Raw genomic sequence first — 144,179 nt, 5'->3', positions numbered from 1 at the left:
ACTTGGGCTCTTTCTACACTAATAGGGTTGACTATGTTACATAGAATGTCTGCTGCTCACACTGTAATTTAAGCCAAGCTGTGTTTTAAAAAAACAAAAATCACGCTCTCTCTGCAGGCACAGAGAAAGTTGTCTTTTTGTTTTGTTTCATAGCATCGAGGCTGAAGAACAGAACCAGCAGTAGCACACCAAGGGCTTTAAAAACACATTTCGTACCAGTTGAAAAATTGCATAGCAATTAAGTCTATCCCCCCCACCCACCCCACTTCAATCCTTTTGGAGAGAAAGTCTTTATGTTTTGCCATAGGTTTTCAAATCTTCGTTGAAATTGCCAGGGTGAAGGAGGAAACAATTACAGGATGCTGGCTTTCAAAGTGTCTGGGATTGCCAAATAAGTTTATCTTTTTTTTTCTCATCGTGGATAAAAACATGCTAAACCTTAAACCAAATTGTTAAACTGAAACGCATGGGAGTTGCCAACCTCTCCCTCTGCTTTTTTCTTTTACGCTGGGTTTGTTTGGATGGGTTTTCCATAGCCCTCTTTTTGCCAGTGACGACTTTTGAAGATACGGTAGTATGTTTTGAATTTGCTGAGAGATCTACTGCTCTGTGCTCAGTTTTCGGGGCTTTTAGAAAGCATTCAGTAATGCCCATTTGGTTATAAGAAAAAATTATGAGCTGACAGGTTAAATATAATTATAGTGGGTATTCCGTACAAGAAGAAAGAGGTGCCTTTTAAAGCCATCTCGGCAATCTGTTTGCACTCGTTTCATTCATAGAAATAGGTTTTCTGAGGGGGGTGGGTAGTGGTAGCAAGGGGGCATGTGTTCTAAAAAAAAAGTTTCTTAAGGCTTAATGCAAATTTGAAAAAGTTGCAGAGATTTTATACGATGAAGGCAATCGCATTTGCATTAGTATTTGGTTGTTACAACTTTCACGGTGTATGTGTAACAGCCTGAAATCCAGAAAAGCTGGAAATCCGTAAAAGCTGGATTTTGAGAAGGGATCAAAGGAAGTCATACATAGCCATAGTGGCTTCTGTTCAAACTATTCCAAGCCCAGGTCTGGTTAAATTTACTTGTGGCTAGATCCCAGTGAAAGGAATGGAGCAAGTTAGCCATGACTGGCTTAGGTGACATTGCTTTCAATGGGACTCACAGCACTATCTTATAATATGTTTACTTGGGGCTTCCTTACAGGTAATGTACAGACAAATTTCTCATGTTAGTTAACTTTAGTTAATGGGGCCTTCCGCTGCCACCGTGCAATTTCTGTTCTCATCCTGAAGCAAAGTTTTTAACCCAAGGTATATTTCTGGGTTAGCAGAGTCTGTAACCTGAAGCGTCTGTAACCCGAGGTACCACTGTACACACAAAACATATGGAATAGCCAGTATTTGTTTTTTGCGGGGGCGGGATCCAGTACTTCTGGCATTCCAGTAATGCAATTGAGGGGTTCCACGGGGTTGAAGTAGTTGACCCTTAGGAATCCCTTCCAATTTTTCGATTTCTCAAAGCCAGGTGGCCTCCCTCTCCCTGTCCTTGTATTACCTGGGGCACTTGCCGCACTGGCTCCAGGGACTTCGGCGCTTCCTGCACCTGCCCTGCCACAACCATCGTGAATGCCACAAGTGAGGTGACCAGGGCGCACATAGCCAGCAGCAGAGTGCAGCGCGTGGCAGGGAAAGCATGTCACATGCTGTGGCAGCCAGGCTCTGGTGGGGCTTTGCTCATGTCATGGCTCCCCATGTGGTTGAGTGTCTCTGGGGTGGGGAGGTTTGGTACTGCGTATTGTTGAATACCACCAGAAAAAAAGCCCTGGGGATAACCATTGTTGCACAGATCAAGGGAATTCCACGTTTCTTTTAAAATGCTACTTCACGCTTCTTGCAATTGATGAAAATAACTACTACGCACAGTCCATTTGTGGGAAACAGACTAATGACCTTATTAATTCCTGGGTGGTAGATAATTTATATATTATGTGTGAAATATATTTTTCATTAAATCAGGCCTAAAGATGCTTATATGGATTTGACTGGAGATTAGTAAGCAGCACATGTTTGGAATGATATAAATGTTTTAACTATTGCTTTAAAAAAACCAACAAAAAACCAATGAAGCAATGTGGAAGACTCTGAAAGTTATACCAGACATCTGATTTTGTGTTTAATTTTCTTTTAAAAACAGCTGAAAAAAAATCAAAATGTCTCCTGACTTGTACCCCAGGCATATGCCATTATCAAGACTGATATCAGTTCTGCATATGAAAGCTATATGTTAGAGACTACGTGAGAACTTTCAAATATCTCTTTTGCCATATGTTGAAGTGGTGCATACAAGCTTGGAGCGTAACCAGTCATTACTCATGAGTATACCTATGTGATCTGCAAGTGGAATATCTGCACGCTGTTTCTTTTTAAAAAATGACTTCCTAGTCAATGAGTCTCGTGAATGGATACTGTTGACAAAGAGTTGCTATTTTAATGAAGTCATTAGTCTCTTAAGTAATAGCATTGCATGGAACAGTTCTGGTCTGTTTGCCAAGGTGACAGCTTTCAACCATATATATGGTCGCAAACTACAAAGCTCATCTTGCAGTACAACATGGAATGAAACATGTGTGCAAAAACATCCATTGCCTCACTGACAATTTCATTTCCAAGAAGGTGGAAGAAGCAAAAGGGGATCATCGATCTTGGACCTGGTCCTCACCAATAGGGAGGAAGTGATCGACTAAGTGTGGAAGTACTTGGAAACTTGGGAGAAAGTAATCATGTTCTCCTGGGTTTCAGGATAACAGAGGCAAGGAAAAACTGAGTGTAGTTGGACACACACTCTGGACTTTTAAGAAGGCCAATTTCGAAAAGCTGAAGTAGCTACTGGGTGTCATCCCATGGTCAGAAATACTCAAAAAGATGGGAGTCCAAGAAGGATGGGAGTTTCTAAAAGGAGAAATATTGAAGGCCCAAATGGAGGCAATTCCAACAAAAAAGAAAAGTGGGAGGCATCTAAGGAAACCGGTATGGCTGCATAAGGAGCTTACAGATGAGCTGAGAGTTAAGAAGGGCGTGTATAAGAAAGGGGAAATCACAAAGGAGGAGTATACACGAGTAGCCAACAGTTGCAGGGGGAAAGTCAGGCTGGCTAAAGCTCAGAATGAGCTCGGGCTTGCAAGAGAGGTGAGAAATAATAAAAAAGACTTCTTTGGCTATGTCCGAAGTAAGAGGAAGAACAAGGAAGTGGTAGGTCCTCTGTATGGAGAAGACGGGGTGACAGATACTATTGGGTGACAGAGAGAAGGCAGAACTACTCAACACCTACTTTGCCTCTGTCTTCACTCAAAAGGAAAGCAATGCTCAGCCTGGTGATAACAGAATAATGAATGTAAGGGGGGAGCTGCGGCCCAAGATAGGAAAAGTGGTAGTAAGGGAACACCTAGCTACTCTAAATGAATTCAAATCTCCAGGACCTGATGAGCTGCATCCAAGGAGCTTGCGGATGTAATTTGAGAAATCTTGGAGAACAGGTGAGGTCTCTACAGACTGGAGGCAGGCAAATGTTGTCCCCATCTTCAAAAAGGGGACAAAGGAAGACCCAAGTTATTATTGACTGGTGAGCTTGACATTGATAATTCAACAGGTGGTCTGTGAGCATTTAGAAAAGGATGCTGTGATTACTAAGACCCAGCATGGGTCTCAAAAAGAAGTCATGTCATACTAATCTGATTTTTAAAAAAATGGATTTACAAACTTGATGGATCAGGGAAATTCTGTGTCCTGGGCCTGTTGTTTGTTCAACATATTGGATGAAGGAATTTGCAGATGACACACCAAACTGGGAGGGGTAGCTGAGGCTACAGAAGACAGAATCAAAATTCAAAATGACCTTAACAGATTGGAGAAATGGGCACAAGCTAACAAAATGAATTTCAATAGGGACAGATGTAAGGTTCTGCACTTAGGTAGGAAGAACCAGATCCACAAATATAGCATGGAGGATACCTGACATGCTAGCAGTACACGTGAAAAGGATCTAGGGGTCTTGGTGGACCGCAAGCTTAACATGAGTCAACAGTGTGATGCAGCAGCAAAAAAAGGTGAATGCCATTCTAGGCTGCATCAGGAGAAGTATAGTGTTCAGATCAAGGGGAGTAATAGTTCCACTCTATTCTGCCTTGGTCAGACCACACCTGGAATACTGTGTCCAGTTTTGGGTGCCACAATTTAAGAAGGAGGTTGACAAGCTGGAACGTGTGCAGAGGAGAGCAACCAAGATTATCTGTGTCTGTCAGTTACACATACACACCCCTTCCCATGTTTTCTGTGGTCTTGAAATGTGTTCTGGGACTACATTAAAACATACCTCTTTCCTTAGGTAGTGCTTGCCTGCATGAATACTTAACTATGACTCCCCCACCCCCACCCCACAACTTTAAACAATTTCTGAATAATGTTTCTTTGCTAACCCTAATGATAAGACAAAGAAGCATGCATTGAATTTAAATGAAAATTGAAAACAGATGTCAGGAAGTATTTTTTCATCTTGAATATGCAGAATGATCGGCCAGGTACGGCAAGTGCTTTTTCTCATTTAGGAAATAATTAGATGGCCCATCATAGACAAAATGACTTTCCCAATTTCCCTTTTCTCTAATTTTGGTACATTTTTCTTACATCTCAGTAGCAACTCACTTTTTTCCCAACTGGAAGGTTCATCATCTGCATGTGGACTTAGAAGAACAAATGAACTACTAACTGCTAAGTGAATTTCTAGCTTTAGCATGTATTATGTGTCACATCACCAGCCATTATTTTTAAAGGAGAGAATAAGGTTCCCATTGTTACCTTGATATCCTAGGCTGTGTAACCAAAATCAGACTAAGAAAATGTACACTGGGTAATTTTACTTTGAATTTTGAAAAAGAAACATAACCACTTTTTACTTTCTAAATATATATTTAAAATCCAGATATGGTTACGTCAAGAAACGAGTTGACAACTGAAAAGATATTAGAACTTACTCGTGCAGTCTAATCTACAAGTTTGGTAAACAGGATACACAGAATTAAGTGGAATAGTGCCCCATTTCTGAACATCACCCTATTGAGATGGCAGTTTATGTCAGCATAAGGCTCATAAGCAGTTGTGCAAGGAAAAGAGTTAATATACTCACATTGAAATGTGGATCTAGCCTCCATCTAATGACTGGATGTAATTTCTGTACTGGTACCTGTCTCCTCCCCCCCCCTCTAGTTTCAGAGTCATGGAATAAGTCCCTATTCAGAGGCAATACTGTATAGTATTCCCCTGAATACTGGGTAATGAGGGGCAAAGTCAGAATTCCATGGGCGGTCAGTTGTGGAGGCTGCAATGTTCCACTGAACAACTACAGGGGCAGGGAGGGTTTTCTGCTCTGACAGTTTGCTTAAAACTACCCCTCAGGTGTTGTCTCACTTACCCCCGCTGGGAAAAGCTCTGGGCAAAACTGAATGTGACTTAGTATTGCATGTCACTCGGCCCCTTCACCCAGAGAAGCTGATAACCATCCATTAGACAGGAATTCTAATTTGGCCTATATGAGCAAGATCCCCAAGCCATGCCCACCTGCTCCTTTTCTGATATCACATAGGGCAGCTGATCCCTGCTTAAAGCGACATTTGCCATCACCACTTATCAGCTGACAGGCAGTGACTTCAAACCTCCAAGTACCTTTCCAGATTAAGTTTAAATTTTGGCCCATGCCAAAATTGTTCCTGCAAAGGAACAATTTTCTTTTTCAGTGCAGCTTGGGTTCAAGCTAGACTGGAAATGAAAATTAGGTCACTTAATGTTGAAATGGCTTGCGGAGGATGGGGAAGCTCAGGATTTGACATGCTGTCTGGATCCTGTTCCCTACATGTGCATTTTTTTTTTGTTTTGCTTTAAAAAAAAAACCCCAAAACAGTTTCCTGGAGTCATTATTCCCTTCCAAGCATATTGTTATCAACAGACAGTAATGCAACTAAGTGCAGCTGGTGAAAAAAAGAAAGCATAGTGATTATTGTTTTCTCCCACTATGTAAAGGAAAATTTCAGGTTCACTTATGGAGGTGAAGGAGAAACACAGCCCAGCACTACAAAACTTAGGTAGCCATAAGCATATTCTGTTATACGTATATAGTGAAACCTGAAATATTTTGATTTTAACGTTTGGGCTTTTTATTTACTCATTCTTAATTGCAAGGAGCCCTAATTAAGTAGTGACCTTGGCATGCATGTTTCTCAAATCCCTAGGCTGCTAGAGGCTGCAAGTGTAATGGAATAATAACTATACAATTAAGCCCTATTAGTACTGTAATTAATGCAATATCCTACATTAGGAGCACTACCAAAATCAAGAGCCTGTGAAATCAAGCACCATCAAACCCAAAGATGCCAAATGCATTGCCTTTATTTATTTTTGATGAATCCAGTAAAATCTGTAAAGATTTAACAAAGTGCTTGATACTATCAATATGCAGGCTAGTATGACTAAAATATGCATCTTGTAAAGGGACACACTGAATTTGGGGTGGGATGGGATGGATTGACAGTCCCTGGTAACTGCCTGCAACCCTATGCACACTTATCTGGGAGTAAGTTATTGAATTTGCTTCTCTCTCTCCCTCTCCCCATATAAGACAACTTACCAATGCCCGCCCTTTGTCTTTACCCCAAGCATGAGGATGATTTGCATGCTGATCACCAAGTGGTTGGCTAAATTGATATTTGGTGTAGACTGCAGTTACATTGTGGCATGCTGGATACGTGGGTGCTTTGCTGTAGGTCTCCATGCACAATTCACATTTGGTTGGGGTGGTAAACTCAGTTGTGACTAGCACCTAAAATGGAGCCTTCTTCCATCCTGCTTATCAGTCGTAAACTGCAAAAAAGGGGGGAAATTAGGGGGGAAGATACCAACTGAGATGAATAAGACCTCCCACTTTCCCAGTCACCATCTACTTTAGAGCAGCCTTTGCCAACCTGGTGCTCTCCAGATGTTTTGGACTCCCACCAGCCCTGGCCATTATTACTCATCACATAAATGAATAATTTCCATCTGTTTATTTTTGCAAAAATAACCCTGTGGATTCCAGTATCTGGTATTCAGAAGCATTGCTGCCTCCAACTGTGGAGGGTGAGGACTCTCCTCCATGAAGTTGTCTAACTCTCTTTTGCAGTCATCTAGTGGTGTTGGCCATCACTGCTACCTGTAGGAGCAAGTTCCATAGTTTAACTATGCACTGTGTGCAGAAGTAATTTCTTTTAACTTTCTTGAATCTTCACATTCAACTTCATTCAAGGTCTATGAATTCTAGCATTATGAGAGAGGGGAAATAGCTTTTTTCTAACCACTTTCTCCATGCCATGCATAATTTTACACACTTCTCCCATGTCACTCCTTATTTGCCTTTTCTCTAAACTAAGATGTCCCAACCGCTGCAGCCTTCTTCATAGGAGAGTCACTCATTTTGTTTGCCCTTTTCTGAACCTCTTCCAACTCAACAATACTCTTTCTTTTTGAGGTGAGGTTTGGTGAGCAGTTCAGAATATGCCAAATGTGGTCGCACTGAAGTATAATGGCATTAAGCTACTGCCAGTTTTATTTTAAATTCCTTTCTTAATGATCCTTAGCAATGAATTTCCTTTTTTCCACAACCACTGCACACTGGATTGACATCTTCATTGAGCTATCCATAGGACCCCAAGATACCGTTCCTGGCCTGTCGCCACCAGTTCAGACCCCATGAGAGTATATGTGAATTAAGATTTTTAATCTCTAGGGTTTCTTTGAAGTTAGCCTTGTGATGAAGGAACAGCTAGGAAATCAGGAAGACAAATTGGATTAGAATAATCATGTCCCTTCAGCAAATGTTTGCATAGCAGTTGGACAGGAATTTACAATGTGGACTTCCGGGTTAGTGCCTCAGGCAATGGCGGATTCCCTCTGATCGGGAGGAATCCGCTCCATGGAAATCAGGGTCTGACTGCCACGGCGAGGCGGAGACCCACTAAAAACCACAGGCGGGAGAAGCCTGTGGACGTGGGATTCGGCTGGCACCTTTTGCGCCTCCCCTACTCGCGGGGAAACCCGGTTTCAGGGATCCGGAGCGACACGGGGTGAGCGGTGCGGTGCTTCGAATCCACTGCTTCTTTCACGGAGTGAAGCCACATTGCTGTTGCCGGAGAGCGCTGACTTTTTCCTGTGGACAATTGGACTCTAAACAACTACCTGTGAGTAGAACGGAAAATTGGATCTCTAAACTTCTTAATTTGGCATCGAAACGGGAAGGTTTCAAACAGGAAGTCCGCCTTCCTCTTTTGTAAATAGATTGAAGCAAAGACGTTGCAAGCTAAAGCCTGGAAAGTCTTTTGTAAAGGATTAAATCTCCATCGGTTAAAATTACTAAACCCCCCTTGGAAGCAGGAGAAGAGGGGGGAAATTTTTAGATCGTTTAAGCCTGCAGGAGAGAGAGTGAAGAAAGATAAATCGCCACCGTTTCGAACCTGGGAACGGGCTGCCAGTAAGATTGACGTTTTGGGAAAGTTCATTGACTGTGAATAAAACGTATGTTGACAGATAGTTAAATAAGAGATATATTGTTTCCATTGTCTCCTTTTGCACTTAAAAAGGAGCAAAAAAGCAACTGAAAATCGAAACTAACTCTGTCGCTGGATCTGCATTTAAAAGGATGGATACAAATAGAAATTGTTTCCCCTAGAGGGAGCTTTCGAAACTGTTGCAGGAGTGGATCTGGGGAATTTTCCAGCTGCAGAGATTAAAGATCGTGAGAATCAGAGACTGACCTTGGACAAGAATGTTGACAGAAGAAGCCTTAGTGATTGCATTTTGCAAGACAAGTGCTTTATTGGAACAGCTTCATGAGAAGACGGATGTGATGATTACTAAAATTGACAATTTGGGACAAAAAATGACTGAGTTGGGACAAAAAGTGAATACCTATACAGAAATTACTCAGGAATTGGCTCAGGAATCTGTTTTGACATGGCAAGCTGTGGAGAAGACAAAGGAGAAAGTTGTCGTTGAACCTCAAGTAATTCAAGTGGAGAGAGCCCCGGCCTCACAGAGGCAATTTGATGAACATAAGCTGTTGCCCTTTATGATCGAATCTAGAGAAAGACAGATTTGGTGGGTTGGAGCCCTGCTTGGAGATCCTCTTATGCAGGGATGCTTTGGCCTTTGGGATCTGGATTTGGGTCAGGGGGAGATTGGCGCTCTGAAATATCTTTTGGACTTTAGTTCTGACTATGGAGAATGGGCTGACCTGTCGAGAAGGAATAAAGACATTGTTAGGTTGGAGTTCCCCCGAGATCTACTCCTCAGTGCCAAAGGAAGGAATGAAGAAGATCTGCAGAAGGGACATGGAAGAGAGTTAAGAGCCTCGGATAGAAGGTCACCAGGTTGATGGACTATATGGTATTGATAGAAAGGACTGACAGAATCCGAGACCAGGGAGAAGAGACGGTGGAAGAAGATTGGGGAAAAAGTTTTAAAAAAAATTATTTAGAGAAATGTTGCAAAATTAATGAGTGTTAGAAAAATGTTGGAATGAAATTATATGGCTTTAGTAGAAATGTTATAAGGAGTTAAGTATAAATAAGTTTTAGGGTTTTAATGGTAAGATAAGGTTAAAACAAATTAAGATAATTAAATGACAGAAAACAGTGAAAGATGGAAAGGATTTGCTGAAATAATTAATAACTAGAACACAAAAAGGGAGGTGTGAGGAGGTCGATGAAACAAGTTAATGAAAGATAAAGATATGGAAATATTGGATGTGTTTTTAACTGTTTTTGCTTTTGTTTTTGTTTTGATGTATTGTGTCTTTTGCTTTTTATATGTATTGTAATGTATTGATTTGTATTGTTTATTATTTTTTCTTTTTTACTTCTTTCTTTAATTCTTAAACTTTTAATAAATATTATTTATAAAAAAAGGAATTTACAATGTGATCAAAATAGAAGCTTTCACAAAGGGGTCTAAATATACATCTGGGATTAATCCAGGTGGGGTTTGAAATACCTGGTGATTAATTCTAATTCAAAGGTGGGTCAGATTTGGAGATGTTAATGTGGCCATACTACTGCTATCACCTGAAGCAGGTTCTCTCTATAAATTTCAGGTTCTCTCTATAAACAAACAGCACAATGTGCTGTTCTTACATATTGTATTTGCCTGTGATCAACAGGTCTGGGAGCACTGCTTAGAGAGAGATGGTAAATATGATAAACTGCTTAGCACGCGCTAGCATTTTCTATCACATGGTTACATGAGCACTGGTATTACTACGCATGGGGTGTTTTGTTTCCTTTCTGCCATAAGAGTCCAAGCATAATGGCTCATTGCCATGTGAAGGATTTCCACATTTATTTCCATTTGATTGGATGGCTGTATTTATTAGCAATCCAGAGCTGGGGACACTGAGAGAATATCTTCCCAAACATCAGAGTAGCCTTTTCAGAAAGGGCTGCGTTTATGGCATGGCAACAACAGCAATAATAGTGGGATTTGTGTGACTAAGGGGACTTATCAATATATTTGTCCTCCCATGAAAGTAATCCTCAAAGTATATTCACTACTTGACCTTTCCCAAGACAAAATGTTCAAGTACGTTATTGCAGATGGATTTCTCATTACCACATTTTCTCCTTATCCACACACCAGAATGTTCAGTGGAAATGGCTGACCCACTTGAATCATAAAACATGATCTCTACTTCTCTTTTATGATATTTCCAGCAAATACATATTCACTGGATGCAGGTCCATGGTGGTGAAAAATTATTCTATGTGGATCAGTCTTGCTTTCATTTTTGCAGCTTATGTGTATAGCAATAAAGGCTTTCGGAAACATTCTCCAATGTTGTGAAGTGGGGTAGGGAAAGTGGTGAGGAAAAGCTTCATTCAGTCTGAGATAGCTAAAGAATAACAGACTGAAAAGGCTCCTGTTTAATCAATGGCCATATAAAGATTTTAAACATTCTGGCTAAATATGTCTGCGTGAAATGGACTTAAATGGTTAATTGTTACAAGAGAGCCTTTTGCATTAATGCAAACAGGTCAACTTTTAAAAATGACACTGTCATTTAAATGCAGTGTGAAGGTTTCTGCGCAAATCACTTGAAGGTACATTTCTCTTTCTTTTTTTCTTTTTTTAAGAGCAGGCTAATGCAGTATTATGTTTTATGGTGCAATAAAATTATGTGCTAAAATTATGCTCATAAATGTAGGCAAATGTAAACCAAGCTATTAGTTATGTTTTCTCAGATAAAAGTGATTAGCATAGCTATCAAACTCTTCTCCCATTTGAATAACAGAATTATGTCTGAAATCTAACGCTTGTTTGCCAAGGCTGATTCTTTAAAAGAACAAATGTAAATCGGGCCATCAATTCTGAATTTGAAAAAATAAATGCAATGGCCTATCCCCCTTTCTGATAGTATTCCGGTTATTGCTGCTGAAGGAGAAGGGGGATGTGACCAAAATAGTGTCAATAAGAAACATACTTTGAACAATATTTCAGGCATTATTCCTTACACATCTGATAGCATAAAATCCTTCCTTATCAGACACTTTCTAAAGCGCCAGGAGACGAAAGGTGTGATATGGCACCTTTTGCGAGGAAGAGCTTTTCATGTAACTCCCATTCATTCGGGTGGGGCCTAGGGCGGGAGGCTGCCTTGGTGGATTGGGCCCACGCTGGCTTATTGTGGCATGAGCTTCCATGGGCAGCAGGCTGTCTTGTCAGATCCCTCAATGCTTTTTTTAAAATATAGGGATCGTTGAGCTGCGGTCACATGCAAGGACACCCTATGAATAATTTATGAAGGAGACGGTCATCCTGCTGGCAAATTAATTTGCATTTGACAGCAATTGCTATGGTGGTGTCCTGTCAGGAAGGCCCAAGGTATATAATTTAAACCTGAACAGAACAAATTAATGCTGATTACTTTATAAACAATTCCAAAGCTGGACTCGTGTTGCCTGTCTTAGAAGATCAAAACAGATATTTCTGGGATATATATATCTCTTTTCCCCATCCAGTCTAATAGCTATCATAATAAGCAGAGTTCATAGTTACAGCTTCTTCTTTACTGACGTGATGCGGTGAAGCACAATAACATCTGTAGGTAGCGAAAGCCCCACTCTTCCTGTTTACGTGTGGTTTTCTTAATTTAATAAGTTTTTCTCAAGAAATTTGCCAGACAGGACATAATTACAATCAGAGAGACAAACCACACCTGAACATGAACCCAGCAACTTGTTCAGAGGTTGGTAAATTCACACACACAAGTGAACTGGAACAGAACCTGAAGCTAAAATCTCTCAGGTATGTTAAATCCAAACCAGAATTGGACAAGTAAATTGGTAACTAGTAATGTACAGGTCCCCCCCCCTTTAAAAACAAACAAACACTGCAAACAAATTCTCCAAATTCCCCCTGGTTTTGTGAGTGCCCCTGTCCTGGTCCCCAAGCCCCATGTAATGATTTATTCCTCCTATTTCAGTGTGAATTGCAGAAATTCTTGGAGGAAAATGATGTAAAGACAGAAGAGAGCATGCCCTTCCTTTCCCTCACATTATCTATCACACTTCCTGGAAATTGAAGGAGAAGGAAGGTTGACTTCCTTCACTTCCTGTTGTGCTTTTGCAAAAGTTGGTGGCAGCAGTGAGTGCTGAGGGTATTTTCTGCAAAATGCCTAGGGTACATAGTTAAGAAAGCACACTTCATGTGGAGAACTTTGGGGAGAAAGGAAGGGCGGTCTATCTCACGCTGCAGGACTTCTCCAGAAACAGCAACAGTGAAGCCTAGCTTGTACCTTCTGCATAACCCCTGCAGAAGGGCAGTAGAAACAGTGGAGGCTGGTCCATTAGGGTGAAAGAGCTCCACTCCATCAACCTCAGTCTGCTTGCCCTCCTTACCAGATGTCTCCTCCTCATTCTTGGTCCTCTTTTTGTACAACTCCTCAGGGTGGAGATAAAACTAGAATCAGTTGGCTTTGCTTGTTCTTTGCTCTGGCTCCACCTACTGTTCATCTTCCTATCTTCTGTCCTACCAGTCTCAATGGGCACCAATCACTACTAGGAAACATCACACTTTCCCATCACGTCCTCTCTATTTTCAAAGTCAATATAAAGCCTGTAGATTCCCAGAGAGTCCAGCACAGTCACCTCTGACTTTTTAAAAATGCAATTTTAAGAAATGAATGAGGTAAGTTGTTTGTTTGTTTTTTAAAAAAAGAATTTTAAAGAGACAGAGCATTGCCACCATAAATGCACTCGGGCCCCCTGACAGAAGACAGCACCCCCTCCCAGATGATACTTTGCTCAGGACCCTCTCAAACTTGCAGCCAGTGTGTTGTTTTTTGTATTATGGACCAGGCCAATGGACAGCATCCTGTTCTCACAGTGGCCAACCAGGTGCCTGTGGGAAACCTGTAAGCAGGACCTGACCACCAGAACACTTTCCCATCTTGAGGTCTCCAATCACTGGTATTCAGAAGCATACTTTCTCCACCATCAAGGCAGATGGTAGCCATGGCTAGTAGCCATTGATAGACTTTTCCGCCATGAATTTTTCTAATCTTCTTTTAAGGCCATTCAGGTTGGTGGGAGTGAGCTCTGTGTGAGAAGCTAAAAAATGTCGCGAACAACAAATGTATTATTGAGTTTTCATACGACAGGCCTCTGTCATGATTCACCTTCTAGCTCAAGCTGTACCACTTTCTCCCTCTGCTGCTGGCCCACACCCCTTGTTCCTTCCAGCTCAGCTCTTAAAGGAGCTTGGCTGTCACAGTTGGCTTTGCCGACCAGAACACAAGGAAAGTCAGGAGATGAGATTACAGTGTGTGAGGGATGTTGGGCACCTTCCATTTAATTGATGGAGATTTGGAAGACCCAATTAGTAGACCAGTGTTTCCCAACCGGTGTTCCGCGGCACACTAGTGTGCCGTGAGACACCGGCTGGTGTGCCGTGGGAGGGAGGCGGCGGCGAGAGGCGGCGGCGGCGAGGATCCGCGTCGAGCCGGGGCGGCTCCGCGGTGGTCGTGCCGAGCGGCGGGGCAGCGCGCGCAAAAGGGAGGAGCGCGAGACAGCAGAGGAGGAGGAGGCCGGCATGTCCGGGCAGCAGCAGCAACAGCAGCAGCAGCAACTCCCGGCGACGGCTCCTCCTCCGCCCGCTATCGCAGCCGCCGCCGCCTCAGCTGCCGCCGCCGCCTCAGCTGCCCTCGCTCTGCTGCCTCCTCCCACCCCGGCAAGGGGGAGGGAAAAAACTTTCATTTTTGTGCGTCCCTCCCGGCGTGACGCTGCGCGCTGACGTCACGGGGGCGGGGCTTTAATGGTGGTGTGCCGCGAGATTTTTTTCTGGTAAGCAGGTGTGCCGTTGCCCAAAAACGTTTGGGAAACACTGTAGTAGACAATTGCAAATAATGGCATAGTGGGATGAACTTTCCCCAGTTCTCTGGCAATAATGTTGGTGGAAGTTCTTTCGTTTCTTCCTTTTTCCCCACCAGTGACCCTAAGGTCTAATCCAGGGTGCTTGTCTTTTTGTATGCACAAGACCCTGGCATTTGTGTTTTCAATAGCAAGCTAATGAATGGCATGAGTAATGGTGTTTGCTTTTCCAAGTATATACAGTACTTAGATGTGAAATGTCTCTTCTAAACTGCACTCTGCTGTCAGAGACATCTGAAAAACTTCTGAAGCCCTGAATTCCTCTGATGATTAACAATCATACAACAGTCTAAATGTCTGGAAAGAGAACCAACTTGTTCTCCCCGCTCTTTTCTCTCTAATAAAATGGCAGCTAATAGATGGAAAGTCTGAGAACATGCGACTCTTGCCAATATGAGGTTGGGGCTCCTGCTGATGGTTAACTTGCTAAACACCATCACAGCAAGTGCCAGGGCTATTTCCTCCCTTTTACTGCATAATAAAACAGCATCAATTTTTTCTTCCACGAAACACCTTTAAAATACTTAGAATGTTTGTGATCAGTAGATTGCCTTAGAAGCACATGAGGGCTTTTCAAGCTTGGAGACCATACTGCCAAAACCTGGTTAAAAATAGATCTCTATGGTAATACTACCCTCCGTATATGATTTTTAAGTACTTTGGAGAACACTATACTAAATGTAGGGTCAATACTTTTGGCACTTGCTAAACTAGGCTGGTAATTGATTGACTCAACTTCAGCATGTTACTGTACTTTTGAGTTGCCTCACTTGCAGTTCAAAATGGACTCCACACGATGCCCTCCCTTGCAAAAGGCAGGCTGCTGTCCTAACGTCTCTCTTTTTCTAAAAAAGTAAAAATCAGTAAAAAAGTTAAAAAAACCCTGGATTCCCAGGAAAAGGATTCTGAGCAATGCAGCCCCACAATAAACACTTGCATATATGGGAGTTACTTAATGGACTTGCCAGTTAAGGAGCCAGCTCAGTAATGGATTGTTGTAAAGATAACTGTTCCCTTGCCCAGTCCCAAATGAAGCCCTTGAGTTCTAAAATTGCTGCAGAAGAAACACAGTTGCCTACTGGCACAGGTTTGTCAGACTAATGCTACAGTTAGATCCTTAGCAAATTGAAATCATCTGGATGCATTGGCAGAAGTCAAAAAGCTGACTTTATAACTTTCTTTCAACAGAGCAACCAGGCCACAACAGTGGGCTATGTGGGTGGCCTCGCCCAGCACCACATATGACACTGCTGGAAATGGAGGGCTCATGAAATCACCTCATGATGATCTTGACTGTGCTCATTCCAACTATGGCTTCATTGTGAAACAAGAAAGGCAGCGGCCTGTAAGAGATGTGGGTGGAGAGACGACTGACAGACTGGTTTCTTCTTCTTCTTCTTCTTCTTCTTCTTCTTCTTCTTCTTCTTCTTCTTCTTCTTCTTCTTCTTCTTCCGTCTTTGCAAGCAGAGTTGACAATCCAGTGAGATCATTTTTATTTTTAAATAGGATGACCAGTTCTGGCCATGAACATGCATGCATTTCGAAACCTGTCCTTCAAGGAACCATATCAGTAACTTAAGAAGGAAGGCTGCACCCCACATATCTGGGAGTAAGCCCCAGTGGGTCTTCATTCTGAGTAAGCATGGTTAACATTGTGCTGCAAATGCTTAACCTACAATTAGAAATAGATATACAATGAGTAAAAGCCTATCCTGACCATTTTTTAACATTTTGTAAGAAAGCCTTTCACCTGAGATAAGCAACTGGAAAGAAGAAGATGCCAAGCTATGACCTTCTGAAATACTTAACCTAATAAATCCACTGCTACCGTTCAGTTCTAGCCACAGTACCATGTGCTACTGCACATGTGCTACTACACAAAAAAGGCAATTTGCTCCTTTGCATGTTAGACCACAAATCCCCCCACAAAGAGCACTTGTATCTCTGAAGGTTATAAGAAATGAGTTTTTAAAAAACCAATAAACAAAAACCACAGCCATTGCTTTTTAAAAATACAGGGATTTTAATTTAATTTAATTTAATTTTAAACTGATCCAAGAGCAAGCTTTTGAACAATGCTGTGAATTTTGCCACTACTCACGATTTGAAATGATGCCATCAATAGAAGTACCATATTTTGTGGGGAGCCGTTGCACACAATTATGTGCTTCAGCTACATGGCAAACTTGCATTGCAATGTAGTATATGCCTTTTATTAGACATTATAGCAAAGTCATGAGATGAGAGGTACTAGCTGGGCAAAGTCTTGATGACTCATCATGCATTCAGTGCCACAGATTGCTGTGCACGGGTGTTACACCGCATAAAACATGAGGGCTGTACTGTGAAGTTCTGTACCCAGTTTCATAACCCTGGTAGACATAAAAATCATGAAGGGATTAGAAAAGAAAAGGAAAGAAATTGCACTTCTCTTTAAATTTTGTGCACCTCCACAGGGAGGCCACATTGAGACTCCTGGATATAAGTGAAAAATATGTGTTGCATTTACACTGTATTGTCTGCTGTATTAAGAACAGCGGCAAAAAGGAAATCAATCCTAAATCAGTCATAATGGCTTCTTATAGCTATTAGCATTCATGCAGTTTGGAGCCAGCTTTTTCAATCAGCTGCATTGTTTTACCTTGGCTAACCGCAATCTTGCCATTTGCCTGCCCTGTATCTCATGGCAATATAGCGACACTCATCTCACACATTTTTTTTATTTGTACTGCCGCTAGCAACATGAAATCATGAAAAAAAGAAAAAGAAAAGAACTCCGAGTGCCAGCAAAAAACACAGCAGTTTACACATGGCCCCAAGTGTACATTGGCTGAGAGGGAAAGCTGGCTAAAAATGAAGTTGTCAGCCCTAGTAGGAGAATGAAATCTAATTTGCCTCGGGAGAGGAATGATTCCTCCTTCTTCAGTAGCAGTCTAAATTCCTGATCAGAGTACAGCCAAGACATACCCCCAGAAATCTAAAGTGTTTGAGCCTTCCTAATTTTATTTGGATGTTTCAACGGGACTTCATTTCTTTTCTCTGAAAAAAGCTTACACAAACAAGAAGTGCATGTGTTCAGCTCAACAATGTTCTTTGGCTCCCTTGCCATATTTGTTTACCCTTTTTAGGCCTTTCTGTAATGCTTTAACTCTCACAAGCCCCACAAAAATGAAACTTCCCTCAAGGTTTCCTGCCATATTTTAGCATGTTTTTAGTTTTAGGTACTCTTCTCCTTCCAGTGTTTTTACAGAGCCATTATTTCTAGCAAGTCAACTGCAACACACAGTGGGGTCTACAACATCTTCCCTTGTAGGACATAACCTATAATACCTTCCATCAGCTGGGAATTTAGCAATAATTCCATACAGTGTGTCTACAAATTGCTCTTGTGGCTGTAGCAGGAAACTTGGCTACCTATGGCTGATCTGAGCACAAGCACACAGGGGTAGACCCGAATTAATACAACCTGGCCTTTCTGAAGGCCCCTTAAGTAAGGAAATCTGTATATCTCAGTTCCCCATATATCAAAGAATGCAAACATGCCCAGGAAGCTGATGACTCTCGTGGACTCTTTGAGGAAGGTGAAATCCCCCCATCCCCCCGCTTGACCCACACCTTGAATTCTTTAATCAGCAATAGCAAGTGCTTAATTTCTCAAATGAAAGGTGACAGGGCTCAGATTTGCCTGGCAGCCATGGATTTTGACCTGGAAGACATTTTGCCTCATACCAGATGTGGGGCAACTAAGTGGTTATCCAGTGAGGGAAAGCTCTATGCCATTTTGCATCTACAAATAAGTTCCAAGCCTTTACTTTTTTGATCCCTGGCCAAAGCTCTTCAGAGTCTGCCCATTTTGGCTCAAGGTCTGAGGCTGAATCTAGAGCTAAGTCCCTTCAAAATGATAGCACACAACAGGCCAAGGAGACCTTGAGAGAAATACCTCTATACAGTGAATGATCAACACCTGGGCAAAGCTTCCAGAGACAGCAAAGGAGGCATAACCATTGGCACTTTAACAAGCATTACATAAGTTTGTGAAGGAAAAGGCTTTAGGCAATGCAACTGCAAGAAGTATTCATGCCTAGAACACAATATACATTTGAATGTGACTACGGCTGTGTTACTATATTAAGGAACATTATATGTTCTCTCTCTCTCTCTCTCTCTCTCTCTCTCTCTCTCTCTCTCTGTGTGTGTGTGTGTGTGTGTGTGTGAGAGAGAGAGAGAGAGAGAGAGAGAGAGAGAGAGAGAGAGAATGTATGCAATTTGTTGATGGCAGACTGAGATATACATTTATTTGTAGGTAGTTTTTTTTTTTAAAAAAACCACACACACACTCTTAAAGACCGGAGTAGTTATTTTTGTCCTCTTTGTAAATGCATATTTTGGCACCTATACTATACTCTTTATAAAATGAAATACTTGACAATATGTACATTAATATATTCCTTGCTGGGTGTTTTCCCCACTAACGGCATTGCTGAATTTAAAGGAGGTTTTGCGTAATTCAGCACAATTTTCAGTTCTGAGTATGTGTGCATTCAGCACCCTGACCACAATAATTTCTTCATGTCCACATTTCTTTGCACTGATTGTTTCACTTTGTAAAAATATATTGTGTGCATTTTTTCAGCATATACATATTTGTGATGGTGCCCAAACTCTTCTGGTGTTGTATCCTTATGTGGGCAAGTAGGGCACTTGTTTAGTAATGGCATTCGGAACTCGCTTCAGGCAGCATGTCGATGTTGGAAGTCTCTATTACAATCAAAATACCTATAGAAAAACATGCACTAAACCAAATACATTTTCCTCTGTCCTACTTGGAGTAGGAAAAGGCTTACCTTGGAGAATAGGAGAACCAAAACCAAGGATATCTGGATTTTGCTGATTCTAGTTAATTCCATCAGCTACACAAATGTGCCAGTAAGGAGGACATTTATGCTATTCATATACTGTAAAACTAATTAACAGAATGATGATCATTCAAAAACCTCACTATCCAGCCTATGAAACTGCCTCTTAGTATTATTTGGGACCACTGTACATCTTTATCCATATATATTCAATAATCCAAAACTTTATTCCCCTTCCTCCTACCTCACATTTAGGAAAACATAGATTGTATTGAAGTAGTTGTCTTTTCATTATTCTCATGATAAAATCAATAGCACCCCTCATTCAACATGCGAAGGCACTGATCCTACAAAGTTGGGCCTGCCAGTCTCCTCAGTGCAATTCCACTTTCTGGCTCAGTTCTCCAGAAGCATCAATATGGTGGAAGGAGTGGTGGACCACAAACATACTGACACAATCACCTACTTTGGACTTGAGTTTTGGCACAGGGGAGTGCCTTGCTGGTTCAGCTGTATCAACTGGTTGCTGCTGCACTGGGGTTTATGTCGTTTTCTCCCCTGCAATAGCAGGGTACAGCACCAACATACATTGATTTCTATATGTAACTGCAGTGGCCCAGTAGCTCATAGTACCTGCTTAAGGATTTAGATGAAAATATAATAGAAGGCACACTCCTGCTGTTTTCATGTGTTGCTTTAAGCTTCAGTGTGGAATAAAAACCCGTCTGCTGAATTGCATGACCTCATGGGCTATATTTCATGGTTCTAATTGAAATGTGGTTAAAATAATTTTGTATTTAAGCAATCCCAAACCTTCAAAAAAAGGGCAAAAATTAACATCGGCTTGAAATAGGGCTTATGTGTATATATATGTTTTTCTTTGGCTGTTTTCCTCAAATACATACACAAAACATTCATCATTAATTAATACTAACATTGTAACTTATATAAAACAATTAGAGCATTTAGAATTCTTAAAGGAGCTATTATTGCTGCCTTGGCCCTTTTAAAAAATATACTCCCCAAAGGACAAAAAGTGATCCATTAATATGTATGTATTATTTCTTTTCTCTTTTTTTGTAAGTATAAGAGTGCTGATGCCTGTGAATATGGAAGCATTTATGGGTTATAGACGATCTGTTAGTTGACTTGCAGTTCTAAGTGCAGTATTTTCTAAAGCCTAAGAAGCAATATTAATTGCCTCTCTGCATACAGTATGGCGAGTGCAATATATATATGTATGTACATTTTCCTTGTCTGGAGATTTCACATTTCTTGCAATCCTTCACCGGTAACATTTTCAGTTGTTAGGGAATTTAATATAATTGGCAAACTTGGGGCGGGGGAGGGACACCCTGCTTGGCTGTTTATTGCACAAATTAATAAAACAAGTTGCTTCCCATCCATTGAGCCTTTAAGGAGATTTCCCAACCCCCTACCCTTGCTTAAACAACAACACAGCAATTCTGGCTGGGGTGATAAATTCCACGCAAAGGAGTAGAGCTCTTGGTTGCATTAAGTAAATGGAACAAAGGGTATAAACTACCCAGCACTGCTGTTTCCATACTGTCTATTCATTGCAATGGATCTTGTGAAGGTCTAAATCATACTCAGAGTAGACGCCCTGAAACCATTGGACACTATTAATTGGAAGTCCGTCCGTTTTAATAAGTCTACTCCCTGAGTATGACGGAATCGGATACAATCCGTCGCTTATGGAACATTTCTCGTAGGAACAACTGAGCTCACTCCACAATGTGTCTAAAGGAAATGTCTTGCTTTTTGTGTGTGTTTCAGCTTATACTGCTTATTCCGAAAGATCTTCCATCCATCCTTCTGATTTAATGAGGCTGATATAAAAAGACTTGGTGCGCAGGTCTGGAACCACAAGGAAATGACTGGCTCCTTTAGAAATGTATTAAGTGTAGTCAGTTTGCTTTCTATAAATGAAATAAAAGAAGTACTTAAAAAATTTCCATTCTTCTCCATGATCAGTCTATTGTCACATGCATTTGGCATTCATTATATGTTAGCCCCAGGCGCCTCGAGTCTTGTACTCAGGCCAGCAGTAATTTGGTTTATAGAGATCATATGGCAAGGAAACAGACCTTGAAAGACAGAACTCTAAGAAGCATATTTGATGAATTTCCTATGATTTGAGCCTGAGTTTATTCTTTCCTGTTGTGGAGCAGACACTCCGCAGCACACGCGCTGAGGCCCGATGCGCCTGAGTGAGGGCCAATTAAATGACAATGTGTGCACTGTTTTTTCGCACATCTCGGGTTGCATATCCTATCAGGGAAAAGCAGGACGGTGGGGTTGGGGAGAAAAGAAGCCTTGTAAAGGATCCAAATACAGGCAGGAAACCACACAGAGTGAAGGTTGCCTTTGTCATTAACAATTAATGTAACCACGAAAGCTGGAAAAATACACTGCTTGTATGAATGGCAAGCAGTACAGCTGCAGCAGTTTGTCTCCTCTCTTCCTTTGCCTGTGCAGCACTACAGCTCTGGCAGAGGTGGTTCTCTGGGCCCTGCTAATAAGTATTCCAGAAGCCCCTGATCATTTTAACACAGATTTAAGAGATGAGTCAAAGCCCAGTCCTGTTGTTATAAACTTTGTTTCTAGTTTTCGGAAAACATAAAGCCTTTTATTACACATGGCGTTTTGTGAGTCACTTGTAAGTTTCTAGCTCTCATGAGCCACAATCCAAAGAATTGTAGAGGTAATAATACTGCATGCCCAGTGAGGCTTTGGACTTCTGAAAATGCTAGTTTTCCTCCCACACTTCCTGGCGAATCCTTTCTGAAACATGCGGCATTTGAATCTAGCTAAGTTCTCCTCAGAGAAACCTGCTTAAATCAGTAAGCTCAAGTTGTTGTTGCTGCTGTTATTATTCAAGTATGACTAAACTGCACTTCCATAATGAATATAACAAGGCAATGTACAACATAAAAGTTAATAATGTTCATTAATTTCCGTGTGCCTACTCAGAGTATGACTCAACACCCAATATGGCCTGTTGGTGTTTTGTAAGCATTTTGAGTCAGATACAGAATATGGAAGGCTGGCAGCAGGAGGCTGCTATTCAGAGCAAAATGTGGATGTTCTCCTAGGTATGGACAATCCCTTAAGAACTTTGATTTGTTTCAGTTTATGTCATCTAATGTGAAATAATCTCTAGGCCAAAGACATAGTAAAGCAGACAAAATTAAACCCTGCAACTCAGGTAACCCATAAATTTATAAAAACAACCCAGCAATAGATAATTCTAGCCCTAAAATCCAACATAGACAGACACAATTGAAAACCTCAGCAAACAATTTAACCAAAATCAGTCCGGCCACAGAAGCTAAAACCTGGCCAAATTGCCGGCGTTCAGCACAGATTAGAATTAAGTAATATCAATAATATTAAAGGAGATTTAAAAATGCTAAATGACCTGGGAGAACAAAAAATATTTGCTGCAGCTGAGAATACATTAAAGGAGGTGCTAGGCAAGCCTGTCTAGGGAGAGCATTTTACAGACAAGGAGGGCACATGTTTCAAATAACTACCTCGACAATAAAAGGTAAAGGTAAAGGGACCCTTGACCATTAGGTCCAGTCGTGACCGACTCTGGGGTTGCGGCACTCATCTCGCTTTATTGGCCAAGGGAGCCAGCGTACAGCTTCCGGGTGATGTGGCCAGCATGACTAAGCCGCTTCTGGCGAACCAGAGCAGCGCATGGAAATGCTGTTTACCTTCCCACCGGAGTGGTACCTATTTATCTACTCGCACTTTTAACGTGCTTTCGAACTGCTAGGTTGGCAGGAGCTGGGACTGAGCAACGGGAGCTCACCCTGTCGCGGGGATTCTAACCACCAGCCTTCTGATCGGCAAGTCCTAGGCTCTCTGGTTTAACCCACAGCGCCACCCGCATCCCACCTGGACAATAAATCCCTCTATAAAAAGCAGGATGCCAACACTCAGATCTGTCTGTAAAACACCCTCATTACCAGGTGTGTGGCAGCAGGTTGTGTCTACTCAGAGGTGAAGAGAGCACTCTGTGCATGATCAGAAGCACTCACCATTATTCTTTCTTCAAATATTTCAATGTCCTGGCATAAAAAAGTTCCACAATTAAACCTTGGCTCAAATCTAATCTTAATGATAACCCAGATTACATCTGTGACATCCTTTGAAAATGTTTTCAAAACAATGTTTACAAGGTATATATCCATCTAAGGTGGTACCTCGGGTTACATATGCTTCAGGTTACAGACTCCGCTAACCCAGAAATATTACCTCGGGTTAATAACTTTGCTTCAGGATGAGAACAGAAATCGTGCTCCGGTGGTGCGGTGGCAGCGGGAAGCCCCATTAGCTAAAGTGGTGCTTCAGGTTAAGAACAGTTTCAGGTTAAGAATGGACCTCCAGAAAGAATTAAGTACTTAACCCAAGGTACCACTGTATATGCTCATTGTGCTGTCCCACTCTTGCCTTATTCATTCTTAAAACAAGCTGGTGATGGCTGAGAGATGGTGACTTGCCAAAAGCCCTCCAATGAGTCTTTTAGCTTAGCTGCATTTGAGGTTAGTTTCCCCTATCCGAGTCCAATTTTCTATTTGCTGGACCACAGTGGATCTCTTAAACCAACTGAAGAATCAAAGGCATTGTGTGAAATTCTGTATGCTTGGACATCTGAGGGCCGATTGTATTTATACTGGGCTGGCTCCAGACTTGCCATTCTGCACACCGCAGGTCTTAATCTATTCATAAATGGGACTTGGAGCCAGCAGTGGCAGGCTGTTTTGCCAATTCCACCTTCAGCTGCTAGCATCACATCCCATGGTATTCTGGACAGACCCCCAACCTTCTGTGGCAGATTTTTATGGGATACACTGAGAAGGAGGAATCTGTGAAAATCACCCTCCATTGGTATAGCATGTAGACAGAACTCTGCTGTGTGCAAATTGGGCCAAGTAGTTATTATCTACTGATAATGCCGAGACCATATAACACCAGTCCGTTTCCAAGCACAATCAAAGTGTTGGTGCTGACCTTTAAAGCCCCCAATAGCCTCGGTTCAGTATACCTGAAGAAACATCTCCATACCCATCATTCAGCCCGGACACTGAGGTCCAGCGCCGAGGGCCTTCTGGTGGCTCCCTCCCTGCAAGAAGTGAGGTTACAGGGAACCAGGCAGAGGGCCTTCTTGGCAGTGGTGCCCACCCCGTGGAAAGCCCTCCCATCAGATGTCAAGGAAATAAACAACAATATGACTTTTAGAAGACATCTGAAGGCAGCCCTGTTTAGGGAAGTTTTTAATGTTTGATGTTTTATCATGTTTTTAATATTCTGTTGGGAGCTGCCCAGAGATGGGTGGGGTATAAATATGTTGTTGTTGTTGTTGTTGTTGTTGTTGTTGTTGTTGTTGTTGTTGTTGTTGTTGTTGTTTCCAAGACTGCTTATACTTTCTTGAACCAGACAGTCATTCTAAATAAACGACATCTTGAAATAGAGATCTGTCCTTTGTAATGTATGGTTACCCAACAGCTTTTTAAAGGGCTGGACCTAAGAGGGGAGGGGGCACCATTTGGGCTCCACTTTCAGCAGCACAATAAGTAGTAGACAACTAAGTTTACTCAGAGTAGCCCCATTGAAATTAATGAACCTACATTAAAGGGCCTTATTTAATGTGCCAGTTCTGCTTAGGGCTTACACTGGATGCCAGCAGCCATCAGGGTCAGCACTGATTTAACTTTGACAAGACTGTAGCATCCCACCCACTTCTGCATACATCCCAACCACCCAGGGGGAAAAACACACAATTGTAACATTGTTCTCCGCTGTCTGTGTGTGAGAACCAATGACCCCTGGCACCTCTATTTCGGAAACAGAACTCCTGAGCCAGTAATGACTCAGTAAATGCAATCTGATTAATCAGTGTACATTTTACATGACATCAAAAATGTTACACATTATTAAAATGTAAGAAAATGGAGCAAAACTACAGTTTAACTATGTTGACAAAATATAATGCATAATTAAATAGTGATTGACAGTTATCACAGATGGAAGATACTATTATTTACAGACTTTCGATAAATTTGTTAGTCTACAAATTGAAAAAGGTGTCAGGGGTTTATTTTCTGCTGAAGAAAAGCAGATTTCTGCACAGCCAGATACTATATTTCCTCTAAAATGTGTTAGATGTTCCTTGGTTGTTTCATTCAGTTGTTATAAGTGAAGAACATATGTAATACAAATACATACAATTCCAAAAAGAGATTGTTTGGAACTCTGTTAATTTTTGACAGTTGTGGGAGGTTTGGGCAGATATATAATTAGACTGAATGCAAAGAAGCCACAAAATTGAGGAAAAGTATTTTAATACAATTCTATGATTCTATAAGGTTCTCACATTATTTAAATACAGTGGTGCCTCGGGTTACATACGTTTCAGGTTACATACACTTCAGGTTACAGACTCCGCTAACCCAGAAATAGTGCTTCAGGTTAAGAACTTTGCTTCAGGATGAGAACAGAAATCGTGCTCCAGCGGTGCGGCAGCAGCAAGAGGCCCCATTAGCTAAAGTGGTGCTTCAGGTTAAGAACAGTTTCAGGTTAAGAGCAGACCTCCTGAACGAATTAAGTACTTAATCCGAGGTACCACTGTATTGTACAAGGGAAGATAAACATGTATCAGGGGCATCTTCCCAGCGTCAAGTAGGCTTGCTCTAGGTATGTTCCAGATCAGATTGCAAGAAAACTGCAACAGTGTACTTTAAAAAGTATTTACTCTGGTTACTGTTCATGCTTCAAAAAACTGGAGATACAGTTTCAAACTGCAAACTGTTACTCACATAGCTACACCCTTAAGTGCAGCCCCCGCCCCCAATAGTTAATGCTCAAACCCATACAGTGGTGCCTCGCAAAACGAAATTAATTTGTTCCGCGAGTTTTGTCGTCTTGCGATTTTTTTCGTCTTGCGAAGCACAGTGTCGGGAAAGTTTTGGAAAAGCTTCAAAAATCACCAAAGTCTTTAAAAACCTCAAAAAAGGCTACCACACCGCGTTCTATGAGTTACTCCTCAAAGTCAAGTCGCAACTGTATTAACGGTGTTAAGAAAAAGGAAACAAACTTGCAAGACGTTTCTGTCTTGCCAAGCAAGCCCATAGGGAAAATCGTCTTGCGAAGCAGCTCAAAAAACAAAAAACCCTTTCGTCTAGCGAGTTTTTTGTCTTGCAAGGCATTCGTCTTGCGAGGTACCCCTGTATCTGAATTGGAACTTCAACATTTTAACTCGTTGCCACCTTCAGCTGCAATTGAACTTGAATTACTTAAAAAGGCAAATGGGATTGTTTAGGAGCACTGCAAAATGCAGATGCACTCACCTGTTGCCCCAAGCCAGGCTAACAGCAGGGAGCAAATGGTTTTTTTAAAAAATAAAACCCTCTAGCAGGACATACTCACCAGGGTTCCCATCTGTATTCCCCCATCCTGCCTCACTGCTGGCAATTCGTATTTTTTTATTATTATTATTGCTCAAAAAATGCACCCTAAAGATAGAGCTCTGTGACCAGCATCATAGTCACAGAAGATAAAGGATAACATGTTGCATGAAATTACCCTCCCACTCCCTGTTGCCCTTCCTAAAATCTACCATGATCTAACTCTTATCTCAAAAAAGTAAGAAAGAAAAAAGGGTATATATCTCATGAACAAATGGCTAAAGTTTCACAGCTCTTTGAGCCATACTATCAAGAAAGTTGTGTTACTCTGGATGGGAGAAGGGGCCTGTGATGGAAAAGTTGGTTTTGCTGGACAGGTTGGGTCAACAAGTGTTTTCCTTTTCTTTTTTCCTGCCAGCAAACGGTTAACAAATGGCAGCCTCTGATTGGCCAGGGTTCCAGGATGGGGAGTTGAAAAGGAGAGGATTTGGTTCTGGGTAGAAACATCCACTCTGAGGAATATATCACAAGGTAGAGAAAGGAGTCTCTGAGCTTAGTATGAAGGACAGTGTGTGGTGTCCTGTGAGAGTAACAGGCCAGGAATTAACTGGGAGGCTGAGCCTGAGCCAGGAGAAGTAGAAGCTGTGAGAATACAGTCTACTTAGGACTCATTCCAGTCATGAGAGGATATATTCTTCTACAAAAAGAGAAGACTCCCAAAGCAGTGATCCCTTGGGTCTGTTACTTGGAGTAGCTCAGGAGTAGGGTTGTCTAAGTGTGCAACTGACAGGACGTACCACCTTGTTTAAGAACCAAAATATTAAGCGGCAACAGCTGTGCAACAACTGAGAAAGAACTGAAGTGAAATAACATTATAATCTCAAGTATCCTATGTTTTATCCACTTGTGTCATAAACATCCTTTGTTAAATAAAATCTTTATTGCTTTATTTGATCAAATCCTGCCTGAGACTCCAAATTATTAAATTTGCCCTCACGCAAGTCCCCCGCAAGATAATCTGGGGTAGTTTCGGGGGAATTCGTAGAAGTGGCTTTCTGTGAGGTGGGTGCATTATATTTAAGTGAGGGCAAGCCCAGGGATGCCAGGGGGGAAAGTGCCATTGTGCCATTGCAGGGCCTGGCATGAAGCCTTGTCTCTTAACCTTTGCACAAACAGTGTCTATTTGGAAGTAGCCATGAAGGCTTCCATGTGGCCTGGAGCAAGGCGTGATCCACATGTTGGGCCATGTAGAGACCTTCGTGTGTTCAGCTTAACGTGTCAAAGTTGCCTCAGTGGAAACAGTTGTGCTCTTTGTGTGAAAGCTAGCAGGCAGGGCTGCTTAGCCTGTCCCCATACCCACGCTGGAGTATTAATGCCAGAAGGACACTGGTGTTGACTGAGGGAAGCAAGCTCAGGCAACACAAAGGAAAGCACATTTCCCCTCACTTCTAGTCACCTCAGCAGCAAAAGGGAGCCAAGTCTTCCCTTTCCCTCTAAACAACCACAGGGGTGGGGTATACCCAGTGGCGCCACACTGCAACAATAATGTGTGACTCAGGCTTAGTAGTCATGTGGCGAAGGGAGTTCATTTACGATTGTGGCAAAAGTCTTCCTTTCATACAAAGCTCTTCAAGTCACATGTGTATGGGCTGGAGACATGCTATGAAGACAATCAGAATTATCCCAATGTTATGCAAAACAGAAAAAATCAAGTCCTTGGGGTATGGCGCATCTGCTTGTAGCCTAAATATGCTGCTTAGAATGTCCTTTTCAGTTGGCTTCTATGCTACAAATTAAAAGTGCCTCCTGGAGAGTAAAAAAAATATCAAATCATAAAAATGTGATTACTAATGAATGAGTCAGATGGCCTGGTGGCGAATCTGCATAGCCATGTGATGAAAAAAATGTGATTGTAAAGGTAACTTGGCATCATGCAAGAGAAAGAGCTTGCTTTTTTCCTGTTTCTCTAACTGACTCATTTCTCTTTTTAAAATTTTATTTCTGCTTCACACTTTTCCCGGGGCCTGTGGGCTCCTGTCCAGGCCAAGATATTCTGTGATTGACTTTGATTTTCTAAGGTAAGTGATCTGTCGCTCTTAGACCAGTGAAAGGAGCAAGGAAGGAAGCAGCTCACTGCAGCCCAGCTTTGACTCCTGCCTGCCTGACATTGTACACGCTAATGCAATGTGAAGTAGCACGTCTAAATAGCCTGTCAAACTTTTTTGATGTCAGGGAACCCACAGATGGGATTCATTTCCACACTGTTCAAAAAACGTAAACGATACAAGGACATTAAAGAGCATTAAACTACTTGATGACATTCTGGTCACATTAATGAAAAGTGGCATTTATAAACTACTAGAGAGAGGAACAAAATAAGGAGCGATTAAAGGAGGGAACACAAGTGTGTGATAATATGCATAAGACATACACACACATGCATAAGACATACACACACACACACACAGAGAGAGAGAGAGAGAGAGAGAGAGAGAATTCAAATCAGTGAAAATAATAAAGATGACTCCAGCAGTCCTGGGACATTGTCTGTAGAAATTAATGCCTTAGGAATTGCACATTAAAACACACATTGAATAAGAAAATGTGGAAAAGGAAGTACTTGTTTGTTGGTGTTCAACCCCTGATCTAAGGTCTGATCTGACTCCCAGTGAAGTCAAAGGAGGGGGCTGTAGCTCATGGTAGAATTCATGCTTTGCATGCACAGCATCCCAAGATTCTATCCCCTGCATTGCTAGTTAAAATGATCTCAGGTTAGCAGAACTAGAAGAGATCAAGACCTGATTGGGTGCCAATCTGAATAAAATATTGGGGAGCCCCAGGTAAGCCCCACATAATTGATCACAAGACAACCACACACACACACACACCATTTGAATGGCAATGCTCATGAAGTGTGTGGGGGGGGGGGAAGGGCTCATATATTTTTAGAGTTGATTCCTGTGCCTGAGACTATGGAAAACCATTGCCAATCAGAGCAAACAATCCTGGACTACACAAACCAGTGATCAGACCAATGATAACGCAGCATCAATTGGACAAATCCCCAACTACCAAAAGCAGGAGTTTCCTGACCTGAAGGCAAAGAGCTGCCTTCCCACCCACCCCCCTCTCATCCTCTATCCAAAGCATTGTTTTTTGTTGTTTTTTTTAAAAAGCTCTGTATGCCTAGTATAATTGGGTTTACCCATTTAGTGCTGACACATTACTGGATCTTTTCTGTGATGGTTCCCTGGTTATGGAATACTCTTCCATGTGAGGTGCATCAGTCTCCATTGCTATTAGCTTTCAGGACAACTTGGAAAGCATTCCTGTTCACCCAGGCGTTTGGTGGTAGAAGAATACTGTTCCTGGCAATCCCATGATCATTAGATGGAAGTATGTTTTTAATTCTAATTGCTTTTAGAATGTTTTTAATTGTAACTGCTTTTAGATGTTTTTCATTATAATCATTTTCAGAATGTTTTATCTGTTTCTGCTTTGCTTTTTTTTAAAATTGTGTGTCTGTTTGCCTCCCTGGGCTCCTTGGGAATAGAAAGAGCAATAAAAATTAGATAAACGATATAAAGCCTTCAGGAGTGTGCAGTTGGTCTTAGGAGGTAGCTACAGAGGCAACTTCCTATAAACGGGGCATACTTCCCATCCTTTCAGTTCAGAGCAGTGTTATACAGCTAGAAGAAATACAGGGTATCTCCTAGGAAACAGCATGTACCACAGGACAACAGTGTCCCCACTGTTGGAAGCCAGCCATGCAAATTGCATAGCTCACACCAGCCTGTCATCTACAATGCAGAATGAAGTTAGGTGGTATGCTGGAAACCTGCACATCTGAACTGTAGAGGTTTGAAGTGCTGAATATAGTGCACAGTTAAACTGGATACTTAATGCTTCAAATGAGAGCAGCCAGGACGTGCTGGTATGAAATCAAGTACATGGTTTCACTCCTGTTTTTCAAAACCAGTTGCCCAGGGCAACTCTGTGGTTAGTGGGAAGGTGGACACATAACAAACATAAAGATGGCTGGAGTTAACCCACTCACTGAAAGAGATACTTTGAAAAATCTGTGTCTGAAGGTGTCTTAAGGGGAATTTATGTTGACATTGAAAGATAGCTTTAAAATCTTTTAAAACATAGGAGCCTTTTTGAATTATATATGCTAATAAAGCTGTCAACATTTTGGCTACTTGGCTCAGCTAGATTTTAAGAATCCCCGGGAACCAATTAGGAGTTAATATTGGGCTGAAACTTCTCTCTTCCAGTTCCTGCAGGGCTGCTACAAAATGAATCACAACAGTGGAATCTCCCATTCCTATTTGGACTTGTCATGGTTTTTTAAATTTTTATTTTTTTTACCTGGATAGGTTACAATCCTTTCCTGTAAAATAGTGCATAAACTGACTTGATTTACTCAGTTTTTTCACAAAGTTCCAGGGTTGGTTTTAAATTTCCTTTCTAAATACTGAGTGCGGTTGTAAAAGCTTCTATCGTATAAATCAATTCCTGTAAACAGAAACATTTGGGACAGTGGAGAAGTGAAAAACATCCAAAAATGCATCATGGAATTAAATTGCATTTAGAATTGAAGCTAGGTTGTAGAACTGTATCATTATTGTCACTTTTGTGACTAAGAGTGGGGTCCAGCTTCTTTTGTTGTCAATGGCAAAATGTTTCAATATCCATACTGATGACTGGCAAAAATTACCTCTCCTGTGGCATCAGCTGGATCAAAAACACTTCTGTGAGTGCGAGGGCATCAACTGAATTCTCACCCTTCACCTGCAAAAAAATATTCAAGTATCTTAGTAAAATTAATGGCATATTCACCCCTCCTTAGCCACGACAAAACCAGTATGTATTGGAACAAGTCCAATGTAGTCTGATGCCAATGAGAAGTGCTGTATTTGCTCAAATCTAATGCTCACCTTTTTTGGCCAAATTAAGGTACATTGTCAAAATTAAGGTCCGCATTAGATTTGCTGGCACATTAGACTTGAGTAAATACGGTAATTCCAAATAGGTAACTGTATTAGCATCTTGCAGCAAGTACAGCAATAAATAGTCCTGCGAATATGCCAATTTCAGTTTTGCTCGGTGTTGCATTTTTCCAGTTTCAAGTTCAATTCACATTTCCACATCAGTTTGTGATTATTACTGTTAATTTGAAAAAAGGTATCATAAAAACTAACAATAATTTTAGCAGAAATTTCTCTGATTATACACATACAGTGGTACCTCTGGTTAAGAACTTAATTCATTCCGGAGGTCCGTTCTTAACCTGAAACTGTTCTTAACATGAGGTACCACTTTAGCTAATGGGGCCTCCTGCTGCTGCTGCAGCACCGCTGTGCAATTTCTGTTCTCATCCTGAAGCAAAGTTATCAAACCAAGGTACTATTTCTGGGTTAGTGGAGTCTGTAAACTGAAGCGTCTGTAACCTGAAGCGTCTGTAACCCGAGGTACCACTGTATATGTATGTGATTTTGTCTAATATACATGTTTGTAAAGCAATTTTACTTAATGCATTTTGTATGTTATTATGAACGATGCATGCACTTTACCCTAATGTACACATTTTTCTACATATTACTTAGCTGATGAAATGCATTACAAAATTCAGATTTTGAAGGATGGTTGTGTTTCAATTTGTACATTGTTTTGGGAAGTTTGAATTAGGTAGGCTCACCTTTAAATGTGAACTTAATCAAAGTGCTACTACATCCCTACTTGTTGCCTCTTAAAATACATTATTATTATTATTATTATTATTATTATTATTATTATTATTATTATTATTATTATTATTTCCCCAGATGCACAGGAAAGTAGTGATGACTGGAGAAAGCAAGGGAGGTTACTGGTCAACCAACTCAGTGAAGGAAGGATAGAGCTGCAATGTAGGTAAGAAAATGAAATGACAAATGAGGTGCAGATAGGTCACATGACTTGGCTCTAAGTTATTGCCTTTTTTTCAAATATAGGAGTTGTTACTGCCTCTGCCTAGTGTGTGAGTTGACAACCTATGGGTCAGTTTTACCAATAAATGCATTAATTTCTACACCCACTGGATGAATTTCATGAGGATGAATCAGACAATATGCAGCCAATTCAGCCACTGATTCTTCCTATATGCAGTTAAGCGAACAGCATCTGAATGGACACAAGGATAGTTATTACCAAGTACTAATATTTGAGGTAGATGACCCTTGCAGCCCCTTCCAACACTACAATTCTGTGATGATTATATGATTTTGAGGAAAAATTACTCAATCATCTGATCATTTGTTTTTAGATCCACTCTTGTAGAATGTGATTTGCTTGCAGCAATAGGTTTGGATTAACTTACCTTCAGGAACTCCACTCACAGAAGGTGTCCTGGCCCAATTTTGTGTGATCCCACTTCCCCCTAATTCTCCTAAACCACAGCCCACCCTATTCAGGAGGGTCCTTCATTCCTATATGTCTCATTTCAGTCTAGTAGGCTCTGTTGTTCCTTAAAAACTGAAGTTTTCAGCTCTCACAGTCATTTACCAATAATTTTGTTTAAAAATAATGGCAGTTGCCTAATCTATTTCACAAGACACAATTTCTAGCTCACAAAACAGCAGTGTTAATGCCATTTTTTTTTAATGTACCCAAACTATGTTTGCATCTCAATTAACTGCTCAGAAAATGTTGGAATACATTTGGCATGGTGTTCTTTCCCCTCAAAGGATCATAATGTGAGCACTATTACAGTACCCGTTTATTTAAAGACAAACCCTGTACTGTAGGCCTTTGGTACTTGAAAGGTAAATTACATTCATGCAAAGCCAAACTGATGAACTACTGAAAGCCATGGCTGCTGAAAGAAATACCTGTGTTCTAAAGTTATAAGAACTATTGCCCATGAACACCACAGTACATTTACTCAAAGATTTAATTTCCAAATAACTTTCCTTCACTCAAGTAATGGCAACATTGGGCAGGTTTTCTATCCGTGATGTGAGGGAAAAAAAACGCATAATTTTGTTGGTGTTGGAAAATACTGACACTCTGCAAAGCTGCACATTAAGCATTGTGAAGGATTTAGGCATTCTGACTTTTCTACTTATTTCTCTTACAAATCATTCAAGTGCACTTTTGATTACAGGAACTGTGGAGTGTTTGGGTCACACAACTTAACACTGAGTTTGATGAGACATGCAATGTCTCTTAAAATCAGCTCCTACAGACTCACCTGAAGAAGCATGGATTACAATATTAATGTCATAGGTCCCAATCTAGCAGTTTCTTCATGTGGAAGGGGCTATGTCAGGAGGATCAGCTGCCTTGCACAGCCAAGCTACCAAACATGTTCCAGAGACCCACTCTCCATGCATATTATAGGCTTGCAACTGTGCCCAGCTGAGCTGACCTATACATGCAGATGTTGATCAGCTTGTATGGAATGTAAAGTGGCTGATACTTTCTCCAACACCTGGCATAGTGCAGCTGGAAGGTACACATTCTCATTCAGGAAGATTATCTCTTTTTAATAATGACACATATATAGGTTGGTATATGATCCTAAGGTGACAAGTGAGGACCTGAAACAAAATGTAGCAGTAGGTAGTGCTGCCATTCAGGATTCCAACCTCTCCTTTCCATTCCCTTCCTTCCTGTCTGCTACTCCTCCCTAGCCAGTCAGCATTCTACATCTGACCTCATTTTTCTTAATATTATTTTGGTTCACCTACAATCTTTGGGGTTTTCTCAAGACTGCTAATATGTTTATGATTAGGGAGGAGTGGGGAACAGTGAAATTTTGTTCCCAAAGTACTCACAATATGATTGACCACCTGCATAAAGGAATGGAGCACAGGTTTAAGAGTCCTGGGGAAAGGCCTAACCTCTCATCCGTCACTCTTAATCTTCCACTCACAGACTAGATTGGCCTTTGGTCTGATCCAGCACGGCATCCTTATGTTTTTATGACTCCATCTATTCTGTATCATCGTAACTCACAATGACAATTCTCAGTGGCCGAGAGATTATTTTCCAGGTAGATTTCACGGTGTAGACAGGTGAGGTTATTTTCCCAACCTAATCTAGAGAATTGATAAGAAATATAGTAAAGGAAAGATCTATTGAAAATTCAGTAGGAAATCCTATTTAAAAGGTACTTGATTCACTTCTCAGATCACGATAGATTGGCTCACCCTCATATAATAATGCCCAGTGACAAGGATTAGGTGGATATTTGAAGCAGGGGAAACTTTCCAGTTCACTAACTGGTAATGTCTTCAAATATTGTTGTTATCAAAATGTAAGAATGGGAGAGTCCACAACAACCAGACTACTCAACATTGCCCCAGACTAAATGCAGGACAGCAAGTAACACAGATATATTGTTGCTTCTGTTTGTGTTTGGATCCCCATAAACTATTAAATAGTTTTGGAAAGGTTTTGATTTTGACACCCACAAAAGCAAATGTCAACTGAGCCCTGAAGGGGTATACACTGTTGGTAAGTGAGCACAGTCATGTGCCAAACCCACAAAAACATGGAGGGTGGGTTGGGGTTTTTTTTAAGATTACTTTTAAACTTTAATGGCAAATCGTTGCTTTCTTCACATAAAAAAATAAGAGCTGTGCTGAGTCCCATTAGGGAACTGCTTTAGAATCTGATTCTCTGAGCAACTTAAATAGTTTAAATTTTAATTTGTAGCTTCTTTTAAAAAAATCTAAACACATTTCTTCTAAATAATGAATTTCTTTACCTTCTTTAGTTTCTCTGTTTTTGTATTCAATTTTTAAATATTTTTTAACTTTTATCTATTCTAGCTTACTTTTGCCTAATCTCTCTCTAATTGCTTTGCCTTCTTACTGCATGAAACAGGGGAGTGGACCACACAGTTTATAGGACTCTCTCCGACTCTGATTCTAGGGTTCCAAGCCATGCCTATTAATATAACTAATCCTTCCTGTAGCAACCCCAGTTTGTTTGTTGCAACCCCACCCTTTCCTCTATGGAGCCCCAGGTAGCAAACATGGATGTATCCCATTTCTCTCTCACAATGACTCTTAGACTGAAATTGATGCAAAGTACCCTGTGATTTTTTTAACCAATTTCCCAGTCCAAGTCTGATATACACTGACTTTTGCTAATGAGCAGGGGTCTCCAATATGGCATCCTCCACATGCTGTTGGACTACAATTCTCATAACCCCCAAACAATAAGCAGTAGTCAGGAACAATGGAAGTTGTAGTCCAGCAACATCTGGAGGGAACCACATTGGCTCAAGTATTACAGTTTGGCTGATGAAATATATATATATAAGCTTTTGTGTGCATGCACACTTCTTCAGATACCACTTCTTCAGATACTGCATCAGACCAACAAGACTACCTACCTGAATCTAGTTTGGCTGATGTTAGATATATTTGACCACCAAATGCAATATGAACATTCGCTGATAGTTACCATGAATACTATGCCACTTTATATTTCTTAGATTGCTATAGCTTGACTAAAGGTAAAGGGACCCCTGACCATTAGGTCCAGTCGTGACCAACTCTGGGGTTGTGGTGCTTATCTCGCTTTATTGGCCAAGGGAGCTGGTGTACAGCTTCCAGGTCATGTGGCCAGCGTGACTAAGCAGCTTCTGGTGAACCAGAGCAGCACATGGAAACGCCGTTTACTTTCCCACCAGAGCGGTATCTATTTATCTACTTGCACTTTGACGTGTTTTCGAACTGCTAGGTGGGCAGGAGCAGGGACTGAGCAACGGGAGCTCACCCCGTTGCGGGGATTTGAACCGCCAACCTTCTGATCGGCAAGTCCTAGGCTCTGTGGTTTAACCCACAGTGCCACCCGCGTCCCTGATAGCTTGACTATCTTTAGCCAATATATGGGACATGCTTTCCATCTCCTGGTTATGTCAGTTGAAATTTTGCCTGGAAAAGAATGGTAGGATCACTAAAGGAAAACTAGGTCTTATCGTTTTTGAATGTGATTATCACATTGGTGACATGCTGCGATTTTCACATCCATCATCACATTGTGCTACTGAATACAACTCACACTCTGTGACATCTTATCACTTCATAATGGGGCATAGTGAAATTAACAAAGTGTATTATTTTGAGATTACTTTCTCTAAATCTTCTTGTCTCTGATGTAAAGAAGAAAGCTGCCATTTTAATACCAGGAAACATGGGACATGTATTTTTAAGGCAAAATTAGCACAGGACTTGTCAACATGCCATTATGTACTAATGCACAGAATACCATCATAGTGAATAATATTATCCTACAAAGATGGCGGTACTTTAGATACAGATTCTTCCATTAGTTTGGGAGATTTAATCCAGCGTCTGGAAAGCACCACACTGGCTAAATGATATCAATAGATAAAACTCTACCTTATTCTTTCAATATGAGATAAGGTGGTGAACTGTTTCCCCAGAAATCCTATCACAATCACACCCTTCTGTGAAAACAGCAAATAGTCTTGTGGCACCTTAAAGGCTAAGCAGTGATATTATAGCATATTAATTCTTTGTGCGTTAGTGTCCATTTCATCAGATACTTTCAAAAGGCACGTATGCTGTATGTAGGTAGGAGTGGGTGGGATCCTGCCCACTCTCTACACCCCTGACCTGCTTGTGTTGATGCAGAATTAGAACAGAGTCTATGGAATATATTATGTAAATGCTTAGGCTCTCTTCACATGACAGAAGACCCTGTATTTGGCAGGGTGGAGCCCTGCTTTCTGGGAGAGACTCCATATCCATTTAAAACAATAAGCTGGAAGCCTTCCCATCTGCTAATTTTCTCTAGAAGTGGGCAATCGCCTTTGATACAATTGGATCATCTCGGTTGGTTTAATCGTCAAGTGAAACGCTGCAGAAAAGTTTCCTACAATAACATTTGAACTTGGAGCACCAGCCACCAGGATCTGACATGCACTACACCAGGTATTCCCAAATCTCAGGGAATGTTTGGGAAGCAGTAATAATAATAGCAATAGTAACCACAACAAGAAGCAGTACTTAGACAATGATTTAGAGTATGCAGAGTGCTTCACATACTGTCAAGTCCTGGAACGGATGAGCCCACAGTAGTCTGAATGAAGTGGGCCAGGCAGTAGTCCAGAACAGGAAGTCAGGGCAGGGACTGACAGCTAGGGATAGCTATTCAAAAGTCTGAAAATTAGAAAGCAAGGGTAATAAGAACATTAATCCTTCAGAACCCTGGACAGGTCCCAGGGAAGGAATGACCTTTCCCAACAATTGCTGGGTGCTAACTAAACCCTAATGTCCCTCAGACGAAGTACCTCTCCTAGGCACTGACTCCTTGCTAGAAAATGGAATTGTTAAAGAGACATGCCTTTGCCTGGAACAGGTACTCACTCGCATCTCCAGCATCTCTTCCTAGGCACACTCCTGGCAGCAGTGGCAGTTGGTGACCTTTGGGACTGGTAGGGAGGAGGGCAGGGAGGTAAGCAGTGCTTGGAGCCACAGTCAATGACAGACATAGTTACCAGTAATTAATTCTAGTTTTGTCTTCCTTCTCTTCTCCAGGATGTATTATAGCAATGCTTCCCACCCCCCTCAGAAAATGATGATTTTACAGTTGGAACAGCAACCCCACCAAAACTTGTAACGAAAGATAAATTCTGATTAAATGATTGTGCCAAGATGCAGTATCCACTTGTATTTTGTGTGACAAATATCTGTAAGGAAGGGACTAGATTCCTGCTTGCTTCTGTCCACCTTATGCAGCTTTACACATATTTTTCATGGGGGAGAAGAAATGGTACCAGACCATAGCAGATCCAGCCAACATCCTACGAACCCTTCATCACTATGATCACTGGATTTACACCAAATGTACATCTGGCCTAAAGTGTGTGGGGGTTTCTTTTCCTTTCTTTCTTTGTTACATTCTAGATGTGCTTTGCATGAAGTGTTTTCAGACTGTCATTAACTTTGCTGCTCATTTCCTAAGTCTAAACCACAGTGCTGAAATAAAGCACAGCAGCTCATGTAAATATGGAGTGTTCAAAGAGGGAGGGGAGATCAGGGGGGGGGGATGGATTAAAATCTGAATTAAGTAAATGCCAGAACAAAGGAAGACAGTAAGGCTGCAGAACTGCTTGGCTCATCCTGTAAGTAGCATGACTTATATGTTTATTCAGAATAATAGCCTCGTGGCTACCTGGAAGTCCAGCAGTCTAAGCAGTAGGTTATTGTAATAAAATAAGACAACTGCCAAGAAATTAGATAGCCACATCTCCCTCAGACAAAAAGGTTTGGAAAAAAAAAGGGAAAGGGTATGCTTCATTTTGGTTAACAATTAGCATGGAATATATTTTTTCAGCCGTGTTCAGTAGACAAAGCCCTGTTGTCATAATATCTTTACTCCATTACACTTAAGAGATTGTCAGGTTTTCCATTATAAACCTCAGTGTTTTGAGCTTAGCAGCTTGGCTGAAAAACCAGACTTCTGCCTTAAACTTGCCAGGAAAAAGTTTGATCTTTGTGCAGACTATGTATATATCTTTATTTTCATCCCAAATTACATTGTTACACGCTCCCCACTTGGGCAAGTGGTGAGGATTTTCTAGGGCAGCGTTGCCAACCACTGGCTTCTTTTGTGAAGGGACTTACAAAACTTAGATATTTTTTTAAAAATCCAATACAAGAAGTACACAAATGGAGGCAAAGAGCACTCATTCCTTGTGGTAGGCAGTATGCTTCTCCATACCAGTTTCTGGAAACCACAGGAGAGCAGAGTGCTCTTGTCTTGCACTCAGGTTCTGCTTGCAGGCTTCTCATTGGGACATCTGGTTGGCGCCTGTGAGTCAGGGCTGTTCTTATGCTCTTAATAACAGAACAAGGCAGCAATCGGTACCCATTTACCAGGGAGTAGGCTTCATGGAGCTATGTGGAGCTGACTTCTGAACATACATTTATGGAGACGCATTAAGTTCAAGACAATTTAATGGCTTCAGCAAGTACCAGAATGGAGGGGGCGGCGGCTTCTAATACACTCTCTCTCTCTCTCTCTCTCTCTCTCTATATATATATATATAGTAGATGGTCCAGCATATGTAATGGAAAAAGAAAAGTACAAAGTTGTCCTATGTAGAGAGATTATAAATAAAGTTAAGCCTTGCTTTCCCCCCACTGTGAAATTAACTTCATGAGCAATATTTTTCCTGGTGTTAAACCAATAGTTTCAATTAATGAAGACACCTCCGGGCTTTAGCACATTCTTGAAATCACAGTATAAAAAATTTAATATATGTATATAATATATGCATGATTTTCACAGAAATTTGAAAAATAAACCTATGGAATAGAAGTGAATATATTATATGTGATTATTAAAAAAAAGAAAAATTGTGGCTAGCCAGTTCAAAAAGGCAAGCACGCTTGCACTTGCTCGGAAAAGGAAATTCTTGAAAATTGATTCAAGGCTTTCATTTGTAGCTGCTTCTCTCTTTTGTTCAACTATGTACAGAATCAGACTTGCCAATGAAACATTTGTTTAAAGTTCTTCCCTTCAGTAGCCAATAAAACAGATAAAATAGATACATTCCCAGTTTGCTGTTTGCTAACATCTAACTTTCTGTTGTTTTGTGCTAGGTGCAATTCTGCTGCATTTCATCAAGGGCTTTTGTGTCTCCCTATTCTCAACTGATAACAGTTTATCAAATTCTGGAATCTCTCCTTAGATTTGCATCTAGGATGCATGGTAGATTTCTACTGTGATTTGACAACAGTAATTCCTAAAGATTATATATCCTAGCTATGGATATATAGAATCAGTTCCAGAACCCCTCTGTATTCTGTTCCAAGTGGACATTTCCAAATAATACCGGAGAAATAGGTATTTGCAACTGGATTTTGCTTTGTTCAGATTCTGTTTGGTGAATGATAAGGTAAACTAGGTAACACTTCTGAAGTTCACGCTTGTGCCAAAAATATCTTGGATTTTATTTTCAGATAATGTGACAGGTGTTTTAGGCATAAAGTAGAACTCAATTACATACACCTTCTTCTCTCCTGCCTGTGTGTGCACTCACACAGTTAATGTTTTCTGATGCTGTTGCATATAATTCAGTATTAGTATTTGTGGTCTAAAGATTCTTTAATGGAATTTATTATTTTAAGAGAGATGTCATAACAAGTAACTAGTGTACGTGTTTCAAGACCTGAAGATGTGAGGTTATAATCAACCATATTTCTTTATACAGTGAGTAAAAAAAAGTAACATTTCAGCATATAATGTAGTAGATATTAGTTGAACTGTTGCTAGGAAATACTAGACAGATTTGCTCAAAAAACTTGGGCTGAGATTGTTTAATGCCTGGAAACCAGTGAAAGACCTTTCATTTGAATTTTAACCTTAACAATTCTCAGACTACACAACAGGAATATTTTACAGTGTCAAAGGGCATTTCAGCTGGGTTGGCCTTAGCCTTTCACTACTTGAGAAATCATCAAAAATAAGCAAGAAGTTATGGTATGTAGGTCTTCAGTATAGACTTAAAAAGTGTTGGGCAAAATGGGGAGAAATCTGGGAACAGTGGGAACAAAGCAGTACATAAAATAATCAGACCAAGGTAACAGTAGAAAAGGAAAATGGAGCACAATGAGCAAAGATGAATGGGATGTTAAGTAAAAAGTAGCATAGGCAACAAGAAGAATGCATTTCTTTGTACCAAAATCTATGCAAGTTATTTTGAAGGAGCAATGATGAGCATGCATGGCTGAGATCCCATCTGCACTGTGCATTTAAAGCAGTAGCATACCATTCTAAACACTCCTGTCTCCCCCCAAAGAATCTTGGGAACTGTAGTTTGTTAAGGATGTTGAGCATTATCAAGAGACTCCTATTCTCCATACAGAGCTACAGATCCCAAAGGCCTCCCGGAAAGGGGGACTGATTGTTAAACCGCCCTGGGAATTTCACCTCTCTGAGGCATCTGACTTGGCCACCATGCTGGAGTAGATGGGCCTTGTTCTGGTAGAATTGGAAGGGTCATCTAGTCCAACTCCCTGCAATGCAGGAATCTCAACTGAAGCATCCATGACAGACGGTTATCCAACTTCTGCTTAAAAACCTCCAGTGAATGAGAGGGGGACCGTTCCATTGTAAAATAGAACAGTTCTTACTGTCAGAAAATTCTTGCTGATGCTTAATAGGAAACTCCTTTCTTTGGTTTGATCCCAAGGGTTCTGCTTGTGTTCTTATGTGAGTTGGACTCGGGGGGGGGGGTACAGATTCCACATCTCTGTTCTATGTGCAGAGATGTATGCACATTACTGATGTGTGATAGAACTCACATAGCGTGAGGGCAGGGCCTGTCAGTTACTTCTTTGTGGGTTTAGAGCTCCTTTAAATGTCTAAAAAGAAAAGAAAAAAGAGGTTTGGGGCACTGTGCAGAGCCAGAGAAGGTTTGAAAAGATTTCATAAGTCTGCTACCTGCTGAACATTTTGTGTGCGCAGAAACAGAGGATAAATGGAACATTTGTCTTGCTGAGGATCATACATGGTGCTGATAGCAGACCTGTTTTGTTTGTTTTTGACCCCACAACTTCCAAGTCCCAACTCCATACCTCAGCTTACTAGACTTTCTCCCTGTCATTAAGCAAAGGAATTATGTGGCAGGGCTTCCGGAGCTTCACATGTCTCAAATTAGAATCATTCCAACAGGAAGATGCTTATTAGGTTCATAATGAGATTCTTGCATCACTATTTATGTTTCTCTCAGTACATGTTCTGTACTAATATAGCCTGCATATGTAGCTAACAATGGTGATAGTTGTGGCTGGGACTCAAAGGGGGGGGCATGGAAATAACGTTGCAGATTCCAGTGGTAGGAATGATATCTATAGCCCTTTAATCTAATTTTTGCCTCACATTTCCAAATCTGTTCATAATTAGAGCCTACAATATGACTCTGATTTATATTCACCACGGTATCTTATGCCTTCATTTGCTCCATAGTTTCATTTTTACTGGTAATAAACAAAAGAGCCTGGTGTTAGATCAGCTAAAGCCTAGCAACTGCTACTATGTATTATAGAAGAAGAAAACTTTCCCCACAGTTTATATTATGTAAAGCTAGATTGTTTGAATAGAGAGTTACATTATAAAGAACGCAACCTGGGGTTGGTAGAGGATCCCCCCCTGTCTGCGGAACACTTTGCAGTAAATTCAGAACAGAAGGGCACTTTTCTGGAATAAAAAAATGTATGCTTTGTTGGCTACCAGAGTACATTTGCTGCTTCCCAATTTCAGAATGAGATGATGGATATTTAGTAGATATTGGACAGCCTGAAGTAAAACCTCATAATTTAAAACATTCCACTTTAGTGCATTCCAAGAAAAACATGGAACAGTGAACAAAAGGAGCCGTATTGTAATAAGAAAACAACTAGGTACATTTCCCTATTTTTTTAAAAAAAACTGGGAATCTAAAAGTGAGTTACTAGCCAAAAATGCAATTGTATGTTTTAGTGTGTTTTTTTTTAAGAACAACCAAACCTAAGTTTGTTTAAATATAAAGTTTCCATTTGCAGACCAGGGCTTAAATGCAATTGTGTATCAATTTTCACTCATAAGTACATCCTATTGAGCTCAATGGAGCTTACTCCCAGGTAAATGTGGTTATAGGATGGCAGCCTTTATCTCAGCTGCCTGGTGACACCCTGTTCCAGAGGAACTAATATTTATGCATACTTTCTACACATGAATTGATTCCACCTTTCCTGCAAATGGCTGTAGTGGTGGAAAGAACTCAACTTCAGCATCCTTGACTGTACAAGCAATGCTCTTGCACTATCACATAAATGCCACAGAACATTTCTGATTATCTGTAGGGCAGGAGAAATGTGTCCCAGACTCTGGCTCCTTGCAGCTAAGCTGAACAGATGAAGAAAGTGACAGTTTGGACAGTATTGAACACATATTGGAACGGGGTCTCTAAATGCAGACATAGCAGCAGATTGGAGTGGTTGTGTTTATAAAAATCATGGAGGCTTTCAAAATGACATATAGTTGCCCCATGGTCAATAACAACTGCCTACAACTGCCACATACTGTGTGATGAATTGAATCTCTGTACTTAGTTTTGCTTAATTTGTTTTTCATTGTCTTAAGATGTGCTTTACTTTTTGTACACTGCTTTGGATATTTGGAACAAATATTTGGAACAAATAAATGAAATAAACAGCAGCTTAAAATAGTTAAAATAACGTGTATTTTATTTTTAAGAGCTAATGTTAAAGCTGTTGCCAATTGCTTAGGAGAAAAGGGTTACTTTTAAAAAACAACAATAATACTCCAGTCGACAGAGATTTGCAGTAAAATTCAAAATTGTGTCAAAATCCCACAGGCAGAAAGGGGTTAAGAGCATCTTCCTATGTTTCCTAGCGGACTTCAGTTCTCAACTTGCAGGAAACAGAGCAGGATGGAAACTAAATTTCCATTCCTCTTCCCATGTTTTGTGGAGCCATAAAAGAGAGCAGGAGCTTGGTTCTGTAGGTCTGTGCCACTATTCTCCAATTTTGATGTTTGCCTTGAAGAAAGTAATTTTGATACAGCCAAGCAATTATGGAGCATAGTTATGTGATCAAATCCTCCTTGCGGGTTTCCTGCAGGTACTGTATCTGGTTGGCCACTGTGAGAACAGGATGCTGGACTAGATAGGTCATTGGTCTGATCCAACAGGCTCCTTCTTATGAAAATACACTCTTATTCTGAAAATACACTCACTGAATCAGTTTAGTACAGTCTGGTGCCCCTTTGCCCCGAATGGCGCTGCTTCTCAGCACTATCTTCCTCCACCTCTTGCTTATCTACACTGCTGTTTAATCCAATTAGCTGTGGTATCCCCACAGGACTTTGCTTATGGTTGTCTGTGACATTATTAACATCAGATTTGGTTTCATTACATTATTTACAAAATTACAGGGACTGCCACAGCCAGTAGGATTAGATGGGAATGAGGACAAAAAGGCAGGAAAATGGCACCACCTAAGCAATATTAAGAGATGTTCACAGAGGCTTTGATGTTGACAGCGGCTTCTTATTGGCCTTCCATTTCTGCAGTGGTATTGGGACAAACCACATGATAGTGGGGAGCCACTGCTGTTGGACAAACAGACTGCAGAGGGCATTTGGCAAAGAATTTTTAAGTGGCATTTTGTGCTGTGGCACAGTTTGCATTTGCCAAATGGATAGTTTTATTTAATATGTGTACTATTGAAATTTGATCAGAAAGGCACTGTGCAATTCTCTCTCTCTCTCTCTCTCTCTCTCTCTCTCTCTCTCTCTCTCTCACACACACACACACACACACCAATCTTGGTGGACTTTGGGGGCTAGTTGCAGGGCAGCTTCACATCAGACTAGCAAATAGAACCAAAACATGGTGTGTCAAATGTGTCTCCCTGAGGAAATTCAGTGTGACAACTCCAGTATGTGCCCTGACCTTCATTGCCTGAAGGACATTTGCTTTGTTCCTGTTTTTCAAGCTTGGCATTCTGTTTCCAGGCTACTCGGGAGCTAAGTCCTTTCCTTTGTATTTTACTATTCTGAATTATTTGGAGTCATCTGCAGACTTGACCACTATTTACCACAGTATGCAGCACAAAGTTAAGGCTTCCAGGTGGATCACTGAATGTCACTGCTCTGTTTTGTTTCCCCCAGCTCTCGTGTGTTTAATTGGTCCTAACCTGAACTATGTTTGCTTTAACTGCTTAATTTGTGTTCATAGACACAGTATGTAATTAAAAGCTAAGAAACTCTGTCCCATGTAAGGCTGTCCCCTCCTAGTGGCGTTGTGCTGCTTTGCCCTAGCTTTTCTCTTGTGAGACTTTACTTCTCACAATGCCCTGGTATAGCAGCTCCCCTGTTTTGTATAGGTTTCATTGGTGACACATAAGAGAAACCAAGCAATGCTTTTGTATTCCCATTTGATTTAAGGGTGTTTAAAGCAGAATTAAGCTCATCCTCTAGAGTCAAGCATCCATTATTTTGAGGTTGGCAGCTCTGCCCAATTTGGGGCATTTCCCTAGCACTTCCCTGTGCCCCCATCCCACACTGTTGCCATTCCAAAAAAATATCTTCAAGGGTTCATGGGGCTGGAGGGGGAATTGGGGGTGGGAACGTTGTAAGTTTGTTGTAGCACTGGGGCCTAATTTGAATAGTGGAGTGTTTGGTATCTGGTGGGCGGGGCTTGTGTGTTTTGCTCCCGAATCAGCCTCTCCCTTCAGTTTGTTCAGTTAAGAATGTCAGTTAAGAGGGACCAACTGCCTCTTCTTCTTTCTTGCCTCAGACTTGCCTCACGTTGCATTTAGCTTCTCTCATCATGTTATTTTGTTACAATTTTCTTTATTATTAAAGCTTAGTTTACATTTACGTGAGCCACTTACTTTTCTCAAAGAAACAGAAACTCTGCCGAGGAAAGGTGTGGAATATCCTAAACTTGGGTGAGTTAGGGGATATTCCCAGTTTGCCAGGAGAATTGATTTTGTTAATCATCCCCCCACTTCCACAACAAAAGGTTCCTTGCATGAGCTTCCTGCTGCTGGCAGTACTTTGGATCTAAGTCATAACCCGTTGAAAAATTGCTAGACATTTTATTCTTTTTCTTAAAAAGAAATGCACATTTGACTGCAGCAGGTTGCATGTATTTAAAGCAGATGGTTTAAGATGTTTTGCTGCCTGAGGCATAAGGGAAGATGGCAGCCCATTCCACATACAGAAGCCAACAGAAGTGGCAGTTGGCTTTCTTCAACACTGGGGATTGGCAGCAACCATCATCAAACCTAAGAAAAGTGGGCTACCTTGGGGGCATGGGTACACCACATAGCATACACAGCCACCACTTTCTGCCTAATGTAGGGCCAGCCCAATTTCCCACCTGAGGTGGCCATCTCTATCTAATGGTAGGGCTGGCACTAGAAGCTGGAGAGGTATCTGGTTTATTCCACAAAGGGAGTCATATGGATGAGGCTTGCCTTCATGTATGTAGCCTCTGTTCTTAGCTGAGCTCCAATGAAATACTTTTTCTATTAAAACTGGACCAACTTTATGTGGTTTTGATAGATCCATGTTTAAACACACAACCGTTGCTGTCACATCTAGTTTGACCTCAAGCGCTTTAAATAGCTCTTTCCTCCATTTTTTATTTCATATTCATGTTTGATTGGACCTGCTGCAGAGAAAGTTAGTTGCTTATTTAGTTGCACTGAACAGTGTTCTTGCTTTAATTGCTTAGTTTTGCAACAACGGAATTGAAAGAAGCTGAATGAGAACATTGCCTTTATTCTTGAAGTTTATATTTAACTGGTGAATCTGTGGGTTGCATAGATACAAGAACAGACTAATTGTTCTGTACACCAGTCTTTTATCCTCTCTCCCCACCCCCACCCCGTGCCATTTTCAGTGCTTATATTATCATATCTAAAATGACATCTTGGTTCTATTAGGGTGTGAACATCCCGAATTGATTCATTCCAAAATTCAGAACTGATTTATATATAATTATTTTCTACCCATCATAAGGACTGGACTCTCCCTCCCTCTCTCTCTCTCTCTCTCTTTCTCTCTCTCTCTCTCTGTGTGTGTGTGAATGAGAGAGAGAAAGAATATATTTTATGTAAACTGCTTATGGATTTTAGTGTTTAAGCTCCCAGGAAATTTGGGAACAAAGAACAAATGAGCAGAAATAATATGGAGAAGTCACAAGTGTCCCTGTCCCAGAATTAAACTGTTGTTCACATAGGAATTAAAGGTGATCTTAAATGTATAGAGTGGTATTCAGTGAAGTTTTACTCAGAGTAGACTCACTAAAATTAATGGACATAGCTGATCCATGTTCATTTATTTCAATGGGTCTGCCCTAAGTAAAACTTGGTTGAATACCACTCATAGATAGTGTCACTGAGGATGAACTACTAAGCATACAAATGAGTAGAATGGAACTTGTTCAACATTATCTTTCAAAACAAGACATTCATTAGATCTTCTTTCAGATGAAGTCATGAAAACCCAAGGAGATGGTCATTGATTCAAGAGACTAGCAAGTCCCCTTATCACAGCTACACGAGCATTCACTTTAGGTACAAAGCATCCAAACCATTCTGTTGAAATCAGTAGTTTCCAATTTGAGCACATACTTAAATTTCTAAATAATCACCATTTGAGTTCAGTTTCACTTCATTCCTCTGAAGCTGATGACAGTTTCATATGTTTAAACTGGCAATTAAAGGATTCAGAATTATTAATGAGAGGCTTAACAGTGGGATCTACTTTATATGTGATACCATACATTGGGCACATACAAACAAATTCAAACCCACACAACTGCATTATCAGATTGTTAAAAAGATTGATGTGTGTGTAACTGACCCAACTGAAAACCTGACTGAGCCACCTCCTTTTTATACATTGCTGGCTGTACTAATTTCTTTTCCTTAAATCCTCAAACAGGTTAAGGTTGATGGGTCCAAAAAAGGATATTTAAATATATAGCCAGATAATGTTAGAAGTCCCACTGAAATCAGTGGGTCTTAAATGCTTAACTTGTGATTAGGCCCTATTGATTTCAATGAAAACTAAACATGCTGCTTCGCTTCTACTTTATGTATCTGTCAAAATAATAAAGCTGGAGTTTGCATTTTGTAATCTGGGCTCCAAGACCAACTTTGAAGGCCTATGAAATAGTGCAAATGTTTTCCTCCTAGACATCACTGAAGACAAAACACTGCACTGTCTGCAAGGAATAACTCAAGCAGAGAAAACTGACATCTCTAACTTAGAAAGCACTTTTACAGCATGCCTTACAAAAGGCCCTTGGGCCCTGGTTAAACAACAGCTGCTCAGACCCTATATATTCAGCTCAGCACAACCACAACCCATTTCATTAGCTGACCATTACTCAACCATTAAATCATAACATATAGCTTTCCTCTTAAACTTGAAATGTTTTGTGTGTGTAGTGGGCAAGATACTCTCAGGTTAAGATGTAAAGATTTAGGAGAGAAATGAGGTACTGCCTACACACTCGTGTTCACAAAACACCATTTCTTTTCATGGCACCACCTCATGGCATACATGGTCACTGGCAGTCTGGCAGTAGCAGCGGCTGCTCTTGTTCCTCCTTGCTCTCACCACAATCCCAGGGTGAAAATTGATCCCAAAGGGAGAGCAAAAGGAAGAACAGCACCTAGCACTGCTTGGCCTGTCCACTTGGGTTCAATTCCCACTATGAGAAGAATTTGGACAGGCAAGTATGAAGAGGAAAACACCAGGAGCTCACATTAGCCACTGCTACCCCACTGCATCAGACGCAGAGGAAGAGGAAAGACAGGCCAACTTCCAGGGAAGAGGGAAGACAGGCCAACACCACCCATCCCCAAACCAACAGCAGCAATTCTGATGTCAGAGGTCAATGGTGTTTCAACTGCTGGTGTGTGAACAATGTCAGGTGCCCAGTGACGCCAACTGCTGATGTTGTGTTGCCTGATGTTGTGTTGCTTTGGGTAGCTCAGCGAGTTCATTGTCAGCTTCGTGCTTTCGCTCACCATTCAGACAATGCTCAGCTTGGGAAGCAGAAGCAGAAATCTGTCCTGGCCGGGTTATGTTCCACACACTGAAATAGCTCCATGTGTTAAGATCTGAAATGGCATAGATCCCTTTTCTTCAAACAAAAGTACCTGTTTATTTAGTGAGGATGACATTAGTGTTATGAAGTACACAAAACAAACTAAATACAACAAGCGCTCTTAAGATGTACTTTATTTTTATTTTTTTTAAAAAAAATTAAGCTCAAATATACTCAAGGGTGTGTCTTGCTGAATCTTGGCCCCTTCCCTCTGCTGAAACTGTAGAAACGTACAAAAAAATCCCAAGATTGGTATGACCCTTACAGGTCTCTGTTCAGTTACTGAGCAGAAGAAATGTCATAACATTCTCCAGTTCACAATTAAACAAATTCCTTTATTTCTCATTCCAACACCCCTTGTATTTTGAATTTGCCTGTATGCCTTTGTGGTCCTAATTCTTCTGCTCAGTGTCTTGGTTTAACCAAATCTCTGCCATTCCAAGTCTATCTCACTTTTCCTTCAACACATGTGTTTCTAATTTAACAATCTTGTTATATATTGTCATGAAACAACCCAGCTTCCCCCTCCTGGGTGCTTTGTGGGAATCCTAAGTAGCAGCCGTAGACAGGAACTCTCTTTTCTTTGGGGGGTTTTGTTTTAAAGAACAGTCAAGGCAAACAGATTTAAGTAAACAAATAATCCTAGAGAACCCACAAGAGGTCCCAAGGCCGAGGCTACTGTTTTATGTCTCTCAAGAGAGTTGGGCCTGTTGCCAGCATAAATCTATTCCATATTAAGAAACTTAAACCCCCTCAAATGTATTAGGCATAATACCAATATTCAGCCATTTGGTACTGGAATTTAACTTAATTCTGTTACAGTCATCCTTATATACTTTCCCAGTGAGGAATCAAAATCAAAACCAGAGACTTTTGCTTGACAAACAGTAATGGCTGACTGTTGTTTGCCTGACTACAATATAGTCCTTAATTAAGTCTGACAGAAGAGCAACTCAGAGAATCATTTGGGGTATTCACACATTGCATTCAATGAGCGAACAATCTCTGTACTTGTGTACACAAACAGCTGAACTATATGCTTGTGCAGTTGCTCATGTCTGTGTAACTGTATGCACAGTAGTTGAGCTTCACAAATCAACAAGTGTATAATCATTCACACAACAGCTTGTTCATGGGTAGAAACAGCTTGTACCTGTGTTCAGTGAAACTTGTGAATAAGCCTATAGTGACTTTAATTCAGACACAGTCAAAGTAGTGAGTGGGAGCCGGATACTTTTCTGTTACCTGTGATAGTGAAAAAGTGGAACGGGGGCCCTTTTCTTTTCCAGCACATGTGAAACTTGAGATTTTAAGTCACTTCGGAAAGGCATCCTGGAGACAGAGGCGAATTTTAGTGAGTTCAACTGATTCAGTCTCTCAAGGCAAATCTAAAAAAATGTAGTATAAACGCTGACACCTGGGAAACACTGGCCTGCGAGCGCTCCAGTTGGAGAACAGCCTTTACCAAAGGTGTCATGGGCTTTGAAGATGCTCAAACTCAGGATGAAAGGGAGAAACATGCTAAGAAGAAGTCATGCTTGGCAAACCCTCACCGTGATCAACTCCCACCTGGAAACCTATGTCCCCGCTATGAAAGGACATGTGGATTCAGAATTGGCCTCTACAGTCACTTACAGACTCACCGTTAAAACCATGTGTATGGAAGACAATGTTACGAGTGATCGCCAAAGAAGAAGACTAGGCATGTAGCCTTGGGTGTGCCACAGGGGGCGCTGCAACAATGGTGCAGGTGAGAATTTTGGCATCATGCAGGGTGCAACTGAAATTTAAGACCCCAAGTTCCACCACTGCTGGAGATATGGAATACCACTAAACAACCAGAGATTCAGCTGAGTGATAAACATCACATTTCCCTCCTCACTTCCTCCACCCAAAACACTGCTTTAAAATAAGCTAAATATTGTTTAATTCCCTAAAAGATCAAGTAAATGCAAAGACAAACACAAAGACATTTGAGAGTAGGTAAGACAGAAGAAGTAGAGACAAGGATTCTAAAGGATTACACTACTGTAATCTGTCTTTCTATGGTACAATGTATATCTCTTAGAATTACTGGGAAATATTATTGGAGTAGGAATATTGGAGGGCTTAGTTCTGAAAACACTGAAGAAAACAATAGCCTGTTATGTTGTCAATGCTTTTCAAGAATTTCCAGAAAATTCTCCTTATAATTGCTAAGAAACTGGATAACCTCTCCACACTCTTTATATGTGTGAGAGTACTGTTGTTTTAAGCAAATCCATCTTCAAAGTTGTATAGAACTTTGGTTTTTTGGAATCAAAAGCTGCAATGTTTTTTGGAACATTGGAACATAAAAGCTGTAATGTCAAGCTGCAGTGAAATTTGCATAAAGCATATTTAGAAGTCTAAAATATATTCAGCCAAGGGTCAAATATTTCCCAAAACACTTGGAGGTCGCTTACAACCATGGTAACAGAAGTTCAGGTAAAATGTATGCAACAGATCAAGAAAGGTTCCAATAAGTCCAACAGATTCTGGTATGGTTAATTAGCACAATCAAAGACCAGAACCTTTCATTTTTAAAAAAGTAAGTTCTGCAGAAATGGAGAACAAAATGGAGCACAAAACCAGATAAAAACAAATATAAGTTGACATACAAAAGCATAATTTTAGGAACACATTTCTAAAAACATTAAGGTTAATAGTAAGGCTTGTGTAAATACATTAGAAGCAAGAAACCACCAAGGGGGAGATTGGGCCATTGGACGACATAGTGAAAGACGTGCTAAAGGAAGACAGGGAGATTGGCAGGAGCTATGAATATGCTTTCTGCTCATCTTTGCTCTCTCGTTCTAATGCAACATTGTGCAGATCTATCCTGATATATTTAAAGAACGCAGAACAAAGGAGGTAAACATCAGCACAGATATCTTCCCTGCAGCAAAGCTCTGCAATCTGTTGTGTGCAGATGGATTTTTCACTATTGCCACTGATGAGTGACTTGTGGAGATTCCAGAGTAGCATGGGGGAAAAAACTAGAATATGTTTGGGGCATGCTGTGGTGCAGAAATGTCCAATATATTAGATGTGATAATAAATTATATTATTATTATTATTATTATTATTACTATTATTATTATTATTATTATTATTTACTACAATTACCACCTAATAATTTGGCTCCTAAGCACCTTGATTCACTTATATATATTTAAATATATTGCTCTTTTTATTTCATTAATTAGTAGCTCTCTTGGCAATTTAATATGGTAGCATTGCTGTTGCCATTTCAGTACACACAGAAATGGAATTACTCTTCTGCTAATGCTAAGCTCATATTTAATATCTTCACTGGGTCAAAATCATGTGTTTAGCACCTTGTCATTTCAGACCCTTGATATGCGTCATTATAGGCAACTGCCAGTCATTTCACCTGCTAATGGTCTGATATAAAAGTAGAGATCAAAATTAATGACAGCATAAGAAAGCTCTAGGTTAATTTCTCTGAGCGACAATACTTGATATTTCCTCACATTCAGTATGCTATTAAAAGTTTATTTTTTTATAGAAATCAATTCAATATAAATGAGAGAAAAGGACATTCAGGTCAATATTATTTAAGAATTCATTGGTATGCATTGATTTTTATGACTGCGACTGCTAATTGAACAGAAAACGCTGAACAAAAAACATATTTTGAAGCCCATAAGGTGTTTGCATGAAATATGTCATTTCTTGCAATGTCTGAAAGTTTCTTCCAGGCAGAAACTATAGAAGCTCCAGTATAGCTGAACATCTGTCTTGTCATGTAGGCAGATATTAAGATTAAATTAACTAGAAATGAATAGAATGATACATGACAGGGTGCAGATGTCCCAGCCACAGTGTGATAATTTCATTGCAAAACTATGTAATGAATTCCATACATTACAGAAATACAAATGTACCACTTTAGGTAATTGTGATGAAAAGGTATAATATGCAGTGCATAAACAGACTGCAGACCCAAGGGCGTTTCTCCCCCCTGTACACTATTTCTCTTCAGTCATTTCAAAATGATTTTATTTAGTTTAATGTAAGCCTATTATTGAATCCTTTCTGGGTATTTTCTCCCCTTCTTTCAACATTTCAGAATCTGGATTTCATAGTGGCATTACAAAACTTCTTGCATGCCTGCTTTTTCCAATAGATTGGTTTGCTCCCTTTTCCCTCTGTCTATATTGTACCTTAATGTGGCACATTGAAATTCACCGGGACTGGAAATACTTAAAAAGCTTTTGGGCTTTGGGTAGTTTACAAATTGGTGTCTGTTGCCTGTGCGCAACTTAGATTAGCAGCAATTGTTCACATTCTGTTGCAGATTATTAGCTAATTTTCCTTTATTATTTGCAAATGGACGATTTGTGGACCGTCTAACCTTAGGCGTGTTTTTTTAAACATAGGTTTGGAAGCATGCAACCGTTTGGTAATCCATAGTGGGCCTCGTTGTGCTTTGGCGTGTGAGAGGAAGGGAGCTAACTGGGCTCCAGGGTTGGCACTGCAGGACCTTGGATTGGTTGCCTGGTGGCAGCCAATCAGGCCTCACACCAGGGAAAAGGGGTATTGCCCAGGAGTGGACCAGAAAAAGTCCTCTCCTCTGGTCTGTTCAGTGGGTATAATAACAGATGAACACATCAGGGCTCTCAAAGACTCCCTCCAATTGGCTGGGAAACCATCTGCAGTGAGTGTTCCTCGTCAAGTGGTGCTGGGGGAGGTGGCGCTGGCCTGTAATGCCACTGAACCATCAAGAGTAAGTGGACATGGTAGGTAGACGCCACAGATGGCAACTAAGCTTGGCTTACATTCAAAAGGTGCACTGCTGCCCACCACTGCTAAAATGGCTACCCAGGGCCCTACTAAGGAGGGCAGTCAGTGGCAACTCAGCTAGCTCATGCTGCTGAGAGGCCCTTTTGCGCCCCTGGGAACCAAACTGCCCAACAACTGGTGCCATCCAGTATTTGACAGGAGAGAAAAACTCCATGTAGTACACTGATACTGAATGAGCAAGCACATCGCAAAGTCTGGGTAGCTCTGCCGCCTCTCGTTTTATGTTGAATAAAATGTTCATTTCAAAAGTTGCATGATTCTGTAAGTCTAATAAACAAACAAATCTCACTATATATTTTGCTATCGGGATCTCATTCTCTAAATGCAATAATTTTGAAAACTGGGCATGCATACTTATTTTGTGATTCATTGGTTCCAAACAACAAGCACAAGGTGGAAAGCAAACGTCCCAGGCAATGAGCAATAGCAATTTGAGTATGCAAGGAATTCAAAGTCACACTCTGTGTGCCCAGCATTGAAATCAACAGCACCTTGTTAAAGCATCGACTCTACTAAGCTAAGCTGATAGTTGTAGGGAGTAAGCAGAGATAGGTCATTTGTGAGACTAATCTGCCCTTATAAAAAGAAAGAAAGAAAGAAAGAAAGAAAGAAAGAAAGAAAGAAAGAAAGACATAGAGTGGCAATTTCTTCACATGGTGATTTTTATATGACTTATTTTTAAAATGGATACAAATTTAAGATTGTTTCTTATGCCAGCTTCACAAAACTCAGTACGCTAGACACTAACATTATTTATTTTGATCTGGTGTATCTTTTCCAAGGTATGCAATTATGTCTTCTGTATTTTGGGCCAGAGTGGTTTAACAGTCAGTCCCTCTTTCCACTGAACTCTGGGAATTGTAGTTCTGTGAGGGGAGTAGGCTTCTCCTAACAATTATTAGCACCCATAACAAACTACATTTCCCAGGATTCTTTGGTGGAAGCCATTACTGTTTAAAGGGGTGTGATACTGCTTTAAATGTATAGTGCCGATCAGACCCCAGTGTTGATCCAGGACATTGATAGGGCCTGAGGTTGGAAAGGTTGAGAGATGGTGACCATCACAAAATGGTGGATAATAATTAAGAAACAATTGTGATATAGTCTTCTTTTTCTAGTGGCTAAGAAAAAGAAAGACTTCAGAAATTTTCTCAGAAAGAAATATCTGCTGGGAAAAGTTGGCTCATTTAGCACAGTGCTGGGTGCTCAGGGTATTACATCTTTTAAGTCAGTTTTTTTATGGCATACAAACTTCCCTGTTCATAGAGAAACACAAACATGCACTTTAAGTGGCATATGTTTTAAAATGTGGAGAGAGAACATTTCATTTCCTCCTGGTGAAAGGAGACTTTGGGTAATCAGGGTTCCCCCCCTCCCCAACAGATGCCCAGTTTAACTCACTTAAATGAACTTGTTTTCTGACTGGATCAGTTCTTGGATAAGTTAATTGAGCATGGCTGGAAAGAAAATGTTATCTTTATGAAGAGGTAAGTAGTATGAAGCTTCTTGGGTTTCAGGGAAGGTGCCTCATTGTTTACTTCTATTCTCCTAACAGAAGGCGTGCACAAATTCAGCCCAGTGGAAATAATTCTAGCTAATCGCACTCCATTACTTTCAGTGAAATTGAGTCTGCTCATTCTACCTAGGTGAGCTGACATAGCACGGAAACAGAAAAATAATCACAGTCATGCTGTCCAAAATAAGCAATTGGCATCAGGCAGGCTGAAAACTGTACATTTTTGTTCCAATTTACACACTGTGCACACCATTACTTTATAAACTCTCAGTGGCTATGCATCATCCCAGGGAATCAATGCTGTTGGAAACATTGTTCATTAGTACCAGGCAAGTGCTCTGCCATCTTGTGCATATCACAGCTGCTTACGGATGTTCAGTCCTCGCTTTGGGGGTTGTGCTGCTTTCTTTGACTCTCTTTCTATGGAATTCTTTGGGGGCTTCTGTGTGAATTTGAGCCAGGTACGAAACAGTGGTTCAGTAGGGCATATGATGTACCCTACGAATTAAGGAATGGGGCCCTTCTAAGAGCTCACTTAGCCCAGCAATTTGTTTTCCAGACCAGAACTATGCTTACTATCCTTTCATACAGCTCCCTATCCTTTTCCTAGCTCCCTTCCCCAAGTTTCTTTGTTTCAACGATGTAATTTAAGGAGGGGGAAGTACCCATTTTGGTGTTGCTGCTGTTAAACAAGTGGAAGTCAGAATAAGGTTACCAGATTTTTTTCAATGAATCCGGGGACACTTTTCAACTTCAATGGATTTTGTATGGGGACTGATTTGTAAATCCAGGGACTGTCCCCGGGAAACAGGGACGTCTGGTAACCTTAAGTCAGAATCCCTTGACGCAAAGGATGTGGGAGGAATTTGATTTGCTTTGCATTTAAAGGTGTACCTCCCTAATTCTTACTTTCTGAAACAATATGCAAGCTGAAGCGTACCCCTCCTTTGAAATTCATTATTCCCAGCCAAATAATGACTACAAAAATGCATTTGCTGGAGCAGACTGTGAATAAAAATGCATATAATAATGAAAATAACACACAAAATGCATTGTAGTAGGGAAAAATGTATCTATCAGGCAAAATTGTACACAAATGTGCACATTCAGAGGAAAGGGGCATAGTTCAGTTTCAGGGTATCTGTTTGCATTCAGGTGGTCCACTGTTCAATCCCTGGCACATCCAGGTAGGGCCAATGAATATAATTCTGAGCTAAATGAACCAATGGGCTGGCTTGGTATAAGGCAGCTGTTTCAGGTGGGCAGAGTATAAATAATAAAATTATTATTATTTAGTTATTTTCAAGAAATGGCCCAAATGACTTGCATATTGTCAATTTCCAATATGTTAGGTTGCATTACCATGAAATCATTTGCTTCTGAAACTGTTCTATGATTTAATAACTTAGGGCACTTTCAGAGAGAAGCTTAATATCACAAATAGGTCATTCAGATATTGCAAGCAGGTTGTTGACAAGTTTTTTAAAAAATAATTAATTCCATTTTCCATGGAAATGGTAAATCCAGATTGAATAGGGAGAAAATATGGGCTGCCTATAATGACATGGGGACACTGTGAAAAGTTGCATGCCTAACAGCACAAGTCACACAATAATGTCTACTCTTAAGGTGTTTTATTTTTAAAGAAGTTTTAAAAGTTATCCATTGCAGAAGTAGTACAAAGGAAACCCACAGAATCCTGACTATTTGCATGTGGATAAAGACCAGAAAAAGATTATTAACTTGCATTTTTAAGACTAAAAATTTTACTGAAAGAGCATGAGCTTTCATAGGTGATTATGTAACTCAACAGATACTGCCCTGGAAGTGAAAGCTGAATATTGGGGTGGGGGGTGGGGTCCTTTTCAGTCTTTAAAGGGACAGTTGCCCAAGCTGCAAAGTCTACTTTGCAAACATTGAGTTACAAAATCAGCAGTGCTCCTTCCAGCTATTATAATGCAAGAGGAAAGCATAGTCCCTGGGTTAGGCTTTGATTGACACAGCCAATTTTTAAAATTAATTCCTATTCTGCCATCTCACGCTCCATATATCTACAGGCATTGATTTTCCCGTGGATAGCTACTCTGAGTTTCTGATGGAGTGTCCAAGGAGGTTAAAATGTTTATTCAAAGGATTCTTTTTTGTCTTTGTCTTTTTGTTTTTTTAATGTAGGATTTGTATCCATCCATTATTTCTCTCCAACATAGCCCTGTCTGCACAATGCAGATTGCCGATGGCTATTGCAAGTAGGTTGAAGCTTCACAGATGTGGTGGGTGGTGTCGCCATACCCTCTAACTAATTTGGTACACCTGGACATATAAGGGGCCCCATGATCTTCAGTAGCTTAGGGCCTCATCAAACCTAAATCTGGCCCTGATTATCTTCATTGGTTGCCAGTGGCTCCCCAGAATTTTAGGCCAGGGTATCCCTCCCCCAGCCCTACCAGGAGGTGCCACAATCTCAGGCTGCATCTATGCCCCCACCCTCTTCTACTTGTTTCATTTCTCTACGTGTTCTAGGAGACCAGGGTGGAGGGGAGCTGGCTGCAGCAAGCGGGGGAGGCTCCCTGGTTTCAGCTTCTGCTTCTGCCTCAGAGTCTGAACTGTGCTCTGCCGTAGCCTCTTCCTATTCACCAAACCCTGTCACCGCTTCTGCTTCTGACACCTCCTCCCCCTCCCGACCTGCTCCTTCTCCCTCTGACCATTCTCCTGGCTCTGAGCCTTCTTCCCCTGGGGGTTCCCTAGGGGGTTCCTCGGCTGGTGCCTCTCACCACTCCTCTACATCCAGCCAGTCCATGACATCCACTTTATGTGCAGACTGTAACTTCCAAAAGACTTTGCTAATGCTGAAGGTCTGGTAGTTCAGCCCACAGGCATGTTTTCCACAAATCAGGTGACTGAGTGTGATTTCCAGTTTCAAAGATTAGATTACATAGATTTTACCTGTGACAGGATTAATAACAGGTCCGTTTCAAAACACATGGCCTAGAGTTGCTCATGAGCTGCTACATCTCCAATGTTTGTTGTTCTGTAAATTGCCCACATCAAAAGGTTTTTTGGGGAGAGAATTTTATCCTGAACAAATCTAGGTCACCTTGGTCAGCAATTAAGGGCAGTTCTGCAATATTTTGTATAATACGGTAGTTTACCCTGAATATAATTGATACTCAAGGAATGCAAGTCAGGTCTGAGACCATCTGAGGCACATTAACATGGCCAAATTTCAGAAATTTAACAAATTATATTGAAAACTGGTCATTTTTTGGTAATGCATGCTCCCTAATATTACTACTATCTTTATTACGGTCCAGAGACCCAACAAAACATTACAAATCAATTCAGAGTTCATACAGCCTACCTCCAGGCTAATCAAGCACTTTGTTTGGTATATAGGGCTCATTTGTTCTTGCAACCACCGATAAAAACTTTGCCACTGCCAACGTTCTAGCTTTTGCTCCCTAATACAAATATGCCAAGAAAGAGAATGAAGCTTTTGGCCCACTATTCGAGATAAAGTTAAAATACCAGACTAAAAAAGAATGTTTGTAATTGGAGAGCTAATACATTATTAACAAGAGCTTGAGCTCTCCAGACTTCAAGTAGCTTGCATCACACAGGAAAGCTGGAGAGGAATTAAGGAGGCACACACAGACCTCCTATATCCTATAATAATGCTTTCAGTGGAGGAGAAAGCAGGGCTCTTATGTGATCATTCCATTTGTGGGTACTGCAACTATGCTTGGAATAGATTGTTCAGTGTTCTTAATTAATTTCCACAATTTGTTATTGGATCCAGGTGACTGATAATTTCTGCGCCACCATGTAAAATTATGCAGATTTTCATGTAGTGTCCCGATCAAACACTGAGTTTTCATAATCTTATTGTTTCTTCATCAAGCCTTTAATAAACAGGGATGAGAAACTTCTTCATCACCATGGACTGTCAGTGAAATAAATCAATAAGCAGGAGGCAAGAACTAACCCACAACTCCTAGCTGAAAGCAATTAAGCCAATTCAAACATTGTTTATTTATGTCCACTAAGACAAGGGCTTTTAGTGTGGTAGCACCTTCCTTTGGAATGTGTTTCCAGTGGAAACCAAGCAGTCTTGGCATTAAGGCACCTCCTTAAAACTTTCCTGTTCACCCAGGCTTTCCCAGATGGGTGATCCAGCTCTTTTTTTTAAAAAAAAATGTTGGTAGTATAAAAATATCTGTAAATAAATAAATAGTTTGAATGACCATAGTAATATGAACGCATAGCTGGTGAACATATGCAACAGCAGTTTCTGTATTTTTGGATTGCCAATTTAGAACAAAATTGGGACAACTCTTTAAAAATCTTTAAGATGGTCTAAAAGGACTAATGAAAACATAATTAATATTGTACATTATTGTATTTCTTAATTTACTCTTTGATCCAGAAACATAGCACACATCTTCACCCCCCCCCCGCCCCAGGTATCTCCATATGGGCTAGAAACTTGATTGAACACTGGTATTTACATCTGATCTCCATGAAATTGACTTGAATGCTGCTTTTGGGCTGTGGACTAAATGAAATTTTATGAATACAAAGTTTATGTATGTGTAGCAAAAATCAGCTACATACATGTTATCAACTGGATTGTGTTTTCTAATTATCCATAGTCTGTAGCTCCCAAGTTAAAGTATGCTATGTAATAGAGGTGGGGCGTGAACTAACTTGTATATACACCCTATGCTGTGTGTAATAGTGTTGACTCTCATAATTCATTCAGTATGGCAAATTTTCTTCTCAATTACTGAATTATGTAGCAAATTTGAAATTGTGCTATGCATCTTCTTTGGCATAATGTCAGCTGCTGTGTATGGGTGTTTAAACTTTACTTTTGCCTCTTTGATTTATTTATGCAAGCAAGATTTGTCATGAATTTTAATCCAAGCAAAACGCTGTGACACTCACAATAGCCTGTAAATCTGCTTTGCTGTAGCAGCAGCAGCCCTATGAAAAGAAGTAATGTGGAATAGTTGTAAGCTCTGCCAAGCCAGTTTCTCATCTCAGGCATTGTTGCATAAAATGCATTTTATGTATTGGAAGGAAACATACATCTGGAGTCTTTAGTTATTTTTTAATACAGAACAGTAGGACCTTTGGGAATATTGTGATTTCTAAGTTTTCTGATAGGCATGCTCCCACAGCAGAAGTGCTTTCTTCACAGAGATATACACTGCTACAAGTCTTTATTCATTTATTTATCATGCTGCAATTCCCTAAAAAGAAAAGACTTATTCTATGCAAAAAATAAAAAAAACAACCCCTCACATTGCTCCAATGGATAATCACAGATTCTGTTTAAATAATTGATACATAAAATTACTTTTGCCGACTAGCTCAGTTATAGTCATGTGACAGGGTATATCGTGTTTTAACCAGAGCAATTATTATTCCACAAAAAAAAAAGTACAGAAAGGAGCAGTGAAAGGATTTGAGTTCAGTGTGTAGGTTTGTGGAAGGAAGCCAATACATTTGTCAAAGCAGTTACACCAACTGAAAACAGATAAAACAGATTATAGTCACAGGAATAGGATGGGCCCTCAGGTGTCAAAGGCCAAGGTAAAGAAATGTTGCTACTCAAAACAGTATAGTGAAGGTGCCGCACACACTTCTGTGAGGAGGAAATGCCACAATTTAAGCCAGGCTTCCTCAACATCAGCCCTCCAGATGTTTTTGAGACTACAATTCCCATTATCCCTGACCACTGGTCCTGCTAGCTGGGGATTATGGGAGTTGTAGGCCAAAAACATATGGAGGGCCAAGTTTGAGGAAGCCTGATTTAGGCCTTGCTACGGAGTAGGGCACCCCTACCTGAACTTCTGAGGGAGGTGGAACTACCAAGGCTGCTCCCTCCAGTACTCATAACAGCCCGAAGGGTCTGTACAGAGGGCAATGATCTCTCTGTTGTTTGGAGCATGTTATAATATAAAAGAGAGTAAGGATTTGTCTATTTCTAGTCTTTGTCAGTTTAACATGTGTTCATACCCAAGTCCATCCCATGCCACTTCTGCATTAATCTATCCATTTTTAAAATCTACATGGAAGTTCATATCTAAACATTTAAATATGCATTCCCCTCACCACAAAACACACTTTTCTAAATGTATTTTATCCTAAAATGTGCATTCCCCCCTGTGCATATTTACAGCAGAGAACTGCATCACAAAATCTGAAATAATGCGAAATCTGAAGGGTGACTGTGCTCCAGTTGTCACAAGTCCTCCAGGTGGTGCGGATCAGGTCAGTTCTTATTGGAATTTGCAAAGACAGAATTCCTCAAGCATGCTGGGTAATGTAATTCAGGTTACAAACAGATGGATTAGTTCACCTTTTGATTTCAAATCGCTAAGAGGTCCCTGTAAAGAAACTATTATGGAACTTAATGGAAGAGGCATAACGTAGACCTTAGGGGCATGGGCTTTATGGTACATTTTGATAGGAAACGAAGTGCAGCAAATATAATCCATACTGAATGCCAGAAGATTTATATTTGATTGTGAAGACTTCTGTAACAGTTTTTAGGACCACAGCTCAATGTTTCAGGACATGTGCACACATGGTTCAAAGCCCTACCATTGTCTGATCTTTGTTTTTGTTTATATACACAATGGGGTTATCTATTTATCTTCTAATTGGAAATGCCTCCGTCTGAGATCTTTGAGAGCTTCTGCCAGTCAGAGTTGGCATAACTGACCTGGATGGAGAAATAGTCCATTGTAGTATAAGGCAACTACCTACATCCTTTCAGGTCCAGTGTTCTGGGAGATAGGAGTGCCCGCTAGCTTGGGGGCACTAGCTTGGGGAAAAGGCTGCCCTAGGCCATTATAATTGTGAGCCCTCTTAGTAAGAAAGCAATGCCCCCACCCTATGACTGTAACAGGTAGAAGAAAGAACATGGTTATTTATATTATTCATGCTGGCAACAGATTATATATTTTTAAAGGAGGAGGAGAAAGTGGGCTATTTTAATAATAGAGAACACAATATAATATAAACTGATATTTGAACCTATTATTGCACAAGAGAAAGCACCTGCTTCAGTTATAAGTGCTGCAATGTGTGCAGCAACAGCAGCAGCTTTTGGCCTGCACCATGTCTTCATCTTCTCCTTTCCCCAGTGAGAGTTATGCAAAACCATGTAACTCGCTGGCATGTAAGTCACAGGCTGCCCTCAGGCTAACTTCTGCACTTCGCTTTTTGTACCATGTTCAAGTTTTGTTCTGCGGGATATGCATATCTTGCAAACAAGATCTCTAATGGGGGCTGCTATGCGTTTGGCTGACGGTGCAGTTTTGCTTCTCCAGCAGCAAACACACATGGTTCTGCTTTGGGAAAGGCAGAGCAGATGAACTGCTTGGGAGGGAAGTTCCCAATCAACTTCTTGATTCACACAACCATATGTTTAGTGGTGGGTATTACCATGAGAGGACTTCTGTTGTCATATAGCCCCTTTGTGTGTGGGGGGGACACGTGAGTCTTGTGTATGCTCAAATACATGTCAAGATCAAAGGCCTCAGCTCCTGACTCAACCTTCATTTTGAAAGTTTTCCCAGACAGTTATAAATAACATGTTTTAAAATATCTAAGCTGTGATTATATATTACTATATGATTGAATGAACTGTCCACTACCATTGTGTTTTTTCTTTGGCATGGTTCAGAGCTGCAAGGTTTCACATGTGAAGGTAATTGTTTTCCTGTCTGCTGTACTCCTGCCTTGCAGGGGTTTGGACTCGGTGGCCCTTGGGGTCCCTTCTGACTCTACAGATCTATAATTATATGATTCTTTTGTCAAGAGCTGCTGGAATATCTGTATGGCTGGTGGAGATGAATCAGCGTATAGTGGGGAGGTTCAAAAAGGTATCTACATAGTGCCTAGAGAATAACTTGCACCTAAATATTAGCATTATATTTAGCAAATATTAGCAAATATTAGGGACGCTGGTGGCGCTGTGGGTAAAAGCCTCAGCGCCTAGGGCTTGCCGATCGAAAGGTTGGCGGTTCGAATCCCCGCGGCGGGGTGCGCTCCCGCTGCTCGGTCCCAGCGCCTGCCAACCTAGCAGTTCGAAAGCACCCCTCGGTGCAAGTAGATAAATAGGTACCGCTTACCAGCGGGAAGGTAAACGGCGTTCCGTGTGCTGCGCTGGCTCGCCAGATGCAGCTTTGTCACGCTGGCCACGTGACCCGGAAGTGTCTCCGGACAGCGCTGGCCCACGGCCGATAAAGTGAGATGGGCGCACAAACCCCAGAGTCTGTCAAGACTGGCCCTTTCGGGCAGGGGTACCTTTACCTTTAAATATTAGCAAGACAAAGGAAATGGTGTTGGACTTTCGGAGGAAGAGAACTAGCCCCGTTGTATATCGGGGGGTGGGGTGGGGTTGTGTGGAGAGAGTCTCTTCCTTTAAATTCCTGGGAGTTTACCTTAGTGAAGACCTCACTTGGAAAAACAATATAACTTAGGTGGTTATGAAGGCTCAACAAAGATTCTATTTCCTCAGGGTCTTGCGAAAGAACAATGTTAAACAACAATTGATGACCTTCTACCGGTCCACAATAGAAAGTGTCCTCTCGTATTGTATCACAGAAAGTCTTTACAGAGGGTGGTGAACACAGCACATGATATCATGGGCTGTCCCTTGAGCCCGCTAGATGACATCACAAGGGATCGTTGCCTTAGAAGAGCGAGACAAATTCTCAGGAATGATTCACACCCCGGCCAGCACCTCTTTAATCTTCTACCCTCAGGCAGGAGATATAGAAGTATAATCAGTTGTGCCAACAAGCTAAAAAACAATTTCTATCCGTGGGCTGTTAGGCTGCTGAACGGAAAATAATATAGTGCAACTGACTTTGGGGGTTGGTGTGTTGTGTGACAAGCACATAGAGTGCAATGAGATTGAGTGTTTGTGGGTGGGGGAGGGAGGCTCAGTTAATTTCATTGTACACAGGTTGTACATTGACAATAAAGGTATAATTATAATTATTATGGCTGCCTTTTGTGGTGAAACGCTGAAGGTAGCATTCTCTCAGTGAAGATCCTTCTTGATTGACTCTGCCTACATGGCTTACCATCAGATCATCTGGGCAGCTAGGAGTATTCACAGCTTTCTTTTCCACCTGAACCAATTCCACCGAAAGTTTTCCTGAGCTCTGGTGTGTCGCTGTGTTCTTGGTTGGTCTCTGCTTCTGCCTTGGTCTTTGGTTCTGATCACTGACCTGTCTCATGTTCCCTGGCTCCTGGCTCATCTCTAACTGCTGCCCAGAACACAAGCCCTGGCAGTTGTTTGGCAATTTGCTGTGCTTTTCTATTTGTTCATCATGGTCTAGTAACGGCAGGAGGAGAGGCAGCAGACTTGTTGTGAACAACACCTGGCACCTCCTCCTAAAAAGCAGCTATTGCTGCCTGCACTATTTGAGAGAGAGAGAGAACTGTGCTGAAGGGGTGAACACATGGTCCCAATAATTCTTAGCAAGCTGCATTCAGAAGATGGGGGGGGGGGAGAGACTATTCAGGCCCACCTCCCCAGCAGAGACTTGAGAAGCCATGCTTACCTGTCCTTTCATGCCACATGAAGACAGGCTACAGCTGGTGCAGAATGTGGCTGCTGGATTGGTAAATCAGGTCCTCCCTTAAAGAGGGCACGTATTGCGGTGAGACCTGGACAACCGACACCCTGTGTTGTGGGTGGGTACGATTGGTCAGCCACAACACCCGATAGGTATGTCCCTCAAAGCTGGGTGCAATCTGGCCAATGGGACGCAGTCTAAACAGTTCAAGGGACCTATTTATGCCCATGCACGTAACCCAGAGCTTCCTCTTTCAGCGCATGCATTCGGAACACTTGCCCATCTCTCCCTACTTTTAGGGCTTGCGCTTGACCTTGCTCTGCTGTCGTCTGTCGTCTGTCGTTGGGACAGGGGCATGGCAGGAATTTTCCCCACGACTGATTGGCTGTTGCCATTTGGGTTTTGCCTGCCACATAGCAAATTGTCACAACTTGTAAGGTTGTGGATAAGCTCTGTTTAAGATGATATGGATGGGAGAATGCTCTCGCCATTCCTATGTGAAGGGTATTCCTAAAGGAATCCAGGGACTTGATGGTTTGGTCAACCCCTGAGAGGGGGTTGTGCCCATGCCTGAATCTAGGGGGACATTTGGGTGGTGGAGATAGCCCGTTCCCGGCTTTCTACTTATCCATGTGTTCACCCTTGGCTGACCTATGCTGGAACCCTGGGTCAGCGCTACCTGCATGGCAGTGAGCTAGTCAAACCAGAGCCTATGCAATCAGTCACTTTCTGTAATCAATAATAGATAGGTAGCCGTGTTGGTCTGCCATAGTCAAAATAAAAAAATTCCTTCCAGTAGCACCTTAAAGACCAACTAAGTTAGTTCTTGGTATGAGCTTTCGTGTGCATGCACACTTCTTCAGATACACTGAAACAGAAGTTGCCAGATCCTTCTATATAGTGAGAAGGTGGGGAGGGGTGTTACTCAGAAGGGTGGTGGGAATGGGAGATAGGCAGATAGCTGAGAGAGCCTCTTGACGACTCTTAACGACTGTAATAGGTCTTACAGGAAAAGGCAAGGGGTGGGAAGGTGAGAAATGGTTTAGTCATTTATAGTGAGATAAGAATCCAATGTCTTTGTTCAGCCCAGGTCTTTTCATGGTTTTAAGTTTGGTAATGAGTTGTAATTCAGCAGCTTCTCTTTCCAGTCTATTTCTGAAATTCCTTTGTAGTAAAACAGCTACTTTGAGATCTTGTATAGAATGTCCTGGGAGATTGAAGTGTTCTCCTACTGGTTTCTCTGTTCTGTGATTCTTGATGTCAGATTTATGTCCGTTTATTCTTTGGCGTAAGGTTTGGCCTGTTTGTCCAATATAGAGAGCTGAAGGACACTGTTGGCATTTGATGGCATACACAATGTTAGACGATGAGCAATTAAATAGTCCCGAGATGGTATGTGTGATGTTGTTGGGGCCAGTAATGGTGTTGTCCGGGTGTATGTGGCAGCAAAGTTGGCATCTGGGTTTATTGCAGGCTCTGGTGCCAGTGTCTGTGTTAAGTCTGGTTGTAGTATTATTGTGGGTTAGGAGTTGTTTAAGATTGGGTGGCTGTCTGTAGGCAATGAAAGGTCTTCCTCCCAGAGCTTGAGAAAGAGAACTGTCATTGTCCAGGAGAGGTTGTAGATCTCTGATGATGCGTTGTACTGTTTTAACTTGGGAGCTGTATGTGATGACTAGAGGTGTTCTGTTATTTTCTTTTTTGGGTCTGTCTTGCAGCAAGTTCTCTCTGGGTATCAGTCTGGCTCTGTTGATCTGTTGTCTAACTTCATCTGCTGGGTATTTTAGTTCTGAGAAGGTTTGCTGTAGATCTCTTAGGTGAGAGTCTCTGTCTGTAGAATTGGAACAGATGCGGCTGTAACGTAGTGCCTGGCTATATACAATGGACTGTTTGGTATGTTTGGGATGGTAGCTAGAGGCATGTAGATATGTTTGTCGGTCAGTTGGTTTGCGGTATAAGGTGGTGTCACATGCATGCACACGAAAGCTCATACCAAGAACTAACTTAGTTGGTCTTTAAGGTGCTACTGGAAGGAATTTTTTTATTGTAATCAATAAAGTTGTGGCATAAATTCTGCCAAAAACCAAACCAAAATTTGAGTCATGTGTGAATTTATTTAGGGGGGAGGTTTCTGGGTCTGAACACGCAATGGGGCAGCCTGGTGGGACCCAGTGTCACCAAAGCCATAATGGCTGCCAGTGAGATACCAGGCGCAGTTCAAGGTGTTAGTATAACCATATGGACTGGGATCCAAGTAGTGAAAGAACATCTTGACCAATAGCAACCATCTCAGCCTCTACAATTGGCAGGGCAGGCCCTGTTGGTGATGCAGCTGATGAGTTCTGCCCAGTTGCTTTCATTGGATCACCCTGAGTTCTAGTATTTCTCCATACCATCAGTAATATAATGCAGCTCTATCCTGCCCCTCACCTCTTTACCCTCACTTTTTCCTAAACTAAAAAACCCCAAATATAACCTTTCCACATGAGGGAGGTGCTCCACCCCTTTGGTTTTTTGGTTGTTCTTTTCTGATGCTTTTCCAGCTCCTTTTTGGGGACAGGCCGTTCTTGACACCTGTTGCCCTTTTCCAATTAATTATTTACATTTTCTCCCTGTTGGTAGATCATTTTATTAGCTTTCAGGGTTCTTCATTTTGGTGTTTTAGGGAAATCTGTATTTCTTTCATACTCCTTTTCTTCTTCCCTCTCTCCCCAATGTTGTCTTCATTTTACACTCATTTATGTTTGCTTTCTATACTTGGTATTTGTACAGTACTTACTTTTCATGACCTCTTTGTTTCTGCAGCTGCTGGCGGATTTATTTTAGGAGGTGAGGGAATGGGCTGCTGGCTTTTACTCTGGCTTATCAACCCAAAAGGCACAAAGGGAGAGTAAAGCAAATCTCTAAAAAGGCAGGAATCCATTCACAGAACCCTGTCCAATTTTTTGCTGTAAATAATTTATTTTTATTATTCTTTAATGAGAGAGAGAGAGAGAGAGAGAGAGAGAGAGAGAGAGAGAGAGAGCCATGCCAGTTTCATTATTCAGAAGTGGTAGTGCCTGAAATGTTAAGGTTGTGTCAGAAATATAATGGAAGATGAAATACATGACCAGTCTTAATAACTTTTTTGTGGGGTACATTTCTGGAGCTTTGCAATGTCCTGAGTGGTTTCAGTTTTAAAGTGTATGTAGGGGAGTTTTTGGAAGATAAATAAACAAGCAAACAAGAAAGATGTGCTGATATATTTTTTAAATGATTATTTTTAGAATAGTCACAGCCACCCCCAACCAACTTCTGGGATCAATTACAAGTTGTATTAGCATTATCTGGGGCTTTTACAGCAGGAAAATGTCTCTGAACATATGCAGAACATATTTCCCACCTTCCTGAGTAACTGAGCAGTCCCCTCTTTAACACATTATAGGGTCCCAGTCTATAAAAGCAAAGGGCAATGTCTAGAGCTGGGCCAGAGTATTCATCCTACACTTTTCCAGCAATTTCACAGACAGAGGGAAAAGGTCAAGTGAAGATAGGATAGTTTCTGTAGGGGCAGGAGAGGTTACTATTGTAAGATGAGATGACAGAGCTTTGCACTTATTTCTCTTTCTTTTACTACCTGAAAAAATGCTGAAAATACCCCTCTTTAAGGGGGACTAATGGTTCTGTGTAAATTGGCAGGGAGAGATTTGAGTTAGAAGCATAGAAATGTAGAGTTGGAAGTCGTCACCTTACATCCTTGCATTGCAGCTTTGAGGTGAATAATCCAGTTTTTGGATTTTTAACTAGGACTATATATTTTTTAACTATACATCTAAATGGCTGTTTAAGTGGTAAACAATACAGTTTGGTTTTTTTTAAAAAAAATGGAACAGATGAGGTCAATAGCATTAGTAGAGTGCCTTTATTTCACTGCGGCATGAATATCAACTGAGCATGCTCAGCCCCCCTCCCTTCTCTTTAGAAGTTAACACAACTTAAGGTACTAAAAAGTAGGAACTTAGGAAGTGTGGGGATGCCAAGAAAGAGGGAACTTAGCCCAGGGCTAAAGTAACTGCTTTGAATGCTGAAGGTCCAAACTTCAACCTTCACCATCTCTCCTTCAGAAAGAAGGAGCAAGTGATGGGAAACTTTGCCCAAGACTCTAGAGAGTCTCAGTCAGTCAAAGTAGACAAGACTGGGCTAGACAGATGGATGATTATGGCCTGGAATAAGGCAGCTTCCCATAGGCTGTCCCAGAGACCTCTGAATCCCTAGGGCAACCTGCCCTTTCCAACAGAGAGGAGGACCTGCTCTTTCACTGCGTTTAGTCATGTCAACCTTGGAACGCCCAGCTTTCAGTCCAACAGGCGTTGCTCTCTATGTGTAATGAGATGGTACATAACCCCAAGAGACATACTGTAGAGGCCTCACAGGAAACCTCTCATCTTACGAATGGACCAGCACCTACAAGAAAGAATCTCCTGTAGCCTTTTTGAGCATTGGGTAGGGTGGTTGTGGTTGTGGACTGTCCCCAGCCCAGCTGTGTTGAGAGAATAGCAGCTTAGACAGGGAAAATCTGGGCTCTATAATTTCAAGAATTTGGCTGCTCTTCGGCTAATTCATAGAATATTATTATTTATTTGTGCGCCACCCTTCATCCAAAGATCACAGGGTGGTTCATAGAACAGCTTTTGGGATGGGGCATAAAAAAATGGATCATATAAAAATAGTTAAGCAGTGAACATCTTGGCCAAATTGATCTATACACCTGTACACAGCACCAGCACTCCCCACCAACAAAAGAGGATTTGCAGTCATGTGTTTAATCACCATCATCTAGGATGCTGCCTTCTACTGAGTCAGGTCCTTGGTTCATCTAGCTCAGCACTGTCAATACTGACTGGTAGTGGCTCTACTGGAGACATTCCCAGGCCTGGCTGGAGACGCCCTGGACTGAAGCTAGGACCTCTTGCATGCAAAGTAGATGCCCTAAGACCGAGCTACAGCTCTTGCCTAAACCAAACTTGCTTGGGTATTTTTTAAATTTAAAGTCTTTACATCCCACTCTGCAAACTTCCTGGGGCAGGGAGCTAATTTCCATAAAGCACCAAGCACACTGACGGCAGCAAACAAATGCATGTCCTTCTTAACTGATTGTATGCACATGTATTTTGTATCATTTCCTTGCCACAATTTTTTTTTCATTTATGGGATTCCTTACCCGCCCTTCACCAAAAAGGTGGGCTATTACAATGCAGGTTACAACAATATAATATTGTAAACAGTTAAGGCAATTTACATCAGAGTATTAAAATCAGTTAAGATTTATAATATGTCTTATATAAAGTAGTCCTAAGACACAGCATCATTCCTTTCAGCGAATCTGGAGTATTCTGCTATTTAAAGAAGCCAACAAATAGTTTCCAATGAATCATTGTGTATTCATGGCATCTGATGCTTCATTAGCACATCTGAATTGTTCTAACTCTCTCTTGATATCCTGGATATAAATGTTTAGGATTGTGTAGGGACTAGGGGAAATAATTAGCCAAGGCACAAATTACAGTTAGGGTACCTTACGACAATTGACATTCAAAGTACTGAGGCAGCTATTTGCCATTTGTGATTTGGGGAATCTCAGCTTTGTGTCCATTATAGTTAAACAAAGCCTAATTTTATAGCTGTGTATGCTATAAAATTGGATCAAAATGGATCTGGGTTAATTCTACTCGGCAGAATTTGGTGTTCTCTCACTTAGGATAAATGGTTAGCATTGGAGATATGGAGTCGTGATAGCAATATGCCATAAAATCCAGATTGTGGATAGACCAAAAAGTGTTCACAAACAATAAAACCTGGATGAAAGCTCTCATTGAAATTGTTTATAATTACTTGTCCCATCCATATACACAGATATTGTATAGGCTCACATCCTTCCTTGCACTTATATAAGTTTAGCTTGGTTGGTTTAGCTAATCAGATGCCTCTTGAGAAGCCCACAAGCAGGACACCATGACAATATCCTTCTCTCACTGTTATTTCCAGCAACTGGTATTCAGATACATGCTGTGTCTGATTCTGAAGGGAATATATAGCCATAATGGCTAGCAGCCTGCATGAATTTGTCTTTTTGTCCCTTCAAAGCTATTTAAATAAAGTCACTAGTCCTGAAAGTGCTGCATTTTTATTTATTTATTTGAAAGTATTTAAATATTGTCTGATATTTAAAAAAATTTATAAGCAGTGTCAGTGAGTTACTGGGTCTAATTCAAGGTGTTAGACTGGAAAGTAGCCAATGTAACACCAATTTTTAAAAAGAGGTCCAGGGGAAATCCTGGAAATTACCGGCTCATTAGCTGAAACACTGTCCTGGGAAAACAAGTGGAAAGTATTGTTTAAGAGAAAATAACCAAGCATATAGAAGAACAAGTCTTGCTGAAGCAGAGCCAGCACGGCTTCTGGAAGGGCAGGTCCTGTCTCACCAACCTATTAGAGTTCTTTGAGAGTGTGAACAACTATATAGACAGAAGTGACCTGCTGGACATAGTGTACTTTGTCTTTCCAAAAGCTTTTGACACAAGGCCTTTTTGCACCATTTATAGTTGCATAGTTTCAACTTTTAAAAGATGTTTTGGACAGGTTATCGCACGACATCATCCAGCTAGTATGATAATGTTCTCAAAAACCTACTTTCCCCTACACCACTTTGAAAAAGACTTTTGGGAAAGATTCTGGCTGGATCCTCAGTAATTTCCATTGTGTGGAATACATACAGGCACCATCCTGCTTTCTGTGTCAGGGTTGTTGGGGGTGGTTTTGGAGACATCCATTTTGTGCCACTTCCCTCTGACTGGTGCAAACTGTCAATTTGTGAGCTCAGTTCAGAGGACAGGTTGGGCAGATGGAAGTGTCAAAGTACTGCCCATGACAGCAATCATTAGCTGCATATAAAATTTCATGACAAGAACAAGGTTGCTGATGTTGGCTATTGCTCAGGGAGTCACAAAGTTCCTCATCTAATCTCCTATATTCCCAACAAGATCAGTATTCTGGAATACTAGGCATTAAAAAGTTTTAAGCCAAAAAGGGGGCATTCCCTTGCACATATTTATAACTCTGACATTTACTTGCTGGAGAAACATGAAGATACATTAGGAGTGTGACTACAATCGTGGAGCTTTTCTCAGTTCAGGGAAAACCTACCCTCATTCAAAATAGCGACATGTGAGTAAAGAAAATAAAGAAAAGGAAAAGTTGGTGTCCATCACCACATTTCACACGGCAGTGGGTTCCACAGATGGACGATATACCATGTGAAGCTCTCACTTTTGATTGTCCTGAATCTCCCACCATTGTCCTGCCCCTCCACTGGTCCCCTCACTACACATAGAAATGAATGGCTGAAACCAGGAAATCTCCTCTAAACCAATATTATTGAAGAGAAGGTTAAAAATAACTGCTGTCTTGAAATTAGAGGCCAAGGTGTATATGGGTGCAACCTCACAGGTTCAGCAAATATATGATTGACAGAAGGTTCGTCTGAGTTTGGTGGAGCTTACTCCCAAGTAAGTTTGCATAGGACTGTAGCCCTTTTCTTTTCTCATTCACACAGCAAGATAATTGACTCAGACAAGGATAGTGTGTAGCATAAATGAAAACTGTATGTATACCCAGCCGTCTCGACTGACGTAAGCATAGCTCTTGCCCGGTGAATGGCTAGCATTTTTGTCATAATGAGGTGCCAGCCACTGCACAAGTCACAACTCGCAAAACTAAGCTGACTTATTTATTTTATTAAGTTACAATGAGTAGATGATATGAGCCAAGGAAACAGTCCTGGCTAACACATACCAAATAAATTCAAATTAGAAACAGGCTCCTGAAAGCTAACAGTATTTTCTTTGCTTCAGAAAGTTCAACACATCAAAATGATAGGAAAACTCAAGGCCTGCAGCTCAAGAGGAAAGCACAAGCTTGGATAACAAGATGTCCTTAACTGTGCTACAGTGGTAAAACAATGGTCATAAATGTGATGAATTGATCAGAGTTAGATAATCAGGATCTCGTCTTCCTCCATATGATAAACCCTCAGATTTAGAGAAAATGTCAGGAAAGCTTTTTTAGAGTTCGTGTCTTTTAAGCTGAAATTATGAACTTTTGGTCATATTATACTTACACAGTTTTCATTGTAGCTATCTTATTTTTAATTGTGTATATCAGTACAAAGAAGATGCAGTGAGATTTCAAAAGGCCTCAGTATTTGATACCAGTAACCAAACTGGGACCTATTTCACACATAGCAGTTTTCCTACATGGAGGTAGGAAAACAAGGATACACCAAGGCACCACAAGACACAACTGATCTACAGCATGAGAAGCTTGTTTGCCAATTACAACTTCCCAACCTATGCAGATGGACTAAAATATGTGCATTCCTGATTTGTGCACATAGTAATGTACATGAGCGTTCATGAGCTTTTTCTCTTCCTTTGTCATGGACTGGTAGGACACAGAGGAACGTTGGGAGGAACCAGCTGGGGAACCACCAAGGAAAGAAGGCTCAGAGCTGCAGGGACAGGGAAGGTGATGGGTGGTCAGAGAAAGGAGAAGACTGGCAGGAGGAAGTGTCAGAAGCTGAGGAAGTGAGCTTGGTGAGAAGGGTGGTTCTGTGGCAGAGGGAAGTCCAGAATCAGAAGCTGAAGCTGGTGAGTGGGAAGGAGGTCAAGAGGCAGAAATGAGCTGGGCTAATGAAGAGTCATGGGTGTAGCTCCCTTCTGCTGCAACATGCTCAACTTCCCCATCTCTCAGAACAAGGAGAGGCATGAAAAGGGTGAAGGAGAGATTGGCTGCCCAGAGGGGAAAAGCGCTGGAGAGGAGGAAACATAGACAGCTGTGGGGAGACTTTCAGCCTCAGCAACTGATGGAGTAAGACCCACCAGGAATGAGATGCTGAGCTCAATAGGCCTGATGCTCAGCCAAGTCTGTGAAGATTGTGTTTTTGCTAGTAAAGAGTGAACTCCAACTTTGGTCTGTGCGATTACTGACCAGCATGCTCTGTGACATCCTATGGGCTTACCCCCCTTGCACACTTGTATGGGGAGGGGGGATATTGTGTTGAACGACCCAATGCAAGAAAATGGAGTTCACATATTGTAAAGAGATCATAAAATAAGTTTGCAGTGTCTCAGAAATCTAGGGTTGTCATATATCCCAGTTGTTGTTGTTTTTAGTCAAAGTTGTTGAGGGCCCCCCCTAAGTTTTTGGGCTTCTCTTGGATTTTTAAAGCTTTATTTTATTTTAAAAATCACCCTACTTGCCATATGTCCAGGTTTTCCCAGCCATTTTGCCTATTCAGCAAAAATCTGCCCGATTCCTGGATGTGTCCAGGGAAACCTGTACGTATGGCAGCCCTACACAAATCAGATGTCAGTATCAGTTTATCAATGAGAGTCTGTGAGACTTCAGCCCCAGCTATAGAGTCTTCTGCAAATGGAAATCAGCAATCAATATCAAATGTCAGAACAGCATTCAGATGAAGTACTTAGCTACATAAATGATTTATGTCTGTTTCCCAGTGTATGTACAACATTCACTGTCCTTGGTTTTTTAAAAAGTAACAATATGTTTTAGCGAAGGCAAGCAAGATGGTTTGAGCATATACAGTAACGCCAATCCTAGCCTGACGGCACAGGCTGCCAACTAGTTTTCAGGCCCAGTTAAACAATCTATTGCCTTTTAAACAGAGTGTGTTTGTGTTTGTTAGTTACGCTGTTAGTGTTTTGTGTTTTTATATTAGAAATTACCCTGCAATCCTCAGACGAAGGGAGGTATACAAATTCAATAAATAAAATACATTCTTAACTTATGGGGGGGAACAACCACACTTTTCCAGCTAAGATATCTTAACAACAGAATTCAAATAACAAAAATGCTCCAGGACTAATGAAATAACTAGATTTAACATGCCCACAACCCAAGCAGACATCTAACGCATTGCTTTAACTGTGTGATTATTTAATGCATTATTATTTCTCAGATGGCCCCTACAGTCATGCTGTTTATACAAATGTTCGCTGGCAACTTTGCACTCAGTATATATAATTTTACTGTTTGAACTTAAAAGTCACAAGGCTGAAATAAAAAGGCATGGGTGGCGCCTTGCCATACTGCCCCTGGAGAACAAGAGGCCGACAGCTCATGATTCGGTGCCAACAGGTTGCTGGGAACTCGACTAAACGGAGCAGCAATAAGTCTACACAGTGGAGCTTTGCTGAAAGATGTGATCACACCTCCTAATGTGACTCCATGGCTCTGTTACTTACAGCTAAATTACATTATTATGACTTCATTGTTGAATCCCAATTCTCCTAATTATAGCCTAGAGATCTATTATTTGATTTTGTAACACCAAGTGCTTCTTTTCTAAATCATGTAATCTCTTGTAGCTTATTAATGTCAGGTTTGCGCACACACAGGGACTTGGTTGTTTGCCAGGCAGAATCAAATTTTCAAATTTTCACTGTGTTATGTTGTGAGGATTTGCTTGTTACAATCTAATTATATTGGCACTGAAAGCAAAATTATATTATAAAGCACTTTAACTCTTTCACGGGAACATATTTGCATATGTTAAGTGTCCTCATTGCCATTGGTTTATTAGCCTTTTCATCAGAAAATATCTCTTGGAATTGTATGCCGAAGATAAGAATTTCTGTGGTGTTACCTCTTTATCTTCACTGGAATGTGGCTTTCAGTTCATCAAAATATTCTCTCTAAATATGGGATGTGAAACTACCATATAGTAATATCAGCAATTAGGAGTCCTGTGGCACCATTAATATTAGTTTTTTATTATTATTGTGGCATAAGCTTTCATGGGCAGAAGCCCACTTTCTCAGAAAAAAAGCAGTGTTGTTTGCATCAGTTACCTTGTTCATTCATACTTGTAGGATTCCTAGCCATGGATTTCATGTGAACGGCAGTAGCTGCAGTCCTTAAAATCATATAGTCAGGAATACAGTGCCATTCATATAAAAGAAACTAATATAGATAGTTGCTTACATCAGACAAAAGTTGGCAATCATTCATTCATGTTAGCTGACACAGTACATATTTCTCTATCCCTGCAGTGAACTTGTTCTAGAGCAAAGAAGCCTATGCAGACTTTGTAGTCCGGAGGATGCTTCTTGAGCTATGGCACCTGATTGATACACTAACATGAATGACACAACCTGCTCTTGCGGGTAAAAGAGTCAAAAGATGCACTGTGCAGTGTGGTTCTCTGTGAGTCATGGTGTTGGAGGCAAATAATGCACCAACCCTGCAGAAGCTGAGCAGGTCTTGGTTTGGTGAGGGAGACTGCTTGGGAACCCTATAGAATATACATTGGCTGGATATAATGAGTAATGCTTAAGTCAGTGCCCAAGACACAGTGTCAGATTTAACTAACTTGATCACAGATATTGAGAAATTGTTATGGGACTATCAATATTCTTTATTGTCTACATTCTGAAAGTGACTAGAACCACAAATGTCAAGAACCTCATATTTTGTGCTTTACACATAGAATTTACTTATACAATTTCTTGGTTTTATTATTATGGGACAAATGAAGCCACTACCTAAGGCTGTGCCAAATGTTCCTGGACCAGTACTTTTGGTATATAGGGGAATTTTTTTTTGGGGGGGGGGGCTTGCTCTCTCTGCTATAGATGTCCTCTGTGTGGGCATTCTTGTGTCCTCCATGGCAATCATCCCATATTAATTTACATTTAAAATCCTTCATCAGTTCAGATCCCGGAGTGGTTTACAACAGCATTCTGCCCACCTGCAATTCTCAGGAGAGAGAGGGGGGGGAGGGAGGGAGATCTAAGGTCTCCTCCCATTGATCTTCATGGCTCACTGCAGATTTGAACCTGCCAACGTGTAACCAACCACTATGCCTCAATGGCTTCCAAACCATATACTGCACAACTGTATGGGTTTCACTCACAGAGAAGTGTCCATTTTTCATAAGAATAAGCCAAGGTCTGGGGAGATTGCATTATTCAGCCAAGAGCTTGTGGCAGGCCCAAGCCCTTAGGTTTAACTGAAAAGCTGACCTTGTTACCTAATTATAATATATTTCACTTTCCTATTATTAGTCTGCAGTGTCTGAAAACGATGCTGTTTCAGCTGGATTTAATGTTATGCGTGTTCCAGTTATATATACTTTTTTCTGGGAAAATATTTAATACAAAATCAATTACTAATAAAAGGGAATTTGAACCCAAAGGAGACTCCCCCCAGAAAACCAATTTTCAGTGGCAATGTGACCCATTAATGAGCTCTGCTCTGTGCTGCCATTGTGCTGAGTGCCTCCTAATGAAATACAGCAGGTTAATGGTTGTGGTACAGTGGACTTAAATATGAACCACAGCAGGTGTGTATCTTAATGAGGTGTTAATAGTGCGGCAGGTGCATGTAAATAAGGAACACTGAGGGTAGTAATGGGTGAGTCAAGAGGGCCAAGTACCGAAAACATTGAAAGCTGGAACACACATAATGGCTCGTTTACACTCTGATTGTTTGCAATGCAATGTTTGCTCCCTAGCAAGTGAATCTGGAAAACTATTTTAAATGATCACATTGTCCTCACAGAGTTCTATTTAGAAGATATTTCAAGGCATTTGTGGCAATGTCTAGTGCATTGAGCCTGGGCAGAAAACTCCAGCTTTTACTCATTCCATCCTACTGCCACTTTTTTTTTTGTTTCTTGGGATGGGCAAAAATGCCCATTTCAGTTACTCCGTGTTTTTCATTTTTTAAAATCTTCACTTTTCCACAATTCTACATCTGCTTCCTTGAGGGGGAAAAGTTCTCATGAAAATTCATCAGCATTTTAGTGTGGATTTCTCCTAATTTACACATTTTTGCATGCAATTTTGCCTAAAATACACATTTTTGTACCTTCCCCTGATATAATGTATTTTTGCATGTTACTTTCACTAATATATGCATTTTTATGAACACTTTAACCTAATAACTTTCGTGAACATTACCTGACTGGAGATTTGTGTTATAAAATTTGGAGAAGTGCAAATTTCAAAAGATATCTGTGCTTCGGGTCACGTACTGGTTCAGAAAGTATGCAACTGGTAAGTTAGCCTTTAGATGCAAACTGAATTGAATTTCTGCTCCATCCCTGATCACTATTTCAAAAGCTTTCCAGTGATGTTATTCCTAACAAATTAAATGTCCTCTTCTTAGCTCTGTTTCTCCTTTACATTGTCTGCTGCTTGTAGCACCAACCTCACTGCTCACAATATCTTTAAACCACCTTGGCAGAAAGGAAAGCATTCCTTCCTTCTTCTGTCTTATCTTTCCAATATTTTGTCTTACAAAAATCATGCCACTAGCCCAGAAAAACTCGTTCTGCTTGTCCCACTGGAATTAATGGGATATGGTATCCTCAGGTAAGATAGAAAAAATCAGTGGCAGAGCAGCTACTTTCAACGTGAAAGGTCCCTGGTTCAGTTCCTGGCATCTCAAGGCAAGGCAGAGAACGGCAGAGAGCAGCCGCAGCCTAATACCCTGGCAAGTCACTGTCTATCATTGTAGATAATACTGAGCTAGATGGTCAGCTTTCTGAGTTTCTATGTTCTTCTTGCTCATATTTCCTGCTGGGAAGATCTACAACATCTCAGGTTAAATATGATGAAAAGCTGCGCTCCTAATCTCTTCCCCAGCACCACACCCCAGCTCTCTTTCCTTACTGCTAGAAAGGCACTGTTTTAGTGTATTTTAAGAAGTTTACATTTTGTATTCTGTTGCATAGGAGTCAACTCCTAGGGGCTTCAGCCCCCACAATAAAATATTTGAGAGGGCTGGGCCCCCGCAAAGTTGACGGGCATTCCCATTCAAATGGTGTGTGCGCACTGCGTCATGTGGTCGATTATGCGGGGGAAGGGCTTTCCTGGGCCCCCATAATGTTTTATTCAAGTTGGCACCCCTGCTCTGTTGTAAAACAGGATAGAGTACAATAGAACGGGATTGTAGAAGTATAACGGCTCGTTGAGAATCTCAAAAGCAAAATATGGAAGCTGCCACCACCACTGCTAAAGGAAACAATAACGAAGAATGGGCCTAGCTCCTTCAATAACGAACAGTGGGCCTAGCCCCTATTTGAAGGCCTGAATTTGCTCCTTCTTTACTCCCTCACAACAGTCACCAAAACAATAATGTTAGAAGTTTTCATCTCAGCCCTAAGTCTGCCCCTGGCTGGCAGTGGTATGGCTTGGTAGAGCCATGTAGCCACCACTGCAACCACAGACCCATTGCTTGCACAGGCCAGGGAGGAAGGTGGGAAGCAATAAGGATGAGGATAAGGATGCCCCTTTACTGTGCCAGATCCCAGGCTGGCATAGTAAAGAGGCTTGGACTGCCCCTGTTGCTATCAGAACCACCCCTCACAATGCCCCATTGTGGGTGAGGGAGGTTTCCTCTGGCTATACCATTGGCAGGGATACTGCTGGCAGTAGCTTCCTACCTGCTGCTTGCATGGGCACTTTGGGGTGCTGCTTGCTTGTGGGTCTTTCTCACCAGAAGCTCCTGCACCAGTGAGGGATGATGGAGGGACACATTAACTCTACCTAAAGCCCTTCAGTTGAAGAACATCTGTGGGTTGGATCGCTCTGGAAAACAGTTTCTCTTCGAAAGCCTGGTCCGAATCCAGATTAATAGATCTAGATCAGGAGAGGGCAGACTTCAGACTTGTTAAATCTCCTTTGTTTTTGTGTTTTGCGTCTGTGTGCAAGGTTTATTTTTCACTACAACTTCAGCCAGAGCCAGATGCAGAAGTGAAATAAGGAACATTCAGAGCCTAGGAATTCATTTTCACTACCAGAGCAGGACACAAACCTTTCATACAAAAAGAAACTCTTGGTGGGTTTTCTTCATTTTAGCAACTGAAATTAGGCAGGAAAAGCAGTTTTGTTTGTTGCTATCATTAAACAATTGGGTGTCAGAAAACTTTACTGATTTACTGCGGATCAGCCCGAGGTCTACCAGTAGTTTCCTGTCTGTCTACCTTCTGCTCACCCCTCAACTAGAATGTTGTTGCTGCTTTAAAGAGGAATTACAGACATTTCTCTTCATAAGATTTCAGTATTTATAACTTTTCCACCTATTGAACTGCTCCATTTATATGGAACAAGAGAAATTATAGACCCAAGCCTTGGATGAAAAGTAGAAAAGAAACCTTGCATTGAGAAGCCAGGGTCGGGGAGAAAACATATGTTAGTCTTGTGAGGTGTTCATTTCTGTTCAATTTGTGAGTGAAGCTGACAGGCACTTTAGACAACTTACCATGACACCAGGTGCCATAAATGTGACGCAGAGATCCATAAATGTGACAGAGTGTTTCTAAAAGAACCGCCGACATTTAAAGCATCATTCTCATTCTCCAAAAGTGGAATATTTACTGTAAGTGCAGATTGTTGAGATCTGGTGGCTAATCTGCTACCTGCACTGCTGTAATGTGTTTGTGAATACTCATAACAAGTATGCAAATTATCAGCCTCCATGACTTGACTGTGCTGCAAACCAGAGCTGACAGCACAATAGAATACAATAAAAGGAAGTGTCAGCATTGCACTCTGAATGCTGGAACATAGAGAAACAAACACCATGAGTGCAAACCGAAATAAATATATGTAATTGACAAGTGTACAGTATCACGTATAGCTCCTTGCAGTACCCTGTTTATTATAGGAGCCAGCCAACTATAGAGGCATGCCCCCAGCACCCAAACAGTTTAAAAAGAAGATGGGAATTGGCAGGTATACATCCCCCCCATATATTTTAGCAAAACAGAATCAGCAAGCTAAGTTAAATTTTTGCACAAACAAACAAACAAAATAATGATTGTTAAGAGATAATTGGGGCAGAAAAGTTGGATTTCTCAAGGCAGACATTGCCCTTACAGGATTGAGACCAGTAGTAGATAGGTAGCCGTGTTGGTCTGCCATAGTCAAAATAAAAAAATTTTCTTCCAGTAGCACCTTAAAGACCAACTAAGTTAGTTCTTGGTATGAGCTTTCGTGTGCATGCACACGAAAGCTCATACCAAGAACTAACTTAGTTGGTCTTTAAGGTGCTACTGGAAGAAAAATTTTTTAGGATTGAGACCGCCGTCCATAATCCAATATAATACTTCAAATGATGGACAGAGAAAGAGAAGAGGAGGGAAGAGGGATATTGATCTTCCTTTTCCCTCTTCCTTCAGTATACAGGATTTTTCCTCTGTACCCCATTATGCCTCAACAATCATGAAAAAGACCCCCTTTTGCTTATTCTGCTGATAAAGCCTTAGAGGCAGAGAGGCAAAAGCAGCAGACCTGTTGCAAGGACCCCTATCTTCACTATGCCCCTTGGGTGGCTTCTGGGATGTGGGCACGGGATTGCTGCCTAAATCATTTCACAGTTTTGAAATATGATTGAGGTTCATTTTGGGGGAAAGCAGAGAAACAGTATAGGAGATTGTGCAGGCCACGAGTGTATGGAGGTTTCATTCTGATTCTAAAATCATAGGATGTTCACATAAGCATTTGACTATTCATAGGCATTTCTTCATAGACTCTATGTGCAACATACAGTTCATTTTTTCAGCTCATTGTTAAGTGCAATATGTGAATGCTGGTAAGTGCTGATTAGTTTAAGATTAGAAATGAATGCATTAAAGGCCACACGAAGCTAGAATTCATGGAGACTGTATGCTGCAGCTTCATGAACTGGAATCAGGAACTGGTGTAAACTAGAGGAAGCTACATTTTGTTCACTTCTAAGTCATAGCTTGTTTTTATTTTTCCTTATTTATCTTTTCTTGCCACACAGTTTAAGCTAGTGTGCTTAGTTGGAAAAACATGTTTAATTGCACTTTACAGATATTCTCATTTGAAAAGAAGAAAAATGTTTTTCAAATAAAGTTCTAAAATGTTTAGGGAAACATCTGGACATTTTTTTATAAAAAGAATATGAGAGACATGTAGAACCTCAGATTCTTTAGAAGGCTGCGTGTTACAAATGTATTTGATACCATGGAAGAAACAGCCCACACAATAATCTGTTCTCACTCTTTTAATGTAAAGCAGTCTCTGTTGCTAAATACAAATTTGATACAGTGGAATTCACTTCCGTTACATTCTAAATCTGAAATCATAATGAAAAATAGATTTTTCATTTGGTGTTTCAAATTTATTTTTATTCCTTTATTTTAAAAAAGAAAAGAGAAACTGTTTACAATTGGGGTCAATTTAATTTAATCTGAAGACTCTTTCTCACATGATAACATGTAGCAGGAACAAATAGTTGTGCAAGTGATGCATGAGTCAACTTTTCAAGGCCTATTGCCTTGACTCAAAATGGGGACTCACCAGGAGCAGGATATGAACACGCCCATATATACTATGTTTCACACAATAAGGGATTATTTCTCAGAAACCGCTATATCTAGAGGGACAACACAGTGTTGTGGTTTGAGTGTCTCAATTCAGCCATGAAACTCATTGGGTGACCTTGAGCCAATAACTGTCTTTCAGCTGAACCTACCTCAAACAGTGGTTTTGAGAGTAAAAATGGCGGCAGCAGCGTGGGGAGAAAACAATGTATGCCACTTTGAGTGCTGTGGATGAAAGGAAGTTTATAAATGTCATAGCGAATCAATAAACAAAAGTATAGTTGTCATGAGATGCACATACAAAGGAACCACAACAAACACTCTTTTGAAAATGGCTTCTTGTCATTTAGCATTGGATAGTTTTGAGAACATACTTTCACTATTGCTGTGAATTTCTTTGTCCTCTGCCTGAAACACACACAGGGGAAGCTGAAATGTTGCTCTTAGGACTTCCAGTTTGCTCTATGAGAAGAAAGATGCATGAGAGAAAAAGATAAGAGTCCCATGCAGCTCCCTGCGATAGAGAATATGAGTTCACTTATTATACAAGACAATAAGCAACAAATGGAGTATGTATCACTTCCACGCCTGCTGTTCTTACACATGTTTGACTATATTACATTTCTCATTAAAACTCTAAAACAAGAAAATAATGCAGCCCACAATGTAGAAAAACAAATACACACACACACACACACACACACACAAAATATTGGCTGTTACAGTATGCAGATCTAATGGGTTGGAGCCAGACTTAGTCATGCTTAGAACTTATGTCCCCTTGATCTAAATGCTCCTACTCTAAGCATGACAGGAAGTCGCAATCCTATCTCCCATAAAGGAATCATGCAGTTAGGGAACCCAAGAGCAATCTGCAGCTTTGATTGGGTAGGAAACCTACTAAATATCACGAGTTACTGAATATCAGGAGAAGGGAAACTCAGATCCTAAACATCTGCTGCCTTATGGCTATACTCATTCGTGAGAAAGGCTTCAGGAGTAAACCCCAAGGAATAATCTGTACCCACTGCTTGTGGGACATCTTGGGGAGAAGAAAAGGTTAAGGACTAAACCCTACATGTATCTAGAGTGGAGTCCCTAAGACAGTTGAATGGCATATTGTGTGCTGCCTCCTGATAACTCCTGCAGCCAAGCTGGTGCCAAATATATTGCTTCCCTTCCCTTTAGATCGCATTAGGGAAGCTGAGAGTGGAGTCTTGTCATCTGGGTAGCCCAGGACCTCCATACACACTGCCTAGGCTTGTACTCCAGAGTGGAGGCACACTCCGTTGTCTTGTGAGACAGAAAGATGCCAGCAACTGGATATTACAGAAAGTCCTTCTTCCACATAGGATTCATAGAATCATAGAATCATAGAGTTGGAAGAGACCACAAGGGCCATCGAGTCCAACCCCCTGCCAAGCAGGAAACACCATCAGAGCACTCCTGACATATGGTTGTCAAGCCTCTGCTTAAAGACCTCCAAAGTAGGAGACTCCACCACACTCCTTGGCAGCAAATTCCACTGTCGAACAGCTCTTACTGTCAGGAAGTTCTTCCTAATGTTTAGGTGGAATCTTCTTTCTTGTAGTTTGGATCCATTGCTCTGTGTCCGCTTATCTGGAGCAGCAGAAAACAACCTTTCTCCCTCCTCTATGTGACATCCTTTTATATATTTGAACATGGCTATCATATCACCCCTTAACCTCCTCTTCTCCAGGCTAAACATGCCCAGCTCCCTTAGCCGTTCCTCATAAGGCATCGTTTCCAGGCCTTTGACCATTTTGGTTGCCCTCCTCTGGACACGCTCCAGTTTGTCAGTGTCCTTTTTGAACTGTGGTGCCCAGAACTGGACACAGTACTCCAGGTGAGGTCTGACCAGAGCAGAATACAGTGGCACTATTACTTCCCTTGATCTAGATGCTATACTCCTATTGATGCAGCCCAGAATTGCATTGGCTTTTTTAGCTGCCGCATCACACTGTTGGCTCATGTCAAGACTCCTAGATCCTTTTCACATGTACTGCTCTCAAGCCAGGTGTCACCCATCTTGTATTTGTGCCTCTCATTTTTTTTTGCCCAAGTGCAATACTTTACATTTCTCCCTGTTAAAGTTCATCTTGTTTGTTTTGGCCCAGTTCTCTAATCTGTCAAGGTCGTTTTGAAGTGTGATCCTGTCCTCTGGGGTGTTAGCCACCCCTCCCAGTTTGGTGTCATCTTCAAATTTGATCAGGATGCCCTTGAGTCCCTCATCCAAGTCGTTGATAAAGATGTTGAATAAGACTGGGCCCAAGACAGAACCCTGTGGCACCCCACTAGTCACTCTTCTCCAGGATGAAGAGGAACCATTGATGAGCACCCTTTGGATTCGGTCAGCCAGCCAGTTACAAATCCACTGGGTGGTAGCATAGTCAAGACCGCATTTTACCAGCTTCTTTACAAGAATATCATGGGGCACCTTGTCAAATGCCTTGCTGAAATCAAGGTAGGCTACATCCACTGCATTCCCTTCATCTACCAGGCTTGTAATTCTGTCAAAAAATGAGATCAGGTTTGTCTGACATGACTTATTTTTCAGAAATCCATGCTGACTATTGGTGATCACAGCATTCCTTTCTAGGTGCTCACAGACTGTTTGCTTAATGATCTGCTCCAGAATCTTCCCTGGTATTGATGTCAGACTGACTGGGCGATAATTATTTGGGTCCTATCTTTCCCCCTTTTTGAAAATAGGGACAACATTTGCCCTCCTCCAGTCTCCCAGGACTTCGCCTGTTCTCCAGGAATTCTCAAAGATGACTGCCAGTGGTTCTGAGATCACCTCTGCCAGTTCTTTTAATACTCTTGGATGCAGTTCATCTGGCCCTGGAGACTTGAATACATCTAAACTAGCCAAGTATTCTTGTACTATCTCCTTAGTTATTCTGGGCTGTGTTTCCTCTGCTGAATCATTTGCTCCAAATTCTTCAGGTCGGGCATCGTTTTCTTTATCGGAGAAGACTGAGGCAAAGAAGGCATTGAGGAGTTCAGCCCTTTCTGTGTCCCCTGTTTGCATTTCACCATCTTCTCCTCTGAGTGACCCCACTGTTTATTTGTTCTTCCTTTTGCTACGGACATACCCATAAAAGCCTTTTTTGTTGCTTTTAACCTCTCTAGCAAGCCTGAGTTTATTCTATGCTTTAGCTTTTCTGACTTTGTGTCTACATGTGCTGGCTATTTGTTTGAATTCCTCTTTGGTGGTTTCCCCCCTTTTCCATTTTTTGTACACATCCTTTTTTAATCTTAACTCAGTTAAAAGTTCTTTAGATAGCCACCCTGGCTTCTTTAGGCACCTTCCATGTTTCCGTCTCATTGGTATTGCCTGAAGTTGTGCTTTTACTATCTCCCTCTTAACAAACTCCCAGCCATCATGAACTCCCTTTCCTTTTAGTATTACTGTCCATGGGATCTCACCCAGCACTTCCCTAAGTTTTATGAAGTCAGCTTTCTTAAAGTCAAGAAATTGAGTCCTAGTATGCTTGGCTGCTCCTTTCCGCTGTATAGTAAACTTCAGAAGAGCATGATCACTCGCGCCTAATGATCCTTCCACTTCTACCCCACTAACCAGGTCATCAACATTGGTTAGGAAATGGCTGTTCCTCTTGTTGCTTCTCCCACTTTCTGGACAATGAAGTTGTCTGCAAGGCCAGTGAGGAATCTGTTTGACCTTATGCTCTTAGCTGAGTTTGACATCCAACAAATATCCGGGTAATTGAAGTCCCCCATTACTACTATCTCCCTTCCTTTTGCATGCTTGGCCATCTGTTCCAGGAAGGCATAATCTATGTCCTCCGTTTGGCTTGGGGATCTATAGTAAACTCCCACAATGAGGTCTCTGTTATTCTTCTCTCCCTTAATTTGACCCAAATGCTCTCACTTTGGCTTTGAGGTTCTAAGTCTTGGATCTCTTCACAGGTATACACATCCCTGACATATAACACCACTCCTCTTCCTTTCTTGTCTGGTCTGTTTCTCTGAAATAGATTGTATCCCTCCATTATTACATTCCAATCGTGGGACTTATCCCACCAGGTTTCAGTGATGCTATTATGTCATATTTAGTTTGCTGTACCAAGAGCTCAAGCTCATCTTGTTTATTTACCATGTTTTGCGCATTAGTGTACAGACATTGAAGTCCATTAATCATTCCCCCATGTCTCTTATTTAAGGATTTTTTCCTCCCACCACTAGGTCTGCATGCTGTTTGCTCCATTTGGTCTATGACATTTGGATGATCATCTCCATCAATTGATAGACTCCTACCTTCAGGAGCACTGTCTCCCTCCCCCACATTAGTCAGTTTAAAGCCCTCCTGATGAGGTTTCTGAGAATTCAAATTTCTGTTTGTATACAACGATGTTTTTAATAGAGAACACACACGTTTTCAGATAAAGATGGCACCTTGTAGTCCTATGAATAACATCTACCCTGCTGAACAGCTACTGCATTGGGACATTGTTCACAGAAAGTGAAATTCATGCAGTTCCCACGTTAATCTGTGCACCTTGAAGTTACATTGTGGCTATTGCTGCTATAAGTATTGCAGTCTCTTCTGGACTGGGCTACCAATGACTTTATGGTCACTCTTTTCTTCTTCTATTAGGACACAGTCTATGCTTGTCTGTGTTCTCCCATTCCGGACTGCATAGTTCTGGCTCTAAATTGGAAAACAAATAGCTACTGGCAGCTTGGATTACAGCTATAATTTTAGGAAATGGTGGACTATATCGAGAGAGGGCAGAAAGTAATGTAATACAAGAGTCAGTGGAATGACTTGCTTAAATACATATTAAAGAATAATACGGTAGATAAATTGTTTAGTTTTTAAAAGCATTCACAGTCTGCAACGCTATCCAGGAGAGCCAGAACACTCTTCTCCTCTAATCATTTCTGAAAACTCCAAAACAGCACACACATTTTAGCATACTTGAATTATCATTTGCTGCAATGCTGTTCCTTTTCAGCTGCATATATGAACAACCTAAACTATCTGATTTAATGTACCTTCTAACAACCTGCTTTTGTGATATGCCACTTCATACCTGCACACACACCTCGTAAATACACAGAAATTTGTGCCCAGAACAATGCCATAATTCTGAAGTGGTTTTGAGAACATGACAAGGTGAGTTACATATCCACTTATTTTGAGGGTGCCAGATTTGTGTGCACATTAAGACAGTGGGGAAGAAAACTTCCCCAATTTTATTTTTTCCTTGTGAGGGTGACTGAATGGCCTCGTGGTATTGTCCTTCACGAAAGACCTGCCAGGTTGATTTGTTTGCTGAAGAATTCCTGCCTTCTGCCACGAGCCTCGTGAGGCATGTTCTATGCAGCCCAAACGCATGAGTCATTGCCCCAGTCTCCTGTAGCATAGCCCAACATTGCTCCAGAGTGAACCAAAGAACATGGGAAGTTTGGCAGTGTATAAGTTTAAAAACCTTTAAATAATGAAGCAGAGTCTGTACATTGTTAACTGAGCCATGTCCAGTTGTCCACTGTGCTCACAGCACATGCTATGATGGCACATCCCTCGATATTGCTGAGTTCCCAATATCCTTACACAGCCAAGGTAATCTGAAAACAATGCCTCTTAGTTATGGCATTAGGTCATTAGAGGTTCCTGGGGAGAGAAGATGGGGGTGGGGAGGGAGAAGATCGAGGGCAGGAGAAGGGAATCTATGACTCTCCAGAAGATGCTGAACTACAACTCCCAGCAGTCCTTGTGAGCATGATCAATGACTAGGGTTGATGGGAGTTGCAACTCAGCAACATCTGGAAGCCCACTGATTTCCCATAATTGATCTAGAAGGATTCTGAAAAGGGGGAATTTTAGCAGTGTCCTGGGATTCAAAGATGACGCAAAGGATGGAATTTGGTACTCTCTCTCTCTCTCTCTCTCTCTCTCTCTCTCTCTCTCTCTCTTACATTTTTCCATATGAAAAGAACATGAAAACGCTAAACTCTTATGATCAGCCACTGATGTCCTGTTCTGTATCCTCCTCCATCATCTGAAATCAGCCAGGCACAAGAAGTAGGGCCTTTTCTGTGATGCCACTGAGATTCTGGAACATGCTGCCCAAGGACATTGGCCTGGCCCCACCACTGACAGACTAAAATTAACCTTCTCCAGCAAGCATTTTCCAGTCGTGATGTATGGAAGTGAGAGCTGGACCATAAAGAAGGCTGATCATCGAAGAATTGATGCTTTTGAATTATGGTGCTGGAGGAGACTCTTGAGAGTCCCATGGACTGCAAGAAGATCAAACCTATCCATTCTTAAGGAAATCTGCCCTGAGTGCTCACTGGAAGGACAGATCCTGAAGCTGAGGCTCCAATACTTTGGCCACCTCATGAGAAGAGAAGACTCCCTGGAAAAGACCCTGATGTTGGGAAAGATGGAGGGCACAAGAAGAAGGGGACGACTGAGGATGAGATGGTTGGATAGTGTTCTTGAAGCTACCAGCATGAGTTTGACTAAACTGCGGGAGGCAGTGAAAGACAGAAGTGCCTGGCGTGCTCTGGTCCATGGGGTCACGAAGAGTCAGACATGACTAAACGACTAAACAACAACAACAACAAGCAAGCAAGCATTTTTGGGTGCTGCCCAGTGAACTAGGCTGTGGTGGTGCTCTGTTGATTCTTTTTAAATTGTATTATACTTCTAGGGAGCTGTGTGTGTGTGCAATATTCCTTGCTTTGTTTTAATTGTAAGCCATCTTGAGTATATTTTTGTTCTACAGAAAGGCAGGTTGAATGTAAAATAAATAAATACTTTTAATCTACAATTTTTAGAACTACTCTGAAATATCAAACTAAGGGGACATTGTATAAATCCAGATTTCCCTTCATATAATTTACACAGCTGTCCAATTAAATGATCATCCCAATTATGAAAGGCTGTTAAAAATACATTTTTGCTCAAGGAGTTAGACACTTTAATTTCATCAGGGACTTTAAAATATTATACAGAAAAGCCAAACATTTCATGACTGTATTGAAAGTAAGATTAACACTCCTCTTACAAAAACTACCTTCTAAAAGTGGGATTGTGGTGATATGGATTTATTTTCTCTTGACATGTTCCATACATATAGTTCTTACAAAGTTTGCAGTTCAAAAGGTTTATTTGTCTAGCTACCTCTAATGCAAATTCAACTTGATACCCAAGCCAGGCCAGACACCTTTCTTCAATTGTTTTCTTTGTGTTCTTTCTTAAAAATAAATAAATGCCAGTGAGTCAAGTCTATCTGGAGGCTCTGTCTTCAAATCACAGGTGGGAAGAATGGGTTGTATTAACTCAGAGTTTCTGAATCCTTTTGAGCTCAAATCCAATCTCAGCTCATGCTACTTTGTCTCTAGCACCATAGATTGGTGTTCAGTATCCATGTACACTATTGCCTCATGCTATATGCAAGGATCTGTGGATTGGCGGCCTATAGCAACCATGGGATTAAAAGAGGATTTGAACAAAGCCTCTTGGATGCTTCCAAAATTTACGTACAGTCATACATTATGAATATAATCAAAGCTGGACAGGAATTGGGGGAATGATGCCCAGTTTGGAATACAGGTGCACAATACAAGTGTGCCAAATTCATATTCTGAACCTGTAATTGTGAATTTTGGCCACATTGCACACAGTTTTTCATTTTCCTAGGCTCAGTGCAGGATTTTGACTAGTTAACTCACTCTTCATTTCTCCCCCTAGGTGGCAATATTCTATTGCTGGCAGTTTCCCTCTGAAAAGTTAGATTGCTTGTGAGTATTCCATGTCATTATAGGGTTAGGCAGGTGGGACCTCAGAGCCAGGCAACACTTAATAACACACACACACCCCTTATGTGCAAAGATGGATATGCCCATTAGTGTATACTACTGCTGCTGTGACTATCCCTGAACTGGTTCCTACAACACCCCAAGAGCCAAATTTTGTAATCAAAGTGAAACAGTCTTATAAACAATGATGCATCAGAACCGTGAACTCAATGCAAGATCATAGTCCCTCTTCCATGAAAGGAAAAAACAGAAAGCTTTTAAATTTTCCAGTTCACAAAGAGAAGGCAATCATGGGTGGGTAGCTCCCAAGCATTTCATTGTTCACTTAAATACATGGTCTGCACAAGTATAACCCCCGTCACAACTAGGGACCCTAGTGAAGCAGGCTCCCTGACTGTGTGGAGAAACCTGTTCCTGTCCCAACAGACGCATGCCCAGTTCAGAACTTCCCTACATCTCACAAGGAAAGTTGGGAACTGAGGGGGTGGGAAACATACTAATAACATGAATACTAATAATTTATTTATACCCTACCCATCTGGCTGGGTTTCCCCAGCTGCTCTGGGCGGCTCCCAACAGAATATTAATAAAGCGATAAAACAGCAAACATTAAAAACTTCCCTAAACAGGGCTGCCTTCAGATGTCTTCTAAGAGTCATATTGTTGTTTATTTCCTTGACATCTGAAGGGAGGGTGTTCCACAGGGTGGGCGCCACTACCGAGAAGGCCCCCTGCCTGGTTCCATGCAACCTCACTTCATGCAGTGAGGGAACCGCCAGAAGACCCTCGGAGGTGGACCTCAGTGTCCGGGCTGAACAATGGGGGTGGAGACACTCTTTCAGGTATATTGGACCGAGGCCGTTTAGGGCTGTAAAGGTCAGCCCAACACTTCGAATTGTACTCGGGAACGTACTGGGAGCCAATGTAGGTCTTTCAGGACTGGTGTTATATGGTCTCGGCAGCTTTCATGAATACCCCTTCTCCCATTCACACTTTGAGAGAGGTGTACCAGAAGATTCCATGAGTAGCCCACTCCTGTGAGCAAGTTGTCAGGCTTTTTTTTAAAAATGAATTGCCAACGCATTCTCAGAATGAATTCTGTGACTTATTCTGATCAAGCCGTCACTTGAAAAGAAGTTGCCTAATGTCCCATCACACTATTAGTTCATCAAGCATTTTGTTACCCTGACTAGCACTGGATATGCAAGCTCTCAGTTCTTCACATCACAAGCCGCCTGATTCATCTTCCCCCACCTCATCTTCTTAACTGGCAATGCCAGGGACTGAACTTGGGACTTTCTGCATACAAACCGTGTGCTCTGACACTGAGCCGTGGTCCATCCCTTTCATAGTATTTCAATCATTCAGTACTTAGTTATCACAAAATCTAAACACCTAAACTCTTGCATCAGTATAGGGGGATTGTAGATAATGTGTGGGTGTTTGTGGTCACTTGCGTGATTTCTGATTCAAATCAGATATGTGTAGTTCTATTTGCAAGTTCACATAGAGTTTTTAAAAAATCCTGGAGTGATTCATGGAGATTGAATTGTCCAGTGGAACCAGAATGGCCTCACTAACCCAAACACAGCCATGCCCTTACAATGTTTTCTGTTTGCCACTTCTTCATAACATTGCAAGGGCTCCCATTTGGATTCTCACAGTGTTCCAGCTATTCCCACAACCCACTGCTAATGTATGACAGGAAACATTCTGTAACATATATAAATAGGAAATGACACAGCATCAAATCCAACTGCTGCTAGTTGGCATTAAGGAATTGTAAGGCACACAAAAATGGAGGCGGAGAAGCGGGTCTATGTAAATCATCTGTTTAAATTAATGACAAACAAAATTGAGTTCCCTTTGTGGTTGATTTTCATCTGAGCTGCACCCTACAATAAAATAGTTATCAAAGAAAGCTACCAATTAGTTGTTAATTCAAAACATCTTCAGAAATAAGGCTTCAAATCTCAACTGATATCTTTCCAACAACCTCCTAATTGCAGCAAGTTGGTGGTAAAAAACATTGCTTTAAATAAAAAGATGTATTTCATTTGCTGGAGTATATACTATCCCTTGCATAATTATTCCCAGAATTTCCTCATTATACCGTGAGCTTTCTCAGAAGATTTCTTGTGTATATGTCTACACTGAGATACAAAAGAAAGGACAGATTATTGTTCCCTAAACCTTATACTCTACACAGGTCTCAGGAGCTCTGGTCTGGTGGTGGTGGTGGTTATGGGGACCACTTTGGACAAAACACAGTTTTTAACAGAACCGATCAGAATACAAAGGCATGCAAAGAAAAAGAAAACTTCATCAAGGATAGAAAGATATAATTCCTTGTATCTTTTCAAAAATGAAATGTGACCCTAGATTAGGTGGGAAACAATAGTGAAAAACATGGGTGGGATTCAACTAATGAGTCCCATCCGTGGAAATTTGTGCAAGGACCTTCTTCCCCCTGCCTCCTGAAATTGTCTTGGGTGTGTCCAGCAGAACCTCCATAACAGTGCAGACGAAGGGCAGGACTGTTCTGTCTGGCAAGCTGAAATGTTTGCACTGATGGAACAATTTCAATATCATCATCATCATCATCATCATCATCATCATCATCATCATCATCATCTTTGTTAATTTGTACACCCGCCCATCTGACTGGGTTGCCCCAGCCACTCTGGGCAGCTTCCAACATATATAAAAACATAATAAAACTTTACACATTAAAAGGCTTCCCTCTATCAGTGCCTTCAGATGTCTCCTAAAGGTTGTACAGTTATATAGTTACTCATCTCCTTGACATTTGATGGGAGGGCGTTCCACAACACTGAATTCCTCCCCATGTGTACCAGTGGGTCTTGGCTCTCGAGAATTTGACTAAGGCTGAAAGTATTTCACTCATTCTGTTCCTTCTTGTTCAGTTGGTTAACTCTGCCCTAAGTTCCACTCCTCCTGCTTAGCTAATAACACAGGAAGTCACATTATACTGAGTTGGGCTATTGGTTCATTTTTCTCAGCACTGTCTACACTGACTGACACAAACCTTCCACAACATTCATTTCTCTGAGTTCTTTTGCAGGTGTGCACAGATAAAACTATAAAAAGGAACCTTATTGTGGTTGTCTGTTTAATTTTTTGACTTCTCTGGTCGGATTGAATGCTGTTCCTTCGTAGTTGTTTCATTGTCATAATACCCAGGAAAAACATTTTTTTTCTCCCACTTTTTTTTTATAAATGCAAGACATTATAAGTATATATGCACATTCCATAAATAAGCCCTAACTCTGTTATTGTTCTCTATTGTGTCACTGATAATGTTTTCTATCCGCACACATTTAAAAAGGCTCACCACTTCCCTTTTTAAGAAGTTGGAGGTTCTGCCTCCATCTTCCTGGGTGTAATTAAGATGGTGACCACAAAAAAGAACTATTCTTTGGTCTGTGCTTTGTCTCCTCCTGCAATAAAATGAGAAAGATGAACATATTTTAGATCCCTGACAGCAGTAAAACTGTTTTCACTTAGGAGAGGCATCATGAAATCATTTGGCCCCCTTGTCAAAAAGAGCAATGGCTTGTTGTCAGTGTTAATCCTCTTGGTTAGACACAGTGCAAATGGGTCCCACCTATGCCAAAGGTGAATATTAGCAGTAAATATCCTTTCAAGAGATCTGCCACTGGATCATTCAGTAGTGAAAACAGCTGTCCTCACTCATGCAGAACCTTTGGGTGAATAAAAGCCTTTAAAGATTAAAGTGCACCCTTCCTCAAATAAAGAAAAATATATATGCTTGACATAGAAGGTTCAACATTTTATTCAGTGACAGCATTTATTTTGCGAGCATTCTATTGCATTTGTTCTACCTAGTGACTGGATGGTAAATCGCTGTTGTGTTGAATTCCCCACCTTTTTCAGATGAAGTCACCAACATCTTCAAAAAGAATCTGAATTCCAGATGGGAGAGGTTCAGCTGTGTCCAGCTTATGGATCAGTTATAGTTGGCATCACTTATAGGTGTAGAAGGGAAGCAGAGGTGGTATGTGTTGGGTAGAGGGTGGCAAACAGGGAACAAACTGCAAGTTGGATTACTGGCCATTTTGGCCAGTGTCAGCTGGGTAGGAAAAGCTTGGACAGGACTTGTTGTGGGTGTGGTTGTAGATGCTTCCATTTTGGAATAAAACTGACACACAATCTTTAGTTGGATATTGACAGAAGCAGGTGTTCTTTGTTGATCTAATTCAACTTTCAGTGGCTTTTGGATACCATTGCTCATGATGTTTTGGTGATTTATAAGAACTGGCAGAGGAATGTAATAATCCAAGGTTACAAATATGAAGGTACCTTTCTCAGGATTTGGACCCAGCTTTCAGCCTTAGTTACCGGTACATTGCTGTAATTTTTATTTCAAAATGTGAAAGAAACCAAAGATAAAATGGAAACATTTCTGTAAACTCTGGCAGATTCCCTTGGTTTGGCCATTCACCATAAGATCATGCCTGTTTTGCACAAGCAATTTTAATTAGACTAATATTTGAGTTCTTATGTTTAGTATAAACTAAATGCTTATTTGCGACATCTGTTTCTCTGTACAGCTACTGGAATATCGTATTGTGTGAGTCATGTTTAGGTTAGTACGTACATGCACGGAGTTAAAGTTATCCTTACGCAGAGCTGAAGTTATGCTTATAAGATCATCCTGCAGGATGTGCTGCCTTTCTACTTTCATACAGGAAGCATGGTTCAATACATATATTCACTCAACTTTCCTGTTTAGAAGGTTTCAGTAGAACTTAGAATAAACTGTGGATTCACTTGGCTCTGATTCCCCATTCACTAATTAACTTTGTCTGGTCTGTAACTCTCTCTCTCTCATTCTCTCTTTTGGTGCTACAGTACTGTCATGTTATATTTGGGTACAGATAGCTTTTCCATTATTAAAGCTTCTTGAGGGTGTTTATAGTTTATAAAGATAGTTTGTCACACTTGCATGCATATTAAATTGGTGGGATCACTAATGAGTATTTTCTGATTATATTGGACTTTTTTTTTGGTAGTGTGTTATCACTGATTCTTAGGAAACATACACATATTTTGATGGTTTTACTTCCATGGTGTGGATCTCCCACTGAGAATGGTATATCTGTATTGAAAGCAGCATATATTAGGGGTGTGCATTGGCTCTGTGTGTATACTCCAAATTACAAGCCAAATTGGGGTGGTCTGAGGTATTCCCAAATCAGGTTGCTTGCTAATAAGGCTTGTCAAGGCAGAACAGGGAGTTTCCAACCTTCGCAGTAGCTCTGTTGTCTCAGGTTTTAAAAAAAGTTAAATATGCAACCTTCCCCCCTTCTTTTCTGAGAAACAAACCAAGCCAGCTAGGAAAACTCTCAGAGCTCAAGAGGAGATCAGGTGTGGAAGAGAGACAAGGGGGTATTTTGATGTACAAGGCCAACTTTTAATAATAGTGGAATGTTTTTCAGCGGTAAGCCAATCACAGTGATTTGGAGGAGGGATTCCAAAGAAAATAACCCAAGGTTGTTCCTCAGATGGGTCCTCATTCTCCTGTGTGTTTGAATTGTGAGAACAGAGTTACACCAGGGTTGAGAAACCTTAGACACACAGGCCAAATCTTGGCCTGCCAGGAAGCCCAAATTGGCCCATCAGGCTATTTTCCCAAACCACAGTCACCTACTGTCAGTTGATGGGAAGGAAGATGAGGTTAAATCCTGCACTGGCTGGGCAGTAGGATTTAGCCCTCCTCGTTAGATGAGGTGTGTGTGTGGGGGGGGGGGGGAGGAAGCCTGCTCAGTTCAGCAGGATCCAATGCTAAGCCCTTCCTGGATTCTCTGCTAAAATGGAGTCCCCCTCCACTGTAGGTGTATAGGACATCCATGCTATTGAGATGTTATGTACTGAGTTGAATAGGACCCAAAATGCAGCAGTCTGATTGGTCGTAGAACAATAGGATTCAGAATGCAGCAGTCTGATTGGTCCTAGAACAATGCAGCAGTCTGATTGGTCCGCAGGAGCCACCCAATCCAGCTCCAGGTGGAAGTGAATCCACAACCTGACTGGCCTACAGGAGAATCCTGGAGTTAGCCAATCACGTGCAGCCCATTGTGTAAATAATGTATATAAAGCAGATATTTTGGGGGAACGTTCATTCCTCCTCACCACTATGAGCTGAATAAATAGCATGAAATCCAATCTCGACTCCAAGTATATTTCATAAGAACTGCTACACGTGGCTGAATTGGAGTCCCTTTCAGCCAAACACAATAGACCCTGAAGGGCATGGACAGAAGGGCACACTGACCTTGAGACATGATGCTGCAGCCCTAGCCTGTCTTTTCATGGATTGAGGTCTTAGGGGAGGCTGGGTCAAAGCATGGGCACTTGTCCCTGTGGCAGAGGTGTCCCATCTCAAAGAACCCAAAGTGGCTAAGTTTAATAGTAGGGCCAAATCTAGTCGTAACATTGAATTTTGTAGTTGGATGCTGGAACCTAGGCAAAGCAATACAAAACCCCCTGCTGAACAGGATCCTGGTGAGCTCCCTGTGGTCAGCATTGGCTCAGGGAGCTCACTCAGGGAGAGCTATTGTTGCAGTGGCAGGCTGAACCTTCTGAGGCCATCTGAAATCTGGCTGGCAAGCTCTGGATCACAGCCCTAATTTGGCCCGTGAGGCCATTTCTGGCAAACTCCACCCACCCCCTAATCACGCGACAACCTTTGATATTGTTAGTCAATCATTTTCCTCTATGCTTACACTTTACACATCCTTCTAGGGTTATTGTTAAAAATGTAAAGATTTATATATTATACATACAATTTACATATTTTATGTATTAAGATACATTTTATATATTTTACTTATAATTTCCCCTGAAATGTGTTTTAAATCTAAAATACATAAAAGCTTGAGTAAAATACATAAAATGCATAAAATATATGTTTACTTCTTGTTTCTGCTCATATTTGTCTCCGGTACCACCAGGGCCAGATTTAGGTTTGATGAGGCCCTAAGCTACTGAAGGTAATGGGGCCCTTTATATGTCCAGCTGTCCTTTGTCAAGCTCAAATTGTTGCTGTTTTTTGTGTTGAATATATGCTATATAGTAATTTATGGACCTAACAGGTGTATCTAAAGCCATTTGCACAGAACAAAATATGTATTTTATCAAAGTAATTGTTGAAATACAATTAAGAAGTATATTAATAGTGAAATTTTTCAGGGGGCCCCAAGAGCTTGTTTAGCTTATATGTAAATCCAGCACTGGGTACCACCCACCAGTGGAATGCAATTCCCAGGAGGTTAACCAGGCTTGAAACTAGCCCTTGGTCTGAAAGTGGATCCTCAGCCACCCTGATTTCAAAGCCAGTGTCCTATTCTGTAATCACTGGTTCCTACATTGAAGGGGTGTTCTGTGGGCCAGGCAAAGTCACATCATCTGGCCTGGAGGATCTGGGAGTTGAGGGCAATAACTCTCAGCAGTGTTACAGTTGGTGCTTCCGAGTGGTTTGGCAACAACTACATCAATAATCAGCATCTTAAAAAGTAGAGACATCACCTTGCCAACAAAGATCCGTATAGTAAAAGCTATGGTTTTCCCAGTAGTGATGTATGGAAGTGAGAGCTGGACCATAAAGAAGGCTGATCACTGAAGAATTGATGCTTTTGAATTATGGTGCTGGAGGAGACTCTTGAGAGTCCCATGGACCGCAAGAAGATCAAACCTATCCATTCTTAAGGAAATCAGCCCTGAGTGCTCACTGGAAGGACAGATCCTGAAGCTGAGGCTCCAATACTTTGGCCACCTCATAAGAAGAGAAGACTCCCTGGAAAAGACCCTGATGTTGGGAAAGAAGGAGGGCACAAGGAGAAGGGGACGACAGAGGATGAGATGGTTGGATGGTGTTCTCGAAGCTACGAGCATGAATTTGACTAAACTGCGGAGGCAGTGAAAGACAGAAGTGCCTGGCGTGCTCTGGTCCATGGGGTCACGAAGAGTCGGACACGACTAAACGACTAAACAACAACATCAATGGAGCCAATTGTTAATTTGCTGGCATTTTGTTTTCCGAGTTTTTCCAGAGATACGTTTTTATGGCTATTAGTGTAGTTGTTTATGAGAGCAGCTTATAACCTCCAAAATGCAAATCCTGTCATCACCTTAGTAAAAGCAAAGTGAATGGTGCCTGCACAAAAAGAACAAATAAATTCCACAGAAGCGAAATTAATGGGTTAGCTGTTAGCCTATGAAAGATGCTCACTCAAGTTCAAAATGCTGGTAAATACGCTTAGTAAAGCTTTATTCTAGGTGTGCTCCAAAGCCATTAAACTATGGAGTAACATAAGCCTGGGAATGGATGACTAGGAATGGAGAACATACAAATGAACTTCTGGTTTCTTGTTGCCAATAATTCTGCACAAGATAAATGTGTGAGGGGTAAATTGGGGCCACCCTCACTGCCCACCCCCTTTGTATTGTCTCTGTCCCTTGGACCTGTTGCCCTCCACACACTAGATGTGTGCATTGGGGAGTCTGCTGCACATATTGAAGCCCCCATTCCCCATGATTTAGAACCTTGCACAAATGAGGGAGATTCCATGAGGCGTTCCTGCACAACAATCCTGCCCTCCAATGCATGGGCAGAGGGGGGTGGGGCCACAGAGCCTTGTATGTTAGCAGATATCAGTAGATAAAATCATGTGGGCCGATACAACTGAAGTGGTTGGGCGAATACCTCACTCTGCTCACTTGATTTTAATTGTGTGTGGGGACTGAGTGCCCAATTATAGAGCTATTATTTCAAATATCTGATACTGGCCTCCATCAGAGAGGCTGATCCTTCTGAGTGAATAAGGTGAACAAGTGCTCAATCATTTTACATTAAAAATCAGCGTTTGAGTGCAACCAGTAGATTTTAAAGGATGCAGATGGCATTTTATTAATATGTACTGGCTTAATTGAACTAGAAGTATACGATTTAACTTTTTACAGAATCTCACTGAGTATATCTTTAATGGTTAGTGTTAAAATATGAAGTGTCCTGCATTTCTCAGATTCTAATAGGTAGTGCTCCCTCATTAAACAAAGTCAATATTTTACCATCAGCATGAGTGAATATGTACATCAAATATGTTTCAGTTAAGACATAGGGCATGGTATGTGGAAAACTCCCCCCTGTGAAGTATTGCCCTTACTCATTATAATCATTATGATTATAACTCATCATATCGCCCAGCCTGGCTGGGATTACTTTAAGAAGAAGCCTCTGGTTATTTTTTAAAAGGGTACCAAAGCTGTAGATGAGAAAATGAAACAGCTGTGAACAGGTAAGAGGTAGCACATTGAAAAGGTAAACAAAGGGGATGTAATGTGGAAAACTTTTTGCAGCTCCCTTTGTTTAGAGGTTTTTTTTGTTGGCAAAAGTCTGGTGTCACCCTAATGTCAAAGACCAAGGTAACAACATGCAAAATGTTGATATAATACCTACTCTTGATTTCTTTATAATAAAGGCTAACAAAGCTAAATTGCATCAAGGCATGTGTTTGTCACAAAGGCATGAAGTTCATATGGAAAAACCACAATGCCCGATCAATTCTTGCTGACCCATAATAATTACTAAAATATAAGAATGTGATTGGGGTTAGCATATGAAATGAGAGGTCTCATGTATAATCATACTGGCAGCATTTATGGGCCAATAAAGAAATCACATTAGACTTGTATTTTCCTAACTGGAAAGGTGCCAAAGTAATGAAAAATACAGTAATTTTTGTTGATGTCAAGCAGGGATGCAGACAAAATTGTAGACAACATGGTTTGGGCTTTTATTGGGTCATTGGAGCATCAGAACGATTAGGAAAGGGTACAAAATGCCATGTAGATTACAACAAATAATGCCACATCATATTAATTGTGTCTGCTATAACTGCTGCCTAATTTCCTACGCTGAGAACAAAAAGGTATTTTCATTTGTCAATGCATGCGGACTTCTTAAAACTTAAATTTAATTGTTTGCAACAGGATGTTATACTGAATTTCTGCAATCATTTTCTGAGTGTAATTAAGCTCAGCGTAAACAAACTACTCACTATTTACCACAAATGAGGAATGGCAACTTCCTGCTTTCTAGAAATTGTGTTATATGTTCAGGATGATCAAGATGAGTCAACAAATGAGCAGTGGCATTTATGGACTATTTTTGATGGCAGCCCTGCATAAAGCATATTATACTAGTCTGAGCTGGACGTGAATGATGGTGGTCAGGTGCCTATCTTCCAACACAGGTGGTGAATCAGTCCCATCTGAAAACTCCAGGCCAGGAAGCCTCCATCGGAAAATCTAGCAGTATCCTGAAAGCTGCTCCTTGGGTAAGAATGGAATGTTGTCACAGGTATTTCTCCAACCAGCTAATCCACTGAGTCAGTTCTATTAGCCCACATAATTTGATGTACCGATAGTCAACTAACACTGGGGGGGGGGGTGAGACCCCACCCCGTGGCTCCGACCCTCTTCATCCATGGATTGGGAAGCATACAAAGAGAGGAATCTATGAGTTTAGGTTCCCCCGGTTATTTAGAACACTGCATGATTAGGGTTCTATATCACCAAAGGCGGTCTATGTAGTGCAGCTTCCATTCTTCATACATTTCCTGTCAATTCATGGATGGTGAAGTGTGGGATAGTGTAAACTGTGCAAGTGAATAATGCCATCAGACATATAATGGTGGTATAGCAACATGATTCCTGGTTCAAATGGATTACCGACGCAACTGCCTCAGAAAAGAGAAGTATTCACTGAAGGTTATGGTGACAAAAATATATCCCACCCCAAAGAGGAAACAATGGGCAGTATCCAGTGAAGTACCTACCTGCCACTACAATGACTTCTGGCTGTGCAATGGAACTTCCCCTCCCTCTCCTCTCCCTGTATCCTCCCACACCTCCAAAATCTCTTCTGGGTTCCCCCCCTAACCCTCCAGAGGCAGCATGGGGAGAGGAAGAGGAAGAGAAAGTTCCATTGCACAAGTGGAAATCCTTGCATCACAGACAAAGGTGGATCTATTGGAACACAACTGGTTTGGTTGCACCAGCATCTTCAGGTAGTGACCATTTTAGGCACGTCTGATTGATGCACGATCAAGCATACATGTGTCGCTGCCAACCTGGAAGTGGCCCAAAAAGGCAGAATGGGGTGTGGTGGGTTTATGTGTGCTCTGCCGATGCACGTGGGGAACAGAACCCCTGTGCAAAATGATCTCCACCTGTAAGCAAGCACATCTCTGTGTCTTTAAAACAAGTAAAGCAAAGAGGTCAATGGGATAGCATTCTGTTGCTTTGGGTAGGCTCACTCTACATATCTCAAACCTACTTATCAGGTTATGTGAAACAGATGAAGACTGAAATCCTATATCAATTTACCACTTTCTGAAATCAGACTGACTTCTGAAGTGATATGTATAGGATTGTGCTGTTAGGTTGCATTCCTATACCCACTTACCTGGGAGGAACCCCCATTGAATCCAATGGAACTTACTTCTGAGTAGCAGTGCATATTATTGCACTGTTAGGAAAGTACAAATGCTGTGTGAGGGTCCGTCATTACACGTTTTTCTGCAGATGCCTTAGTTTTGAGCCTGAATATCTGTTAATGACTTGTTCTGTTAAACACTGAAACACACTAAGGTTTCTAAGCAGGTCTCTGTGTCACTAATGTTCTCACTTGAGTTATGAAGCAAAATCTGCTCAGACTCCCCTCCCTCCCCACTCATCCCATGAATGGACTTTTTTGTGTTGTTGCTGCTGCTGTTGTTGTGTGTTAACCTCCCCTTCCTCCCCTTCCTACTTCCCAAACAAATTGTGAAAGGCGTATTCATCTGAGCAAGGGAACTCTTTGTATTGAGTACGTCCTGGTCTTTAATAAAGCACCAGACCGGCCGGGGGGGGAGGGGGGCTTCATTCAGATGGGATGCTGTATTACAAATCTGCTTTTGTTTTAGCTTTCTGTCCTTCTAAAGGCTTTTACTAGGAAAAGAGTAGCGCATTAAGCCCAAGACTTAGCTTATCCTCGTTCTCTTTGCTGCTTTACTTCATAGGTGAGTTTGGAGAGGTGTTTAATAATACAAAACCACTCATTTCCACTCCTAATGATTGCCCAGTGGTGAGTCTCTAGCAGAAGAATTGCTTAGTGAGTCTGCTTCTTAAGGGTTTGGTGTTTTTTTAAGAAAAAAAAGTTCATCACATGGCCCTAAGGTTATTTATTAAATAATTGTGCAATTAATCCAGTAACCATTATGTGAACAATTGTTTAATCAAAGCAAAGGAAACTAGGATTTCCCCTCCTGTTCAATACTGTATTGTTTTGAGATCGCTCATCACATCAAAGTAAACTTTCCAGTAGAAAACACATTTTCAAGTTACACAAATGCACAAAGTATTAGTAGCAGCAGTTTAGCAGTTCTCTGCTAAACATGTATTTCCTTTACATCACTATTTTCCTGTCAACAGTCTCCCTTAAGTCTCTGCACTACCTCCATTTTTACAACTTTCCACATCCTTTCCCCCAAGCAAGTTTAAGCATCCTATCCTTAACATGGTGGCCATTGTGTGGACATTGGATTTACACTGTTTCTGTACAGCAGGTCAGATACCTCATAAGTAAAGAAAAGTTTTAGTTATACTGTGGAAAATACGGTATGCAATCCAAATGGTAAACCATAGCTGCTTGTTGGTTTTTTTGAGGGGAGGGGGGTGGCTTTCAACTCTTCCTTTCTTGTACTTTCTCCCTCTCTTGCTTCTGCCTTGCTCACTAGATTCAGAACAGCAGCTTTCTCCCTCTTCATTGGACCTCCTTCAAGTCTCTCCTCAAGGCCCACCTTGGGCCCCTATATCACCCTATTCTCATCTCCCCTGCCACATCCCCACTCCCAATTCTTTAATCATTGCATCCCACATCCAGCAGCATCTAACGTAAATGCTATATTCTGTGGGTATTCTGTGTCTTTCCTGTGTAATGTCTAGTATTTGAAAACCAGGGACAGGTATTTAAACCCAAATGTTTAGAAAATTGGTGTGAGTTTTAATCTGTTTTAGTCTATTGTTATTTTAACTTTTCAAATTATTGTTGCTGATTTTTCTTACTGATAATTTTATTGTTGTTTTTTGTAAACCACTCTGATTTCCCCCCCCCCGCCCCAATCAAGCGATGTATAAATTTTATAGTACAAAATAAGAATGAAATATTGAAGTGCTTCTTGATGTGTTTCATCCATGAAAGGGGCTCCATGCATACTTGTGGCAGTATTGTGTTCAGAGTTCCAGATCTTGTTCATGCCTATGCACATCTAGCTCTAAACTTGTAAGATATCCACATTCAATGAGCATCCATGTTCAGACCGCCTATACTTGGATGTCCAGCCTCAATGAGTATAATATTAAAAGGAATGGGGCCAATAATATTACCCCATTTCCTCTTCTAGCTCTTCATCCTCTTCCTGTGAATGAGACACATGTTGGCAGGTATAGAATCAAGGGGTGCCCATGCAGTTCCAACTTATCAGCAGCCACAGTCCCATAGTCCCTGCTATGGAAGAGCTTTTGCCTATGGGAGGACAGTTTGCAAGTATATAGCCATAGCCAATCTCGGCTCCTGTTTACTATTAATGTGTATTTCCGATAAACCCTGAAAAGTTTCCTAACAGTCCATGGGACTCTCAAGAGTCTCCTCCAGCACCATAATTCAAAAGCATCAATTCTTCGGCGATCAGCCTTCTTGATGGTCCAGCTCTCACTTCCATACATCACTACTGGGAAAACCATGGCTTTAACTATACGGACCTTTGTTGGCAAGGTGATGTCTCTACTTTTTAAGATGCTGTCTAGGGTTTTCATTGCTTTTCTCCCAAGAAACAGGGGGTCTTTTAATTTCGTGGCTGCTGTCACCATCTGCAATGATCATGGAGCCCAAGAATGTAAAATCTCTCACTGCCTCCATTTCTTCCCCTTCTATTTGCCAGGAGGTGATGGGACCAGTGGCCATGATCTTCGTGTGTTTTTTTGATGTTGAGCTTCAGACCATATATTGCGCTCTGAGGGTGAAAGAGGAAGCAACGTTTCCTTCTTGGTGCTATGTCTCCTGTCAAACGGTAACATTAAGATACCCTTTTCAATTTTAATTTGGAGCAAGGGATACCTCATAACGGAGGGGGTTGGAAGGGTGGCTTCATGAGTTTGTTCCCTGATGTCAGGGAACTGACATCGGAGCTAGAGGCGGAGGGAAGGCTCTCAAATGATGCTGGAGAAGGGCCCAGCAGGGAGAGAGGCAGCTCCGCAGATGGGGAAGCAAATCAGCGCAACACCAGGGATATAGAGGGGCTGATGGGGGAATCGGCGAGAGGGCTCCAGGACTCTTCACCGGACACCAGCGAGGAGAGCACGGGTCCTCCGCTACCCATGCCCACCCTGCGCAGAAGACTTCCGCGCAGAGAGAGTAGGAGGAGACTGGGTGTCAAACAACTTTTATGTTGGAAAAGATTTAAGAAACGCCCACTGACGGATTCTGCTAGCGACTGAGGCAGCCACGAAGTGAAGGGCTGCCCAGACTGAAAGGTTTAGCAAGGCAACAAAGCCTGGAGAGGCGGCAACTTATGCACGAGCAACCCATACACATTACACCTGAGCTCATTTGATGTTGAGTCCACCCCCTGCCCTTGAAGTTATGTGCTCAGTCTGATACAAGACCCTCTTCCTAAACTAATCCTTGTGATGCAGGAATGCTGTTGGGAAGCCTCACAGCAGACATCATAAGACATGGGTGACTTTTGATACACAGTTTCCAACTTTCCTGGTTTACAGCTTGAACCATGTGTCTAATGTCAATGGATGATTCTGAGTATGCTTGGAACCCTTCACTGGTGCCAGAAAACCGAGAACTTAAGGACTAGGACTTAGCACCTACCAGTCCCCCTTTACTTCACCCCACAAGATAAGTTTTGGAAGGAGGGAAACAACGATTACAGTGACTAACAGTGGCTTGAGCTCTGTCTGGAATGACCTCAGGCTTTCACACTGACAATTCTTAGGCAAAATACCCGGAAAAAACTGAGAGGAAAGCCAAAAGAGTTTGTGTGTTTATATAAAATGAATGCCATATGCATTTCAATAAGGAGAATAAAGTTTCTGAGGGGCTTCTGTCCTTCAATGAGCACCACCAGATTTTGCTTACAGGAAAATACAATGTAAATTGGGATAAATATTTGCAGGCCACTGATCCCCCATTTCTGCTGTGGAGACACAGTTCCTTGGAAGTGCTTTGGAAATGAGTGTACATACTCAGGGCAGTACTGACTATTCCAGCTGTTCCATTTTATTTTTTACTCCACAGATTCCTTGCTACTCCACATGCATGAAACAACCTGAACTAAAGTATTCACTGCTGGTCAGTATTAGCCACTAAAGTGGAAAAATGGATAGGAAAGACTGGACTGAACCTGAATCACATATCTAAAATATATGAAACATCGATGAAAGAGACCTTAAAAAAACCTTAGCCATTTGAATTATTAAAAAATCTAGGAAAAGCACTGAACAGATACTTTGAATATGTAATTGAACTTAATGCCCCAAATAAGAAAGAAAAGCACTGGGGCTGTTAACATCAAAGCTCACATTAAAAAATGTAGGCTTTACAACTGATAAGCTCCTTCTCGAAAAAGAAAGGATCAGAAAAATCTCCATATTTCAGTGTCACTTGAGTAAAACTGACTTGATAAAAGCAAATATGTGAAGAAAGAAAAGGCAAGGCAGGAGAAGGGGGTGTCAGGTTCCAGCTCCCAGCAATATCATACCATGTAAAGTCTTTAAGTAGTGAACTTCGTTAAAAAGTAAGTATTTCTCAGGCAGCTAACAAATGAGATTCCCCCCTGCCCACCCTCCATAGGCTCTGGTTGGGATGCTGGCACCCTCTATATCAAAGCAAAATAAGTAAAAGTTAGCCTGGTAGAAATACTCTTTAGATAAGTTTTGGCTCCAAAGCACAAGCGGTTAATGTCCTTTTCTCTGGTGGATGATTTTATATTATTTCACAAAAGGCATACTCTTAATGATTCACAAAGGGAGCCAGCTTGATATCCAAGTGATACGATGATGAATAAAATATATTTCTTTTCAAAAGTAGCAAAATTAGCTATGAAAAAAAAAACTGAGCTAGTGGTTGTCCTAATCATTCCTTCAGTCAAAAGTGAGCAACATGGCCCATGGGTTCAACAGAGTTGTGATGTGGCTTGTTGTGTCCCCCGACTTCTTGTTATAATTCTGAGATACTTTAAAAAAAATTAAAACCATACGCATTAAAAGTGTGTCTGTCACTCATGGTTGTGGAGATAAGCTCAAAAATGTGAAGGTAATATAAAGAATGCTGAAGTTGTAAATGGAACTATGAATAAGGGTTAGTTCGGAATAACGTTTATTTCTGGGTTGACAATTCATATGCAGATGTACTCATAGTAAAGCAGCCTTGTCTCGTATGAACTGTGGTGCCCTCACTATTTCTTCAATTCTGTCAACTGTTCATTTCCATTAAAGGACATGAATGTTTTTGCTTATGCATGTATTACACGCATTCACACTGCATCATAGGTTGTTGTAGTCTTAACACTGTGCAAATGTTCGTTGTTCTTGCACATGTGCATATTTCTCTCTGTTTTGCCTGGTCTGCCTCCATTCTGGACAAGAGTTAGCACCCTCTCTTCAACCATATTCACAAGTGCAGTGACGGTGGGTTGGAGGCTGCTTTTATGCAAGTCAAATGGGTGTTGTACCAGTTGGGAATCTGTAGCTGTATGGAATTGCACCCTCTGCTACATGGAAACCAAACTGTTCAGGGCAACACTTTGGATAGCGTTTGGAAACAAACTGACCCCCTAGTACAGATCTCCAATACACTAGGGGTTATAAGATAGCTATCATGACTAGTAGTCATTGGTAACCTTATCCTCCATGAATTTCCATTGAGATATTTAAGAACTGGTGGGATCTAACTGCTGCAGTGCTTTGCTGTCAATATCCAATATCCCAGCTGCTACATTCTGAACCAGCTGGTGTCCCCATACATTTTTGAGAACTACACAAGGAGGTGCTTTCCACGCTGTGCTGCATGCTGTAAAACCCATGCATCTGCAATGCCAAGTGCCCACCCACATGGTCACCACCACACTTGTGAATCAGGCCTCATGAACAAGAAGTTGTTTCCTTTGCTTGTAAAGGCCCGACTCTGAAAACCTTTAACATAAAGGAAAGAAGAATACGACATGTGGCTTTGCATTGTAGGTAGAATTTTTTTGTTTTGTTTTCTACAATGAGAAACATAGACGGTAACTCAAACACCGAGAGATCTATTTACGCTTCCGAACAAACAGTTTATAAAGTCTATTATATACAGATGTCTAAATATTTTGAAAATGTTTGCTTATTGGACGTGAAATGAAGCTACCTGTTTTTATTTGAAAAATTTCCCCTTGGAGTTTGCATGTAAAACTAAAATCACTTGTTAGCTGACACAGTGCGGCAAATGAGGCTTATTTACAGAGTATATGAAGTGCCTGGGCTTATGTTTGTATCCTGGAAAGCAATACATTTGAATTTTCATTAGACGATTCCCTTTTTGCAAAAAGGGGGGGGGAAGTGATTCATTGTATAAAAAGAGTAGTAAGTGGCTTACTCTCAGTCTTTGTCAAAAGACAACTGGCAAATTGCGGACTGCATAATATTTCCGGGACTCTACTTGTATCTGGAAATTGACTGCTTTGCAAGCAGTTTAATCAACTGGGCAAATAATCTGTACAAAACAATCTTCAAAACAGTCCGAAATTTGGCACAGCTAATTGGAATTGTGTGTGTGCTTTTGCTAGACCACAGTCCCAAGATAATTTCCTGCATCTGATGCAGTGAAGTGTCGTCCACAAAAGTTTATGCCATAATATTTTTATTAGGGTGAAATCCAGTGATGTCTGCATGTGACTGGAACAGACTTCTGCTCCTATAACAGGTCTTCCTTTCATCCTCCCTGCAGCCCCTGTGCAGCCCAAAATGTGCTTGAGAGAGAAGACCAGTCCATTGGGGCAAATGGGCACTACCTCACCAACCTCAGTCTACCCTCGGCCACCCCCATCTGCCTAGCTTCATACTTACAACCAGTCTAGGGATGTCAGCTTGATGCTGGCTGTCAGCTTCCTATTCTGAGTGTTGTCCTTGCAGAACACAGCAGGGATGAGGATGGGGACAAAACCATAATTAATTGGTTCTGCCTGCCATTGGCTGTGGTTTCACCTGTTATTTGCTCTGATTAGACCTACTGTTGGCTTCCTGCCTTAAGCTCTTACAGTCCCAATAGATACCAGCCACCATAGGGATATGGTGGGTCCTCAGGGCAAGGCTGGTTTGCTTTGTGTCATTAATTATCTCAATAATTTGCTTTTTGCAGGCCCTGCCAATTAAGGACAATATTTGCCCTTAATACATTAATTTAAGGAATGAGCAGATTATATTGGCTTCCCCTTAGCTGTAGAGAAAATGAAGGTGCCAGCCAACAATTTGGCATGGTGACTGAGACTGGTTGCCTCCCTTAGAGTAAGTTGCTGACCTCCAGAAAGAGGCTGGAAAGTTGTTCCAAGGCCAAAGGTGTGACTCTCAGGCAGCTTCAGGAACTAGTGAGGCACTTTACTTCTGCCTGTGAGGTGGTGGCCGCTTGGCACGCCTTTCTTCACAGGCTTTGAGACACATGATAGTGTGTTGCTCGTCGAGGTCCCCAAGCCACCCCATATAAGGCACACTTGACACATAATTTTAGTTTAAGGTTTTTGGCATAATTTTGGCCACAATTTTATTAAAATTACAAGCAATGTGAGTGGTTGCTTAGGCATTGGTAGCAACTATCTGCCCCTGCATGGGGACAAACTGACATTCGCCCACCCGCAAAGTCAGAAAGGGAAAACATTTTGGGGAGAGAGACGGAGCTGGGTACCATGCCTCACCTCTCCCCAAATTCTCCCATGGGCTCTTGCGTGGCCCTAGCCCCTTGACAGGGGTTCGGACAAAAGCATGGCGATCCTCTGGATTCCTTTAATGGAATACCCTTGCAGCAGCAGCATTTTGGAGGGGCAGGCACAGCCAATCCGTACCCCTCCACCAACAAATTAATAAAACCTATGCCTAACCACAACCTTACAAGTTGTGACGATTTGCTACACAGTAGGCAAAAACCAAATGGCACCAGCCAATCAGCCAAATGGACAAAATTCCTACTGGGCCCCTGCCCCAAAGCAGACGACCCCATGATAGGCATAGCAAGGTCAAGCGAACAACCCTAAGCAAGGGAGGGAGGGAAAAGAGGAAGCTCAACGCTGTGCGCAGGGCATATATAAGCTATGGCTGTCAATCACAAAACGGCAACATATAAATCTCCCCAGCAACAGATAGGAACCAATGGATATGGTGGCCAAAATTCTTTACCCTCCCAGCAACAGTGGGGTGTCTTGTTAGCTCCCATCACAACACGTGTTCTCCAAGAAGGAGAACATGCTTTACTGCTGATCATCTTCACAGGGTGCAGCTCACATGAGAGCCGACATGCTTATGTGAAGGTGCACATTACAGTTCAATTGCATTTCTTTCTGGAGGAGTACCTTACTTTATTGCTCAAGGCTGAATTGTCACAAATGCTACTGCTGGAATTGGTTTGGGGGGCATTTCCCAAGAGGCGTTGGTGGGCAGAACACTAACTTGAAAGTTGGGATTCTGAAGAGTCAACTCAAAACCTGACTTTTCCCAAACTGCTCCCTATCATGGTAGCTTTTGGACAGAGAAGTTTAGCAATGCATCAGTTCAGTTTTGGGATCTTAACCTGTGCATGGTGCACATTACTAGTTATTCATCTTCACGGTCAGGATATCTGGCAATTAAAGACTTGGATTCTTAATTTCATGATTATTTGGTCTGAGATGCTGGAATACCATTTTTTATGTAGAGTCCACCATCCTAACCATATTGAAATGGCTAGGAGGTGAGTCAACAGGGACATGCACAATTGTCCGTTGGGCTTATATTTTCCGGTGTGGGGATTGGATATGATGCACTGACCTTCTTATGCACTTCTCTACTGAAGGCTCTGACCTTTATCTGAGAGATCTGTTGCAAAGCTCTTCTTTCAGTACAGTGAGTGACCCTCATCCCATTCATGAGTTGTATCTTCATTATGATGGGTAATTGAGCATTTCAGAACCGTGAGCAATTTCTAATGTACTTTATCTGCCTCTACTACTGCAATACACAAAGCAAATCTCGTGGCTCTTAGCTCCAGTCCTTCTTCACACATTACAAACGAAACATGAAAAGCAGAAAAGTGAACGAAATGCTTTGATTTTTATCAGAAAGCAATGTATAAGAAAGCAATGCAGTAGTTTAAATGGTTGCATGTTCTACCCTTTGGCATGGGAAGAAACAGAGACGGTTGTTTCAGTTTCATCCATTTAGCTTTATTTTAAAATGACATGAGAGTTAACCTTCTTTTATAGGGGATCTGGCCTGCCTTTATTTGCGTTCCAACATCAAAAGGGGTCTGTTTCTAGGAAAATATGGTAGCTGAACAAATTGTTAATTTTCCATTATGCTTAAGGTTAAGCTGCATCTTTCTTTTGACATTTCTATTAGAAGCCCTAATTAAAGGCAAATTCCTATGTATCCTACTGAGACTTCAACAGGGCTCAGGAATAAGGAGCTCATTGTGATGTTTGAAAATAGCTTGTTTGTCCGAAAGCCATAAAACTGGTTACTAATTGCATTTGGCAAAGTACAGTCAAGAATATGTGGGCGAATGACTGCATATGCTACCTTGATGCCGTTACAAAAAGTGACCTGGAGGGAAAATGCTGATCAAACTAAGGCTTGATGCCCATATTATTATTAAACAAAAGGTGATGCTCAAAGATGAAGTGGACATGAGATTTCACACCTGTGGACACTTTCTTAGAAGCAGATTCTCTTGAACTCTGTGGGGCATACTTCCAAACAAACAAGCATCTGACTGGGTTGTTCCATTTAAGAAGGAATATGATTTATGATTCCTGTCTCCAAGCTCACCAAATGCCTAGAACCCCATCAATAAATCCAATGTATAAAGAATTTAAACAATAAGTGGCTGTGTGAGAGTTAAAATGGCAGAGGTACAGTATTGTGTTCTGCGGCAGTCCACACAGAGTAATATGTTTATTTAGGGCAGGCCTCCTCTCTCTCCACCATGTTGTGGCCTCATTTTCAGGCCAGAAAAGGGTGGTGTCCAGAAACTACTGCTAGTTCAAAATGTAGCAGCTAGGGTCCTGAGTGGATTAGCCTTAGCTTTGTTGTTGTTTAGTTGTTTAGTCATGTCCAACTCTTTGTGACCCCATGGACCAAAGCACGCCAGGCACTCTTGTCTTCCACTGCCTCCTGCAGTTTGGTCAAACTCATGTTGGTAGCTTCAAGAACATTGTCCAACCATCTCGTCCTCTGTCGTCCCCTTCTTCTTGTGCCCTCAATCTTTCCCAGCATCAGGGTCTTTTCCAGGGAGTCTTCTCTTCTCATGCATTAGCTACACTGTTCTTAATGGAGCAGCTTGGGTGGGCTGGCAATATGCTACTAGGCCCGGCTGAAGCTTTTAGTTTTGACCTACAGAGCTTTAAGCAACTTGGGACCAGGTTGCATGAAGAAGCACCTTTCACCCTATTGCCCTGCCTGGTTACTCACATTGTTGATTGATGTTCTGTTGGTCTAAAGGATGGGCTGGTGTGGTTTTTTTTGGGGGGGGGGCAATTGCCCACCATTGGGATAAACTCTGGGAGCACCAGTAAATTTCACCTCATACCTTGACAAAGCTCTGTATCTACCTCTGCTGAAAGTTTCTTTTGAGAAGTTTCAGCTCATCCCTGGTTTAGCTACTCTAATATTTTCAGTAGTACAGTACAATTTTTGCCTTATGTGTTTTGGTTATTCTATACATTATATAAATAAATAGAGGGACAACTGACCACTGCAGCAGAGTTATTTCTGGAAGGAAGGGAGATCATTAGCATCATACCTTTTTTGTATCTTTTATAAAATTTTGATGGGGTACTTTAGTCATGATTGCACATCAGGGCAGAGGAAGCAGAACAGAATAAGCTAGACTTCCCCAAACTGATGTCCTCCAGACTTTCCCATCATACCTGACCACTGGACATGCTGGCTGGAGCTGGTCCAAAATATCAGAAGGGCACTTGGTTGGGGAAAGCTATGACAAACTATTAACTTCTCTTCCTTGGACTTCTCTGATTTGCCCCGTCTCTCCTAGTTGGGGAATAACCTTCCAATGGGAATTTACACATCTTTCTGTGAGGGCATGTTTGGAAGACTGTCTTAGGCTGTTGCAGCAGCAAAAACAACTAAAGGGCCCAGCAGCACAATTTATGTTAACAAATCAATTATTCATTTTGTTTCCCTTCTTTTCCGGTCATGTGAAAAAGATTCAAATGTGGTATGAGCACAAAGCTATCAAAGCCATGAACAAATCATCCATCAACACTCCCAGAGAAATCTGGGTGATTACTGTTTACCAAATAAGTAAGAAAATGCAAAATAATGTACTGTATTTTATAAACCCAGACTCCTCAAGTGTCCCTTTTTTTCAGGGACAGTCCTGGATTTACAGAAGCTGTCCCAGTTTCTGATTTGATGCTGGAATACCCCACTTTTTCTTAGGACGTCCCTATTTTCATTGGAGGAATGCTGGAGGGTATGGAGGTATGTGAAGTTCGTTAATGTTTACTGTTTTATTATGTTTTATGTATGTTGAAAGCCGCCCAGAGTGGCTGGGGCAAACCAGTCGGATAGGTGGAGTGTAAAGAGTAAATTATCATCATCATCATCATCATCTTCAAATAGGACGTCCCTGTTTTCACTGGAGAAATGTTGGAGGGTATATAAACTTTTGAAATTCTCCGGTTGTGTTCATTTTTTATTTTATTTTTTATTTCTAACAAGAGAAGATGGGCATGTTTGACACTGAAGAAGTTTGGGAATTTGTCTGGCTTCCTGTTACTAAGAAAGGATCTGGCAATCAGTATCAAACAGCTGCTCAAGCTACTCTGATGCAGAATAAGTATCCAGAGTAGGTTTTTTTATTTGGGTCGATGACAGAAAGAGGAAAGATTGGTTTCAGAAGGAATAACAAACATTTCCTCAGACTTCCAGATCTTGCATAATTGAGGAAAAGAGAACCAAAAGGGACTATTTATCTGTGTTTGACATTGTTTGAACATTTGTGTTATATTTATTACAGGGGTGAAATAACCCCCCATTTCTTCTTTCATTGGGCTTCCTTTTTCACTCTGCCCTCAATTCTGGCTTAACCAGGAGATTTTTCTTCTGTTAGATTTCATTTCCTTAGCTTTAATTTCTTTTGCAGACTCTTCTCAGCTCTGCATTACCACTGTGCACGTGTTCATCGATGAAACATTTTAAGAAAGTAGTCTTGACGTGATGGTATCACAAAGGGTGAGGAATTTGGGAGGGAAGGTGTCCACATTCCAGAGCAAACTCACTTGATTTGCAGCTTCTGGATTAATATTTAGATTGGAATGTGGCTTGTTCCAAAATTTATACTCCTGCCAAGTTCTATGAGGTGGCCTGAGGGCTGCCTTTAATATTTCTCCCTTTCTCCTTTATACTTATTTATTTGCTTGTTTGTTTTTTTATAAGATTTAGCTGCTTGGTGCAACTAGAAAGCACAGCAGCTACCACAAGGGTTGAGAAGCCAGAAATGCCCTGGAGAGGGATGACATGGAATGACATGCAAATAGATTGTATGCAAGTAACAGTGGGGACAGCCATCTTTTTTCTATACAATGCCTGAGTTCTTGTAAAATATCTTTAAAAGAAGGCAGATCACCTCATAAGTACCTTGTGTTCTGTCGGGCTCATGCTTGCAGGGCAGAAAAGAGAACAGAACAGCATTCCTTTGCTCCTTCATCTTTTCCTGACCCAGTCCATCCAAGGACATTTCATTCAACAACATCCATCCATGAGAATGATGTGGCAGAAATTCTGTATGCCACTTCTAACAGAGGTGGATTTAGGAGCGCGTGATCAGTTCAGTTGCACTGGGCATCGAGCCTTGGGGGTGTTGTGGGGGCACCACAACTATGATGTAAAATGGAAGGTAATATAGGGTTGCCACATTTCAAAATGCCCTCCCACCAGATATCAAAGAGAACAACAACTACCAGACTTTTAGAAGACATCTGAAGGCAGCCCTGTTCAGGGAAGCTTTTAATGTTTGATGTATTAGAGTATTTTAATATTTTTCTTGGAAGCCGCCCAGAGTGGCTGGGGAAGCCCAGCCAGATGGGCGGGATACAAATAAATAATAATAATAATAATAATAATAATAATAATAATAATTAGTGAGAATCCGGACAGAAAAGGTGCTGAGCTTTTGTCTTTTTTCAGCCAAAGTTGCTGAGCTTTTTTTTTGCCATACATCTGGATTTTCCAAGACATTTCAGCGATTTCTGCCCAGACACTTCTTCTGATGGCCGATTGTCAGCTATATTTGGGAAATTCTGGATGTATGGCAACTGTAGAGGTGGGTGGGTATGGCACCATACAGGGTGCACTGAAATTTGAGACCCCAAGGTCCTTCACAGCCTCCAGGGTTACTATAGTTGTCTCACTAGGTTGGAGGTCTGGGAAAGCTATGAATTCTTTGAATTCTCCCAGTTGATCTTGTCACATCACAGATACACTCTCAGTGTTAGGAGCTAAAAAGCTAGGTGAAACTGGCTGACGTCTCCCTCTCAACCAGACTCTCACTTTTGTACCTGTACCACTATATCCTTTTTCTGTTCCAGCAACCTGACAGTTACATTTAAAATACTTCTAAAAGCCTCATACTTAATGGTGCGCATCCTGAACCAGAGTATATAATACAGCGGTATCTCTGGTTAAGAATTTAATTCATTCCGGAGGTCCGTTCTTAACCTGAAACTGTTCTTAACCTGAGGTACCACTTTAGCTAATGGGGCCTCCCTCTGCTGCTGCACCGCCGCTGCGCGATTTCTGTTCTCATCCTGAAGCAAAGTTCTTAACCTGGGGTACTATTTCTGGGTTAGCGGAGTCTGTAACCTGAAGTGTTTGTAATCCGAAGCGTTTGTAACCCGAGGTACCACTGCACAGAGGTTTAATACTTAAAATAGTACCAGAGAAGCCCCTATGATCATTATATATGATTTTCTATGTCTACATAAGCTTGTTGCTAATTTAGCTTATTGCTGAAGCATGTTGGCACAAAATTAAGCCTAACACCAGCACACACCGCTTTCAACTTCCAACGATGTTGATGTTCTGATGTCACTAAGGCAAGGGCTGCAGAGGTTTCTTCAGTTGTGCGGAAAGGCCTTGTGAATCGGATCTCTGAGGTCAAACCACCCTTGGAGGGGGAGATCTGAAACATCCTTTGTCCCCTTGGATGACCTCCCAGGGACCACAGGATTGAAGGGCTGGTCTCATTTTTCTCATTCCACACTGTAGTAGTGTATGGCAGAAAACAGCCGATCTTTGAATGGATGGCATCTAGAAGATCATCCTTGGATTCAATCCAGGCTATTATAAATAAAGACATTTAGGAAAATGCATTTACAACTGATTTCTAGAGAGCAGCAAACGAATAAGAAAAACAGGCCACTTGATGCTTAAGGTTATTAGTAGTGCTCATATGTCTCTCAGTCTTTTCTCTGCCATCTGCAGGCAAAGAAGAATGTCTGGGTTTCACTTCTATGTTGTAGAGAAGGCTGGTGAGAGCTCAATTAAGCAGGCTTGACTTCTAACCCTAACCACTCTTGGCAGCCTGAGATTGTGACATCCTGTGGATCCAGCCTCACAGGGTCCCATGTGACCTTGTTGTCACCAGCCCATACTCTCATAACTTAGTTAGTATTGTTTCCTTAAGTCTCACAACCCTTGACTCTGCAACTATAAGTGCAAGAGGAGGCATGCATGATTATAAACAGACAGAGAAAGACAAACCCACTGGATGCTTTGTCATGAGCCTGTCATGAGCCTGGCCAATTTAATTCTTAACAGTGCTTTCCCTTCATTATGTCAGAAAAAACGAAACTGTCCAGACTCTGGGAAAGAAGAATGGAATGCAAAGGAGCGATGTAGTAGAAGGGATGGCAAAGCACATGAGGCATATGATTCTAAAGCAGAGCTGAAATAATACGACCAATAATGCTACCAGATCCAATGTGCATGTTTCCTTTTTGCAGATAATGGAAGAACTCCAATTGGGGAGGGGGGGCACCATTCTCTAAGTAATTGGTTCCATTGCCAAGCTGCTCTTACCATTAAGACATTTCTGCTTATGTTCACCCAAAATCAGCACTTCTATAACTCAAGCCTATTAGATCTAGATCAAAAACACACCGTATGCTTGTACCACTTTAACAGTCATGGCTTCCCCTGAAGCATATTGAGAACTGAAGTTTGTTAAGGGTGCTGGGAACTGTAAGCTCCGTGAGGGGTCTCCAAATAACTCTCGGCGCCTGGGATTGGGAAGATGAGGGCAAAGCAGCCCTCATTCACAAGCTGAGAACCTATGACTCCCACCTACTAGGTGGCAATGAAATAGGCTGGCAATGAAATTCCATGTTCTGGAAAATAAGCACCTCACTCTTATAGATCTGCATAACAACAATACACCTCAACGGCCAATTCATATGAGATTATTGAGCAACAGCAGGAAGTGCTTAGGCCCTGCATTTGTTGCTTCAAAGTTTGAGGCAGGGTCAGGTAGCAGCAACTCTCTAATGCACAATAAAGAGTGTATGATTAAGCAGATAACTGAATCAGTACAGGGAGCAGTTTCCCTTTCTTTCATCCTTGCAGACAGTATTTGTCCCTTTGATCCCTGAACAGATCAAACAAAACCCACTAATCAATTATTTCCCTTTTTGTCTTTCAGATGCTGCCACAGACCTTCAAACACCAACGGCAGATCTCTTCAAGAATTCTTTATTTGTTTGCTTTCCTTACAACGGCATGCCACAAATGGGTATTTTAAAACCCAGTTTATGATTTCTATTCTTCACAATATTACTTTGTAAAGGTGGGCTTTTTATTTTAAAGTCAGCATTTGCTCTTCTAAAGTCTACCCTGCTAAAGAAAAATGTATCTGATTATATATATTATCTATCTAATATATCTATATCAATATCATATTAGTAGTATCCTCTTCCTCTGGTTGCTTGCTCTCTTTCATTAGACATGGGACAATTCATGCCATCTCAGTTTGGAAATGGGCTCAGGAAAGTGATATTTTGGCAAATATATTTCAAGAAATGAAACATTTCCTTAAAAATAAAGGAATTGGAAAATATATTATGATTATTTCATTAAATTGTTTAGTCAACCTTCTCACAAAGATTCAAGGTGACTTACAGAAACATACAAAATATACAACTTTTAAAAAACAATAAAACGGCAGTTTATCCATACAATATTAAAACCACCCAGCCCCATAAAAATTCTCAAAATCAACACAACAAACAGATCAATAAAAAAATCCTAAGGAATAAAAACATCAAAACCATCAAAATGCATGTGAATAAAGCTTTAACCTGGCACTGGTTTTGGTGCCAGGTGGCTCTCATGGGAACAATATTCCATACCTGTGATGCCACAACTGAAAGGTGTTTTCTAGTTCTCCAAACCAATTTCAATATGTGAATCCTGTCACACCTCCATAACATCCTCAGGACCACCATTGGTATTCCATGCCTCCCTTTCCCCCTCAGAAGCGCCCATACTCTATTCTGTGGTATTCACTTCTCACTTATTTCTCTCAGATCTTCCCAATGTAAGGCCCTGCTGCCTCCTTTCCACTTACCTAGTAAGTGGGGGTCTGGAAGGGTGGACCTGATGGCATCACTGGAAAGGTGTTGAAGGGCTGTGCGGATCAGCTGGCGAGGGTCTTTACTAAGATCTTCAACAAGTCCTTACACCAGTCTATTGTCCCACCCTGCCTGAAGTCGTCAACTATTGTCCCTCTGCCTAAAAAATCCACAATCAGTAGTTTGAATGACTACAGACCAGTTGCACTGACTCCAATCATCATGAAGTGTTTTGAGAAACTGGTGCGCCGTCATATTATTTCTTGTCTTCCATCAACTTTTGACAACTACCAGTTTGCATACAGGGCAAATAGATCCACAGAAGATGCTATCACCACCACTCTCCATGCTGCTCTGTCCCATCTGGAGCAGCCGGGGAATTATGTGAGGCTGCTGTTTGTGGATTTTAGCTCTGCTTTTAACACTATCCTCCCCCATAGACTGGTGTCCAAGCTAGAGACGATTGGACTCCCCAACTCCACCTGTCTCTGGGTTTTGGATTTTTTGTCAGAACGTTCTCAGAGGGTTAGAGTAGGGTCACATGTGTCCACAGCCCTTAGCCTTAACACCGGCTCACCACAGGGTTGCGTGTTGAGTCCCCTGCTCTATGCTCTCTATACGTATGACTGTACAGCCATCTACTCCAGCAACAAAATCATCAAGTTTGCTGATGACACTACGGTGGTGGGGCTCATTTCAGGAGGGGATGAGTCCGCCTATCGGGACGAGGTGGAGCGGCTCTGTGTTTGGTGTGGAGAGAACAATCTGGCTCTTAATACGGCTAAGACCAAGGAATTGGTGGTGGATTACAGGGAAAAAAAGGCGGACATTCAGCCCTTGTATATCAACGGGGAACGGGTGGAGAGGGTGGCGGAATTCAGGTTTTTGGGAGTGACTATGGATCAGGGCATGACTTGGAGCGCAAATACCACTGCTCTGGTGAAGAAGGCCCAGCAGAGAATTTATTTCCTCAGACTTTTAAAAAAGAACAATCTGAGTGAGAGACTGCTGGTGTCCTTCTACCGAGGCTCCATAGAGAGCATACTTACATACTGTATTTGTGCTTGGTTCTCCAGTTGTACAGCTAGGGAGAGGAAGGTGCTCCAGAAGGTCATAACCACAGCCCAAAGGATTATTGGTCAACCTCTCCCACCTTTGGAAGAACTGTACGGTTCCCGTTGCCTTAGGAAAGCAAACAACATCCTGCAGGATCCATCTCACCCGGGATACAGTCTGTTTGCACTACTGCCTTCTGGCAGGAGGTATAGAAACATCAAGTCAAGGACAAATAGACTGAAAAACAGTTTCTATCCAAGAGCTGTGGCCTTTTTGAATGCTGTAACTCGATAGTGAGATCTGGGAGTTTTTGGGGGTGGGTGTGGGTGTGGTTGGAAGGTGGTTTGTTTGGTTGTTGTTGTTGTTTTGCTTTTGTTGTTTTTAAGAGATGGCATCCAATTTCGTTGCACTTGTGCAATGTTGCACTAGTGTAATGACAATAAAGAATCTATCTATCTATCTATCTATCTATTGTATGCCAGTAGGGGTCTGCAGAGGGCTTGACTACCTCGAGTCATAGGTAACACCAGTGCTGGGGGCGGGGGCTTCTCCTAAACAAAAAGCTTTGCCCTCATTGCTGGACTCTGCCATTAACAAATATGCTTATTTTCCTTCAGAGATCTTAATATGTGGGGCACAATTTGCTCACCGAGAAATATACTTTGCCCCTTCTATGCCCCCCCTTTCCCCCTAGTATCACCACTGCTTTTGCATCTCTTTTTTATTTTTTATTTATAATTTCATTTATATATATAACAACAATTATTCAATCATAATTTTAACTTTTCAAACCCTGACTCCCTCCCCCCTCTTTCTGTGGTTCTTTACATTTCTTTTAATCTTCCTGCATACTCCAAATTATCTCAACATATTATTTTATATATTTATTCCCGTATATATCCCACATATATTTTGAAACTGCAGATTTTTACATTAATCCTATCAATGCCTTCATCTGTTTGCAGTTTGTTTGTAAATATCCAATAAACCATTTACACTCATATATATATATATATATGTTATCTTGATTTCTTATTCTCCTGGTAAGTATCCTCATTTCTGTGTAGTCCATTAACTTCTGTATCCATTCTTCTCTCGTTGGGATCTATTATTCATTCCATTTTTTTTGGCAAATAACATTCTTGCAGCTGTGGTTGCATACATAAATAAATTTCTATACTGTTTAGGTAGTTCTGATCCCATAATTACCCCCCAAAAAGCTTCTGGTTTTTAAATAAATGTTATCTTAAACATCCTTTTCAGTTCCTTATGTATCATTTCCCAGTAAGATTTAACCATATTACAAGACTACCACATATGAAAAAGGTACCTTCTTTCTCTTTATATTTCCAGCACATATTTATACATTTTTGCCAATCTACTAGGTGTTAGGTACCATCTATATAACATTTTCATATAGTTTTCTCTTAAAGTATTGCATGCTGTGAGTTTTATATCCACATTTCATAAATGTTCCCATGCATCCATTTCTATATTATCACCAGTATCTATTGCCCAGTGTATCACTGAAGATTTCACTTGTTCATCCTTTGTCTCCCATTCCAATAACATATACATTTTAGATATTACTTTAACATTACAGTTTAACAGGTCTCTTTCTAGTTGTGATGTTTGTTCCCCAACTCCCGCTTCATATCCTTTTCAAATACTTCATACAGATTATGTTATTGTAACCATGTTGTTAACATCTTAGATAAATTCTGTCTAAAAGTGACACCTCAGGACCTGACTACTCACATTTTACTTTATTTTAGTACACCAGGTATGGAACACACTTTCTAAAGGGCAGGGGACATGAATAAGGAAAAAAGAATCACCACAGGCACAGTATTCCCATCAACTCCAGTATCCCCAAATTGTCAGTATCTCCCACAAAACTGCCAGAGTTTATTTACTCTGATTTTATTTGGGGACTGTGCGCACATCAAGAACATTTGAAGCACACACACCTTCAAAGAATTCTGGGCACTGTAGTTTGCTTCCAATGTGCTTTGAAGATTTAGGGTGTTCACAGCCTTACTCAATCTACATGCATTTCACCCTATTATACCAGGAGTGAAAAACTAACTACAGACTCATTTCTAACGTTAACTTGCCCTATTTTCAGTCTTTGCTTTAGTATCCCAAACAATAACCACAAAGAAAGTTCAATATTTCTCCTGTTTTAATCAATATCACTCCCATTTTACACATGAAGACCTGTAATTCCGTGAAAGGTATTAGATTGGCTTCTTTTTATTTGTTTCTAAACAACAACAACAACAACAACAACAACAACAACAACAACAACAACAACAACAACACACACATATGTAAAAGGAGATGACACATAAATTAACCCAGTGAGAAATCTTGCTCAGGTGTTAATGCCTAGACCAAACTGTGAAGAGTTCCTGAGTTTGTCTCCTTTTTGATAGCTATCAGAGGGCATTACAAATGGAATAAAAAACCCTCACAACAACACCTGAGAGTGAATAATTCTGTCAGAACAAAGTAATAATGTTAGGGGGGAAATACTGTAACTTTCAAGCCAATAGTGAGAGCTGCTTCCCCCTCAACTTGTGAATTTGCCTGGGGTATTCCTAAATCACATTTTCATGTTTTGCTCTGGGGGATTTGAGGGACATTGTTTGAAACTTCAGCAATCTCCTTCTGATGTTACTATCACAAAAACTTTTGACTATTATGATTCTGTGTCATCTTTGACCTGAAGCAGTAGCAGCAAGAGTGACAATTCATAATCTGAACAGAGGAACTGCCAGTAAACCAAATTTATGAACACAAGGCCCTTTGATCCGGAGAAATGCCCAAGGGTATTGATGGATGCCTTTGATAAAGGGACTAGCCAATCACAGTACTCCCACCTCTGGTTTGATTCATACCAAAGTAGCTTTGATGCACTGTCAGTGTGCCATGCACCTTTGTAAAGAAGGCATTATTTTGTTGAGATGCCAACTCAATGGAATAAGAATGAGGAGAAAGTTCTATTTAATGTAGGCAGTAAAAGCCAAATCACATATGGCATTCACATGGTTTTCCAAAATAAAAAAATTCCTTCCAGTAGCACCTTAAAGACCAACTAAGTTAGTTCTTGGTATGAGCTTTCGTGTGCATGCACACTTCTTCAGATACATCTGAAGAAGTGTGCATGCACACGAAAGCTCATACCAAGAACTAACTTAGTTGGTCTTTAAGGTGCTACTGGAAGGAATTTTTTTATTTTGACTATGGCAGACCAACACGGCTACCTATCTACTAATGGTTTTCCAAATGAGAGATAATCTCCCCCATAGGATGAAAAACACTTGCACGTGTATGCTTCTCAACTCACCTTCTCAGAGTAAAATCAAGACTTGTGCTGGCCTTCACAAGTAAAAGTTTGCAGCTTTTCTTCTCTTTGTGAACATTAACTCCATGCAGGAAAACCATAATGTGTGAGGTGATAACTATGCTTTAGCAGACCACTGATCTGTTCCATTTGACCAGGTACAATAACTCAAAACTGGTAGTCTGCTAGCCAGGAAGCATGGAGACAAGCCTTGAGCCTGTGCTCCTTCCATATCACCCACCCATGCCTCCATAATACACACCAGACCATGAACTAGTATTCAGTAACAGCATGAAGAGGCCTAAGGGAAAGCTGGCAAGGTTACCATAGTTACTTTGTATGGGGGAACAACAGTGGGTGGAGAGAGATGGCAAGACTGCTCTTTCTCCTTACACGGCATGTCTTATCTGCAGAGCTATATCTCCCATGTACTATAACCATGGTCACAGGGCTGCCTCTTTAATTGTAAACAATTCTTATTTCCCAGGCACTTGTTCACAATATAGTAGCTGTTGGCATTGGCCAACCCACTTAAAAACCAGCCAGGCAGAGAGGTTAAGAGCAGAAAGCATAGCTCCAGCACGAACGCCCCCTTTTTCTCCCTCCTTTCCAAATGGAGGGAGTTCAATCCCTCAGAGGCCTCATGCCCGTGGCAGTTGGGGCCAGAGGCAAAATTGGGCAGGGCAGCAGGTGTGAGCAGGGCCGGATTGAGGTGTGATGAGGCCCTAAGCTACTGAAGGTAATGGGGCCCTTTATATGTCCAGCTGCCCTATGTCAACAACAAATTGTTGCTGTTTTTTGTGTTGAATATATGCTATATGGTAATTTATGGACCTAACAGGTATCTAAAGCCATTTGCACATAACAAAATATGTATTTTATCAAAGTAATTGTTGAACTGAAATACAATTAAGAAGTTTATTAATAGTTAAATACAATTAAGAAGAAGTATATTAATAGTGAAATAATTATTAAGCTCTAACTGTATGTAGGTTTTATGTTATTTTTGTTGGTATTAAAGGGTTAAGAAGCTCTAATCAAGACGCTCTAATCACTGAGCAGCTGGAGGTCGTTAGGCTTCCAGGAATGTGAGTTTGTATAAATAGTCAACTCACTCGTGTGTTTGCCCCCCTTTCCCCCTTCCTTTTCTTTTGGGGCGTGTTTGCTGAAATGTGTGATTCTTCACCAGGGTTTTTTGTTTTGTGTAAATAAACCTTTTATTTGAGTTCCAAACCGCTTGCTCCAAGATTCCTTTATTGAAAAGATGCTGACTCTCCAGCCCTTCTTGAGCCGCTGTGCGAAAAGCTCTGCTGTAATGGGACATTGTGGCATCGGAAGCGCACTGGACATTTGCTAACCATTAAACTAATTAAAGTTTAATGGGACAGGTTATGGATGTTTGTACGTCAAGAAGGAGATAAGGAGTGCAGTTAAGAGTGATTTATGCAAGGACTGGAGTCAAGACAGAAGCGGTTGCCGACAACGAAAGCCTCCAAAGCAGCTTGAGTCCTGCAACGTGCCTAGGAAAAGTTTTAAAGAGGCACTGCGCAGTTTGTACTCGCTGGAAGACGTCTTATTCCTCGAGGAGCCACCTCAGCAGCTGGGAGACGGTCTACAGGTCTGTGAGTATCGTTCCTAAGCCCCAGGGAGGATGGCAGAGTCCCAGGAAAGTTTTACTGTCCCCTTTACGCGACTCAATGGGAAAAATTGGCAAGATTGGAAGGCTAGAGTAAGGGTTTGGTTGCAAGCAAAAGAGTTGTGGAGTTGTACTGAAGCACCGCCTTTGCAGGCAGCTGCAGACGCGTCTGCAGAAGACAAAGCAGCAGCAGCAGCTTCTCAGAAACGCGACAGGAAAGCCCAAGGTCTACTAGTTTTGGCAGTGGGACCAGAGCAAATGCCTTATGTTTCTGAGTTAAAGAACACGCATGAGGTCTGGACGGTTCTGCAGCGGTTAAATTCCAGAAACACTGTGGGGGCCAAGATCCATGCTACAAGATGTTTGTTTGATTTACGTCTCCAACCGGGAGCGTGTGTGAAAGAACATATTGCCAAAATGGTGTCTGCCTTTAATCAACTAAGACAGCTGGGCATTCCTTTCTCTATGGAGCAGCAGTCATACATATTGTTGTCTTCTCTTGATAAAAGCTATGAGACTCTAGCTTTAACTTTGGAAGCTATGCCTTCAACTGAATTAACCCTTGAATACATTTCTTCTCGACTTGCAGATGAACAGGATAAAAGGCAAAGAGAAAGAGGTTTGTCTTCAAAGGGGAGTTATACTGTGCCTAAGAGTGGGGATGCTGAGTTTGAGAACACAGTAAATGCTTTTGCAGCTAGACACTGTTTTCGCTGTGGTTCCTCTTCCCATTTAATCAGGAATTGTACACGTGAACCTGGTCAAGATAGCACCAAGGCCGTTGCCCCTAGTTACCAGACAAGGAGTTCCAGAGGACGTCAAAGAAGAGGAGGAGGTCGTGGCTACTCCCACACCACACAGCACATGGCTTCTGCAATGGCGTTGATGCAAGGGCATGGCCAAGGCAGCAATCTACGCTGGTTGATCGACAGTGGTGCATCTCACCACCTGGTGGCGCCATCTAGTGTCCGTTTGCAGAATTGCAGACATTTGCAAATCCTTAAAGTTGTGACAATGGCAGATTCAACTAAACGTTCCTTAGAGACTGTAGGCACAGTGTTTTTGAAGTGTTTGCAAACAGAAATTGATGCCTACGTGCTAAAGGGAATGAAGGGGTGTATTTTGTCTGTGTCAGAACTTGATAGAAATGGGTTTAAAACTGTGTTTGAAAATGGGGTTTGCACTATTTCAAAGAATAACGTATCTCTTTTGCAGGTGGAATGCAGAGATGGGTTATATTATTTTGAGACAAGTCCAGATGAAGTTGAACAGGTTCATGCTGGTTGTGTGAACTCGCCTACCCATAATTCTTGTGTTCATTTATGGCATCGCCGTTTGGGACATATTAATTTTCAGTATGTTAAAAGACAACCTGAATTATCAGAAGGGTGCAAATTGAACAAATGTACTAAGTATTTGGATTGTACTGCATGCAAAAGGGCGAAGGTTCATAGATGCAGCTATCCCAGTTCAAATAGGAAATCTGACAAAGTATTCCAACTTGTGCATATGGACCTATGTGGCCCAATGCCTGTTGCTAGCATGGGAGGTTCGAGGTATGCACTGTGTCTCTCAGATGACAAAACAAAGGTTACATGGTTTTTTCCTCTCAAAACAAAAGCAGATACTGCAGAAACAGTTAAAAATTGGGTTCATGCAGTAGAACTTGAATTCAGTACTAGAGTTCTTGCTTTTCAGACAGACAGAGGGTCAGAATTTACCGGGTCTGTGTTGCAGAATTTCTTTAAGAAAAAGGGAATTAAGCATCGTCTGTCTACACCTTATTCCCCCCAAGAGGGAGGCGTGGCTGAACGTAAAAACAGGGTTCTGCAAGAGTTGGCAAACTCTATGTTGTTTGATTCTAAACTTCCTCAAAGTTACTGGGCGGAAGCCTGGCAGACGGCTACTCATGTTCTGAACCGAGTATATAATTCAGTAATTGATACTACGCCATATTTTGCTTTATATGGGAAGAAGCCCAAAGTTAATTACTTTCGGGTGTTTGGATCTCAAGCCTATGTACTTATCCCAAAAGCGTTAAGGAAGAAGGGAAGTCTAAGGGCTAGGAAACTCATCTTTTGTGGGTACGAACCACATGCCAAATCTTGGAGGTTCGTGAACCCAGATGGGGATACTAAAAGAGTGGTCCTCAGTAGGAGCGCTGAATTTTGTGAGCAATCCGGATGGACTCACTTACATGCTAACCCTGACATTTTGAGAGATGATTTAGGCATTTATGCTGAGAATGAAAGTCCAGAGGGTGATGAGCCAGAAGGGGATGGTGCACATGGTTCAGATGCAGATTCTGACCAGGCACAAGGTTCTTCTCCTAAGGTAGAAAAGCCAGAATCTAAAAGTGTTCCAACATCACCAGTCATTAGGCCTAGCAGACAGCAAAAGCGAAGCAGGTCGCCTGCAACACCAAGCCCAAGGGAGGTATCTAAACGGAGGTCTTTATCCCTAGAGGCACATCCAGACATAAAGTCTGAGACAGATTCTGACAGCCAACGGTCAGAGGGGGCACAAGAGGAGCAATTGCGCAGGTCAAAACGTGCCACAAAGGGCAAGCCGCCAGAGCAGTTTAAGGTGACAAGTGTATACGTAAATATGGCACAGTGTGAGCCAGATAGCTATATAGAGGTACAACAGCTTCCAAGCTCAGAAGCCGTAAAGTGGCAGGAAGCAATGGAAAAAGAGATGGCTTCAATGAAGTCTCTCGGTGTGTTTACAAGTACAGAGCTTCCAAAAGGCCAACAAGCTGTAGGTTGTCGATGGGTATATCGTTTAAAGCCCACAACTACTGAGGAGTTGCAATATAAAGCCCGACTAGTTGCAAAAGGGTTTTCACAGCGCAAAGGAGTTCACTATTCTCAAATTTATGCCCCTACTTCAAGATCAGAGTCATTAAGAATGCTTTTAGCTTCTTCAGCTAAGAAGGGAAATAAGCTCTTTCATTTTGATGTCAATGTGGCTTATTTAAATGCAGACTTACAGGAGGAAGTCTATATGACGCCACCACCAGGTTTTGAAGGAGACAAGCCAAACCAGGTCTGGCGCTTACACAAATCCATTTATGGGTTGAAACAGTCCGCCCGTAATTGGAATTCCTGCTTAAACGATGCTCTAGAGAGCATGGGGTTCAGAAAGAGCGCAGCAGATGCGTGTCTTTATCTAAAAGGCTCGGGATGTGAACAAGAAGCAGTCTTGATATTTGTTGACGATTTATTATACAGTGGAAAGGACGATAAACTTGCACAACAATTTGCCACAAAGCTTGGAGAAAGGTTTCAGATAAAATCACTAGGCAATGTATCTGTTTATCTAGGAGTTAAAATTCAGCAAGATGAAGATGGGAACTATTGGCTCAGCCAAGAAGCTAAGATCCAGCAGTTGCTGGAAAGGTTTAAAATGGACAACTGTGCTGGTGTTAAAACCCCAATGGAGTTAAGTTACACAAAGGATGCTCAAGCTGAGCAACAGGCAGAGTTCTGTAATCCCGGGGTTTACCAGTCAGCGATAGGCAGTCTACTCCACATCGCACAGTGGACTCGGCCCGATATAACATATGCTGTCAACATGCTGTGTAGACAAGCTGAAAAACCATCAATGCATGCTTGGCAAGGAGTAAAAAGAGTTTTAAGGTATCTCCAAACTACCAAAAGGTTTCGCTTAAAACTATCAGCAGAGGGCAGCACACAACTTGAATGTTGGGCCGACAGCAGTTGGGCTGATGCTGGACCAGATAGAAAATCAGTGTCAGGAATGGCGATAAAATTTGGAAATGCACTAATTGGTTGGAGATCAAGAAAACAATCACTTATGGCTTTAAGTTCAACTGAATCTGAGTTCAATGCATTATCAGATGTATGTAGAGAACTGGAATTTTATAAGCAACTGGTACAAGAATTGTTTGGAGAATGTTCCCTACCTATCAGAGTGTGGGAAGACAATCAACCTTGTATTAAACTAGCTAAATCAGGTCAATTCAAGGCACACACAAAACACTTGGATATCCGTTATCAAAATGTATGCCAAAGTGTAAAACAAGGTTTAATTGAACTAAAGTATTGTCCAAGCCAAGAAAATCTCGCAGACGGTTTTACAAAAGCTTTGAGTCCACAATCTCATAAATGTTTCTGTTCAGGTTTAAATTTGAATTAAGGTTGGTACAGCTCAGTGTTACGAGCGAGAGGGGGTGTTGGTATTAAAGGGTTAAGAAGCTCTAATCAAGACGCTCTAATCACTGAGCAGCTGGAGGTCGCTAGGCTTCCAGGAATGTGAGTTTGTATAAATAGTCAACTCACTCGTGTGTTTGCCCCCCTTTCCCCCTTCCTTTTCTTTTGGGGCGTGTTTGCTGAAATGTGTGATTCTTCACCTGGGTTTTTTGTTTTGTGTAAATAAACCTTTTATTTGAGTTCCAAACCGCTTGCTCCAAGATTCCTTTATTGAAAAGATGCTGACTCTCCAGCCCTTCTTGAGCCGCTGTGCGAAAAGCTCTGCTGTAATGGGACATTGTGGCATCGGAAGCGCACTGGACATTTGCTAACCATTAAACTAATTAAAGTTTAATGGGACAATTTTTTTATCTTATATTTTGGAAATGTATCCAGTTTTTTTCCCTTTAATTTTTTTTGGAACCTCCAAGAGAGTGGGGCCCTAAGCTATAGCTTGTTTAGCTTATATGTAAATCTGGCACTGGGTGTGAGACTTACCTTTGTGCAGTAGGCAAAAGTTGGGCAATGCTGTACCCGCCCCACCCCCAGCCAGTTAAGCAATAAACACCTTCATACTTCAAAAAGTCATTCCAGCAAGGCAAAATAACTTGAGGTGGTCAGAAGCAGGGCCAGTGTGGAATGGAGAAGAGAGTGTGACCTAGGGAGAGTACTGGGGGGGGGGCAGATAGAGAGCACTGCAGGACCACATATTGCCCCTAAGCTAAATATTCTATAATATTAATATACCCCTGCATATATATATATAGCAGACATCTTGGACTACTAATTAATGTTGAGGCTGAAGGAGCCCAGTAGCTAGCATGGCACACCCCAAGCGGACAACCCTATCCCCAAAGGCCTTTGCATATCAGAGCTCATCTACATTTTCAGAATAAAGCATGACTGGAGAAGGCTAAGCTAGAAATCATGCTGGCTCTCCATGGGAGACAGTCTTGCACTGGGGAGATTGGGCTCTGTTTTCCATTCAGCTATGAAGCGTATCTTGCAGCTGAATCTGTTGTGGGGATAGAAGAGGGGACAATGGTACACCAGTCTGGGCTTCCTTGGAGAAAGCCAGGAGGGGGGGGGGATCATTCTTGTATTTCTTCCTTGTTGCCTTCTAATTTCCAGAAAAGAAGAAATGAGTGAAGGGCCCTGGCTCAGTGGTACAGTGGCTGTTTTGCATGTGAAAGGTTCTAGCTTCAGTCTCCAGTATCAGCAGGCAGGGCAGGGAATGTTCCCTATCTGAAACCCTGTAGAGCCCCTGCCCCATTAGTGCAGACACTGCTGAACTAGATGGACCAATAGTCTGGCTCTGTATATATAAGGAAAGACCTTGTACCTTGTTGGTGAGGGCAGAGAAATTGTGGGCAAGAGATCCTGAGGCAGAGAAGAGCGAATTAAACTGAAGTCCATTTGAAATAGACATCTAAATCTTTTGCTGATTTAATTTGATAGCAGGCTGAGATTTAAAATAACAAACATCTCCACAAACAATAGCATGTGTTAGCTATCGTACATAGGCACCATGTGCTACTGTTCTCTTTTTCTTCTTCCTCCTTCTCCTTCCTCCCTTTCAACAAATTGGAATACAGTAATTCTTTTCTTCCTGTTCAGCGATGCCTTCCTTCCTCCTCCCCCACACCAGAAGTCCATTCCACATATTGTGTGTCCTACTTTGATAGGAAAGAAATACTATTGATATATTTTTTATTTCAGTTTGATAAGAAACATGTTTGTTTTTGTTCATAGATTTAAAGCCCAAAATGGACCAGTACTGTAAATAAAACATGCAATCTCATTTTAAAAATTTATTACAAGGAATTTTGTTTATGATTTCATGTTCTCCAGTAATAATTAATTGGAGGTCTTCACTGGTCCCCATAGACCAACTATCATTCAAAATGCACTAAAGGATGATCAACGCGCAGCATCTCTTCAACAGTAGAAGTAACCATATGTGTTTTTGCTACCAGTTCTAATATAAATTTAAACAACAAAAAGGTCTTCTTACAATGTGTTCGCAAATATCAGAAAGCTAAATTTTCCCTGTTTTTTTGAAATAGTACTTAAGTTGTGTTTTTTATATTGCGAGCAGTCATTAATAAATGATTGAAGAATTGTGCTTTTGCACATCTATAGTGCCTCTTATCAAATAACCAGAAGAACTTTGCAAAAACTAATTAGTTAAACATATTTATTGTGCTCAGAGCAACTTTTCAGCGTCACCCATATGAATGTTTTGCGTATTCTTTAAAGTAATGCAGTAAAAGGAGAAAAGCCACAGCAAATCTTCCTCTAATTCAATTCACGAATCAGTCCTTCAGGAGAAATTGACTCAAGAACATTTCCAAATATTACCTTTCAAGTCAAGCTCTTCGTGATACAAGGTCTGAGGTAGTGTTTCAATGCCTGGAGCCATGCAATTGCCATTTATAAGCTTAGCCTGATCTTTAAAGGGGTGGGAGTGGTCCTTTTTTTCAAAACGGGGAGCCTTCTCTACTCATGGAGTCTCCCTCTGGAAAATCAGAGTTCTAAAGGGTATGGAGATTCAGGAACTTGTGGGGGGTGCAGAGAGCAGAACCAGTGGGCAGAGTGAGTGTTCTTCTCCCTGCTGACTCCCATGCACATTCACTTAACTTGGAGGAACACCTAAAGAAGGATTTGGTAATGAACACCATGCATTTCCTCAAATCGCAGTCGGCATAAGGCCAGCACCACCAGTGTATTTGTCCTTTGCTGCTGACATGCTACAGGGCCCACAACCAGCATTTTGTTCGTATCCATAGTTAAACTGTGGCACATACTTTTGGTGTACAACAAATGTTCCTGTCCCCATTTGCGAGAAGGTCAAACTGAGGCACAAGAGCAGCCCACAGGAAGCAGGAACAGTGTTTGCAAATGAAAGCTTTTAAGCATTCAATTTTGCAAGGCAGCTTTTTAACAATTAGGTCGCATTCCCCGTAGCATGTGGCACATCCTTTTATTATTTATGCAGTTGTGGTTATTGTTTCAATGATAAGTCCATATAAAGTCCCATAGAGACAAATAATCCAGCCATGGTGGCCCCTTCCCATTCCGGACTCCAAATTGATAATTATGCACAGTGTAAAATTACTTTTCCTATTATGTTTTATTTGTTACTTGACTATTCCATTGGTCAGCTCTCTGGTACTTAAGTAGTAAAACAAAGGGAAAACAAGAATGCTAGACTGACTCTCTCTATGCCTTTCATTATTTAACATGCCATTTTATAGCCACATGCCAGTGCCTATAAATCTTACTGGTTTTTGTCCACAGTAGCTCTGTGTATGTGTTGCTGAGCGCTTGGCACTTTGGACCAGGACTTGCATGTCAATACAAACTCCTATTTCTCAGTTTTGATGCCAAGTCTAACTTTTTGAGTTTTCTTTTACATTTTTATGCCAGCATATCTTGACTTCCTTCTTCCCCTAATAAATGAAAGACCTGGCTGAAGCCTCAAATATCTGAAAGCCTCAAATATGTCCATCACTACAGACCTCGGTTGTTAAGATCTGCGAAGGGAGCTCCCTTCTTACAAGTGTCATCGCCCTCAGGTGTGTGTGGAAAGTGAAGAAGAAGAAGAGTTTGGATTTGATATCCCGCCTTTCACTCCCTTTAAGCAGTCTCAAAGCGGCTCACAATCTCCTTTCCCTTCCTCCCCCACAACAAACACTCTGTGAGGTGAGTGGGGCTGAGAGACTTCAGAGAAGTGTGACTGGCCCAAGGTCACCCAGCAGCTGCATGTGGAGGAGCGGAGACGCGAACCCGGTTCCCCAGATTACGAGACTACCGCTCTTAACCACTACACCACACTGGCCCCACACCAGTGGGGTTGGAGAGGAGTTTATCTGAGGCAGTCCATGAATTGCGAAAGTCCCTCCTTACAGAGGGGCATCTAGTCAGTGGTGCAGCTTCATGCTTCAGCACCAGGGGGCAGAGAGCAGGCGGGGGAGGGGCTGGCACGCATCCCAGGAGCGTGGCGGCGTGGCGCCCAGCACGGGTGGGGGGCAGCCACAATCGCACCCCACCGGGATCGCGCTGCCAGGGGCGGTGTGCTCCCCCCCACTCCTCTTCCTCCGTCAGTGCATCTAGCACCTTCTGCTGTATGCTGGAGACTTATCTCTTGACAGTTGAGGTATTTTGTTTCGTGGGACCCACTCCTTTGGTGGAATCTGTTTTGGTGGGACAGGTTTACTTACTTTGCCTGTTCTTTTAAATGTATAATTAAATTGTTGTAACCTGCCCCAGAACCTTATGGCAACAGGAGACTAAAAAAACCCCTCCCTCAAATAAATAACACCCCCCCATTACCATTCTTGCAATGTTCCTTCAGGCAGGGCTTCATTGCTGGGCAGTAGAAAAAGGGTGGTGTTTCTCTCCCAATGTTTTGAAACACATGTGATTTTTACACCCCCACCTGAGGAATACCTTTACCCAGTGGCGTAGTGTGGGTTGCCAGTGCCCAGGGCTGCACAGAGGAAGGAGGGAGGGAGGGAAATGGAGTATGCATGCTCATTCAATGGCCTAACAGCATCCACGGCACCCAGGAGATTGCAGCCACAGAAATAGGAAAAGAAGAGTTGTTCTGTTGTCTGGAGAGGTCATTTCCTGCTTGGCATGGAAGTTTTCAATGGAGCCCAGCGACAGAAGTGCACAGCTGTATTGAGGCTGCACTGCGTGTTGAAATTTTGTGCCCCCTAACAATTTTGTGCCTGGGGCAACTGCCCTTGTGTCCCCCATGCCACGCCACTGCCTTTACCTCTGGTTCCTGGGAGGTATTTAAAAAATAACCATATGGAATGCTGCCGGAAGAGTCTGCCTCTTGCAATTTAATTTTCAACATTTCTCAGAGCAGGCCTTTGAACCTTATTGTGACTCTTTCGCCTTCTGGAACTCTCTTTATGCACCCCAACTGAAACCTGCTCACTATCACTGTTGTCCTCAGCGATCGCTGCCTTCTGCAAATTAAGAGACTGCCCATGACAGCCCCCAGTGTTGGTCTGGCTCAGGCCTTGTTTCCAATTTGTGAGAGAAGCAAGAGAATCAAAGGCTGTGATGTACAATCATTTATTAAACTGCTGTTTAATATATTTGGGTTGAAACACAGCTTAGTTTTTCTCATCACGAGGTAGACAATAGTTGATTTTGCTCCATTGGTATTTGAAACTATCCTGTAATAATATTCTCAAGCTCTAAGATATTCTTCACAGAGCACAGTAGCGGCCCAGCACAGCAATAGAGTTTGCTCCTTAATGACTAATTACACTCCATTTTCAGAACTCACATAATTTAATTATTTAAGAAGCTTGCAATGCATTTACTACAAAGCAGGGATATTCATAATTCCAATTTCACATTATCTTTGAAGTGTATCCACTTAAAAAAAGAAAAGAGGGGGGAAAAGATTACGCACTGAAATAAATGAAAATATGTTATAAGGAAGACTCTTCTCACTCGCCCCTCTTCCTCAGCACAATTTTAATATTTTTTATTTAACTCTCCAGTGCCTGAAGATAAACAGCCATGAAGAGATTTTTAGCACTCCATATATATGTTCCAAATGCTGAAAATAATGTCTGCACATGATATTTTGTAATTAAACATGGTGCTTAGCATGAGGACAGTCAATATTCCAGTGATTTCATTTTGTGGTATAATTACAGGTAAGACATCTTGAGTGCATTAATTTGCTTTTTATAACTCTCCATTCTGTTCTCTTACAGCTACTGAAGAGAAATTGCACTTTTACTTACCTTTTTTAGGGTGTTAACAAAAAACAATCATTACCAGATCTTTCAATATGGCCCTTAGAGGTTTGGATTTGAGCCAATGTGGCCCTCATCTAGTGGATATAGAAAGCTAGATTAGGAAGATTCTTGCTCAGCTGTGAAGCTCAGCAGGTGCCGTGCAGCAAATCTCCATCTCTTCAGCAGGAAAGGGGCACATGTGCACTGCCTTGAGTAAGGGGTAGGATAAAAACGATATGTGTGTATTTCCTTAATAATTATTGAAATAAGAAACAGCACCAAAACTAGCTTTGTACAGGCCAAGGGCACTGGTTCCCTCAATGTTCAGAGGGCTGCCTGCGTGACATCATCCTCTGCTATAGGCACACTTTCCCAAGTTATCACAGATCCTCTTTTGTGTATTTGCCATCTTGGCAAATGGTCGCTAAAGAACTCATGCAAGGGAATGAGCATGTCTGCCCAAGCTAAATATATATTTAGATGTCAAAGAATCACCCAAACATGAAGATTCTCTGCACATCTTTTTTTTAAGATAAAGAAAACCATGGGGTCTGTTGCAGAACTGGGACTTACTGCTTACATCATGAGATTTTAAACCCAGCAAATTTTGTGTGTCCTGTCCTCCCATGTAGTAGTGTGAAGCGACCTGCTTCAGAGGGTGCCAGGCAGGGTACAGAAGAGAGGGACTAGAATCTGAATGGTGGGGAAAATGTGCTTCACTTAAGCCACTCCAGAACAGGATGCCCTCTTTGTTGTCGCTATTAAAATGCAGAAACAACATAAATAGCAAACAAATGAAAAAGAAAAAAACAAACACCATGCAAGTCGATATGCAGCTTTCTTTGCATATCCCAAAATTTATGTAACTAGTCAAGCCTCATCTCTGAAACATTCCAGAGCTATCCATAAGTCCAAGTCCCTTTTCTTTCTAGTTTTATATTAGGCTACATAATTGTCTGTGACAATGAGGATAGAGGATAAGAATCTTACTGATTCAATATTGCACTGGGTGGAACTAGATGTATGAGGCTTCTTCAAATAGGTTGGAAAAGGTAATCGACTGTCATCAGAGTTTGGTAAGGGAGACAGTTCTACCTTGCCCCAAATGACTCCTCCTTTGCATACAATTAGGAAGAGAGTCTTGGCTGTTTACCCAGCAATCGGCCCTTTCTGAGAAAAAGATGTGTCAAAAAAGAACAGGATATTCGGCGCAACTGCATGTATCGCTAATCTACTCCTGATTCAGCAGTGCTTTCATGAGAAAGCTTTAACACTCTGCCCTTATCAGGGCCACAAAGCACACTTTTGAATTTTTGATAGGAAAGGGACATGAAGGTTTATGTGGGGACTAATCTGATACATTATATGCCGTAAAAAATTTGTGCTCACCTTTGACTTCTTAGCAATCCAAATTGAATTCATGCCTATAAAAATTAATTGATTATTAAGCCTTTTTTCGCCCCATTCCTGCCATAGTATATATTACACTTTTCAATAGCTATAATGTAAGTAACTGAACCTGCTAAAGCCTTTATTAAATGCTACTCATCTTGTATCAAATGAACATACTGAAAAATAATGAGACCTATTAAAGATAATGGATAGTTTCAAATACTCTCTTTTTAGGTCATAAGTATATCACTTAAATGCCTTAAAAAGGTTGTTATTATACTGCACACCAATCCAGCATTTCTGCCAATCCCTTTCTATCAAATCCTTTTACAGTTCTTTGTTGTTCGGCCAAATATACTGCCACATTGTCTGTACACACATTACAGCTGGATAAAGCCCCTAGTTCCCTAGACTGAATTTGTACTGTTCTCCAGCCCGGTCTCTCAATGCTATCTCCTTGCAACAGCAGACACTGAAAGCATGCTATTCCCACACCCACCAAACACAGCTCTTGGGATAAGAACTGCGCCATTGATAGAGTGCGTATTCTTTTCCATAGGTTCCCACCAGCATGTCGCTAACAATTTCCTGGGCCTTATCAAATAAAAAAAAAAGCCTTTGAAAAGTGGAAACAAAGCATCAGACTACATTGTTGTGCAACTTTCACTGCCCTAATCTGTGTTTTCCATCACTCTACATGAAGAGACTACAAACACCACCTAATACAGATACCCAGATCAACAGTTTACTGTGGACGGTTATTGTTCAGTATCTGTAATCTTTCATCCTAACATTTCTGGGATTTATTTTAACCCTTTTCATTTCTTTTGAGATGCTTGAAACAAGTTTTTAAACCTCCTTTGCTTCTTACCTGTCAGAACGAGAAACAATAGAGTTACATTTCAAACTTGGGCTTCTTTCTTGTAAACAAGGATATGCGTGCCAGAGATTCTTTTCTGCTGGACCACTAATTGCGTGTGTGTGTGTGTGTGTGTGTGTGTGTGTGTGTGTGTGTTTAAATCATGCTTACACAGTGACTGAGCACAGTACAAAATGCAACACCAGGGAGACCCAGCCATCTTCCACCTTAATTTGTGTTAGTTTTAATACATTTATAAGCAGCATGATGGCCAATCCACCTCATGCAGTGAAATACCCGTAGGAACCCACTATGACATTCTTACTACTCTGACGGGGGCGGGCATTTAATGAGGAGAGAGTCTCAATAGGATTGTTTCTGAAGGGAATTGTGAGGGGAGGCAGTCACATGGACTGTTTGGCCAATCAACATGGGGGTTGGTATGCACTATAAAAAGTGGTACCCCCAACCTCACGTGTCTCTCTTGCTATTTGAAGCATCCAGCTCTTCCACCCGGGAGGTAGGGTGGGGGGTGGTTATGAATTTTCAGTGTCCACCTCAATTGGTCTTTGGTGCACCTTTTCCCACACTATCCTTAATTAGATTGCTTTATCATGGATGGGTGTTGTTGCTTTAAACGGCTCTTGGGGGTCTGGTGGGTGCCATCTGCTTTATACTTAACAGTAGGGGTTGGGGTTGCCAATATGGTTACATATACCCAATGCTCCTTTTCCAAGGGAGATGGACATTGTGGAGTCCCATCATGCCATTTAGAATGGTGGGACACTCTTGGGGTGGTTTTGGCCTTGGCCTTGGCAGCAGGTCTGCCCATGCTATCTATGCAGATTACAGTTGTCCAGGCATGCCAACTCTACGGAGTCAAAGGCACCTTGGCCCTGTCAATATTTGTTTTAAGGACACCGGGCCCCCTCAATCTTCAGGTGGCCCTGTACATGTTGTGCACTGGTCCAGTGGCCAGCTCCTTCAGAGCACTTGGCTCCTGTGTCATGCAAACATTGTGTGAAGAAGATATTACGATCTTCAACCTTAAATCTTGGTCCAGCAACACTTCCTTGCATGTATGCTAGCTCCCTTGCTTAGCAGAGTAACACTTACACAGCTTAAGTGTTGAAGGTTCAAGTTGTGCACAGACGATGTCAGTAAAACACTCATGCTAGTAGTAAAGCTCAGTCAAGCATTATTTACTTGACAGGCATCGACAATCTTGCTGGCAGAAGAATATTTACAACTTTTCTACCACACAGTAAGGCGCACTTCAGTTGAACAAGCTGCCTGCCCTCAGCTCAGTTTCTCTCCTCTGTAGGAATCACACAAGTCCACAGCTATTTATAGCTGCTGTAGACTAAATAATCTTGCACCTCGATGCTTCAAGAATCTCCTCACAATTTCTGGAAACAAATGGCTCTTTCTCACTTACTCTAATATTGTGTGTGCATCATCACATGCATATGATGTGTGAGACATCACACACACACACGGCATGTGTTGCGTGTGTGATGTTGCATGCACAATGAGTGTCAAGTTCCCCAATCTTGGGGGCAACCCGGTGCCTCTGCAGCTGTCCACACTTGTTAAGCCGAACTATTGGCACAGATCCACATGTTATATTATTAAATGATAAAGGATAAAGTGGTCTCTTTGGGGGGGGGGATAAAAAAAATAAGGTGCTATTGCTCTTTATAAAAGCGTCATGGGCACCACTCCAAAATGGCTGTCATGAGGAGCAAAAAATGAGGTGTCAGTACTCCACACCTGTGAGTACCATCACAAAAAGTGCACTAAATGTATATAACATTGATATCAAATCTGTTCTCTTAAGCCTTCATTTTGGGTTTAGGGACACAGTCCAGTTTCCCCCCTCTTTGAATGTCAGCTGAAATTTGCATTTATGTATATAAGTTAGTATATGAAAATTGTATGCAAATTGGTATGATGGGGCTTGAGTCCTTTAAGTAACTAGTGGTGTCCCTGCTTGCAAAAGTGAAAGGCAGAATGTATGTGTTCGCTCTAGAAATCATACTGAAAAAACATTGGGGCTATTAAGGTTCTGTTTGTACAGTCAACTAACTTGAGATTACAACCCCTGGCCTGTAGTATACATTGAAGTGATGAATCAGAAGTAGAGTGAGTTGAAAAAGAATCGACAACCATGACAGATCAGGGACTAGAGTCACCTCTCATTCATTCTAGGTTAAGGGATCATGTAAACGGTAGCTGCAGTGACAGCCTACATATTTTCATTGAGAAATGCTGTGCATGGGAATGACCAAGATCCAGGTATTGCTGAAGAAGTGCTGTCTTTGAGAATGCCTGTGCAAAAACTGATCTGATTCTCACCTCCTGAACTAACATGTAAATCAGACCTCTCATTTCACCAAATGTTGTGATGCAATTCTGGGCTCAAAGGCATGCCAAAGTACATTTAAAAATGCAAATTTTATGATAAAATGCTTTTAGATATGTGTACTCTGAGATAAAATGTGTTTATAAATACATTTTAAAATACATATTTAAAGAAACTGTTTGTGGAGATAAAAAATTGCAGATTAATGGAGGGACATGACAGACTTATGAATGAACATGTGGGAAATTGATACAGTCTGGAAAAAGCCTGATTTATCAATCCCCAGGCATATGTTTCCTAAGCAGTGTTCTTGCTGATTCTTCCACATTGTATTCCACTCCTCTGTAATAATGACAGAACTGGTAAAATCAATGAGGGGAGGGTCTGCTGCACCTCAGAAGAGCTGCCAGTGTAGCCATGGAAATTCCCTCATAACCTTCCTCATTTTATAGTTCTCCTTATGAACCCACCAGGCAAATCAAAAGCCCTTCTCTGGGTTTCCCCACTCTAAGAAGTTAGCTGCCTGGCTAATGGTGAGATGATATTCTCAGGGATGGTTAACCAAGGTTGAAACCACTCCCAAAGTATCTTTGCCTGGCATCTTCATTGTGGTCCTTTATATGCCTGGTGAAACCCATCCTGCTCTCTCAGATGTTCAGTGGCATTTGAGCTTCCTTTTAGAATATTCCACCACCCTGGTTTTGTGGCTTATTCTACCTGGATCCTGATTTGCTTTTCTGCAGCAGTGAGGAACTTCAGGCCCAAGCGCTGAATAGAGTCCTCCTGGCCTGTCTATCTGCCATTTGAAACTCTCTCCAGGCCACACCCCTCTCTGTCCCTGCTTCTCAGCCCAAAGTGGCATACCTTTGTTACCAAAGCACTTAAGAACGCTGAGATGACTTGACTCATTCTTCTGTACCCAAGAACCCAAGGCTAGATTAGACATGGTGCAACTGGAACAATTGAATGCTTGCAGGGGGAGTGGGGCAGTTAGAGTCTTAGCTTTCCTTTTTAGAAAAGCAAGTCTCATGCCCTCCCAAGTTATGAATCAAAATGTGCAAGGTACCAACCTGACTGGAAACAAGATATTCCTGAAGTAAGAGACACAGGTTTCATATTGCTTTGCAGAGCAGTTCCAGGAGTCACAATGGCTCGTCCCCTTACAATCTGTTTGACTGTGAAATAAATAATAATCTCCCCTTATGTTTGGAGGGAATTCTGAGTTTGTCAGGAAGGTGGTTGCAGCCAAAGGTAGGCCTGTCTGACTATTGTGAGGGGTTTGGACTCAAAAGATGGCAATGGGGTGGGGGATTATATTGTTGCCCAGAAGTGATTTTGAGTAGCGGGAGTGAAGAAAACAATAGCAGGGATGGCTTCGTCCCTGTCCTCATTTCCTTCCCACTCACTCACTCAGCAGTGTGCTGGTGGTGGCTTGGATATTTGCTGCAGAAAGAAGGACCTTTGAAGGAGGGAGAGAAAGAAGTGTAATTATATGGTGCATTCCGTCCTATCTCACCTACTTGTTCCTGCCTGCCTATGTATTGTTGGTGTTAGGGACCAGATATGTCCCCAAATCGGGAAGAAATTTAGATCAGCATCCCATCTTCTTGAAACAAGAAGCAGAAAGATGCAAAATAGATGGAGGAGTGCAAGAGTACTTCTCTACCGTTATCTCTGCCCTGTTGGGGAGAGGCACTTGCCTTTGCTCCACCCCCCACAAACTGAGGATGACATCATAAATAGTATATGCAACAAAACACAAATAGTACCAATCGTAGCACTGAGTGATTATATGGGTCTCTCTTACTCTGTACCTAACAAAACAAATGTAACTCATTAACAGTAGGAATCAATATCTTTATTTCTGAATAATCTGGTGCAAATAAATGAAAATAAAATGCCCAGTATTCTGTGTTTTTGTGTGTGATTTGAAAAAGTACTGTCTATTTCTCACATTAATCATTTATATTACTTCAGCAGAAATCTTATCAAAGAGAAATAAAAATATTAAATAGAGAGATAAAAGAAGACATTATTATACCTGTAATATAGGGCTAGATTAAAAAAAAACCCACTGTGCAAAGAAAGGCTTTTTGTGCTTTTAAAACCTGTTTTCAATAATGGAATCTCTTAAACCAGTTAACTGAGGAACAAAGATTGCAAAAAGATTTAAAACCCAAACTCACTTTAGTTATATTTGTTATCTATTTTACTTTTAATTGTGGGGAAAGCTAGAAGTTGGTTGTTTTGCTTTTCTTAAGAGCACAGAGGATTTAGACTCTTGCTGAAAAAATGATAATATTACATTCCTACAGATTTGCAATGTTATTGGAGAAGTATTGCAAAAAGACAAAAGGAAATTGAGAAAATCATGCTGTTGGAAAAGCTTGGTCATTTGAGCTTTTAAAGATGCACTTGTGTCATCAAGGGTGAGGACAGTCTAGATTGTTTGAGCAGTAAAGCCACCATGAATTCATACTTGGTAAACATGTGATTGCCTATCCCAGATTGAGGTCACAGGAAACCAGGATTTTTAAAATGAATTTTCACTGGGAGGAGGAATGAACTCAAAAGGGCACTTCAAAATAATATAAAAGGGCATTTTTAATCTTCATTTTAAATAATTAAACACACATTTATTTAAATAAAGAAACGTCATGAAATGTGTATTTTAATAGTAAATGATTGCAATTTAAAGAAATGTGGGATTTAAATTTAGCTAAAAATGTGCAGAACTCCTATCGATCAATCTATCTTACAAAATCCCACTGGATATATGTCTTCCAACATCTTGCTGCCACTTCCATCTTCTGCCTGACGCATTATTATTATCATTAATTAAATTTCTATACTGCCTTTCATCCAAGTATCACATGGCAGCACAAAAATATGTAACATAAAGGTAAAGGGACCCCTGACCATTAGGTCCAGTCATGACCGACTCTGGGGTTGCGACGCTCATCTCGCTTTATTGGCCGAGGGAGCTGGTGTACAGCTTCTGGGTCATGTGGCTAGCATGAATAAGCCGCTTCTGACAAACCAGAGCAGCACACAGAAACGCCGTTTACCTTCCAGTCGGAGCGGTAACTATTTATCTACTTGCGCTTTGAGGTGCTTTCGAACTGCTAGGTTGGCAGGAGCAGGGACTGGGCAACAGGAGCTCACCCGTCGCGGGGATTTGAACCGCCAACCTTCTGATCGGCAAGTCCTAGGCTCTGTGGTTTAACCCACAGCGCCTCCCGCATCCATAGTAGCAAACAAAAACAATACCTCCCATAGTTTAAAATGCCCCATATTGTTTAATTAGCCAAAGGCCAGGGAGAAGAGGAATGTTTTTGCTTAGTGCCTTTGTTACATATCTTTAGGCCCCAGGCGAGCCTCCCTGGGGAGAGAATTTCCACAAGCAAGGAGCCACCGCATGTTGCCCCTGGACACTTGAAGAATGGCCTCAGATGATGATCGCCGCAGGGTCCAGGTCAGTTCATATGGACAGAGGCAGTCCTTGAGATAATGTGTTCCTGAGCCATTTAAGGGTTTATACGTCAAAACCAGTACTTGGAATTGGGCCCCAAAAGTAATTGGCAGCCAGTGCAGTCGGTCCAGGATTGGCACTATATGCTCAAACCGTCTTGCCCCGGTGAGCATCCGCCTCACTCTGCTAAATAATAAGATTGGCCTTGTGCAGTCAGCAGAAAGGGAGGTTTGTGTGTGTGCCTTCCATGTCCCCCATACAGCCTGCTTCCTCTGCTTCCTCAAGCTGACCCAGGTCTGGAGCTCACATGACTTAATCAAGTAGAGGAGGTGGGCAGAATGGGGATATGAAAGGTGTGCACAGACCTCCTTTTCCTCAGACTGTCCTAGTCGACTACCCATGAGCCCATGCATGAGCATAGCATGTAGAAGAAGGCTTCGTTGAGTTCTATATGGATCTCTTTGGGTGTGGGCACAGGACTCATATGTGTAATCATACCATTATTATTTAATATCTCACACATTATTTATTAATCAAAGCTCTCTCCATTAATTCACAAAAGGCTATTTTGCTTCCGATCATGGAAAAATCTTGGAGAGAGAGAAAAAAATCATTATAGCATAGGTCATGTTTGGCACAATATTTGCAATGAAACACATACTGCTCGTGCATTTTTGCAAATTATGAGCTGTGTCAAATATTCATTGCAAAATAATTTTAATACTCAAAGGAAAGCATGGTTCCTGACAGAGAAGGCAAGGCACAAAGAATTATTAATGATCCTAACTCTATTTTATAATATGGATTCCCCCCCCCCCATTTTTAAAGCAGCATATAGACTATTTTCTTAAATATTTTTGTATTCTGCATAGTAAATAGGAAAACAGGCTATTTCCATGCTGGGTGATAATTCAGTGTAAAAAGCTGCAGCCTAATATCTAAGTAAACAGTTTTGTAAAATGAAGAAACATCGAGATATTCTAAAATTAGAAATTATAGGAGTGATGAGCAAATTTCTATCAGCTTGCCTTGAAAACCATTTTTAAAAATTGTTCATTGAAAACTATTTTAAAAAGGCATGCTAGTTTTCTTCATGAAAGCTAACCCCCCTTAAATTCAAGAATAAAACACATGCCCCATTAGTCTCCCCCTTCCTAAGCAATGTTTGAGAGAAGGCAGAAGTTAATTGTAACTGGGAGGGCTAAATTATAATCAGGCCATGCTGGCCTCTCAGTAACTGGGAATGATGCTCTTCTGGTTGGTCAAGATGAGTGTGATTTCTTGCCTAGGTACCTGAGGTGGGTATTTGATTTAGATTCCTGAACTAAATCTGAAGGACAAGGGAACTAGGATCTTTGTGTTCACTGGCAGAAAATGATAATTAGGGAGCAGGGATTGGCAGAAATGGGAGCAGCCAGTTATCCCACCCCACACATGTCTGTTGAGATTAAGCAT

General features: G+C 41.4%; 1 protein-coding gene across 7 annotated transcripts; it reads left to right on the top strand.

Annotated features, from left to right (window-relative positions):
• The first annotated feature begins 45,963 nt into the window (after window positions 1-45,963).
• LOC308592902 (uncharacterized protein) lies at window positions 45,964-118,512 on the top strand. 7 transcript variants are annotated; one of them, XM_081204956.1, is made up of 5 exons: window positions 45,964-47,011; window positions 62,000-62,091; window positions 73,900-73,976; window positions 74,076-74,098; window positions 117,683-118,512. In XM_081204956.1, exons 1-5 carry the CDS (start codon window positions 46,984-46,986, stop codon window positions 117,793-117,795), a joined length of 333 nt encoding a protein of 110 aa, XP_081061082.1. In that variant the 5' UTR covers window positions 45,964-46,983; the 3' UTR covers window positions 117,796-118,512. The 7 variants fall into 7 exon arrangements, 2 of the variants coding, with proteins under 2 accessions (XP_081061082.1, XP_081061083.1); XM_081204957.1 differs by lacking the exons at window positions 73,900-73,976; window positions 74,076-74,098 and adding an exon at window positions 100,944-101,027; XR_014010651.1 differs by lacking the exons at window positions 73,900-73,976; window positions 74,076-74,098 and having other exon boundaries at window positions 45,964-46,272.
• Window positions 118,513-144,179: the final 25,667 nt, after the last annotated feature.

The sequence above is a fragment of the Podarcis bocagei genome, assembly GCF_964188305.1.
Source record: "Podarcis bocagei genome assembly, chromosome: 1".
NCBI lineage: Eukaryota > Metazoa > Chordata > Lepidosauria > Squamata > Lacertidae > Podarcis > Podarcis bocagei.
Note: the sequence above shows the minus strand (reverse complement) of the source record. Positions and strands in the feature narration are given on the sequence as shown.

Excerpts from the sequence above, each read along its gene's own strand:
- LOC308592902 (XM_081204956.1), top strand. The coding sequence starts at position 46,984 with ATGTTTGATTGGACCTGCTGCAGAGAAA. Across the intron at positions 47,012-61,999 it reads TTGGACCTGCTGCAGAGAAA|CAGAGAACTGCATCACAAAA; the intron begins GTTAGTTGCTTA and ends GCATATTTACAG. Across the intron at positions 74,099-117,682 it reads AGAATCAGAAGCTGAAGCTG|ATGCTGCCACAGACCTTCAA; the intron begins GTGAGTGGGAAG and ends TTTGTCTTTCAG.